The 144179-nt window shown below is 33.3% G+C and overlaps 1 pseudogene; it reads right to left on the reverse strand.

Moving 5' to 3' along the window:
• Positions 1-63827: 63827 nt before the first annotated feature.
• On the reverse strand, positions 63828-119713 carry LOC120193204 (annotated as a pseudogene).
• Between the last annotated feature and the right edge of the window lie 24466 nt (positions 119714-144179).

The raw sequence follows: 144179 nt of genomic DNA on the forward strand, positions 1-144179 counted from the left end.
TAAAATATTTTACATAGTTGAAATAATATAGTCGATCCGGTCGAATATTATTTCAACTATTTTAAAATATTAATTTATTCGAATTAAGTTGAGACAACCAAGATATTATAAGTAATAAGGACTAAATGTAAATTATGTCAATTTTATTAACTGTCATGTCAATAATTTCTTTAACTTTTAACGACTACTGACAATATAGTATAAATTGTTATTTATTTATTAATATTATCTATATTATTTTATGTATATATATGTGTGTGTGTGCGTGTGTTTTTTTATTTTAATTAATTTTTATATATTTAGTATAACATATTGTTGTATTTATAAATACTATGTATTATAGTTCTAATGTAATATATTGTTTTATTTATTAATATATATACATTATCTTATTTTTTTTAAAAAAGCTATGCATGTAAATATGTTGTTGTTACACATAGGTATAGTGTTTTATCCTTCAAATTAACATGCATGATACTCTCATAAGCACTACTTGACTCGACCGAAATAATTGGATTAAGGGTAATACCCTTTCATTTTAGAATCGTTGTGAAGTGATTGCCTTAAGGTATAATAATGTCATTTCCAATGGCTTTAAAATGAAAAAGTATCCTACTAAGTGAATGTAACATCCATCTCTCGTATACCTTTTCGTACACGAAATATAGATGTCACATCACTTTAAAAGCATTTCCTTATTTAAATATCTGTAAAATTTTGTTTCTTTTTATAAAACATTTTAATTTAGTGATAAATAAACATTCATTAAACTTACGTAGGTAAACAAATCACATCACTTTAAAAGCATTTCCTTATTTAAATATCTGTAAAATTTTGTTTCTTTTTATAAAACATTTTAATTTAGTGATAAATAAACATTCATTAAACTTACGTAGGTAAACAAAAAATAATGTTCTAACATTTCATCATTTTACATCATGGTAAATCAAATACTTTTCAGAGCGTTTTTACTAAGTCTATTACATGCCAACTAATTACATCAAAAGTAGACATGGATGTCGTACAGTTACTGATGAGGTGACCCTTTCTTTGTAATAGATGATCTCCTTACTCCGCTTGTATTAAAACCTTCGCGTGAAATTAACACAGGCTAAGAATTTTCTTAGTGAGGCATAAATAATCATAAGTAAAAATTCTAAACATAAGTATATCATGAAAAAATTCTAATATCCATTAACTCTTTCAAATCATTATAACTCTATAGTTTACACCTGTAGTGCCAATACAATAATTCCCCAACTTACTATAATTTACTTGAGTTGCACACCCACTACCAATATGGAAATTCATAAACTTATTATGAATTTCTTAGTGCCCATACAAAAATTCATAAACCTACTATGAATTTCTTAGTTTTGCACACAAAGTGCCCATACGGAAATTCATAAACTTATTATGAATTTCTTAATTTTGCACACATAGTGCCCATACAGAAATTCATAAACTTATTATGAATTTCTTAGTTTGCACACATAGTGCAATTCGGTAATCAGCATACATATATTAAACAACATGCCTCTATGACTATCATAACATATAAGTACATAAAAAATGCACTCACCTAGCTTGCCTCGCTATTATATCCAAAATGAAAATCTGATTACTCAGCTACTTTGCCTTTGCCTTTCGTTTTGCTTGACTCGAGAGCTTGATTTCGATCTACTAAAGCATCCATCAAAGACATGTACAATATCAAATGTTAGTACATTCCCTAACATTTATACTTAAACAATACTTAAAAGTACTATTATTAAATTTCCTATAACAATCTCAGCCTATCTTAAAATTTTTGGCTATATAGTATCGATGCCCCTACCATGGTTCGATACTTCTATAATGTGGTACCGATACTCTATTTCAGTATCAATACCATTTCTACATTATGGATCTATGGTATCGATATCTGTCTCTTAGTACCGATACTTCTATACTATGATATCAATACTCTAATACGCTATCGATACTATTTCTGCATTCTGTAATCATGGTATCAATACCTTCCTCATAGTATCGATACCCACCTTAGTACGATACTAATTGCATCAATATCGATACTGTTCGGCTGATTTCTTCCAATTTAAGCTTATAGTATCAGTATTGTTCTTCTAGTACCGATACCCTTACCCAAATTTTCCATTTTCAGCCCGATATTTACCCACATTTGGCCAATTTCCCTTATTTTTACCTCCAACAATACTATCAAACTCTTCATTACTTATCCCAACTAATTTTCCTTCATTTAGCTACTTATAATATCTATAATATCCAAAGAACATTTCAATCCAAGAATCATACCACTTTTTCTAACATGTTTTTATACCCATCCAATGCTTCTAATCTCTTATTTACTTCATTGACAAGTCAAATATACTAGTAAACATCAATAAAAACTCATATCTTAACACATCATTCAAAAACCCATTTTCCTAAATCTCAAATATTTCATCCATCTCTTAGTTTCAATCCTCTTTGACCCTTCCGTAAGCCTCTATAATACTCAATAATTCAAAAACCAACCAAAAACGAAAGGAAAAGCTAGCCAAATGAAACCTTACCTTTGGCTATGGAGGAGAGCTCTTCCACGGGAAAGAAGAAGAAAAGAGATGGTTTTTTTTTGGTTGACTTACTTTCCCCCTTTTTCTTTACTTTAATACCTTACTAAAAAAATAAATTTTAAATTCATTTCTCTTTAAAGGACCAAAATGCCCTCTTTATTAATCTATTATTACAAATTAGTCTAAAACACTATTCCAAATCATTTTCTCATCTTTTATCATTTATTCAAATAAATCCTCACATTTTTAAATCTTTTCGATAAAGTCTCTGATCTAATTTTTGTGGCATTACAATTCTCCCCTTAAGAAACTTCATCCTCGAATTTAAAGAAGTACCTGAAATGAAGAGGTGTGGAAACTGCTTCTTCATATCCTCATCTCTTTCCCAAGTAGCTTCTTCTACTTTATGATTCTTCCATAGCACTTTAACTAACTGAATCCTTTTGTTACGTAATTCCTTGTTTTTCTTTTCCAAGATCTGAACTGGTTCTCCCTTATATGTTAAATCTGGTCAGATTTCTATCTCTCCAGGAGTGATAACATGGGATGGATTTGATCTGTACCTTCTAAGCATTGATATTTGATAAACATTGTGAATCTTGTCCATATCTGGAGGTAAACCTAATTGATAAGCTACGAGTCCAACCCTTTTTAAGATCTCATAAGGTCCAATGAATCTCGGACTTAGCTTTCCTTTACGTCCAAATCTCATAACTTTCTTCCAAGGTGACACTTTCAGAAATTCCTTGTCTCCCACTTGAAATTCAATTTCTTTTCTTTTCAAATCTGCATAAGACTTTTTCTGATCGAAAGCTATCTTTAAATTGCTCTGGATATTTTTCACTTTTTCCTCCATTTCTTTCATCAAATATGGACCAACTAGGTCTCGATCTTTTAGTTCAAACCAATTTAATGGTGTTCTGCACTTCCTCCCATACAAAGCTTCATATGGGGCCATCTTAATACTCGATTGGTAACTATTGTTATATGTAAATTCCACTAAAGGTAAATACATTTCTCATAATCCTTTAAACTCAATCACACAAGCCCTTAACATATCCTCTAGAATCTATATAGCTCATTCTGACAGCCCATCTGTCTGCGGATGAAAAGATGTACTGAAGTTTAATCGAGTACCTAATACCTCATGTAAAGACTTCCAGAATCTTGAAGTAAACCTTGGGTCTTGATCGGATACTATTGATATAGGCACTCCATGCAATCTAACTATCTCTTTTATATATAGCTCCATATACTTACCCATCGAGTAATCTACTCGAACTGGAATGAAATAGGCTGTTTTAGTCAATCTGTCCACAATTACCCATATCGAGTCTTTTTTACATGATATCAAAGGTAGTCCCAAAACAAAATCCATTGTAACTCGCTCCCACTTCCACTCAGGAATGGATATCGGTTGTAGCAATCTGAAGGCACTTGATGTTCAGCTTTCACTTGCTAACATGTTAAACATTTAGCAACAAACTCTGATATAGCTCTTTTAATACCAGGCCACCAATAACAACTCTTTAAATCGTGATACATTTTATTCCCGCCTGGATGCATCGTTAAAGTGCTATAATATGCCTCGTAAAGAATATATTTCTTCAATTCATAATTATCGGGAATGTAAAGTCTTTCACGGTAACATAAACATCCATCGACTCTCATTTCGAAGTCTTTGGACTCTTCTTTTTCGACCTGCGCCATTCTCGCCAATCATTTCTCATCTCGACCTTGTAACTCTCTTACCCGATCTAAAAACATATGCTTTAACTTAAGTTCAACAATCAAGCACCATCCTCCTTTAAAGATATATGCGCATCCAAAGCCCGTAAAGCTACAAAAGTCTTTCGACTGAGCGCATCAGCTACAACATTAGCCTTTCTGGGATGATAATCAATAACCAAATCATAATCTTTAAAGAGCTCAATCCATCTTATTTGTCTCAAATTTAGCTCTTTCTGAGTCAGCAAGTACTTTAGACTCTTTTGATCCGTTTAAAAATGGTAATACTCACCGTACAGATAATGGCACAAAAATTTCAAATCAAACACTACTACTGCCAATTCCAAATCATGTTTTGGGTAATTTCTCTCATGATTCTTCATCTGTCTTGAGGCATAAGCCACAACTTTCCCTTCTTACATAAGCACACATCTAAGTCCATTATGGGATGCATCGCTGAAAACAACGTACTCTTTACCTAACTCAGGTTTCACAAGCACTGGGGTCTCTGTTACTATTCTCTTTAGCATTTCAAAGTTTTCTTGGCATTTTCCCATCCAAATAAAATTAACATCCTAACGTAAGAACTTAGTTAGCGGCAAAGCTAACATTGAGAAGTTCTTCACGAACCGCCTATAATAACCAGCAAGCCCCAAGAAACTCTAAACTTTTGTAATATTCTTTGGGGGTTGCCAATCCACTATGGCTTAAATATTTTTGGGATATACTCTTATGCCTTCCGCAGATACTATATGACCAAGGAAAGCAATCTCAACTAACCAAAATTCACATTTGGACAGTTTCACATACAACTTCTTTTCATGAAGTATCTGAAGAGCCACTCGAAGATGAGCATCATGCTCCTTTCTTGACTTGGAGTACACCAATATATCATCTATAAATACCACCACGAATTGATCCAAATAAGGTTGGACTCCTCTGTTCATTAAGTCTATAAATGCTTCCATAGCGTTATTCAATCCAAACGACATTACCACGAATTTGTAGTGTCCGTATCGAGTCTGAAAAGCTATCTTCGAAATATCATCCTTCTCGATCTTTAAATGATGGTACCCCGACCTTAGGTCTATTTTAGAGAACACTGCTACTCCCTTCAGTTAATCAAACAGGTCATCAATACTCGGGAGAGGATACTTATTCTTTATCGTTACTTTATTTAATTGATGATAGTCAATACATAACCGCATCGACCCGTCCTTCTTTTCACAAATAGCACATGTTCTCCCAAAGAGAAACATTTGGTTAGATAAATCCTTTATCAAATAGCTCTTGCAAATTTGTTTTTAATTCCCTTAACTCCGTTGGAGCCATTCGATACGGAGCCATAGAAACAGGTTTGGTACCTGGGTAAACCTCAATCTAGAATTATACTTCACAATCTGGAGTTAAACCCTGTAATTCTTCCAAAAAAACCTCAGGAAACTTCATAACTGTTGGAATATCATTTAATCTCACTTCCGGCACTCGAATGTCTATCACATTAGCTAGAAAAGCTACGCATCCCCTGACATCATTTTTTTATAGTTATGGTCGATATCACATTGGATGGTGATTTCGCTTTATCGCCTATCACTACAATTTCAGAGCGTTCCGAATCCTTTAAGAATAATCTCTTCCAGTGACAATCTACCCATCCATGATGTGGAGACAACCAATCCATACCTAAAATGATTTCAAACTCGTCGAAGGGCAACTCCATCAAGTTTGTCGAGAACATAACCCCTTGAATCTTAATCGGATATTTTCTAAATACACGTGTTACCCTTGCACTATGACCCATAGGGTTTATCGCTATCATTTCACTAGAAATTGGTTCTAAAGGAATTCCTCTAGTTCTAACCAACTTTGTACTAATATAAGAGTGCGTAGAACTAGGGTCAACTAGAACAAAGACATGCTCATCAAAAAGATGGAATATACCTGTTATGATATCCAGATCTCCCAATCCTCACTGGTCTTTATATTATAAATTCGAGCCACTCCCCGAGTCTCTTGTCGCTGGCTAGCCTCAGATTTACTACCTGATCTTCCTCTTCCTCTACTTCTACTTGGTACTGCTATTGATCTCTCAGTTTGTGCTGATATATCTCCAGATTTCTTTGGATAATCCCGGGCATAGTGACCAGATTCACCATAATGAAAACAATTGCCAGAGACCAATCTACATACTCCCCGGTGTGACTTGCCGCATGTCTGACATAGAGGTATCTCTAAAAAAGATTTACTCGAGCTAGCAGTAAAAGAATGAGATTACTTAGTTTTCTGTGAAGCTGCATCAGAATCAGCTTTGTCAGTATATTGGGAACTCGAGCCCTTGCCTCTATTAGTATGATGTGTAGATGAAGACATTCTAATCATTTTAATGTTTGCATACTCTGCTCTGCTGTTAGAGTCTCATATTGAGCTCTTTCAATAGCCTTATCTCGATTTATAACTTCTTGTTGGCTAGACAAGTTTAAGGCCAACATCATCTCTTTCAACTTAGGCCTCATACCCTCAATAAACCAATCACGTCAAGCTTTGTCATTAGGAACTACCTTAGTAGCATAACGACTAAGCTTGTTGTATTCAGCCTCATACTCATATACTGCTCGATCGCCTTGTTTCAAATTAAGAAATTTCAACAGCATTGACCTCATAAACTACTGCCCAATGTACTTATTCTTAAACTCATCTTGAAAGAATTGCCAGTTCACTTGTTTAGGTAATGCATACATCATCGTATTTGACCACCACACCCGAGCTGAACCTTGGAGTAACGATACAACTCCGCCCAGCTTTTCATGATCGGAACACTGAAGACTTTCCAACATCACTATAACATCGTTAAACAATAAATCAGCCTCCATCAGACCTTTACCTTCTTCTCCCCGGAACTCAAGAGCTTTTAAATTTCTTAACTCTTTAGGGATTAACATTCGCGCTGCTGGAGGAGCAGAGGAGGCGGAGGAGGTTGGAACCATGTCAATATAGCATCGAGAGCTTGCATAAAAGCTCCAAACTCTGGCACGGGCATACCCTGATGTTCTGGTACGCTGGCGTTCTCAGATGGAATATGATGTTCACTATTCTCTTCATAGTTTTCACTCCCTGATCTATCTATATTTTCTCGATCAGCCACTCTTCTCGAATTTATAGAATCCGACATCTAATATAACATACATAAGGATAATACTTAAGTTAGTAAGGAGAGGCATTGATCATATTCTAACTATACCCTATCAGTAACCTTGACATCTTAGTGGCATGTAAACCTTTTTTACATTAAAATACACTCAATTTTGGCCAAGAATCGACTACACTTGTAGCTCTGATACCAATAAATGTAACACTTATCTCTCGTATACCTTTTCATGCACAAAATATAGATGTCACATCACTTTAAAAACATTTCCTTATTTAAATATCTGTAAAATTTTGTTTCTTTTTATAAAACATTTTAATTTAGTGATAAATAGACATTCATTCAACTTACGTAGGTAAACAAAAAATAAATGTTCTAATATTTCATCATTTTACATCATGGTAAATCACATACTTTCAGAGCGTTTTTACTAAGTCTATTACATGCCAACTAATTACATCAAAAGTATACATGAATGTCTTATAGTTACTGATGAGGCGACCCTTGTTTGTAATACCAGATGATCTCCTTACTCCGCTTGTATTAAAACCTACATGTGAAATTAACACACACAAAGAATTTTCTTAGTGAGGCATAAATAATCATACGCAAAAATTCTAAACACAAGTATATCATGAAAAATTATAATATCCATTAACTCTTTTAATTAATTATACACTCTATAGTTTACACTTGTACTGCCAGTACAATAATTCCCCAACTTACTATAATTTACTTGAGTTACACACCCACTATCAATACGAAAATTCATAAACTTATTATGAATTGCTTAGTTTTGCACATACAGTTCCCATACGGTAATTCATAAACTTACTATGAATTTCTTAGTTTTGCAAACAAAGTGCCTATAAGGAAATTCATAAACTTATTATGAATTTCTTAGTTTTGCACACACAGTGCCCATACGGAAATTCATAAACTTATTATGAATTTCTTAGTTTTGCACACACAGTGCCCATATGGAAATTTATAAACTTATTATGAATTTCTTAGTTTGCACACATAGTCTCATTCGGTAATCACCATATATATATTAAGCAACATGCCTCTATGACTATCATAACATATAAGTACATAATAAATGCACTCACCTGGCTTGCCTCGCTATTATATCCAAAATACAAATCTGATTATTCAACTACTTTGCCTTTGCCTTTCGTTTTGCTTGACTCGGGAGCTTGATTTCGATATACTCAAGCATCCGTCAAAGACACGTACAATATCAAATGTTAGTACATTCCCTAACATTTATACTTAAACAATACTTACTATTATTAAATTTTCTATAACAATCTCAGCCTATCTTAAAATTTCTAACTCAATAGTATCGATACGCCTACCATGGTATCGATACTTCTATATTGTGGTACCGATACTCCCTTTCAGTATCGATACCATTTCTACATTCTGGATCCATGGTATCGATATTTGCTTTTTTGTACCGATACTTCTATAATATGATACGGATACTCTAATACGACATCGATACCATTCTTGCATTCTGTAATCAATGGTATCGATATCTTCCTCATAGTATCGATACCCACCTCAATATCGATATTAATTGCATCAGTATCGATATTGTTCAACTGATTTCTTCTAATTTTAACCTATAGTATCGGTACTGTTCTTCCAGTACCGATACCCTTACCCAGATTTTCCATTTTCAACCTGATATTTACCCACATTTGGCCAATTTCCCTTATATTTACCTCCAACAATACTATCAAACTCTTCATTACTTATCCCAACTAACTTTCCTTCATTTACCTACTTATAATATCTACAATCTCCAAAGAACATTTCAATCCAAGAATCATACCACTTTTTCTAACATGTTTTTACACTCATCCAATGCTTTTAATCTCTTATTTACTTCATTGACAAGTCAAATATACTAGTAAATATCAATAAAAACATATCTTAACATCTTTCAAAAATTGATTTTCCTAAATCTCAAATATTTTATCCATCTCATAGTTTTAATCCTCCTTGACCCTTCCTTAAGCCTCTATAATACTCAATGATTCAAAAACCAACAAAAAATGAAAGGAAAAGCTAGCCAAATGAAACCTTACCTTTGGCTATGGAGGAGAGCTCTTCCACAAGAAAGAAGAAGAAAAGAGATGGTTTTTTTGTTGACTTACTTTCCCCCTTTTTCTTTACTTTAATACCTTACTAAAAAAATAAATTTTAAATTTATTTCTCTTTAAAAGACCAAAATGCCCTCTTTATTCATCTATTATTACAAATTAGTATAAAACACTATTCCAAATCATTTTCTCATCTATTATCATTTATTCAAATAAATCCTCACATTTTTAAATCTTTTCAATAAAGTCCCTGATATGATTTTTGGGTCATTATAGTGAAACCTTAAAAATGATCTCACCTAAAATTTGGGGATGAAAGAAAAAGACAATGTTCATTTAAATTAATCAAGAAAGGACCGTTAAAATGTATAAAAAGTTCGATCTCTATGTCTTTCAATAATCGAACATCCTTATTCTTTCTAAAGGATTGGTAACATATAGTAATTTACTTTATTATTTTTGTTTTATTGTATGGTTTTAAAATATGGATTGATAACGGTTTTTTGAATGTAATAACGATATTTCTTTGTCTCGATTGGAAAATGAATGGATTGCTTTAAGGTATGAGAGGTCCTTTTATATAAATAGGAAATAATTAATTGTCTTATTTTTTATTTCCTAAATTTGAGGACTAATTTGTACATGTTGTAAAAAAGGGGATCTTAAATTAAATTATATTTGATTCGTAAGTTTCATTGTAAAGAAAACTAGTAAACTGACTAGGCACCGATTTAGGATGTTGTGGGGGTGCTAATCATTCCCCACGTGTGATCAACTCTCGAAATCAATTTTTCGTAAGAATGTTTTAAAAAGTTGTTTTAACAATATTAAAATAAAATTTTATTAAAATGAAAAAACCTTTTTGAATATCCAATCACACCCTAATCAAGGATTGGTGGAGTCTCCACGAATCGTTTTTTAATAATTTAAGTTAAAGTCCCAAATTAGTCGAGGAGACTATTTTTTAAAACTAACGATTTTATCAATTTTTAAGAACACTTCGACAGCTTGGCGACTCCGTTGGGGAAGTTTAGAAAGTCAGGCCATTAGTCAATTAATTAATTGTATTTGCAATTAAAATTACAAATTTGTCTTAATTTAATTTTTTATACCTTGCATGATTAAAATAAATGTGTATTTATAATTTATTAACCACTAAATAGTTGGAGTAATTTGTTTGTTAATGGTTTTAGATTAAATTATGTTAGGAATTGAGAACTCAGTTTTGTGTTGCTAGCTTGTATTGTATTTTTTTTTATTTTCCATACACACCGCACAATTGCATTTTCATGACACTGAGCTAAAACCCCACTTCGTCCCATTTAAGTGGGAGTGAGAAGCTACTATATCATGATGGCTTTCACCTTCGCATGTGATTGATCACTCCCGGGGCACGTGTCTTATAGCCCTCATGATGATATTCACCTTCATGTGAACTTAGGAAAGTGTGTCCCATAGAATTGAACTCAATTTGAATAAGCCTATAGTAGGCTAGGAATGAGGGTCTGGCAGTTCAAGGGGGCACCAACAAGGACAATTCAAGTACCTCTTACTCTAGAGATGAACCCAATATATAGTGAGCCCATGACTTAAACCTAAGTAGAGACTGACCTAACCTTATAATTCATGTGATGAGAGTACACAAGTAAAAGCTTTTACGCACCCTTAGTAGAATATTTTACATTATAAAAAATATATTAGAACTAGAAATCATGCGGTTAGACTTATTTTTCTGAATAAGCTTGTGAACTAGATATTATGCGGCTAGGATTTTTATGATGAATAAAGCATGAGAGTAGAAAGCATGTTTGGGTAGGATATACTGAATCATGATTGGGTAGCCAACATGTGAGGATATGTTTTGTTAATAAGCTTTATTATGCTTGATTGATTATTTAATGATTACTAACTGATTTTCTTTTACCTTTTTATTTTCATTTTGCATTGTATCATCCACATATGGTGTTGATCCGTGTTCGATGTCTATATAGAAGGCTAATAATATAGAACGAAGGGTCTAAAAAGAGGTAGAAAATAATACAAATGTTCTAAGGTAGTTAGATTAATCTCAACTCACCAAGAGAGACAGTTTGGCACCTGGGCACATGTCAATGTATGCCAATTACACTCATTCTAATGTTCGTCAAGATGATCTGAGCAAGTTGAAGAAGATATGGTGACAATGGGGAAATATTGACCAACATGTGTTCTATCAGTTGTATGACAATATATCATATCTCCTAGACGTCCTAGTTTATAGATATTTGTTCAGAGCTCTTGCACAATTCCGGAATCCCACCTATAATTGTTTTACTTTCAGCCGAATAGATCTGACACCCACAATAGAAAAGTACAACGATTTATTCTATTGTCCGAGGTTCTAAGTTGAAAGGGTGTATAAAAAACCACCAAACACTCATTCTTTCAAGAAGAAATTGCTTCTGGTGACTAAATCAGTGAATAATGGATCATTAGAAACATTACGGAGAAAGGGGATTGTTAATGTGTCACCTGAACTGCTCTCCAAGAAGTAATTGATCACCACCTCGATAAGAAGATCACCTGAACTGAATGAGGGGTATCATTTGAGTATGATACTATAATACTGTATTTTATTATTTAAGTGTTGAATTTCAATAATAAGTATTTATCTGGGATTAAATTGCAAGTTTGGTAAAGTTGATGTTTGAATTCGAAAAGACTAGGAAAATTGTGGATGTAATTACAAGATTTCAAATATTTAAGTATTGGATTGAGTTTATTAAATATATTCTGGAAATTTTAGCAATTAATTTTAAGTTTTCAAAATTCATGATACCCCTCATATTTAACAAACTTGCAAATTATTCCCCAACTTTCATGACCTTTCGAATTTCATAATGGAATTTTATCAAATTTTCACTTTAATCCTAAATCAACATTCTAACTCAAAATTCAGCATCTAATAATTAAATATTAACATTGAATACCCATAATTTCACAATTTCTCATCAATGTCTCATAATTTCTAAAATTTGCAAAATGGTCATTTCACTTTCTCAAGGTTCCAAATTGATCCAATTCCATTTCCAAAGAATATAAAATTCATCTAATATCCATTCTAGACCATAGGAAAATTTTCAACATTTTTCCCTAATTTATATCCCTATGGCCAAATATCCTAAAATAACCAGGGTAAACTTTTCACTCGATTTCAAGCATGAATTTAACCTCCTAACATAAAATTAATGCTATTTTAATCTTTATAGCATAAATTAAATCAAAACTCAAATCCTTGAATCTTTAATATACAATTTTTTCATATTCGACTCACCCTCACACTCTGGCCTAAAGTGTTAGTCGTACATGTCACTGAAATTTCATTCTATCCAAAAATATTTTTCTTTAATCGACTCATTACTTATGTATAAATAAAGTTTCCTTAATATTATAATGGCACTTCCTACATTGCCTATATACCACCTTGATCAGACTGAACAAGAGGATTATGATTAATTTTAATACTCTCACTACTCATTTATTCTCAAACCTCCTATTCAGTCATTTATCTTAAACCCTCTATTTAACACCTCGATACATACACATATAAACTTTCATTATTAAAGAGTGACATCAATCGCATAAATACTAAATCAGTAATAATGATATCCTATTGGCATGTATACATTTTTCGACTCAAAACAATCTCGGTTTAGGCTTAGAATCAACTAAAACAACAACTATGATACCAATAAATGTAACACCCATTTCCCGTATGCGTACCCGAATACGAGTTAGAGATGTCACACAAAACTTGTAAAACATTTCTTATTCGAAATCGGTAAAATTTGTTTCTTTAAAATTTATTCAATTTAACCATTTTCACCAAAATTTCTTAATCGCGTAAAATCAAAATATAATAATTTAATATACAAATCAAGTTTGATTTCAGACAACAACTTGACAGTTCAACATTATTTCATATTAACAATAAAATTGCTTAAAAACTACTCAAATCAAAATTCACCTTTACCCTAATAAAATATAACTTTATTAAAACATAAAAATAAAAATCCTAAATTTATAACCATATTTTACTAAATAAAATTCACATATGAAATTTTATCATGACATATATTCAAAAACAACTTATATATATATATACACTAAGTACACAAATATAATTTATAACAAATCTTTTAAGCATTATAAATATATCAGATCTTTTCTAACCCAATTCAAAATATAACATATTAAGATATTGCATACATTTATTATATGTATACATGCCAACTAGAAATCAGATCAATAGTAGGATGTCATTATTATTACCGGCAAGTAGCCTTCGATGATTGATGTCAAGCTCAACTCCTTACTCCACTCGCTTTCTTTTACTTATGCATGAAACCATCACACGCTAAGTATACACTTTGTGAGGCATTATCAAATATAAAATAAAATATATTGATATATAAAATATTGCATAAATCATAGTATAGATAATATCATGTAATAATATATGAATATGTAAAACATATTTTCAAACCTTTCTTTAAACTGAAATCTGAAAATAAATAGTTCAGAATCCACATATCAGAATAAACATACCAGATATAAGACACTTTATGCCAAATTAGAATATTCGATGAAAGCTTTACTTTCAAAAAAATCAGATAAACATGCACTTTTCATATTTATTTAATTGACATCCCAATGTATGACAAATGAGATTGCATGTTACTTGAGTCAGACGAGTGTGCGTAATATGTAGTCACAACTGCCAAAAATAAATTGCACTCTTGGTGCCAAACAGAAATATAGGTGCTATAGAACAAAACATCACTATACTAAATGAGAATCATATATGATAATTCATGACAACAAAACATCATGAATTTTATAATGCACATATAGTATCAGACAGATGTATAAGAATGTACCATATATAGAATCTATGATCACTCCACCTCATGGCATGCCAATTGTACCAATAACTCTCAATGCACATACAATGAACAATTCATACCCTAAATCATATATGAACCATTTAGTAAAAATATATTGGGAAATTCATACACCCAAAATCATCTGAATACTATTTTGTAAACCAATATGAAACAAATCAAAATACGATTTAAATACTTTTGTTTTTAAATCATTTGAGGTTGACTTAATGAAAGTATTCCTTATATCATATATATATATATATATATATATATATATATATAATAGGAAAGAATGCACTAAACTGATAATGACTTATTAGCAAACCGTACTTTTGTGCTTTCTCCATAACTTTTAGTTTGATTTGATCTCGATTCGATCATGATTGATATGAGCGCCATTACAAAGTATATACAATTCGATATAGTAATATCACTCTAACATAGGCGGATATGAACATAAAATTTGCTAAAAGTTCTTTCGATACTAATCCAATATTAATTTCATGTTATAACATCAATGTTGACCTTAAAACTTCAAATTGATCATTCAAGTCCCCATTTTATCCATACTCATCAATAATTCATACAACATTTTCAAATTCCACATTTCAACCATAAAAATGATTTCTTTTAGAATTCATCTCAACTTTTTCTAAAATATTCAAAATGATCCCTTGCCATTTAGCTTTAATTCAAACTTCTAATAGTAAAATTAAACTTTCCAACATTTAATTCAAACATAGTACATCAACAATTACCCAATTTCCATTTAAATCCTCAATTTCTCAACACTTGGAATTTGGTCCTTATACTTGTACAAACTTTCAAATTGGTCCAAACAACATTTTAAGCTTGTAGAATAATTTATATATCATTTCTAAGCTTAGGGAATATTTTCTCTTGGATCAAATGCTATAAGGGGTTTCATTCTTGGTTTCCAACTTAATTCAAGCATGAATTTAACCTCTAATAATCATTTTCATGCAATTTCAATCAATTCCATATAAAAAATCAATCCAAATTCGATCTTCTCCATAAACCCTAATTAACCAAACTTTAATTCAACCTTTTTCTAATTATTTTAAATCATCATACAAGTTTGGAAATGATTCCATAGAATGAACTATATCAAAATCCTTCCTTAAATCTTAAAAACCTAACATCTCATTCATCCATCAATTTCATGAACTTTTTATTTAAGCAAGGAAATCATGAACAAATTACACCAAATGATAGATAATTTCATGTAGGTAAATTTTCTATTTCATGCTTTCATCCAAAATTCAAGTAATTAAACTTGAAAAAGAAAAAAAAACTCCTTACCATAGCTATGGAGGTCATGACAAAGGCATGGATAAGATGAAGATTTCTCTTGATTTTTCCTTTAAAATATCTAACACACTTGGCTCTAAACCATTTAAAAGTAAATTTAAAATTTATTTTATTCTAAAAGACTCTTTTACCCTTTAAATATCTTGATAATTACCATAATACATCATTACAACATCATCCTTACATCATTAATAGTGAAATTATATTTTGGGCACTACCCAAAATTTTAGGGTATTACACTGTGGCATGTCAGTTCAAAGACATCCTTACGCTTGATATCTGGGAGCACCTACTTAGTCTTTCTTTTATTTTGTTTGTTAAAATTTTGCCATATATTTACTGTAAAAAAACCCTTCACTTTTATATAAATAAAAAGGATCTTTTCTTGTTAGCATTGTAACACCCCAAATTTTGGGCTAGTCATTTCGGGTTTACCTGAGAGGTAAATGGACCCTGGAGAATTTATAATTTAAGTTGTGGGCTTAATTGGGTTGGATATGAGCCCAATTAGCCATGAAAGGAGGTTTTTAAAATGTAGAAAGATAAAGAGGGTCCAGCAGTGTAGTTAACCCATTTTTAAAAGATGAAAGCTTTTATTTTCTCCATTTTCACATTCTTTTCATTTCTTCCTCCCTACTCATTTTCATCCCCTTATTCTTTTCCAAATTTCCATAGCTCAAAGGTAAGGTCTTTAACCTTTTTCTTATTTCATTTTCATTCTTAATCCCCCTTGCAGCATAGTTTTAAAGAATCAAAGTCTTGGATTTATCCTAGCTAAAGAAAAACGAGGTTTTTTTTATCCAAATCAATAAGGAAAGGATTGTGGCTAAGAAAATAGCTTTATTTTGGGATCCTGACATCAAGATAGTGTATTTATAATCCTTTGAAGTATTAAGTTTTCTTAAATTTAGAGATTTTACAAAGATTTGGTGATTTGAGCATTTTAAGGTTCATATTTAATTTCTCAAGCAAATCATATTTTAGGTGTTAATAACATGGTTTACGATACCTTAAGACCCTAAACAACTTACTAAAGCTTCAAAATAAGTTTAGAAACCAAACCAAGTTATTTGGGGTGATTTTTAAGTGATTCTTCAGCCTAAATAAAATATTTTAGGGTTTGAGTATCGATACTAGGATGAACAGTATCAATACTGGTTAAATTGAGGCCAAAATTAGGGATTTTAGAAGAGAGTATCGATACTATCAAGGTGAGTATCAATACTGTAGGGGTAATATCGATAGTCAGAGTGACAATATCGATACTGAGGCCCATTTTTTACAACAAAATACACTTTTGGTACTGATACTTATAGGGGCATCGATACTTGACCCTAGGGTATCGATACTACAAGTAGAGTATCGATACTACTCACTTTGGATGGTTAGATTTGACCCGTTTAAGGCTCAAAAGAGCTAAGTACATTCTATAATAGTAAGACTTAGTCCATGAGAGACATAAATGATCAAGCATACCAAGAAACACTCGTAAGAGAAGGTTACATCAGGTGTAACCATATTAAGTGTAATACACTGAAGTACCTTTGATAGAGTACATATATAAATAGTTGGGATGTAGGATCATCACATGAGAGATCTGATAAGTGGGACGATGATTATGTCAGATTCAATGGTAGCGAAAAGTAAGAGCTACAAGAATGTTAGCGAACACAGGAAGAGTAAGTCGTCCTTTTTAGTTCAAGAGATTCTGAAGGGAAATATGATAAGATTGAATAGAGTACTACTACTCAAAAATGAACCCGAGCCAGATATCAGGCTAGACAAATCCATAGTTAATAAATAAGCCTTTGCATAACATTCTAGATGATATAACGAGCGAGATAACAACTAGTGTGACATTGACTTCACTTTAATGAGTCCAGATATGCTAGGGTATACCCAGGTTACCTTAGTTTCCCTAATGAGGCATTGTCAGTGTATGAGGCACTTCAAAGGCTAACTAGTGCGAGGCTCAAACACTCACGAGGAATGGGTTAGCGATTTAGTGTTATTTGGCCTGTGGCCCTTAGATATGTATGGGTAGTTATGTCATTTTAGTTAATTTCAATATAGTCAGGTAAGATTTCGATGCACGTAAAATTATGGTTCTTAGCCCTAGGTTATTCTGTGTTCAAGGTAGGTTAGGGTATTTTTCCAAGATGCACGTAAAATTTCTTCGACCAGACCTACCACATGTCTATTTGTTTTAATCATGCATGTATAGTCTCATTAGTCTGATATATCAGTTATGTTAAAGCATGTCTTGAAGGCTATGTGAGATCGAACCAATACTTCAGTTTTTACGGGAATTGTACCGATGCTATGTGATATTGGGTTCCCTTTAATGATCTACCTAGTGGCTATATGAGGACCAGGAGATCATTTAGTATGTTTTGTGGGAATTGCACTGATGCTATGTGACACCGGGTTCCCTTCATAAATTAGTTTCTGATGGCTATGTGAGACTAGATACAAGTCAAAGTGCATTCAAATAATGCACATCATGGTCATGTTTGTATTCAGATAATGCATAGTATGTTCGTGTTTACATTTAGAAAATGCATAAGAGTATCAGTGTCGCATTTTGATAATGCGTATCTATTATAGTTATTAGAGTTAGAGACCTTTTAGTGGTGTATTCATGGTGAGGCCCTTAGTAGAGGACTAAGGGAAGTGTGAGACCCATACTTCAGGGATAGAACAAAAAAGCCTTAAGTAGGTAGCACTCAACCTAGATCATGCATGTACCTATTACTTAGTACCATGTCTTCAGCATGCTTGTGTTTATAAATTCTTATGCTATCTAGATTAGTGATTATACTACTAGGTTTTGTAAGTTCAACCTTCGGATGTTTTCTTTTAGTAGGTCAGTAGCTTGGGCAGTTCGTGGAGCACCATCGCAGCAGGATTCCCAGCATCTCCATCAGAGTATTGTACTGTAGCTTTAGCAGGCATGTGTGTCTATAGAACCTTACTTATGTATTTGAGTTGTAAACTTCAAGATATATTATTTTGTTTTAAGTTATGTGTCACTGAGCTCTAGTTTTGTAAAAAAAAATTTATAACAATTATTTATGTTTTATTTATGACATCGTTTAGTATGTTTGAAAAGAAAATGGGGTTACCTCGGTAATCCAATGTGGCACTTTTGGCCTAATCAAGTTTGGGGTGTTACATTTAGTGGTATCATAGTGTCAAGTTGAGTCAGTTTAGAACCCAGTGGTCAATTTTAGTAAGATGTCAGTGAATACATGCCCCTAAGTACTTAAAGTACTTATTTAATTATGGAATCTTGATGGTGCTTCATTTATTAATATGTAATTGTAGAGTGTTGCGATGGTCTATAGTCCCGAGCATGGTATCAAGGATAGGATAGAGAGTTAAGCCTCTCATCCTGAGAGCGTCAGTAAGAAGTTCCTGCCTAGGGCATAAGATCAGGAGGTTCCGTTAGACTTATGAATCGCAAAGGTAACCTTATTTAAAGGTTTGACTTTCACTCTCCAAGAGATAGTGGATGCCATTCCTAGAGTGCAAATTGTTCATCCGGTCACCCAGAGTGCATTAGTACCATCAGAGACCCAGTAGTGATACTGATGAGGTATAAGACAATTGATTTTTATGGTTCAAGCTATCGATTGGTGGGAGACTGTTGACATGGCTCTACATCCCAATGTGCTTACATGGGATCAATTTCTAGATGAGTTTATAGGGAAATATATCATTGAGGTGAACATAGATGGTTTGCAGATGCATTTCTCTTAGCTAGTTCAGAGAGACTGCTCAGTGTATGAGTACGAGAGAAATTTCCTCTGATCGAGTTATCATGATCCATAGTTAGTTGCAAGTGAGTCCTTAAGGTGCAAGAGGTTTATTGAGGGACTTCATATCAACATCCATTAGCAATTGGCAGCATGAGTGTTTTCAGAGTTGGCACGGTAGGCTAAGGCCATAGAGAGGGTATAGTCTATGAGGAAGAGATTGTTGGGTAAATCATGCAGCCCATGATGAGGACGTTTTTTTCCAATAAATCCATCTCAGTCAATGACAAAGAGGACCAGAGGTCTACGTGAGCATAGAAGAGCGACAACAACTTTGTCACTCAAGTCGTGTTAGAGTTCAAGCGTAGGTCTCGTAAGAGACCTCTAACTTTACCATCTGTGGTGAGCTCTAGAGGCTCTGATAGAGTTTTGAGGTATCTAGAGTGTGAGAATTGTGGCAATCGAGGAAGGTGCTTCAAGCTTTTAGAAAGCGCTATAGATGCAGATCCTTGGAACATATGGTGAGGGATTGTCCTAGTTTAGTTAGTGTTTGTTCTATTCCCGGGTAGGAGAGCAGAGGAGCGGACCGATATGTTCTCGGTTCGGTGATAATTGATCTTGATTGTCAGATAGTTTAAATGTAGGGCCAAGATATCGATGACACATATGAGATACCAAGTATGTTTTTAGATGTTTTAGTTTTCATGTTGCTTCAATATGCATGAGTGCATGTATTATTTCGTGGTGACAAGTGAGCTAGGTAAGAAAAGTGTACGTGTAGAGGATTTTAGCGTGAGGTTCCAAGTGTTGAGTCGGTAAATATAACATAACAAACAAAGTTATTTTAGATACTATTCGAGGGTTCATGTGATCGACCAACATAAAAATTTGAAATCCCAAGTTTCGCATTGGAGATGAATATCTCCACAAGTGTTAAGAATGCCCAAGTTGCTTTATCTATTACGTCGATCACTCTATTTTCCAGGAACATCGGGATGTAACTCAATTAGTGTCAAGGCACTTCAGTTGCTAAGTAGGTGTAGATGCCCCAAGTACTATCGATGAGTAAGTTAGAAGGATATATGTTCCAATACATCAATTCCAAAGTTCCACCATATGTATTAAGAGTACTAAAGGTCATGTAGTGAGCTACGAGTCTCGAAGTACAGAGATTCCTTTGATTTCGTCAGTATGTATTCGTGCGTGAACAGTAAGTGAATCATCTAAGTGAGTCAAGCCTCGTAGTTATATCTTCGTGTTAGTATATAAGCACAAGATATACACACCACATAGCATTATGCAACATTGCATAGTATCGCATATCTTGTGTGCTTTAGATTAAAGAAAATCAGGTTTGTTAAGCGTCGTGTGACTAGCATTTGTTATTATCAGATAGCTCAATGATGGTAAGCGTTGGTGAGTGTGAGACGCAGAATCTCAGAATCCCTAGTCAGATTATAGTTGCTAGAGGCCTCGGATTTGGGTTGTGTACTCTCCAGGAGAGTAAAATGTGGCATATTTCACTAGACAAGTGACCAATTTTTAGTTTTAACCCCTTAGATGCTTGATCAGGTGAGCAAAGTGTATGTAGGCTGCAAGTCATATGAGAAACAGTCAGGTAATGTGGATGATCATTGAATCAGAGTTACACAGCAGAAGTATAGAGATCGATGTTGGTCGAGAATTATCATCATCTTTTATCGAGACAGTGTTAGCAAGTGTTGTAAGATCTCAGGGTCTGGCATGATGAGTTACCTATGTTCAACATGTAAAAGAGGTTATCGAGTTATACAGTGAGTTAACTTGATCGAGTAAGGTTAGTCAGGGAAGGATTTAACGATAATAGTGAATCTTAGAGCATTGTCATCCTTGTGGAACGTATAGAGCATACAGTATCAGATAACAAGAATATGATTTCTTTATCTTTGTTCTTCTAGAAGGTTTTTTCTCAAAGTTTGATATTGGTAATGCTCATAAAATCGTAGATCGATTTGGCGAGTTATGAATTACATGTCAGATTGTGAGGATTTCTTCCTTCAGAATCAGATTTGATATGAATTTAGGTGCTTTGGGATTTCAAGTATTTGACTTAAAGATATCTTGTTGTTTGGATTGAGTAGATTTAGAGGGTGAAATTTCTTTTAAGGATGGGAGAGTTGTAACACCCAAAATTCTAGGGCTAGTCGTTTCGGGTTTACCCGAAAGGTAAGTGGACCCCGTAGAATTTATAATTTAAGTTGTGGGCTAAAGTAGGTTTTTGAAATGTAGAAAGATGAAGAATGACAAACAGTATAATTAGCCAATTTTAAAAGATGAAGGCTTTTATTTTCTTCATCTTCTCATTCTCTTCATTTCTTCCTCCATTCTCATTTTCACCCCCTAATCCTCTCCAAATTTCCATAGCTCAAAGCTAAAGTCTTAAACCCTTTTTTTGTTTCATTTTCATTCTTAATCCCCCTTGAAGCATAGTTTTAAAGAATCAAAGTCTTTGTTTTATCCTAACTAAAGAAAAATGAAGGTTTTCATCCAAATCATCAAGAAAAGGATTGTGGCTAAGCAAGGAACTTCATTTTGGGATCCTAACATCAAGGTAGTGTATTTCTAATTCTTTGGAGTATTAAGTTTTCATAAATTTAGAGATTTTGCTAAGATTTGGTGATTTGAGTATTTAGGGTTTATCTTTGATTTCTCAAGCAAATCACGTTTTAGGTGTTAATAACATATTTTTATGATACCTTAAGACCCTAAACAACTTAATAAAGTTGAAACCAAACCAAGTCATTTGGTATGATTTTTAGTGATTTTTGAGCCTAAATAAATAATTTCAAGGTTCAAGTATCGATATTGGGATGAACAGTGTTGATACTGGTTAAATTAAGGCTAAAATTAGGGATTTTAGAAGGGAGTATCAATACTGGCAAGGTGATTATCGATACTGCCTTTGCAATATCAATACTCAAAGTCACAGTATCGATATTGAAGTCTATTTTCACAACAAAATGCATTTTTGGTACTGATACTCATAGGGGTATCGATACTTGACCCTAGGGAATTGATACTACAAGTAGAGTATCAATACTACTCATTTTGGATGGTTAGATTTCAATTATTTAAGTCCCATAAGAGCTAAGTACGATATGCAATAGTAAGACTTAGTCTGTGAGGGACATAAATAAGCAAGAATACTAAGAAACACTCGTAAGAGGAGGTTACATCAGGTGTAACCATATTAAGCAGAATATGGCGAAGTACCTTCGATCGAGGAAGTATATTGATAGTTGGGATTGAGAATCATTACAGTAGACATCTAATATAATAAGCGGTACGATGATTATGTCAGATTTAGTGGTAGCGAAAAGCACGAGGTTCGAGAATATCAGCTCACGAAGTTTTAAAAGGAAGTACGATAAGATCAAATAGAGTATTTCTACTCAGAAATTAACTCAAACTAGATATCGGGCTAGCCCGATCCACGATTAATAAATAAGCCTTCGCATAACATTTTAGGTGACAGAACGAGTGAGATAGCATCTAGTGTGACATTGACTTCATTTTAGTGAGTTCAACTATGTTAGGGAATACCTAGGTTACCTTAGTTGCCCTAGTGGGGCATTGTCAATGCGCGAGGCACTCAGGGGCTAATTAGGGTACGAGGCCCAAACACTCGTGAGGAGTGGGTTAGTGATGTCAATGTTATGTGGCATGTGGACCTTAGATATGCATGGGTAGTTATCTCAGTTCAATACAATCATGTAAGCTTTCTATGCACATAAAATTTTGGTTCTTACCCCTATGCTATTCCATGTTGAATATAGGATATGGTGTTGTTCTGAGATGCATGTAAAATTCCTCCAACCACATAACCAGACCTACCTTATGTCTGTTTGTTTTAGTCATGCATGTATAGTCCAATTAATCTAGTATATCAGTTAAGTTAAAGCTTGGCTTGAAGGCTATGTGAGACTGAGCTAATGCTCCAGTTTGTGCGGGAATTGTACCGATGCTATGTGACACAGGGTTCCCCTTCAAGGATCTACATGATGGCTATGTGATTACCATGAGATCATTCAATATGTTTTATGGGAATTGCATCGATGTTATGTGACACTGGGTTCCCCTCAGTAACTAGTGTCTGATGGCTATGTGAGACTAGATACTAATCCAGGTGCATTTAGATAATGCACATCATGGCAAGGTTTGCATTCAGATAATGCATAGTATGTTCGAGTTTGCATTCAGAAAATGCACATGAGTATCATGTTGTAATTAGATAATGCGTATCCATTACATTCATTAGGGTTAAAGACCTTTATATGGTGTATTAATGGCAAGACCCTTAGTAGAGGACCAAGGGAAGCGCGAGACCCTTACTTTAGTGATAAAACAGAAAAACCTTAAGTATGTAGCACTCGATCTAGATCATGCATGTACCTACTATTTAGTATCATGTCTTCAGCATGCTTGTGTTTATGAAATTCTTATGCTACTCTAGATTAATGATTATATTATTGAGCTTTGTAAACTCAACCTTCGGATGTTTTTCGTTGGCAGGTCAGTAGCTTGGGCAGTTCGTGGAGCACTGTTGTAGCAGGATTCCCAACATCTCTGTCAGAGTACTGTAATGTAACATTAGTGGGCATATGTATTCATAGAACCTTATTTATGTATTTGAGTTGTAAACTTCAAGATGTATTATTTTGTTTTAAATTATGTGTCATGGAGTTATAGTTTTGTAAAATGTTTTTATAACATTTATTTATGTTTTATTTAGGATAACATTCAGTATGTTTGAAAAAATGAACAGTTTTTGAAATCAGGGGTTGCATCGGTAGCCTATTATGGCACTTTAGGCCCAATCGAGTTTAGGGTATTACAAGCATTTCTTCATAAACATATTAAGTTAAAATTAAATACATCTAGTTTAACTGACTTGAAAACACGAGATCAAATCCGATCTACCTTGAAGTAGTAGTGAATCAAAATTTCAAAGTTTGATCTCCCTTAAAAATAGTGGAGTATACCCCTTTTCTAGATTTGATTACCCTGAAGAGTAGTGTAACAGATCAAATCTGATCTACCCTGAAGTAGCAATGGAGCGATTAACATTCTAAAAGTTCATTCAAGGTCCGAGATCACTCAAATTAAACAAAAATGATGATCTTTCGATCTTTGTTTCATTCTTGTTACACAATAATGAACAAAGAGGGGCCACTGTAGATACTTATTTTTTTCTGGGTTTTCGTTCGTTTTTTTTGAATTAATCACTGATATCTGATTTATTGACTGACTAATCCAGATCGAGATTTTTTTATACATTATTAGTTCATTTAATTTAATTATTACTTTTATTTTATTAGTAGTAAGCTTTAGTAGTATTTATTAAACTTATATATATACATAAATTAGGTGATGTTATTATTAAATAAATATGATGTGTATGTGAAATATATATTATGAGTATGAAAATAGTTATGTTATACATGCATATATATATATATATATATGTATATATATATATACATATATGTTATATGTGCATATAAAATATATTATTATTATTATTATTATTATTATATGTATATATTATTAATGATAAAATATTTATTAAATTAAAATAAATAAAAGAAATTAATCTTTATTAATTTGTTTAAAGGCTTATCCTACAAGGCCTAAGTACACCCAAGCTACTAATCCAACTTAAAAAGATAACCCAAATGGCCCAAGGAGAAAGCTAACAGTAGAAACCCTAAAAGTATAAGCAGTCAACACCGCCAAATGAGATTGTGGGAAGCCTCATCTCGACCATTAGGTCTAAGGTGAGAGATCTAACGGTGTAAAGCCAACCTTATCAGATTTAGGCTTTGCTTGAAGCCCTAATGAGAACACCGCCAACACGCTACAGCTGTTGGATCCGATCAACGTTCCAACAGTCTATCTCTAAACATGTATCATCAATTGTCTGATCCCGAGCGTGTGACACACATATGTCCCTTCAGATGGTACTCAGGCATCAACGCGCCAAGGACTGGTTCACCTTGTGTAACGCCAACCTCGGCCATACGACCATTTTTTATATCTGTCAATGAAGATTTCTGAGTTTGATTTTGAAACCACATGGTGGAGTCAAGGAACTATTTCCCATTCAAATTCTTAAACCAAGGTCTTTAAATCGAGAAGAAGACCGAAGTGGACTGTAATTTGGTAATAAGAAGTCACATTCTGATTCAAATTCCGAACTGCGACTTTAATTCCATATAATTTCAGGATGGACTCGACTTCGCAGCGGAGGAGTCATCCACAACTCAATTCGACAGGGAGTTATTCTATCAGAGTCAATTTTTAAACTCCACCGAATGAAAATTTGTGTCATTTTATCTTTGTTCTATTTTTTGTTCCACGGAAAATGACAAAGAGGGGCAGCTGTAGACACTCATTTTTGTCCTTTTTTACATATATATATATATATATATATATATATATTATAGTTTGCAAATGGTTTTTGAAAATACGTATATGATTATAGTTTTTAAAATATTTTGAAAATATATATTTTTTAAAACATTTTTGAAAACTATATAATATATAGTTTTTAAAACATTTAAGAAAATATATATAATATATAGTTTTGAAATTTTTTTTTGAAAACTTATATAATATATGGTTTTGAAAACATTTATATATTATATAGTTTTTGAAAACATTTTGAATATATATATATATATAATATAGTTTTTTAAAATAATTTTTAAAATATATATATATAGTTTTTAAATCATTTTTGAAAACATATATATTATATAGTTTTCAAAACATTTTAGAAATTTATATATTATATGTTTTGGAAAATATTTTTATATATATAGTAATATTATTATTATTGTTATCTTTTTATATTTTTTTATTAACTTTATTTTTATTTTCATTTTATTGTCCAGATCTATTTTGAGTCCAACAAGTCATGGTTCGGGTTCAGAACAGGGCTTGACCCAGCCCAAAAAAAGAAAATTAGGGTTTCCTATTAGGAGAGCCAGTTAACAGCGTCGCACAAGGGGGCAACCAAGCGTCAAAAGGTGAAACAGTCTCCGGCTGAAATCCCCGGAACTAAACCATCCCAGGGTACTCGGCAACAACCCACGGCGTGCCCGAAGATCTCGGAATAGCCCCCTGGCCAACAACAACCACACCGGGGCTATAAAAGCTCCCGATGAGAACACTGCCAGGGAGGACAGAACCGAGGGAACACACGACCAACGAGACCAACACAGATCGAAATCATCGAGCCACAGTAAACCAAACAATGAATATCGAACACTACCAATAGTGAAACCACGAAAACATAACCACAATGAAGCATCACCGAGATCTATCGACAACACCGAAACACAAAACCAAAACCCATCACAGTACCAAATACATAACACAGCCAACGTCGGGAAACAACAATCAAACACAAACCAAAAATAACAAGCCTCAAAATACCCAACAGAAGGGACATATCATATACAAAAGAAGGAAGAGGCACCGATATAGGCTCGGACCAGCGAGGAAGGTAAAAATGTTGAGCCTTTTGGGCTAGATCTACTTCGTTCGGGGTAGTTTTAGGTGATTTGGGCTTTGATTTTGTATTCAGGGTGATGAGAAGAGTATTTGGTGAGGTTTTGGGGTTGTTCGACCACCGACGGTGGCGACCGGAGCGATTTTTGGTGAAGGCTGACACGGCTGGGTTCATCGGAGAAGATAATCGGAGGGGGTTTGGTTGAGAGGATTTAAGAGAGACTGGGTATGTTTTTTGAGAGAGAGAAAGAAAATGAAGGCTTTTTAAATGTTTTGGGGTTATATATCAACCCACTGTACCGACCCGACCCTAGGGGATATGCGTGTTTTTGAATAAAAAAGGGGTAATTCCCCTTCTGGTCCCTCTACCTTTTTGAAGACTCATTTCGCCCCCTAAATCGAATATATCTTTCGATTCTACATCGAAATTTGACACCCAACTTATTTTTCTTTCAATTTTGTCCATTCATGTTTCAATTTCTTGGTTTTATTCTTATTTTTATTTATTTATTTATTATATATATATGTTGTCTTTCCTGTTATTTTCTTTTGGTTTATTTATTTATTTATTGTTTTTCTTTAAATTCATTATTATTATTATTATTTTATTTTTATTCTTTTCATACTTATGTTTTATTTATTTTTATCTAAAATTTTGACCCATTTTTAGAATAAAGTCCAACCAATCAGAGGTAAGTAATTCAAATTGGTTTTTTAAATTTTAAATTTAAATTTCAAATTTTCGCAATTAAGACAATCGGCAAATTAATTGGTACCAAAAGGGCGGTTCAAGGGTGTTAATCCTTCCTTGACCGTAACCGACTCTCGAACCCGACACATCTTTGGTAAAACGCAGATTAGGCAAGATGGTGTATGATCCACCTAACTGTTTTTAAAATGATTGGTGGTGACTCTAACCCAATTATTCACGTCGAAGCCCATTTCCAGGCCTAACCGAAAGACGACTGTGACACATGGGTTGCACACCCACTACCAAGACGGAAATTCATAAACTTATTATGAATTTTTTAGTTTCGTACACATATTTCCCATACGGAAATTCATAAACTTATTATGAATTTCTTAGTTTTACACACATAGTGCTCATACGGAAATTCATAAACTTATTATGAATTTCTTAGTCTTGCACACATAGTGCCCATACAAAAATTCATAAACTTATTATGAATTTCTTAGTCTTGCACACACAGTGCCCATATAGAAATTCATAGACTTATTATGAATTTATTAGTCTTACACACAAAGTGCCCATAAGGAAATTAATAAACTTATTATGAATTTCTTAGTCTTGCACACACAATGCCCATACGGAAATTCATAAACTTGTTATGAATTTCTTAGTTTTGCACACACAGTGCCCATACGGAAATTTATAAACTTATTATGAATTACTTAGTTTTGAACACAAAGTGCCCATACATAAATTTATAAACTTATTATGAATTACTTAGTTTTGCACACACAGTACCCATACGAAAATTCATAAACTTATTATGAATTTCTTAGTTTGCACGTATAGTGCCATTCGGTAATCACCATACATATATTAAGTAACATGTATTTATGACTACCATAACATGTAAGTACATAATAAATGCACTCACCTGGCTTGCCTCGCTATTATATCCAAAATGCAAATATGATTACTCAACTACTTTGCCTTTGCCTATCGTTTTGCTTGACTCGGGAGCTTGATTTCGATCTACTCAAGAATCCATCAAAGACACATACAATATCAAATGTTAGTATATTCCCTAACATTTATACTTAAACAATACTCAAAAGTACTATTATTTAATTTTCTATAACAATCTCAGCCTATCTTAAAATTTCTGGCTCAATAGTATCGATACCCTTACCATGGTATCGATACTTATATATTGTTATACCGATACTCCCTTTCAGTATCGATACCATTTCTACATTCTGGATCCATGGTATTGGTATATGCCGCTTAGTACCGATACTTCTACACTATGGTATCGATACTCTCATATGGTATCGATACCATTTATGCATTCTGTAATTAATGGTATTGATACCTTCCCCATAGAATCGATACCCACCTCAGTATCGATATTAATTGCATCAATATCGATATTGTTCAGCTGATTTCTTCTAATTTAAGCCTATAGTATCGATACTTTCCCCATAGTATCAATACCCACCTCGTGCCATTCGTGATCACTTAAATCCTATCTTGAATGACTTAAATCCTAGAATTGTGGTACACGAGATTCAAGCAGCCCATTTTGAACTCAAACCTGTCACGTTCAATATGCTAAATTCCATAGGGCAATTTAGGGGCATGTCAAATGAAGATGCCAGAAAACATATTCGTAACTTCTTGAAGGTGTGCGATTCGTTTCGTCAACAAGGAGTGCACGAAGATGTATTGAAGTTAAAGTTATTTCCATACTCTCAGCATGACCGAGCAAGGGCATGGTTGAGTGGCATTCTAGCGGGTTCAATAGAGTCCTGGACTGATCTATGCAAAACTAATTTCTAGGGTATAATCCTTCGAACATGAACACCCAACTAAGGAATAACAACGCTTCTTTTTGTCAAACTGATAATGAATCAATGTATGAATGATGGGATCGATATAAAGGATTGCTTTGTAAATGTTCAAATCATGGTTTTCAAGATTAGACTCAAGTGGTGATGTTCTATAACAGAGTTAATGCACCCACGAGGATGATGCTAGATGCCTTGGCAAATAGAACATTACTCGATAAATCACCTGCAGAGGAATTCGATATTCTAGACAGGATTGCCAACAACGATTATCAATTTCCATCTACAAGGCTTGGACTTGGGTGAAAATCACATGGAGCATTTGAGTTAGACACTAAGGATTCTGTGTCCGCCTAATTTTGCTGCTTTCACCAATATGCTAAAGAATTTGCAAAGACCAAGTGATATGAAAGAAGTGAAGGCAACCAATTTAGCATGTTTCTGATGCCATGTCAATCACCATGAGAGCGAGTGTCGGACCAATCAAGAATCCATCAACTATGTAGGAAACAATAATCGGCGCAACAACAACCCATATTCTAACACATATATTCCTAGATGGCGAAAACATCCAAACTTCTTGTGGGGAAATCAAGGAACCAACAATGTTAACCAACCCATTCAACAACAGATTTTTAATGACTCCCAAGGTTTTCAAACGAATATGCCATGGCATAATTCTAACAAGGGAGGGCTATATTCATCTAACACATGTTCTTTGGAGGCCACAATGCAAGAGTTCATAAAAACCACGAAGATCATACTGGAAGACCATGCGACCTCCATAAAAAACCAAGGAGCCTTGTTTCAGAGCCACAGTTCATCTCTAAGGGTGTTAGAGGGTAAGGTTGGTCAAATTGCCATGTCATTATAAGAACGACAACCAAGTAGTTTATCGAGTGACACTAAAGTCACCAAACCTCATGGGTAAAGATCAATGTAGTGTATTAACTCTATGGAGTGGTATCCAAATCAATGTAGAAGGCAAGTTTAGGTGAAGACTGTAAAATGATTTACCCCCTGTAACCATGAAAGTTGATTAAGACTTACTAGAAGAAACACCAATGGAAGAGGATAAGGATGAGGGTTCCCTCCCCTTTATTATAGTAAGTCAGACCCCCACCTCCTTTCTTGCAAAGATGAAGAAGCATAACGATGACATTCAATTCAAGAAGTTTGTTGACATTCTGAGTCAACTTCACACCAATGTTCCTTTTCTGGAAGTTATATAACAAATGTCGAATTATGCTAAATTCTTCAAAGTGATTGTTACCAAGAAAAGAAAAACTGAGAAGTATGAGACAATTGTCATGACAAAAGAATATTGCTCTGCCTTAAGCAAGCTACCACCAAAAAGATAAGATCCAGGCAGTTTAATCATTTCATGTTCAATAGGAGAAAATTATTTTGGGAAGGCACTATGTGAATTTGGCTCAAGCGTGAACTTAATGCCTAAGTCAATTTTCGTGAAGCTTGGAATAGGAAATGCGAGAACCACCTCTGTTATCTTGCAATTAGCTGACTGTTCCCATGTTCATCTCGAAAGACGAATCAAGGATGTCATTGTAAGGGTTGACAAATTCGTATTTCCAGTAGATTTTCTTATTCTGGACTGTGAGTTTGATGCCACAACATCCATAATCTTGGGGAGACCCTTCCTAGCTACCGGACGTATTCTTATCGATTACGAGAAAGGTGAGCTGACCATGAGAGTGGTCGACCAATGTGTCACTGTGAATGTCTTTCGTACTCTCAAATACATGGATGAGTCTGAAGAAGACCAATGCATTTTCGAAGTGGATACATTGATAGCAAGAGAAGCTCTTTTATCCAATCTAACATCGTCAGCTTTAAATTAAGCTCAGCAATCAAGACGTCATCTTCCTTTAATGATATACATACATTCGAAGCTCGTAAAGCTGCAAAAGTCTTTCGGCTAAGTGCATCAGCTCCCACATTAGCCTTCCCTAGATGATAATCGATGATCACATCATAATCTTTTAAAAGCTTGATCCGTATTCTCTTCCTCAAGTTTAGTTTTTTTTTGTCCATAAATACTTTAGACTTTTGTGATCTGTATAAATACGGCACCGCTCACCGTACAGATAATGATACCAAATCTTTAAAGCAAACACGACCGCTCCCAACTCTAAGTCATGTGTCAGGTAATTTCTCTCATGAGTCTTTAGTTATCTTGAGGCATAGGCCACAACTTTTCCTTCTTGCATAAGCACACATCCCAACCCATTATGATATGCATCACTAAAAAATACATAGTCTTTGCCTGACTCAGTTTGTACAAGTGTTGGTGCCTCTGTTACAATCCTCTTTAGTATTTTTAAACTTTCTTGGCATTTATCTGACCAAACAAAAGGCAAAGCTTTCCGTAACAATTTAGTTAGCGGTAAAGCTAACAACAAAAAGTTCTTTACGAACCTTCGATAATAACCAACAATCCTTAAGAAACTCTAAACTTTAAAAACATTCTTTGAGGGTTTCCAATCTAATATAACTTGAATCTTTTTGGTATCTACTCTTATGTCTTCTACGGAGACTATATTGCCAAGGAAAGCAATATACGCTAGCTGGAATTCATATTTGGATAGTTTGACATACAACTTCTTCTTTCGAATAGTCTGAAAACAATAAGAAGATGAGCATCATGCTCCTCTATTGACTTTGAATATACCAAAATATCATCGATAAATACCACCACAAATTGATCTAGGTAGGTTGGAATACTCAGTTCATCAAATCCATAAATGATGTAGGAGCATTAGTCAAACTGAATGGAATCACCATAAATTCGTAATTTCCGTACCGAGTTCAAAAAGTTATCTTTGAAATATCCTCCTCTTTAATCTTTAATTGGTGGTATCCTGACCGAAGGTCTATCTTAGATAACACTGTTGTACCTTTCAGTTATTCAAATAGATCACCAATCCTCGGAAGAGGATACTTATTCTTTATTGTCACCTTATTTAATTATCGATAATCTATGCATAATCACATATACCCATCCTTCTTTTTCATAAAAGCACAGGTGCCCCCCAAGGTGATACATTGAGTCTGATAAATTCCTTATAGAGCAGCTCCTACAATTGGGCCTTTAATTCTCTTAATTCAGTTGGAGCCATTCGATATGGAGCCATAGAAACAGGTTCAGTACCCCCGTAAACTTCAATCTTGAATTCCACCTCACAGTCTGGAGGTAAACCCGGTAATTCTTCTGGAAAAACATCTGGAAATTCCCTAACTATTGAAATATCATCTAATCTCACTTCCAATATTTGAGTGTCTATTACATTATCAAGAAAAGTTGTACACCCTTCCGACATCATTTTCTTTGTCATCATTGTTGATATCACATTGGATGGTGATTTCGCTTTTTCACCGATTACTATGATTTCTGAGCCTTCCGTATCTTTCAAAAATAATCGTTTCTTGTGACAATCAACCCATCCATGATGTGGAAACAACCAATCCATGCCCAAAATAATTTCAAATTCGTCAAACTGTAATTCCATCAAGTTTGTCGGGAACACAACCCCTTGAATCTTTATCGGATATTTTCTACATACCCGAGTTACCCTTGCACTATGACCCATAAGGTTTTATCATTATCATCTCACTAAAGATTGGTTCTAAAGGAATTCCTCTAGCTCTAATTAGCTTTGTACTAATATAAGAGTGTGTAGAACCAGGGTCAACCAAAACAAATACAGGTTCATTAAAAAGATGGAATGTACCTCTTCCTATGTGTCCACAGGATGTACCTCTTCCTATGCGTCTATTAGATGATGCTATTGATATCTCAGTCTACACTGATATATCCCTGGATCTCTTAAGATAATTTCGAGCATAGTGTCCAGTTTCAGCACATTGGAAACAAGCGCCACTGAGCAATCTACATACTCCACGGTGAAATTTGCCACACATCTGACATGGAGTAGTTCATTCTCCAAATGATCTTCCCGAGGTAGCAGTAAAAGACTGTGATTGTTTATTCTTGTGCAAAGCTGCAGATGAACCATCTATATTATTGTATCGAGAACTTGAACCCTTACCTCTGTTAGCATGATAGGAAGTTGAAAACGTTCTAACTCTTTTTTCCATCTGCATACCCTGCTCCATGGCTAAAGTCTCATTTTGAGCACTTTCGATGGCCTTAGCTCAGTTTATGACTTCTTGCAGGCTAGGCAAGTTTAAAGCCAACATCATCACTTTTAACTTAGGTCTCAATCTTTCGATGAACCAATCACGTTGAGCTTTATCATTGGGAACTACTTCAGTAGAAAAATGACTCAACTTGTTATACTCAGCCTCGTACTCATGTATTACTCGATCACCTTGTTCTTAAGTTCATCCTGAAAGAACTACCATGTCACTTGTTCAGGTGGCGTATACATCATAGTGTTTGTCCCCCACACTCGAGTTGATCCTCTAAGTAAAGATACAGCTCTGCCCAACTTTTCATCATCTAAGCGGTGAAGACTTTTAAGCATCACTTTAACATCGTTTAACCATAAATCGGCATCTATAGGACCTTCATCCTCTTCTCCCAGGAACACAGGAGCTCCTGAACTTTTCAGCTATTTTGGGATTAACATCTGTGGTGCTGGAGGAATAGGGAGAGCTGGAGCAGGTTGAAATCAAGTCAAGATTGAATCGAGAGACAGCATAAAAGATCCATACTCTGGCACTGGCATACCCTGATGTATCGATGCACTAACATTTTCATACTGGATCGGATGCTCAATATTAACATCATTGTTCTCGCTACCCGAACCTTTTCTAACTCTTGTTCATTTGTTCTCCGCGAATTCACAGATTCCAACATCTAATAGGATATACATAATAATAACAACTCAAGTTAGTAAGGCGTTACATTAATCATATCCTAATGACACTATATCAGTAGCTTTGATATCTTAGTGGCACGTAAACCCTTTTTAAAGTAAAATACAACCAGTTTCGGCCAAGAATTGGCTAAACCTATAGCTTTGATACTAATAAATGTAACACCCATTTCCCATATACGTCCTAGTAAACGAGTCACAGATGTCACATGACTTTTAAAATATTTTCGTTTTTGAAAACCAATAAAATTTTGTTTCTATACATAAAACATTTTAATATAATAATAATAAAACGTTCATTAACTTTTAGTATGTAAAATAGTCTTAGAGTTCTAACATATTAAATATTACAATCATCATAAGCCAAAACTTTTCCAGAGCATTATCATAAGTCTATTATATGCCATCTAATAATATCAAAAGTAGACATATTTGTCATACAGTTACTGATGAGGCAACCTTTGATCTATGATGTCAGTTGTACTCCTTACTCCGCATGTACTAATACCTACGCATGAAACCAACACACGCTAAGTTTTCACTTAGTGAGGCATAATAATATAAATGAAGTGTAACCAATACATAAGTATATCCTAAATTGTTAAAATATGAATTAAATCGTGCAAATCATAATAATACTTCAAATTGGCTTAGTAAACCAAGTTTCTTTCACATAACCGGTGAAACTATATTTCGTATGCCCAACATACCTATAAATCGGTAATTTTCCAAATTATCCTTTCATTTGCCCAATGTATGTTGAATAAGAATGCAAGGTAAATGAGTTGCACCCAAGTGCCGAAATGGTAATTCACAAACTCATTATGAATTCCATAGATGCACACATAGTGCCGAAATGGTCATTCATAAACTCATTATGAATACCATGGGTGCACACATAGTGCCGAAAGTACATATAGTACTGATACGAAAATGAAACATATGCATTAAACAAAATCGATCGATAACCATTATACGAAAATCCAACTTATGCATTAAACAAAATTGATCGATAAATATCATACACAAAGTATGTCGAAATGCACCTATAAATCTCAATGAACATACAATGGGCCTTTAAGTCAATTTCATAGATTAAACATTTATTTGAACATCGATAGCCGTTAAAATAATATAGAAGTACATACATCTATTTTAGAGCAGTTCATACTCTAAAATTTATTCGTAAAATCATTTCCATAAACTTTATGAAAATATGTTAAGATATGATAACACATTTTTTTATCAAAACATTCGAGGTTGACTCATCGCGAGTCATCCTTATATCATATAAGTACATAATAAATGCACTCACTTGGTATGCCTCAATATTATTCCCTAATGTAGTCCGACTATTCTACGACTTTATCATTGCCTTTCTGTTTGCTTGACTCAGGAGTTTGATTACAATCTACACAAGTATCCATAATCACACATACAATACAAATGTTCGTATACTTTCTAACATTTATAAAAAATAATAATACTCAAAAGTACTATTATTTTTTAATTCTAATAAAATTCATCCTAACTTAAAATTTCAGACTGAATAGTATCGGTACTCATCCTACAGTATCGATACTTCTTTTCTATGGTACAAATACCCACTTCGGTATCGATACCATTCTAGCATTCTGGAATTCCATTTTTGATTACGTTATTAATACCTTCCTCTTGGTATCGATACCTACACCTCATTATTGATACTTTTTTAAATTGGTATCGATATGTTTATCTGAATCCATCATTTTAACCTTATAGAATCGATATTGTTCCTCCAGTACCGATACCCTTACCCATATTTTTCTTAGTTCACTTCGATTTTATCCCAAATTTCATCTAAATCTCTTACTCTTATCTCCAACCACACCATTAAACTCATTATCAATTATCCAAACTAACTTACTACCCTAAATCTTCTTATAACATCCAAAATCTCCAAAGAACACTCAAAACAAAGAATCGCCCCAAATTTTCAAACATGTTTTCAATCACTTATAAGGCTCTAAATCTCTTATTTACATCTTTGACAAGTCAAAATGCTTTTAAACTCCAACAACTGACCATATTTCATCAAATTACTTAAAAATCATTTTATTAAATCACTAATAAATCACTAATCTCTTATTTTTACTCACTCTTAAGTTTTCCTTAAGTTTCCATATCACTTAAGGCTTCAAAACCAACCCAAAAATGAAAGTAAAAACCAACTTGAGGAAATCTTACCTTTGCTATGGAGATACGAGGACGAGAAGAAGAAGAGTAGAAAACCAAAGTGTTTAGCTTATCCCTTTTCTCCTATTCTCCTATTCATCCCTTAAATATCCCTAAAAGAATGAATATTAAGTTCTTTTTCTCTTAAAAGACCATAATGCCCCTCCATTCTTCCATTCTTAATAATAAGTCTTAAACACAATTTCCTAAATCAATCCTTGTATTTTTCAATTTATTCAACTTAACCCACCAAATTTTAAATCATTTCACTATAGTCACTGACCTGATGCTTTGGGTATTACAAAAGTGATCATAATGCATTGAATATTATTATTGATTACATTTATGTGTTGCATTGCCTTGAATATTTCTATTATTGCTTCACTAAGTGTATACTTAGCTTGTGATGATTTTCACGCGTAGGTAAAGTAAAGCGGAATGAGTATGGAGTTAAGCTTGGCATTAATCACTAAGAAATATTTGCACGTAATAGTAATGACATCTGACTATGTTTCAAAATTTTCTAGCTTGCATGTATACGAGTAAGAAGTGTTTGCAAGCTAGAAGTATGGTTAGTATTAAATATAATTTTGTATAAACATATATTATGATATCAAACCATGCTTTAAAAGGTATTTAAATGGGATTTTAAATAAAACAGTTTCATTTATTATATTAAGAAAGTAAAACTACTACTTAAGATCGGATTTGAATTAGAAGTTGAAATATTATATTTTGAATTCATGTAATTATTTATTTTATAATGAATGTAAAAATATAGAATTTATGAAAGAAACCATATTTTACCTATTTTTTGTTAAGAAATGTTTTGATTATTTGATGTGACATTTATGACTGTGTATAGGGACGTTTATAGGAAATGGGTGTTACATGAAGCAATTGAATGGTGGGAGACCGTTGAGTTGGCAATGAAGCTAAAGATACTCGCTTAGGAGCTCTTTCTAATAAAGTTCAGGGAGAACTACATTGGGGAGTCCCATATAGATTATCTAAGGGACCAGTTTTTGTATTTAATGTAGGGTGACAGGACTGTACTTGAGTACGAGAAAGAATTTCTTTGGTTAAGTAAGTATGCACCAGAGCTCATTTCGACAAAGGCTCACCATTGTTAGAGCTTTAGGGAGGGCCTCCACTTGGATATTCAGACTTAGTTGATAGTCATATTTTTGTGGAGTTAACTCCTCAGGCAAAGGCGGTCGAGATAATTTTGTTCAAAAAAGCTCAGATGGTGAACGACTCATCCATCATAGCCAGAGGGCTCCAAAGACTGCTAGGTAGTTTCAGTCATCAATGAAACGGGTCAGGGGCCCATAAAGCTCAGAGAAACTACTAGTTGGGCTGTCTAGAGGGGTAGCTTAGAGATCAGACTATGGAGGTAGATTTGACTCCAGTAGGAGGCCTTTGTCATCAACTTGTGGTTCGAGTGCTAGTAGGTCTAAGTGGATACCAGGTCACCATGTGTACATGACTTATGGGCATAGGCACCCCGAAGAGTGTTACTAAGTGATTGAATGTTGCTTCAGCTATGGGTCTTTAGACCATTTTGTCCGAGACTACCCCCGACTCAGATTTCAGCCCCCGTGTCATCTCAAATATTTGTGTCATCTATTCAGCGTGGTTGAGAGCCTTCCAGGGGTGGCATATTCACTTTAGGGTAGTACGGTAGGGGTAACGCCATATTCGAGATTGTCAAGTAGCCCAGAGTAACCTCACGCCAGTACGTCGTGCGAGCCAAGGAGGAGTGTGATATTGTTGATGTGATGTCAGGTATATTTACAGTTTTCTCCATTTATGTTACTGTATTAGTATATTTGGGTTCCACCTACCCGTATGTTTTTTGTGATTTCGTCCGAAAGAGAAATATTCTAGCTGAGGATTTAGAACATGGGGTCAGAGTGTCTAGTCCCCTAGGATTAGATATTTTGGTTAACAAGGTTCACCGTCATTGCCCCGTTAGAGCTTCAGGTGAGGTATTCTTAACTGATTGATGGAGCTATCATTTCGAGAGTTCGATGTGATCTTAGGCAGGGATTGGTTTACCAAGCACGACACAAGTTTGAGGTGCAAGGTGAGACAACTTAAACTTCACAAGGATAATGGGACCAAGGTAGTGATGACCAGTGGGAGTTCGAGTTGTGTTACCAAAGTTATCTCAGTAATCATGGCTCATAGGTTGTTGGGTCAGGGGTGCGAAGCCTTTTTGTCGCATGTTGTGGATATGCAATTTTATATTCCGATACTTGAGGATATTCGCACTGTCCAAGAGTTATCTGGTGTGTTCCCGGATGATATACCAAGGTTACTGTCTGACCGTGAAGTCAAAATCAGCATAGAGGTTTTTCCATGATCAACTCCAGTGTCCATTGTACCTATCGTGTGGCACCAAAAGAGTTGAAAAAGTTAAACAATCAGATTCAAGAGTTTCTTGAAAAGGGTTTTCACTCGACTGAGAATATCACCCTTGGGGACCTTTGGTCCTCTTTGTCAAGAAAAAGATGGTTAATGAGGTTATGCATCAACAATTGCAACTGAACAAGTTGACTATCATAATTGCTACCCTCTCCCTAAAATTGAGCTCATGTGTGTTCTCCAAAATAAACTTGAGGTCAGGGTACTATCAATTGAAGGTTAAGGATGTCGATATAACCTAAATAGCCTTCAGGACATGGCACAACAATTATGAGTTCCTCGTGATGCCGTTCGGACTTACCAATTCCTCGATGGCATTCATGGATTTAATGAACTGGGTTTTTCATCCCTAATTGGATCAATTTTTGGTGGTCTTCATCGATGACATTCTGGTGTACTCACAGTCCGAGGAAGAGCATGATCAGCATCTCTGTATCGTTGTAGACACTAAGAGAATATCAGTTATATGCCAAGTTTGGGAGTGCGAATTTTGGTTGATCGAAGTGGCATTTTTTGGTCATGTATTAGCAGCTGATAGCATCCGAGTGAATCCCCAAAAGATTAAGGCAATGTTAGAGTGGGAACCGCCTAACAATGTTGCCGAGGTGCACATTTTCTAACTCAATCAGAATTTGATAAAGACTTTACGGTGTTTAGTGATGTTTCACTAAACGGCTTGGGATGCGTCTTGATGCAAGAGGAAAAAGATGTCGCCTATGCGTCCCGTCAGTTAAAGCCTCACGAGTGAAACTATCCTACCCATGATTTGAAACTTGTTGTGGTGGTTTTTGCATTAAAGATTTGGATACACTACTTATTCGGAGAGAATTAGCATATCTTTACGGATCACAAGAGCCTTAAGTATCTACTTACTCAAAAGGAGTTGATGTTGAGGCATCGAAGATGGGTAGAACTTTAGAAAGACTATGACTATGTGATCGATTACAATATGTGGGTAAAGCTAACATCCTTGCAGATGCCTTGAGCAGGAAGACCATAGTAGACTTACGAGCCTTTCTAGCACATCTGAGTTTGAATGATTTGAGTTATCTATTAATTGAGTTTGGACGACCAATTGAAGGCCTGAGTAGAGCAAGTCCTCTAAAGTGAGGCCAGGTTTTAAGTTGCCTGATGGATGCTTACTGTATTTTCGAGGACCTTTATATGTACAATCAGACAGGCAACTACATGACAAGATCCTTCATGAGGTGCATTGTAGTCTCATCTATGCTCATTTGGGTAGCAACAAGATGTACCAAGAGCTCTGACCATTCTATTGGTGGTCGGGCATAAAGAGAGAATTATCTTAGTTTGTGGCTAAGTGTTTTGTATGCCAACAAGTCAAGGCCATATGAGAGAGTTGGGCCAATAGTTTATCGTTTGGCATTGCCTCCAGAATTGGAGATCATTCACAATGTGTTCCATGTTTCAATGCTTCGAAGATACCGATCATACTCATCCCATGTTATTCCCCTTGAGCAATTTGAAGTGGGGCAAGACTTGACTTACGAGAAAGAACCGATTCGAATCCTTTCCAGATACATCAAGGAGCTAAGAAACAAGAGGATATTGTTAGTGAAAATTATGTGGAATAATCATAGTGTAAAGAAGGTGACAGGGAACCCAAGAATATATGCAACTTCAGTATTCACACCTCTTCTATTCAGGTAAATTTCAAGGATAAAATTTCTTCTTAAGAAGGGAGAGTTGTAACGCTCCAAAATATGGGTTAGGAGTTTCAGGTTTATTCATTTAGGCCTTAGAATAATTTACCCTTAGTTTATGAAGCTTTGAACTCAAATAGATTTGATTTAGGCCATGGAGAAGGCCAGCAAGCCTTAAAAAGGTGTTTTTACCCTGGACTAAAATGTGAAAGGACTAGGAGAGTAATTAATCCATTATTTCAAATCAAAGTTGATTTCTATTTATGAAGCATGAAATCACGTCTGTTACACCCTCCTCTTTTCCATACAATACTTTGTCTTCTTCTTCATCCTTTTCCCTTTCAAGCCAAGCTAAAGCTAGAAACTTTAAGAAACTCAAGCCTCATTTAAGAATTCTAAGGTAAGAACTATAACCTTCACCTCTCAAGCTTCAATTCAAGCCCTTATTTGTAAGTTTTGGTTGAGTTAGCAAAAATATGGGTTTAAGTGGGGTTTATGGAACCATTTAATTTAGTTCATTTTTGAGAGAGTTTTGAGTTGTAGGATCATTTTAACACCTTCCTAAGTTCTAAAATGAGTTTAACTCATTTTCCATGGTTTTGATTAGTGCAAGAGAAGGGTGAGAGCTCTAAGGTAAGGGGAAGGAAAAAATCACTCTTGGGTGATTTGGGGACGTTTTTAGCAAGCTAGCATAAGGTTAACACGATTCTAACTTCACTATATTGTATGTAGGTCATTGTATTTGTATTTTGGTATGGTTTGTTCATGTAAGCATGCTAGATTAATTTCATGGCAAGATCTATTTTTGTTGTTTGTAAGCATGAAAGATGATAACTTTTAACCTCTAAGACCTCAAATAAGACTTTAATAAGCTTTTCTAGTCTTAAAGAGTGTATGGGTGAGATTTAGAGGCATTTTCGTGCCCAGTAGTCCACTCTGGTTTGTTGGTATCAATACTGAAGAATAGTACCGATATTGTTCTTCATGAAAGGCAAAAACCAAGCATATTATAAGGGCAATATCGATACCCCTTCAAGGAGTATCGATACTCGGGTCCATATCGATACTTAGAGGGTTGGTATCGATACTAAGGCATTTTTAAAAACATCGAAGCCAAATTTGGTATAGATACTCATGGGAGTATCGATACCCAAGGTAAAGTATCGATACTCCTCATAGGAGTTTTAATACCAAGGTATTTTTAAAAACATTAAAGCAAATTTGATATCAATAATCATGAGAGTATTGATACCCAACGGTTCAGTATCGATATTGTTGGCACAGTATTGATACCAACGGTGATTATTGGGCAAATTTGGTTAATTGTTTGGGTGTTCGGGCGAGGTGTTTTGCGTTTGTATAAACTAAATACCCAATGCAAGTGAAAACAAAAAATTAACTCAATTTTCACCTAGAAATCAAGCAAGATAGGGTGACATAAGATTGGCCTTTGTATGATGCTCAGGAAATGGCTAGGACACCCGAGTTACCCTACCATTTTCAGTAACTATTATGAAATTATTCCATAATTTGTTTTGAACCTTTTTCTCTCAAAATTCATCTGAGGTTGACTCATCGCAAGTCTTTTTCAATCATAAATAAATAAAATAAATAAAAATTCACTCACCTGGTAATGCCTCACTATCAAACCTTAATGTTGATATTCCTTACTAGTGTTCGATCTTTTGTGTTTGTTTCACTTTGTTCATGATCTACACGATAATCGTACACAATGCATACATTTCAAAGCATATGTTAGGATCGTACTAACATATTAAAAATCTAATAATGAAATACAAAAATATTCATATTCATATCCAATACACTTATCATCCATAAACTTTACATTTCAGTCATCATTTATGAATCCTTTTAATTCATATCAATTTTTCCAATTTATTCAAAATGGTTTTTTTCCATTTCACCTTAATTTCAACCCCAAAACTTAAGATTCAAGAATTCAAATTCCACATAAAAACAAGTACATTCATTCTTACATAACGTCATTTTAATCCTCAACTTCCCAATAATTCTGATTTGGTCCCAAACTTTACCAAATTCCCAATTCAATCCAAAATGACATTATAACTTCAAACTCAGCATTATAATGTCAATTTCCAGTAAGGTACATCATTTATGACACATTCACGTATCAATTCCTTAATTTTTAAAAACTACAAAATGGTCTCTATACTTTCACAAAGTTCCAAGTTGGTCCAAATCACATTCCAAAGCTTGTAGAATCATTCTAACATCAATTCTAAGCCATAGGAAATTTTTGCATATTTTCCCCCTAATTTTCCTTCTTTGGTCGAATCTAACAAAGTAGTGTAGGCATTATTTCTACTTTGATTCAAGCATGAATTCAAGCTCCTAAGTTCAATTTCAAGCTATTCCAATCATTCCCATCAGATATCAAAAATCAATAATTCCTTGATTGTTCTATCATAATATCATATAACACTTGGTTTTTGATTAATTAAATGAATTAAAAATTCATTTAATGAGAAATTACCATGTTACCATTACTAAAACATGATAATTTCAACTTTACCATTAACATGACAACATCCATGATATCATCTTGCTTACATCATCTTCCTCATATCATCCATGAACTCATATAATTCACTTTTCAAATTTAACCTTATAATTTTTGAAATTTACAAAATAGTCACCAAATTTCACAATTTGACTTAATAAGGAAATCGCCCTTAATTCCACTAATCATGTCAAATTCACTTTATGACTTATGGAAATAATATTTACAATCTTTTTCTATCATCCTTCAAATTTTCGTGAATCCGGTTATTCGATTTCTAATCGGACTATACAACTTTATAACATTTAATACAAATTTTGTATCAAATTTTTGATTCCTAAAAAAAATTAGTTTCAAATTAAACTATTCATTTACAGGACAAAGTACATAACTTTTAAAAATTACATTTTTTGGTCCCTAAACTTTTAAAAAGTTTCTACTTTGACTATTAGCTTTCAAAACATACATTTTAATCACTAGTCAAAATTTGGGATATTACAATTCTCCCCTCCTTAAAGAAAATTTGTCATCAAATTTTCTATATACATTTACATACCTGATTAAAAAGGTGCGGAAACTGATTTTCATGTCTTTTTCTCTTTCCCAAGTAGCTTCCTAAACTTTATGATTTCGCCAAAGAACTTTAACAAATGGAATGTCTTGTTCCTCAGTTCCTTGAATCCTCGTGCAAGAATTTGTACTGATTCTTCTCCATAAGTCAAATCTTGTTAAATTTCTATTTCCTTCGATGTGATGACATGCGAAGAATCTTATCGAAGCATCGATATATGAAAAGCATTATGAATCTTATCCATTTTTAGAGGTAATGCTAATTGGTAAGAAACTGGACCCACTCTTTTTTATGATATCGTAAGGTCCAATACATCTCAGATTTAACTTTCCTTTCCGTCTAAACTGTAATATTTACTTTCAACGTGACACTTTAAGAAATAATTTATCATCCACTTGTTATTCGATCTCTTTTGTTTTTAAATCTGAATAGGACTTTTGTCGATCAACTGCTATCTTAAGATTATCATGTATGATCTTTATTTTGTTTTCCACCTTTTTAATCAAATAAAGACTAACCAGACTCGGTCTTTTAGCTCAAACCAATTTAAGTGTTTGACATTACTTTCATATAAGCTTCATAGAGAGACATCTTAATACTTGTCTGGTAGATGTTGTTGTAAGCAAATTTAGCTAGAGGTAATACTTTTTTCCATCATCCTTTGAATTCAATCACACAAGCTCTTAGCATATCTTCTAAGATTTGTATGGTCCTTCAGAATGTATATCTGTTTGCGGGTGGAAAGTTGTGCCGAAATTAAGTTGAGTACCCAAGGTTTTATGCAAAAACTTTCAGAATCTTGAGGTAAACCTTGGATCTCTATCAAATACTATTGAAATAGGCACTCCATGAAGTCAAACTATCTCTTTGATGTATAATTCAACATATTTATCCATGCAGTAATAAGTTCAGAAAGGATGAAGTACAGACTTTGTTAATCTATCAACTATTACCCATATCAAATATTTCTTATTAGGTCTCAAAGGTAGCCCTATCACGAAATCCATAGTCACTCATTCCCATTTCAACTTAGGAATGAAAATCGATTGCAATAAATTCATAAGGTACTTGATGTTTATCTTTAACATGTTGACATGCTAAACTTTTGCAACAAACTTCATGATAGTTATTTTCATGACAGGCCACCAATAACTACTCTTTAAAACATGGTACATCTTAGTTCCACCTGGATGCATAGTCAACGGGTTGTAGTGTGCTTCTGAGAGAAGTTCTTTCTTTAATTTTATGTAGATCCATCCTCGATAGTATAAACATCCATCAGACTTAATCTCAAAGTCTTTGGTTTCTCTTTTTTCTACTTATTCAATCCTTGTTAAGCATTTCTCATCTTGTTTTTAGAGCTCTTTTACTCTATCAACCAGTTGGTTTTAATTTTAATTCTGCAATCAACGCACCATCTTTCTTTAATGCCAGTCTTGCAACTAAAGTTCATAAGGCTGTGAATGTCTTTCGCCTAAGTGCATCTGCTACCACATTAGTCTTTCTAGGATGGTAATCGATAACTACATCATAATCCTTAAGGAATTCAATCCACCTCCTCTGTCTCAAGTTCAATTCCTTTTAAATTAATAGGTACTTTAAACTTTTATGATTTGTACATATATAACATCGCTCACCGTACAAGTAGTGGAACTATATTTCAAAGCAAAGCAACTACTATTAGCTCAAGATCATATGTCGGATAATTTCTTTCACCTGTCTTTAATCGTCTTGAAGCTTAGGCCACCACTTTGCCTTCCTGCATGAGTACACATCTCAAACCATTATGGGATGCATCACTATAAATCACATAATCTTTATCTGATTCTGGTTGTACCAACATTGGGGCTTCGGTTAGGATCATCTTCAACGTATCAAAACTTTCTTGACATTTTTCTGTCCAAACAAATGATACATCCTTTCTCAATAAATTTATTAATGGCAAAGTAATCATCGAAAAGTTCTTTATGAACCTTCAATAGTAACCATCCAATCCCAAGAAACTTCCTACCTCACCAACACTCTTTGGAGTTTTCAATTCGAAAATGGCCTGAACTTTCTCGGGATCTACTCGGGTGCCCTAAGCTGAAATCACATGTCCAAGAAATGCAAACTCAGATAATCAGAATTTGAACTTTGATAACTTGTCATGAAGTTTATCTCACAAGTTTGAAGTATAATCCGAAGGTGAGCATCATGTTCCTCTCTGGTCTTTTACCAAAATATATCTATAAATTCCACCATAAACTAATCAAGGTACGTTGAAATACATTATTCATCAAAACCATTAATGTTATGGGGGCATTTGTTAATCAAATGGCATAACCATAAATCCAATATCCATATCTAATCCGAAAAGCCGTCTTTAGGATACCATCTTCTTTAATTTTTAACTGGTGGTATCCAGATTAGAGATCAATTTTTAAAAACAAATCATCGATCCTTAGAAAATAGTATTTATTCTTTACCGTTACTTTGTTCAACTGACAATAATTTATATATATATAAAAATCTATCATTTTTTAAACAAAATTTACTCGTGCATCCCAAGAAGACATACTAAATCTGATAAAACCCTGATCAAGTAGCTCCTATATCTATGCCTTTAACTCTCTGAGTTTCGTCGTAGTTAATTAGTATGGAACCATTAATATAAATGCAATACCTGAAAAATATCAATCTTGAATTCCATCTTGCAGTCAGGAGGTAATCTGGGTAACTCATCAAAAAACACATTCGAAAATTCCCAAACTATCAAAATATCCTTCAATCTAACCTTAGAAGCTTGAGTGCCTATAACATTTTCCAAAAAAAAAAAAGCTAAACAGCCTTTTAACATTAATTTCTTTACAGTTACTGCTAATATCACATTGGGCAATGATTGTTCTTTTTGTCTTATTACTATTACTTTAGAACCCTTTACATCCTTAAAAAATAATTGCTTTATACAACAATCTACTCAACCATAATGTAAAGATAACCAGTATATTCCCAAAATGATCTCAAACTTATCAAATGACAATTCTGCAAGATTCGCCTAGAATACAACCCCTTGAACTACTTATCCGCTTTACTCTGGAACTATAACCCAGCGGATTTGTAGCTATCATATCACTATTAATGGGTTCTAATGGAATATTTTTTCTGACTAATTTCGTACTAACATAAGAATATTATAAGACAATTAATCAGAATAAATACAAACTCATTTTCTACTACTATCTCACTTAATTGATGATAATCCATATGATCACAAGAAATCATTTTTCTTTAAACTTTTAGCTGACAATTTACTTACCACTTACCCTTTCTTTCTGGCCTTGAAGATTAGTCTTTAATCTATCACTCAAGATTAACTCAAATCAGACATTTCTTTAAGCAAATTATTATTTAACTTATATACTTTCATAATTTTAAACATACCTGGAGAAACACCAAAATCTTTAGTAAATTCAATAATCTTCGGATCCTCTTCAGTCTCAATTTTCTAACATACCTTCTAAACAATTGATAGATTCCTCTAATTCACTAACCTCATTAAAGGGAGCATTTTTCTCCCAAAATGAGGATAATCTCTTACAGCTCCAACCCTTCTAGGGTGAATTACTAAAGTTTTCTCTATTCTGTTTGGATCGATCACAATCTCGATCTTTTTTTTATCCTTATCAAGTTTCTTACCCTCACCTTTAGCTTCATCCTGAATCTCAAAATTGATCGTTTGAGATGATCCTTCTTATATAACATCTAACACAACCACATTTCAAAAATCACATTAGTAAGGAGCAACATCATTAATAAATCACCAAACCATATTAGATCAGTAATTTTGACATCCTAGTGGTATGTACACATTTTAGACATATAAGCTCGGTTTAGGTTGAGAATCGGCTAAACTTGACTCTGATACCAAAATATAACTCTTATAACCCGTATACTCTCAAATATAGGTTAAAAATATCACATTAAACATCCAGACATTCTTTGAATAAAAGCCTTAAAATTTTGGACCATTTTTAAAATCTCAATTTAACGATTTAAAACCAATTAAATTAATTGGGTAAATCACAAACCATAATTTAACATTCAAAACAAACTCAACTTTAGACAACAATCAGGCAATTCAGAGATGTTTCATAAACTATATAAAATTGCCTAACTTATAAGCCCTTTAAAAACTTTTTAATATATATATGCGATTCATTCAAACTTTCAAATATAGCTAACGATAACCAAAATAGAATAGTCCTAATTTACTATTACAACCATTCTAAATAATTCAATTAAGAAGACATGCAAATATAATATACATGCCACTAAAAGTCAAAAGTATCATTAAGATGTCTTACTGATAATGATATTAGGTACGATTTTCTGAAAGGATGCTTGAGAGGCTCTTCACGTTCTTTTCTTTACCGAACCTACGCATGAAAATCTAAGTAAACTTATTGAGGCAGTAACACAGCTAAGGTGAGATAAAACATAAATATTATAAGTACTTCAAAACATAAAATGAAATTTAAATAAAATCATTGAAACTTTCAAACTGAGCTATTAAGCCATTTTTCCTCTTTAGAAACCTGAAAATCATCATCTTATGATTTTATCAAAATCATGTAAATCAATATTAGATATACAATCATTCCATATTTTTTTTCATTCATACACATTTCAAACTTTCATTTTTCAACATAAGCCTAATGTATAGCAAAAAAATATATGGTACGCGAGTCTACTTTACGAGTGTAATGGAAGTCTAACCTTAGTAACTACACATTTAGTGTATTTTTAATCAATTGCACCCTTTGTTCTACATAACTAGTTTGGCACCTATAATGCATGTAATGCCTGTACAGGGTACTGTAGACAACAACACTTGTACCCATTAACCCATGATGCACCACTTAACATTTTTATGTGCCGGTAACATATCTCCTGTGCAAAAATGTATCATGTTATTTGAAATGTACAATAATTTACTCATTAAATCGGTGGATAACCACTCGACTCATGGCATGTCATTGTAGCAAAATAATCAACACATACAAGGGGCCCTTTAAAATTTTCATAATCTATTCTCAAACCATTTAACATTTATCAGTACTTTTGGGCAGTTCATACCAGAAATCATCCATATAATTTATCAAAATATCGTAATAAATGCTTTGGGCAATTCATATCCTAAATAAATTATAAACCATTTTCAGTAACTATTATGAAATTATTCCATAATTTGATTCAAACCTTTTTCTCTCAAAATTCATCTAAGGTTGACTCATCGCAAGTCTTTCTCAATCATAAATAAATAAAATAAATAAAAAAGCACTCACATGGTAATGCCTCACTATCAAACCTTAACGTTATATTCCTTAATCGTGTTCGATCTTTGTGTGTTGTTTAACTTTGTTCACGATATACACAATAATCGTACACAATGCATACTTTTCAAAGCATATGTTAGTATCGTACTAACATATTCAAAATCTAATAATGACATCCACAAATATTCATATTCATCACCATTACACTTATCTTCTATAAACCATACATTTCAGTCACCATTTATGAATTCTTTTAGGATTCATCTCAACTTTTCCAATTTACTCAAAATGGCCCTTTGCCATTTCACCTTAATTTCAACCTAATACTTAAAATTCTAGCATTTAAATTCCATATACACAATAGTACATTCATTCTTACAAAATTGTCATTTTAATCATCAACTTTCCAATAATTATGATTTGGTCCCAAACTTTACCAAATTCATAATTTAATCCAAAACATCATTATAACTTCAAAATCAGCATTCTAATGTCAATTTCCAGTAAGGTACACCATTTATTACACATTCATGTATCAACCCTCCTCCTTTAGCCGAAACTAACATTGTAGTGCAGGCATGATTTCCACTTTGATTCAAGCATGAATTCAAGCTCCTAAGTTCAATTTCAAGCTATTCCAATCATTCTAACATCAAATTCAATAAAAAAATAATTCCTCTAAAACCCTAAATTACTCGAAACTTATATAAGGCTTTATACATGTCTTTAATCATTACACATGCTTAGAAATGATTTAAGCATGAATTCAAGCTCCTAAGTTCAATTTCAAGCTATTCCAATCATTCTCACATCAAATTCAATAAAAATAATAATTCCTCTAAAACCCTAAAGTGCTTGAAACTTATATAAGGCTTTATACATGTCTTTAATCATTACAAATGCTTAGAAATTAATCTACAACACTAATAACATAAAAATCAACCTTTAATTCATCTTATTTCAACTTCCCCTTCATAAACCCTAATCATGAAATCACTCATCCTAGCATGTTTACCATGAACTATTATACCAAATGATAGAGAATTTGATGTAGATTAATTCTCTATTTCATAACTTAGTTCAAAAATCAATCATTTAAGATTAAAAATGAAAAATAAAATTTCTTCCTTACATACTGTGGAGGTCAAGGTAATATGTCTTGAATATGATGGTTCTTTATTGTTCTCTCATAATATCATAACACTTGGCTTTTGATTAATTAAATGAATTAAAAATTCATTTAAAGATAAATTATCATGTTACCATTACTAAAACATGACAATTTCAACTTACCATTAACATGACATCATCCATGATCTCATATTGCTAATCATCTTCCTCGCATCATCCATGAGATCATATAATTCACTTTTAACTTTAACCTTGCTATTTTCAAAAATTACAAATAGTCACCAAATTTCACAATTTTGTCTTAACAAGTAAAATCGACCTTAATTCCACTAATCCATGTCAAATTTCACTGTTCTAACTTATGGAAATAATATTTCCAATATTTTTCTATCATCCTTCAAATTTTTGTGAAATCCCAGTTCGATCCGATTATTCGATTTCTTATCGAACTTTATACTTTATAACTTTTAATACAAATCATGTATCAAATTAGATTCCAATGAAAACATTAGTGTCGAATTAAACTATTCATTTACAGTCAAAAATACATAACTTTTAAAAAATTACATTTTTGATCCTTAAATTTTACAAAGTTTTACTTTGACCATTAAACTTTCAAACATATATTTTGGTCACTATTCAAAATTTGGGGATTACCGGCCTATAAGGGGAAAATAGGGAAAATTGTGGAAAATTATACTAAGGTTATATGATGTATGGATGATTCTACAAGATTTAAAATCTTGTGTGGTCCAATTTGGAAGTATGTAAAGGTTAAAGGAATAAATTACAAAGTGTAGGAAATAAAGGGTTTGATATGGAAATTGATTGGAATTGATTTATAACGCTTGAATATGTTGTTAGAAACTTGAATTTGAAGTTAAATGGCAATGACCATTTTGGATATTATAGAAATATTGAGATGAATTCTAAAGAATTCATTTTAATGGTTAAATGTGAAAATTGCATTTGTTATGAGATATTCTTTAAATTTAACATTGAGATATTTGAAGTTATATTGTGAAGGATTAATTATATTCTAAAGTACTAAGACTGGTATTGATCAAATGAAATGGAATTAGTATCGAATAAGTGTTGAAAGAATTTTTAGAAATTTTTATGCTAATATGTACCTATGTTAGTAAGATTACTAACATGTACTTTGAAATGTATATGTTTTATAAATGTACATGAACATGATCGAAATCGAGATACAAGCAAGATTAAAAACTAAGGAAAAAGTACAAGAGTAAAGCTTATGTCGTTAAGAAAAGTTTCCTAGTGAGGCATACCAAGTGAGTGCATTACTCTACTTATCTTATTATATGTATGATATGAGGAAGACTTACGATGAGTCATCCTAAAATGTTTTAGAAATGAAAAGGATTTGAACCGTATTATGATAAATTTTCATAATTTTGCTAAATGGTTTTGGATAATTTTGGGTATGAACTGCCCAATGCACTATTATATGATATGTTGATATAACTATCGATATGATATCTTTATACATGTTGATATGATTTTTATAAAAGGCTCATTGTATGTGCAATGAAAGTCATTGGTACAATTGGCATGGCATGAGGTGGAGTGATTATTGTATTGGTACATACTTGTACATTCTACGTGGCACTATATGTGCATTTTGGAATTCATAATGTTTGACATTATGATATTCCTTATTATTGGTACAGTGTTGTGTTCTATTGTACCTATACGTTCTATGTAGCAGTAAAACTATATATTATGTATACTCGTCTAACTCACGTACCTTGCATTCTCATTTGTATACATTGGGCTATGATTTATATATAATTGAAAGGTGCAGGTTAGATCGATTCAATTGAAAGTAAATATTTTAATAAATGTCATGATTTCTTTATATGTGATTTATATGTGAACTATTGTTTACAGGATATATGATAAGGGAATGACTTTAATAAGTTCATTTTATATGTTAAAATACTATATGATATTTATCGTATAATGGTTATATGGTATTTATATATTAATATGTTTTACTTTATGTATGAAAAATGTCTCACTAAGTGTATAAACGCTTAGGTAAAGGAAATTGAGTGAAGTAAATAGCTTAGTGTGGCATCACTTAGTGAGGATTGCCTACCAGCATCAGTATGACATCTCTTAATGTTTTTGATATTTCTAGTTAGCATGTATATTATGTGGTCATGACATTCTGATATAAACTTTTTGAAAACTGGTTTGTAGTATTATATAATGCTAGCTTAATGGATAATATGTATTTTACTAGTTATAATAATGGTTTATTGGTTAGTATTTTAGAAAACTATATTTTAATTGCTATCGAGATAAATTTTTATTTAAGCAGTTTTTAGGCAGTTTCATTGATTATATAAATTAGTATTGAAATGCCATTTGCTGCCTAAAATTGAATTGATGATTTGAATATTAAAATATGATATTCGATTTTATGTGATTGAATTAATTGTGGCTTCTTTTATTTTAAATGATCAAGTTTTAGAAACAAAATTTTACTAATTTTCGAATAAGGATTGCCTTGATAAGTTTATGTGACATCTCTGACTCGTGTTCGAGGACGAATACAGGTAGGGGTGTTTTAGTGATTAAGTCTTTTGGGTCATATATAAGACTCACATGCAAGATGTTAATAATTATAATTGGCATTTTTAAAGGAAAAGTTGAACACAAATTATAGATGTAGTACTGGTGGAACAAAAATGAAGCCTCATCAAAGAAAGGAAGCAATAATTTCCCAGGCAGTAGACATCGTCTGAGAAGATTTAGGAAGTTGGGAATGATTTCAATTCACAATTCCATGTTGAAGAAGAATATTTTAGCAAAGAATTAATTCATATTTTCATTTTTGAAAGAAATGGATCTCAACAAAGAATCCAAGATCTGCAGGTCATTACCTTCAGGTATTTTAAATACAATTTTCATTGACATTTGATAACTTTCTACAAACTCAATTCTACCACATGAGGAGTCGGATCAGCATCACTCTTTTACTTGATTCCATCACATAAAAAGTTAGATCAGCATCACCCTTTTGCTAGATTCTATATCATAAAGAGTTAAATCAACATCACCCTTTTGCTCGATTTCATCACATAAAAAGTTGGATTAGCATCACCCTTTTGCTAAATTCTATCTCATAAGGAGTTGGATCAGGATTTCCCTTTTGCTCGATTTAATCCCATAAGGAGATGGATCAACATCGACCTTTTGCTAGATTCAATCATAGAAGGAGGTGAATCAGCACAATCAAATGAAGAAGAAGTTTATATAGGAGAGATTGTTCAACCTCAACATGACCTTTATGAGAGAATAGGGAGCTTATATAGGAGAACTCGTCTACTCTTTCCAAAATGGAGTCAATCATCTGAGATTAAATTTTAGTTGAAAAAAAAAAAGAAAAATGGAAAAGAATTAAAAAAGGAAAATAGATGAAAAAGGAAAAAAATAAGAAAAAACGAAACTAGATAAATAAAATAACAGAAATAAATCTTAATACGTGCTGATCAATGAAAATTGTGTCATTGGCAGGTCCATCATTTTGAAATTTGGGTAAACCAATCGAAAAGATTTTCAGACGCAGATGGGACAAATCATTCGATCGAAAGATGGAAGGACAACTCAATAGAAGATCGAAGAAAGATTTTCGGCACAAATAATGGAGTCACAGTCAACCAAATAAAATTAGGTTATTTTTGACTTTGCTATTTTTCATTTCACAACAACAAGCAAAGAGGGGCATCTATAATACCATAATTTTATTTGGGTAAATCAAACCGAATTGAAGACAATGGAGAATCAATCTGAAGTTGTTGTATGTGGGTTTTGAATTAGTTCGAATCACGGGCAAACGTTCCATATTGAGTTTCGTATCAAAATAATTTGAATTATATGTGAGGAGAATGGATCAAAGAGCTCTTAATGGACCAAAGGGTTACTAAAATTTCAATTTCAATTTCGTATGTGTGGAGTCGCTTTGCTTGGATTGAAGGGTTTATAAGATTTGAGTTGGTACCCAGACAGTCGTAGGACATTTGGTTAGCACAACACAGAGGGGGAAAAAACCAAACTGAAGCTGATCATAAAATAAATATCTAAACAATCCAATGCAAGTCCAGTTATAAATCCATACAATACCCATTTACCCATTACACAATAAATAAACCCAATTGAATCCTAACAAAACCCACTACCCGTTTGACCTATATACACTAAAAACTCCTATCCAATTCTTAACAAGTCTGCCTACCCAGTTTACAAAATCAAAACCAATGACCCTACAATACCCAGGCCCCTTTGTTATCAAGCCCAATTTTCTTAAGATAGTAAAACCCCTAGTAAGGGTTCTCTAAGCAACCATCGTTGCCTTCCATGGCTACGTAAGGGAGTCCCAGACAGTGGCACCAACAACTGGTCCTTCCACTCGTGCAACCACGACAGTTTCTAGCGACCACAGTGCCATCCGAATGCATTGTCAGCATCCAACCGAAGCCCCTCGTGTATCAGTGACCTCAAACGTTCCTTGCCCGACAACACCGAGCTTCTCCATCAGCACGTCACGTTTGAAGAAAAAAAAATGAAAAAAAATGTAATTTCAGTCTTCTTCTTTTTTTGTAAAACAGGGTTCATATAAAACCCCCAAAAAATCATGTAAGGGGATCTTTCCCTTTTTAAAAGAAAAACATTCACGCAATCAAAAAAATTAAATAGAGGTACCTTATCTTTTCTCGCCATTTTTCAGTCTCGTTTTTGTGTTCATGCGTTGCTATTCGAAGAAAACAAAATAAAAGGAGGGGGTTTATTATTTACCAGAGTCATCTTAGCTTCTCATCGGAGCCATCGTCGTCGGGGAAGGGCGAAGCAATTGAGGGGATTGATAGATCGTTTATGGGCGTTGGTGCTGCTGGAGTTTCATCGGGTGCTTCAAGCAGTCCCCGTCGGTGAGTTTTTGCAAATATCATTCTTCAGCGCGTGATTCGAGTTGTTCATGTGGTGAAGTCTCTGCTGCTATGGCTCGCAAGGTTGATAAGGGTGCCTCGTCATGGTGTGTCGATTCTGGGGCCACACATCATATTACGGCGGATGCTATGTTGGGTGGATGATAGTGCTGAATTTCATGGTGCGGGTAAGCTCGTAGTCGGTGATAGTAATGCATTATCTATTAATCGTGTTGGTGTTTCCACTTTTGCTACTTCTTCCCGTGCTTTACGATTAAATTCTTTATTACATGTTCTGAATATTATTAAGAATCTCCTTTCGGTGTCTAAGATTACTAGAGATAATGATGTTTTTTAGGAGTTTCATGCTCGGACGTGTGTTGTACGTGGGGAGGATTCTGGGGCTATTTTACTTGAAGGACTTGAAGATGATGGTTTATATATGTTTGACACCAGTTTGTTTGTGGCAAGATTGAGACTAATGTTGCTAGTGCTTCTAACATCGACTAGAATGTGTTGCATTGACGTTTATGACATCCTTCTAGAGATGTGTTGATGAAAGTAAGAAAGATGTGTAATGTTGTTATTTGGAATGAGAATAAAAATGTTTGTGTTGCTTGTAAAATGGGAAAGAACCATCATTTGCCTTTTGGTGACTCACACTCTCAATATACTTTTCCGTTTCAATTAATTTTTACGGATCTTTGGAGACTTCTTCATGTGTCCTCCAATGGATTTAAGTATTATGTTTCATTTGTGGATGCTTACTCACGACACACTTTGATTTATTTGCTTCATGATAAGTCTCAAGGCATTGAATGCTTTTCTTTGCTTTCAAAGGATGGTGTATGTTTAATTCGATGCGTCTATTAAAATCGTGCAAAGTGATTGGGGTGGTGAATTTCGTTCGTTGTCAAAAATTCTTCAAGATAGTAATGTGCTTCATCATGTTGCTTATCCGCATACGTCACAACAAAATGGTGTTGTCGAAAGGAAACATCGGCATGTTATTGATATGACTCACTTTGTTAGCTCAAGCTTCAATGCCGTTGAAATTTTGGTACTATGCCGTAGTTACGGCACTTCATTTGATAAATCGCTTTCCTACGCAAGTTCTTCATGGTCTCACACCTTTTGAAAAGTTGTTTGTTGAGTTACCAAAGTATGATCATTTACGTGTTTTTGAGTGTCATTGTGTCCCTTGCGACCTTTTCATACCCAAGAAGTTTCAATTTCGTTCAGAGCCGTGTACATTTCTTGGGTATAGTTCGCAACATAAAGGCTATTTTTGTTTGGCAAAGGATGGTCGGGTGTATTTATCTCGTCATGTGGTGTTTGATGAGTTAGTTTTTTCCTTTTGTTTGTGGTGGTGTGTCCAGTTCTAATTCTGGTTCGATGTCCCTCTCGGACTCGGATATGGTTGTAGTTCCTGGGGCTATTGAGCTGCTTCGGTATTTGTCTGGGGAAGAGCAGGGGCAGCCGGGTGATTAACACTTGTGTAGAATCTACGTGTCCTGTGCATATAACTGAAGGTGGTCACGACTTGGTTGCCCTGGCTGGTGATGTGGCACTTCCATCTTTGGTTTGTGATTCCAATTTTGGTGAAAATCGTTAGCAGTAGGGACTGTCTGCCACTTGTTTCAACACCTGCTCAACAATCTTGTGATGATGACGTGGGTGTGGAGCATATTCCACAAAATGATAATGCTGGCCCGAGTTGTCTGCCAGTTGTTTCAACACCTGCTCCCGTCCTTGACGGTGATTCTGTTCGGCAACAAGTGATAATTTAGATTATATGTTATACCCAATTAAGTGTCAGATATTAATCTGGAAAATGTTCAAGGTTTTGTTGATAATTTGAATCGGTCTTCAGTAGTGGCAAATAGTCATCCCATGATCACTTGTAGCAAGATTGGAACTTTTAAGCCTTGTGTGTTTCATGCGATGGAAGTAGAGGATGTCGAGCCTGTAACAATTAAACAGGCGCTGGCTTCTCCAAAATGGAAGGCCGCGGTTATCGAGGAATATGAGGCTCTCATAAACAGTGTTTTGAAAACCGGAACGGACCGGCCGGTTCAACCGGGAACCGCTGTCTGGTCTGATTCATTCTACATCGGTTAAACCGCTATTAGTGAACCGGAAGGAACCGCTGAATCGACTGTGAATCTTTTGAACCGGACCGGACCGTGAACCGGTTGAAAACCGGTATTCTATTTTTTCTTCTAAAAAAAATTAAATTAAACGACGTCGTTTGTTAAACGAGCTGAGTAGAACTCGTATTGCTGAGCTCGACTCAAACTTGAAAACTTTAAAGTAAACTCAGCTCGACTCAAAACTCACGAGCTAAAAATTATCAAGTTCAACTCAAACTCGAAATATAATATTGAAACTTGAACTCAAAAAGGCTCGAACTCAAAAAAAAATTAGAAACTCGATTGAATCCTGAAATTCGTTTCTATTGAAGCGAAAGAATAGTTCGCTCTGTGCTCACCAAAAGGCTCCATGATTTTGAATGTCAAATTACCTTTATTATTTATAGAAGTCAGTTGGGATGCTGTTTTATGTTTCTTAACCATGTGGGATTGTTTTGTTTTCATATTTTTACTCTTTAGACTTTTGTGATGCTCTTCTTGTTTTTTAGCCATGTGGGATTTTTTTTAAAAAAAATTAAACCAAACGACATCGTTTGTTATGATTTTTAGCCCCTTAAATATTATGTTGTAGTTGATTTGAATCATTTTGTTTCACTTGATTTATGATTTTTAACTTATATGTTATGACTTGCTTTGATATGACTCGTGATATAAACTGTTTTTTATTAATGTTTTTGGTATTTTTATTTAATTTTTTAAATAATTAATTAATTATGACTTCGTCCAGTTCTTCCGACCGGTCTGACCGGTTCGACCGATTGAACCAGTGAACCGATAGCACGGCTGGTTCGCTGACCGATCCGGTTCTAAAAACCATGCTCATAAACATTAACATTGGGCAGCTTGTTTCGTTACCTGAGAATTGAACTGCAATTGGTTGTAAGCGGCTTTTTCATATCAAACGTAATCCAGATGGTTCAGTAGCACGCTATAAGACGATACTTGTTGCGAAAGGATTTTCTCAAATTTCAAGTCATGACTATCGGGATACATTTAGTCTAGTTGTTAAATTTTTCACAATGAATGTGGTTCTTTTGTTGGCAGTGCATAGTGGATGGAAGCTGCGACAAGTGGATGTGAATAATGCGTTCCTTAATGGAGAATTGGTGAAAGATGTTTTCATGGTACAATTGCCTAGTTTTGAGTAAGATTCTAGAGGTGGCGAACATCTTGTTTGCAAGTTGCAAAAGACTCTATGGCTTGAAACAAACTCCTCAGAATTGGTATGCCACACTTCGTAATTTTTTATTTAACATTGGCTTTGTCGGTACTCAAGATGATGTATCTTTGTTTATTAAGCGTGATGTCTCTCGGTGTGTTTATGTTCTTGTTTATGTTGATGATATTGTTATTACGGGAAGTTGTGATACGTTGATTGAAGAAGTTGTCAGTATGCTTGGCAAAGAATTCTATTTAAAAGATCTTAGTGAATTGAGCTTCTTTCTTGATCTTGAGGTTGATCGAACGAAAGTATATTCGTGAGTTATTAGAACGTACAAGAATGAGTGATGCTTGTTCGACTCCAACAACAATGTTGTCTTTTCCCAAAAGTTGACTCGAGATGGTGGTCGTCCACTTGATGATCCTCAAGTGTATCGCAGTGTAGTTGGTGTATTGTATCTTAGTCACACTCAACTAGACATCTCTTTTAGTGTTGGGTGTGTTGTTTAGTAGATGCATCAACCATGTGATTTACATTAGTTGGCAGTCAAACGTATTTTACGCTACTTGAATAGTACAATAGATTATGGGTTGTTTTTTCGTGCGTCTGGGAGTTAGCATGCTTTACGTGTTTTTTTGAAAGTTGATTGGGCGAGTAATTCTGATGATCGTCGTTCATTGTCTGTATATTATGTGTATTTATGTGACAATTTGTGTTCAAAGAAACAACGTCTCACGTTCCACGATAGAGGCTGAATATCGTAATATTGTTGATGTTGTGCCTGAGCTTGTATGGTTATAAGCATTTCTTGGTGATATGGGTGTGCAGGTGTCGACAACTCCATTTGTTTGGAGTGATAGTACAAATATAGTTGCTATGAACGTTAATCCAGTTTTTCACGCTCAATTTAAATATGTTGAGTTGGATGTACATTTTGTTCGCGAACATTTTACCAATAGCACGATTTGTATAAACTATGTGCCTGGTCGTTTTCAACTTGAGGATGGGTTTACTAAACCCCTTTCTAAGTCTTATTTTCCTATGTTTCATGACCGAGTGAATGTTGTTACATGTGTTTCATTTTTTTACAACAGGTGTTTTATTTTGAATTTGATCAAAGTAGGGTGAATGTTAAAATAAAATTTATTCACGTGAGTAGGGTAGTTCTGTTGTACAGTAGCTTAATATACGGTTAAAAGAATGCGACACCAAAAATATTAATATTTTTTTAATATTTTGATAAAGTACTATTTAATTTATGATAAAAAACCGATATAAAAAATAATATTTTAAAAAACGTCTAAAATTAACATTTTTAATTAAAAAAATAAAATTTTAAGTAAAATTTTATAAAAAAAAATTTAAAAAATATTAATATTTTTAATAACGTATTTCTTTAACGGTGTATTAATTATGACGTACGGTAGACACCCTGTGAGCGGATGCGTGTAATGGTAAGGTTTGTGAGATTGTTGAATGGTGGGTCCCAGGTGATGACAGCTGTGGGGTGATATTTAAATGTAGGGTTGCGTGTGGTGTGATATTGAGCATGGCAGAGGTGTGACCTCATGCCTATTTATTGGAGGCTTTGTACTACATTTTTTACCTTTTGAAAGTAATAAACAGTGCAATTTTCTTTAACACGTGTGATAGTGGGGGGTTTTGTTTAGGCCTTGGTTCATATCTTAGGTGGTCCAATCATCGTATGTGGTGGTCGGGGTTTCGAACGCAACCGATGTATAGTGATTCTTAAGCTTCTAAGGGTTCCGTCAAATAGGAGGAGGAGGCTAGAGGAGTAGAGAAACTGTTTTAGGCCGTATGAGGGCGTCGTTTGGTCTTCCTTGGTCAATTTCGTTAGCGGTCGGAGTTTTTTTCTACCGATGTACGGTGGCCGGTGGGCAAGACGCATTGGTAGCTCCTTGGAGCTCTCGGTCGAGAGAGGAGATTAGAGCCTTGGGAGTTTTCTAAAAAGATAGGATAAGTGTAATATATAGCATAGTTTTAACTTTAATCGCTCGTCCTTATAACTTTGGCGTGTTTTGTACAGAATGGTCATGATTGTCTCCTTTTTTATTCTCGAATTTGATGTTATAATTCTGTTAATTTTCATTTTAATCACTGGATGATTGATTTATTTATTGCAATTTAATGTTTGATTCGATCTTGTGGTGATTCGATCCGAGATACTATTCAAATTATTGTGATCTGGATTTTATTTTATTATTCTATCTACTTAGTTTTCTAACTTTAAATATTAACCACTAACTTTATTTTTTTACATTAGAACTACTTGTATGACCTAGTGGTCACCTGCTCCTAAGTACGATCAACATTACGGTCCGAGTTAAAAGTTATAATATTAATCCTAACTTCATTTTTTCTGACATTTTATATTTCAACCCTTTAATTTTCTGAACTTTAAATTACTAACTTTAATTTCCAAAATTTACATTCCATCCTTTAATTTCCAGTTTTATGTAATTTTCTGCTTGTTCTTAATTTATGCTTTACATCCTTTCTTTCTTTCCTTTTTGCATGTCGGTCCTTTTTCATGCATTTTAAGTTCAAATCTATTTTTTAATTTATTTCAATTTAGTCACTCTATGTTTAATTTGTTCATAATTTAGTTTTCACTTTCTTTCAATCTAGTCCTAGAACTTTGGCCTTAGATTAAATCCTTAGAATTAGATTTCTTATAATTTAATCACTAATTTGGTTTGATATTTAGTTTTGATCCATAAATTTAGTTTCTCCTTAATTTGATCCTAAACTTTTTAATTTATGTGAATATTCGATTTGGTCCTCTCTTTTATGCCCGAGTTCCATTTCAACTATTATTTTCATAATTTGTTAAAATTGATTAGGATTAATATTAGAACCTCCATTTTTAATTTAATTTCACTTCATTCCCTTAATTTAGGTTATTCAATTCGGTCCTCATCTTTATGCCTGAGGTTCCATTTCAACTATTTGATGCAATAATTTATTACAATTGGTTAGGATTAATATTAGAGCCCACGTTTTAGTTTAATTATTCAGGTTCTTTAAATTTCATAATTTGACATTTTAATTAAAGAGAATCCTTAATTAATCTAGTTGGTATAATTAGGTGCAATAATGAAATTTTTGATTGCATTTTGATTTTAAAATAAGGCAATGTTTATTTATTAGAGAATTAACCGAGTGTCTTTCGCCTTTGCTTGGGGATGACCACTATTGATTCTCGAAATAAATCGACACCCTTCAAAACCCTTCATCATGTTTTTTTTAATTATTAAGGCAATATTAATTTTTAAGATTGATAACAAAGCTTCCATTTGTGCGTAGGGTGGTCGTTATGGTCTTGGTAAATCATATCCTTTTAAAATTTGCATACATAGTGGTAATCGACTAAGTACCATTTTGTTTTTTGGTGTTGTGAATGTGTTAATCTTTCCCCTTCCGTAACTGACTGCTGAACCCAATTTTGATCTCACAGAACAAAATTTGATATTTGATAAAATAAATTTTATTAAAATTACATGATTTTAGGTGTTTCAATCTCACCTTAAAAATGATAGGTGGTGACTCCCATCTTTTTTAAAATCTTTTCAAAAAAGTCTAATCAGACCCACCAAGAGTCGATTATGACAATACTACTACAAATTTTAAACCTTCAGCATCGATGCTCATTGATACCACATGAATACTATAGATATTGTTCTTGCAGTATCGATACTACTATGCTTAAAAATAATTTTTACTCAATTAAAGTTTGAAACCTTTAGAAAAATTTGTTTCAAAATTATTTTCAGTATATGACTCAATTTTCAAGAAAATAATGAGTAAAAAGAAGTTTTTAACTATAGAAAAAAGTGTTTTATATTCGAATAACTGAATCAAATATAATCTTAAAAATTTTTAAAATTATTAATCATTTTTATATATCAAAAATATCAAAGTATGTTCAAGATATTCAAAAAATTGAATATCTGTCTATTATCCAAATTTACATAACTATTTTAATTATCTAAAATTTTGATTATCCAAATTCAGATCCGATGAAATTGATAACTAAATTTACACACCTTAATATATATGACTCCGTCACATGATAAATAAACGTAACGTATTTCCCAAGATATAGAATGTGTAGAGATACGATTACCTAATGCTTATCTAATCCAATTTACCTTTCAAAGACTACCCCTTCGTTCAAGTTTGTCTCACTTAATGATCCTAAAACCTTAATTTCAAACTAAAAGAACTGTTCAAATTTTGACCCTCCCAATTTCCAGTCTAACAAACGATTCAAACTTTCTCCAAATGAATTTTTTTCTGCTTCCTTAACTCCACCACATTCCTCCTACCTACTTGTTTGAACTTAAACATTTCCCACTGTTTCTAGTCCAAACCAAGCTTTTCTCACCTTTTCCTATATGAACCACTCTCATGCAAACCTAACTTATATATTTGTCTTTACACCCTTTGAGTATACATCTCCTTCATTAATGGCCATGAAACTCAAATCAACCCTCTCTTTCGTTCCCCTTCTTGTTTTCTTGATCTTCACGGCACTGGTTTTCACCCTAGAAGCCCGTACTTTAGCTCCGAATCATCTTCACCCTGTCGCTGTGAAGCCTGGTCAAGGAGGGCAGGGACTTCGACTCGATGAAGTTTTTGAAGTCATCGATCTTCTGGGAATCAAGGATTCTTCAGGGCCAAGTAACGGCGGAAGGGCATTGACATACAGTCGTCCATGGTGCTTTGGAAGTTATAAAGTTTAGGATTTTTAATGTGTGAAATAAACACCTCGACTTTGGGGGCATATGTAGTTTGTATTAGGGTCATAAGGAATATCGAACACATACGATGCCATAAGAAAGGAATAAACATATTTCGAAACTGGATAAAAAAACCATTATTTTTCAAGTAATACAATGATATCTGAATGTCGGTATGCGAAACTCGTATAATCAAGAATAAATACCAGATATGAATATAGAATTAACAAAGGACTTGAATATAGATTTAACAAAATCCATTTTCATAATTTTACTTTTCATATGTAGAGGATTATTCTAACGCACTGAATACAAGGGTTAGAGGAGTAACGAAGAAAAAACTAAAAATTTCGAGTAAAAACAGGTTCAGAAGATCAAACAATCGAACTATTACAGTACTCACATTATGAACTACGATCTCTTATAATCTGCAACCAAATTACCTTCTCTAGAGTAGAAAGCTATGTTCTATCATATACAACAAGAGTGGAAGAAAAAAATGATGGAATACAAAGACTGACGTGTAAATATCCATACCCAATCTGCAAGGTATCCTCCCACATGTGAGGCACCATCAACCAATGCACTTTCAGGTCGAAATGAACAATACGAGTCGAGTACAGATCTCGATATAAGTACACAATAAAATTATTCTTATACCAGGTAGACCATCCCAACCTCTAGTGTAGATGCTTGAGGAATGTTCAAGGCATAAGTAGGTCCTCTAGAGTTTCTTCTTAGGAAATCATATCCCAAATTTCTTCATCAAACTTGATCCTTTCTTTGCTCTTACATATGAATGGCCCAGTATGAATGCCATTCCTGCCTCCCTTGCTTCCATCAGTTCCCGCAGTTCTTCCTTCGCCTCGTTTTCAATGCGCGGACTTTCTAGGACAACAAACCTCACTCTCTTCCTCAGCCTTTCCGGGGACTTTGTCACCTTTGCCTCCGAAGTGCAAACGATTTCAGACGAATCCTCATCACCATCTTCATGCATTCTTACACCTAAATTCGATGATGCCGTCCCGATAACTGTCAATTTTTCGTCATTTTCCGAGTCTATTGTCGGAATACCACATTCACGTCTCTTTGATCTGATAAATTCTGCAATACTACAAATAAGATCTTTCTCAAACTCGAGATCATCTTTGTGAATGTCTCGATATCTATAACGTGCTATACATCGATATAGCCAGTATTCCTTCGGCCAACTCTTCCTACTAGGAACCTTTCCTCAGGACTCACATGTGGTACTGGAACTGATTTAATGCAAAGAAACACCACAACTTGGTGGAATGCAGAGGTTGGTGACAAAGTGAGAGAAATAGCTGGAATTCCGGAAACAAGCTCGGTATGTATAAGCCCAATGCCTTGAACCCGAACGATACCGAGAGTCGGACCTAGAGCAAGGAGCCAGTTGATAGAAACCTTATTCTGAACATCAAACTCGTATTCTTGAGTGTGCCGTAGTGCCAAATATACATCATGCCTGAAAATTAAAGCAAGTGCAATGGGAACCCAAGCCCCTTCAAGGAACTTGATAAGAGAAGCTGAGAATACAGTGCTTCAATGGAGCCGAAGAAGAATATAAACAATAGCTAGAAAAACACTTTTATGCCAGCATAAGACAATCGCCAGAGACATTAAACATGTCGTAACCAACTAACTGTTATAACTGCCAAACCTGAATGTAATAAGTAAATTCCATAAGAACGATGACAATAACGATTATGAACTCTCAAGAGCAAATAAAATCTGTAGTTAATGATACTGATGCATTTCCCATCGTTTCGTGTCTCGAAAACCGACAGTCACCGCCAAGCACAACAGCATTAAAGTCCAGTTGATCTCTGGACGTAATCTGGCCATGGATTTTGGATGAAGTGTGGATGATTTTGACCCTTGGGAAACAGCCCAAAGCGGAACATTGTTTGATGATTGAGAATGTTCCAGTTATAATGGCTTGACTTCCCACAACTGCAGCAAAAATGGCTATAACCAGACAGGCCATCTTATTTTCTCCGGTACAGAAACATAGAATCCAATGCGGTAGTCGGTTTCGAGAACGTGATGCCTCGAAGGTAAGCAGCTTGTCCCATATATGCAAGGATTAGAGATGGATAAACAATGAAGGTGAAAGCAATCTGCAGGAAAGTTGCACTTAGGGAAACAACAATCAATAATAGCGTTTATGAAATTAAAACATGGAAATGTTATGCAAGTTACCTTGATAGACAACTGTGAAAAGTGTCCAAGATCAGCAAACATGGCTTCAGAGCCTGAAACAATAACAAGAGCAACATTAGAACCCATATACGACAACCATACATCAGACACGTTTGGATATGGGGATACCCCATATCCGAACACGACACTTACTTTCAGAGATGTAGTTTCATACAATTTTCTACCTGTTATGCAAAGGAGGATCCCACCAAGTGACATCCAGCCACCCTTTTGGGTCTTCTTCAAGAACTTATACATGTAATAGGGGGAGAGCTTTGTAAACATTGGGATTCCAATGGAAAATATTGTAAACCCAATGGCACTAATGCATAGAAGCCATGTTATAACCACCGGTGCGAATAAAACCCTACTCGATGTCCCATAATGTTGGAGGGCAAATAAAAATATCAGAATGGCACAAGCTGCTGGGACTTCACATCTGCAGAATCATATAAACTGATGGAACAATCTAATGAAGCCATAAGCAATGTTTTGAGTTTTAAACCACATTAAAACATATATGCCTTTATATAGATGGAAAAATAGATGTAACCTCATTTATCTTTTCTTATGTTATTTGAACTCGAGGTGTGTATTGAATATTCGGGTATGATCCAATATGGGTATGTTTGAACTCGAGACGTTAAATCATAACCAATAGACAATACAGCACACTATGTAGACACATATTTGAATAAATATAAAATATATATAAATCTAACTGAGTCCATAACCTGTATAGTTTTGTTTATTGACTCTTTTCCTTTACCAAGCATGTCTTTTCATTACCTTATAACGACAGAGTAACATATGAAAATTGACACTTTTCCATAATCTTTTAAGATTTATAAATTTGAAACTTCTTTCTTAACCACATGTTTCACCTTTACTTTATTACATACAGAAAAGCTAATCAACTTGACTTTCCACATTATTTTGTATTTAAGCATATTTTATTAAAGCTGATGGTGAATGGTGTTTTATTAAAGCAAGGAAGCTTATAAGGGACCCCACTTTAATGCAGAAACTTATCACAAATTTGATAACCTCTTAATCATCCTTGTGCGCATCAACAAAATACAGATAACGGATGCTTCATCATCACTGCAAACAAAATATGTAAATCAAGGATTTAATAGTAGTCTGCTACGGAATAGCGTCAGTATATAGCAGTAGTGGTGCCGTGCGGTATCACTATTGCATGATCGCGATATCTGCAATCTCACCGTGATAGTGTCCACAATCACAATAATCGTAACCAAAAACGTGACCGTAACCACAGTTTAAATCCTTGATTGCAAATGCTGCAGTGGAAATATGAGAATTAGGCTTCTGATTTAAGGACTTACATCTATGTTGTTCTTTGGACATGGAAAGCTCCAGACCTGAAACTGCTGAAAAACTGCAGAAACCCAGAATTCCCAGTTACTTCAAGCATGTATAAAACCCAAGAAAAATGAATGAAACCCAGATTTTATGTTGAAACTATACCAGAATTGCAGGTGTGAGAACCCCATCTCCAATGACCATGCAAGTTCCAATCAAGCCAGAACAAGCAACAGCCCTGCAATATTTTGTGTTTTTCTAAAGTTGATTTCAAACTTGAACCCAATAATTTCTCATCCTTTTGTACTCTGATAATTCTCATCTGCAAGCTGACAATTAGGCAAAGAAGAGCCCTGGCATGCCTGCAGAGCAATGAATATAAAGCAAAGGTTCCACCTCACCATTATCATCGGCTTTGAGCACAATAAACACATATTTCAGTAATGGCATCAATGTCAATGTCCAGAACACAAATGATAAAACCCAAAAATCTCTTCATTCGTATTGGAGTGATGAATATCCTCAGCGAAGGCACTTTTGTATACGTATAAAGGGGAAGTGCTTAAATCTCCATAAACACACCCAAACTCTGATAAGCTAAACTTAACACTGTCTTCCATGATTCCTTCTTCTGCAACAAGAAAAATAAAACAATATAATCATGAACAAGAAGCTGAGATTTAAGTACCCAAAACCCATTTTTGCGACTTTCTTACCTTGATTGAACCATTGGGGATAACACCTTCACCTTCAATATCCATCGTAAACTGCTGTAGAATCACTCAAAACCCATTTTTTTTCACAAATACACCAAATTAGAGACTACCCAGTTGTACAAGATCACAAAAAAACACCTTGATTAGAATATATACATCATCAGCAGATGAAGAAGCAGGCAATCTTACATAAATAAGATGAATAGGGGAAGATAAAGAAGTGGTGATTTTTGAAGATTACAAAATGAGGTTGTCTTTTTAAGCTTTCCCGGTAGCTGTGTTTTGAGATCTAGATTACACAATTTTGTTTATGTTGAAGGAAAAACATTCTCAAAGTTTTTTTTTTGTTTACAGGGATCAAATTCTTCTTTCTTTCTTTTTGGGTTTGTTTAAGGAAAGGCTAATTAATATACAATTAATAAATGTCGTGACAAAAAAATTAATAAGATAATTAATAAATTTGATAAAACATTACAAAAAAATATTGATAAGAAGGTTGAAAGTACAAATAATTATTAAAAAATTTGATAACCGATAAATTTTGGTTATCGTTGTGAAAAATATTAATTTAGAGTTATTTTTGAGTACGTTTTAAGATATTAATTAGTAATATAAGCATTAATTATTTTTATGTACAGTATATATTATTAAATTAAAAATAATAAATATATATACATATTTATTATTATCTTTAGTTAAAATTGTTAAATTTAATTTTGTAGAAAATATTTTGATGTTTCGATATAACAAATTAAGTGTTATTGGATTTTAAGATTTTATAATCATTTTCAAATATTCGATTTAATTCGAATATCACAAATATTACTCCAAGAATTTCAAATGTCAATCTCAATCCTTACTAAAGTGTAAAATTGTGCTTTATACTTAAAATGTTTTTGAAACAATTTTCACAAAGTATTTCGAACCAAAATCAAGCCAAAAATCAAATTTACAAAGTGATGTACCGATGCACTACATTGATACATCGATGCACACCATTTTGAATACATTTTACCGATGCACAAGCCATGCATCGATGCACTCTTGAATATTTTGAAACATCGAATGCATTTTGTGTACCGATGCACAGACCATGCATCGATACACTCCAGGCTCATTTGAAACATCGAATATAATTAGTGTACCGATGCACCTAGTGTACCGATGCACTAAGTTTATAACGGTCGAAATATTTGAATTTTATACATAGTGTACTGATGCACCTTAGCTATGCATCGATGCACCTCACGCTCCTACCAGATTTTTAAATGATAATTATACAATAACGGCTTTATTGACTTCACCAATGATCCCCAACGTTCAGAAGTGATCCAAGGTGTATTTAAACAAACTTAGGAGCCATTTATCAACAACAATTAAGAAGAATTGAGAGAGAATCAAAGAGCAAGTATCAAACCCCAAGTTTGAGCATCTTTAAGCCTATTTCATTCAATATTCATTTTTACTTTCAAGAACACTTATTGCGCTCAATTGTATTATTCTTGAGTGTTCTTTCTTTGTTCTAGAATTGTGCAAACATCTTGCCTTGTGAGGTTTTTCTGTAAGTTTGTGAAATTTGTATGTTTCTTTGGGAGAGAGTGTTCTCAAGAATTTGAGGTATAATTCTTGAGGGATTTGTAAGGTTACTCTTTGTCCTCAAAAGAAAGACAAATTAGTGAATTTGTAGAAAATCCTTAGTGTGGATAGGTAAGGTAGTGGATGTAGACTTTGGTTGAGAAAGTCAAACCACTCTAAATCGCTGTGCATTTTTTCTATTTTCTGCAAAAGCTTCTACTAAATTTTTATTGCCAATTCACCCCCTCTTGGCCGATTCGTCAATCGATTAACTCAACAATTGGTATCAGAGCCTCACTCATTTGAAGGTTTAATCGTCTCTTGAGTCAATTCAGGAAGAGTTATATCGATATTCAAGTCATCAATGGCCTCCACTTCAAACTCCGACTTTGGTCTTGATTCTATGCCCGTCAACAAGCCTCCTTTCTTCAATGGAGCTAATTATGCCTATTGGAAGAAGAATGAGGGTTCATTAAGCAAGTGACATGTGAGCATGGAATATCATAGAAGACGGTTATTTCATTCCTTCCACTCATTCATGATTGTGGAGTGAAGTAGAGTCAAGAATGTTCTAGCTCAACTCAAAGGCTATAAATATTATATTTTGTGCTCTTGGACTAGATGAATACGGGAGAGTTTCATCTTGTACAACCGCCAAGGAGATATGGGATAAACTACAAGTCACTCATGAAGGCACAGATGAGGTAAAAGAATAAAAAATTAGTCTTCTAACTCATAGCTATGAAAATTTTAAGATGAAACCGGAAGAATATATAAAAGCTATGACGGATAGATTTTTCACGATTGTCAATTGTATCAAATCATATGGAGAGATCATTCCAAACGAGAATCTTGTGAGGAAGTTAGTCTACTCCCTTCCAAAATCTTGGCAATCAAAGAAGACGACAATCATCGAGGCTAAAAACTTAAAGTCTTTAACTCTCGAAGAGTTAATTGGTTCTCTCCTCACTCATGAAATGATACTTCAAGATGAGGTAGACCTCGAGAAGATTGACGAGACAAAGAAGGAGAAGGAGAAAAAGAAGAACATGGGAATTGCTCTCAAATCCACAAAAAATGAAAGTGATTCGGATGAAGATGACGATGACGATGACGAGGAAATGACATTATTTGCCAAACGATTCAGAAAATTGATGAAGCCCAACCGAAGGAGAAAATTCAAACGAAATGAAGGCTTCAAAACTGAATCGAAGGAGAAAGACCCGATCATTTGCTACGAATGCAAAAAGCCGGGTCATGTCAAATACGATTGCCCACATTGAAGAAGAATGGTCAATTGAAGAAAAAGCAGAAGGCTCATGTGGCTACATGGAGCGATGATAAAGGTTCCGATGAAGAGGAACAAGAAGTAGAAAACTTGTGCTTGATGGACATCGGGGAAAGCTCTAAGGTAACCTCTAGCTCATTTAATTTCAAAGATTATTCTTTTGATGAATTATTAGAGGAATATACTGGGTTGGCTTTGGATTATGAGAAATTACTTTTAAAATACAAAAATGATATTTCAAAATTGAAAAATGAAAATAATCTCATATCCAAGACCAACAATGATCTTGAAAGTAAAATCAAAGATTTACAAATCAAACTAGATGAGATTGAAAAGAAAAATATTGATTTACATAATTTACTTTCAAGAGTAAATGATGATCATCAAAAGAAAATTGATGAACTTAAAGCTTCTTTTGATAAAGTTGAAACAAAACATTTTGAAAATGGAGAAAGTTCAAAATCCAACTTTGTTAGAAAAAGTTTTAAAAACTACAATCACAGAGGTCCCTGAAGAACCTCTAATGGAAAAATCGTTAGAAGTATATGGGTTCCTAAAGAACTCATTACAACTAAATATAAGGATAGCCTACACAAATTGATACCCAAGGGGACTAGAATTTTTTAAACTAATGAATATGGACCCAAAAAAAATTGGGTACCAAAAATTAATCTATGTTTGTAGGGAAATGAGCATTGCTACAAGGAACGGGAAACAAATTCAAACTCATGGTACCTTGATAGTGGATGCTCAAGACATATGACTGGAGACAAGAGCCGGTTTATAGAGCTTAATGACAAAAATGGAGGAGAGGTGACTTTTGGTGATAATTCAAAAGGTCACATTGAAGGTATAGGTACAATAGGTAATAACTCTTCTATACAAATTCAAAATGTTTTATATGTGAATGGGTTAAAGCATAATCTATTGAATATTAGTCAATTTTATGATAAAGGATACAATGTCTTATTTGAAACAAATGGTTGTAAAGTCATTGACATTGCATCTAATCAGATTATGCTTGTTGGTCATAGAATAGGAAACATTTACATGGTGCATTTAGATTCTATAAATATAACTAATTTATGCCTAGTTGCTAAGGATGAGCATGATATTTGGTTATGGCATAGCAGACTAGGACATACTAGCATGAGTGTTCTACAAAGATTAATTCAAGGAGATTTAGTAAGAGGGTTGCCAAAGCTAAAATTTGATAATGATAAAATCTGTGATGCTTGTGCTAAAGGAAAATATAGAAAAGCTTCCTGTAAGTCAATTAATGATGTATCAACTAGTAGAGTATTACAATTGATCCATATAGACCTTTTTGGGCCAATTAGAACTATTAGCTTGGGTGGAAAACAATATTTCTTTGTATTGGTAGATGACTATTCTAGATATACTTGGGTTCTATTTTTAAGTACTAAAGATGAAGCATTAGAAAAATTCATCATATTTTCAAAAGTAATCCAAAATGAAAAAGGTTACTTTATAACTAGCGTTAGGAGTGATCATGATACTGAATTTGAAAATCTTGGATTTACCGATTTTTGTAATTCTAATTGTATTAGCCATAATTTTTCAGCACCGAGAACCCCTCAACAAAATGGAGTTGTTGAGAGGAAAAATCGAACTTTAGAAGAAATAGTTAGAACCATGCTTTGTGAAAACAATTTGCCAAAATATTTTTGGGCGGAAGCCACAAATACCGCTTGTTATGTTATTAATCGAGTAATGATTAGTCCTATTTTAAAGAAAACTCCATATGAACTTTTCAAAAATAAAAAGCCTAACATTAGCTATTTTCATCCTTTTGGATGTAAATGTTTTGTTTTAAACAACGGTAAAAAAATTATTGGCAAATTTTATGCTAAAAGTGATGAAAGAATTTTTATGGGTTATTCCTTAAATTATAAAGCTTATCGGGTATTTAATAAAAGAACTTTAGTTGTAGAAGAGTCTATACATGTTGTTTTCGATGATAATCCACTTCCGAGGAAGGATTCTTGAGTGAATGATGATGTAGTTATTGTAAACACAAATGACGTTAGACATGACGTTAAAGAACCATCATCAAAGGAAGAAACAAAGGATGAGGAAACTCATGATGTTCTTGAGAATCCAACCATTGAATAAAGGGAAGTATCTTACCCAAGAGAATACAACTACATCAAGGATGATGAGATAATAGGTGATCCATCCAAAGGGGTAACAACTCGATCTTCTCTTAGAAATATATGTAATTATGTTTCATTTATCTCATGCATAGAGCCTAAGAATATTAAATAAGCATTAAATGATGAACATTGGCTATGCAAGAAGAGTTAAATCAATTTGAGAGAAGTAAAGTATGTACATTAGTTGATAGACCTAGTAATAAATCTATTGTAGGTACTAGATGGGTATTTAGGAATAAGCTTGATGAAAGTGGTAATATAGTGAGAAACAAAGCTAGACTTGTTGCTCAAGGCTATACTCAAGAAGAGGGCATAGACTATGATGTAATATACGCTCTCGTAGTTAGGATGGAAGCAATTAGAATGTTATTAGCATTTGCATGTTTCAATGAATTTAAAGTATATCAAATGGATGTTAAAAATGCATTTTTAAATGGTTTTATAAAAGAAGAAGTGTATGTGGAACAACCTCCTGGTTTTGAAGATTCAAAATTTCCAGATCATGTTTTTAAATTGATAAAAGTGCTTTATGGTTTAAAACAAGCTCCTAGAGCTTGGTATGAAAGATTGTCAAACTTTTTAATTAAAAAAGGTTTTTCAAAAAGGTTGACACTACATTATTTTTAAAGAGAAAAGGTAAAGATTTATTAGTAGTTCAAATTTATGTTGATGATATAATATTTGGTTCTACTAATGATGCTCTTTGCCAAGAATTTTCAAAGCTAATGTAGAGTGAATTCAAGATAAGCATGATGGGGGAGCTCTCATATTTCTTGGGACTCCAAATCAAGCAAAGAAAAGATGGCATCTTCATCAATCAAGCTAAGTACGTCAAGGATATACTCAAGAAGCTTGGACTGGAAAATGGGAAACCCATGCCACTCCAATGAGTTCTTCTATAAGGCTTGACAAAGATGAAAGAGGTAAATGTATGGATGTTAAATTGTATAGATCTATGATTGGCTCATTGCTTTATCTAACCTCAAGTAGACCAGACATTATGTTTAGTGTTTGCTTATGTTCTAGATTTCAATCATGCCCTAAGGAATCACATTTACTAGTTGTTAAGAGAATCTTTAGATATCTTAAAGACACTCCTAGTTTATGACTTTAGTATCCTAGAGACTCTAGCTTTAGCTTGCATGCCTTCTCTGATGCGGATTATAGAGGATGCAAAATAAATAGGAAAACACTTCTGGTACTTGCCAATTCCTAGGAAATATGCTGATTTCACGGTTTTCAAAGAAACAAAATTGTGTTGCATTATCTACCACTGAAGCAGAATACATTTCAGCCGGTAGTTGTTGTGCACAAGTTTTATGGATGAAACAACAACTTTTAGATTATGGAATTGAAGTAGGTACTATACCTATCAAGTGTGACAATACTAGCGCTATTTGTCTCACTAAAAATCTCATCCAACACTCTAGAACTAAGCACATTGAAATTAGACATCATTTCATTAGAGATCATATCGGTAAAGAAGATGAGGTTCTAGAATTTGTTGATACTTTGCATCAATTAGTAGATATTTTTACAAAACCTTTAAATAAAGAAAGATTTTGGACACTTAAGAGAGAATTAGGTTTAACTAACCTATTTTCACTTAGTGTTTAAAATAAGTTTAGCACTTTTAATTAGAAATGAAAAATGCTTATAAAAATAATATTTTTGATTGCATTCTTTGTTATTAGTTAGGGGGAGTTTATGATTCTTAGTGAAAATTAATTATGTTCAAATAATTTTAAGGATAGATTGATTTATTGAACATAGTTAATTTTCGATCTATGAGTTGCCAATACCACTAGATCTAATTAATTTAGCATTTTAAGTGTTTAATACTGATTTTTGACATTTTTATGCTTTGTGCATCGATACACAAGACAGTGTACCGATGCATCTCTTGAATGTGCATCGATATATCATGAAGATGCACCGATGCACTCATTGAATGTGCATCGATGCACTCTGCTGTGCATCGATACACCATCGGGATTTTGGGTTTAAATGTCTTATTTCTTCATTTTTCTCCAAAACCCAAACCTAGACACTCACGTCGTCTCCCTCCTCTCTCACCCTCTCTTTAAAATCGCTCAAATTAAACGTTTTAAGTCGAAATTCAACAAGCTTTCATCTCACAAACCTGTTAGCAATCATTAAATTGTGCAAAACATCACTACATTCCACTCAATTCAAAATTTCAAGGTAATTTTCTAAAACCCTTGTTTTATTGATTTTTGAACTTAGAACTTGTTTTGATTAGTTCTAGGTTGAAATATACATCGGACATTGATTATATGGTGATTCTAAACTAAATTTTACAACCAATTTCGTCAAAAACACACAAATTTTCAACATTTTCTTTGAATTTTGAAATAAAAAAATTATTTTCAAAAATTATTATTCTAATTGATGTTTTTGATTCAATTATGTTGTTTTCATAAAAAATATACGTATTATGATTTTTAAAACATTGCTTTCCAAATAGTTTTCAAAACTTTGCCCATTAGGATTCGGTTTAGAGAACCTTGACTATTGCGAACTCATTTGAGTTTTGGGATTGATTTTATTGCATACATGTGTTTCAAAATTTGCAGGTTACCTTACCTATTCCAATTTCTTAAACCATGTCTAATCCTAAATGCCCTAGGTCGTCATCGAGTCGTTCGAGTCAAAACCAACCTCCCATTCCTCCTCCACCACAAAATCCAAATCCAAACGAACCCGAATTAACCATTCTTAACTCTTATTTCAACCAACCCGGTCGTCATCGAGATGAATAATATCTAGGTTCGTTAATTCTTTCCAATCATACAAAATTTGGGAAGAACGTATCCCTTCCATTCAAGCAATGGTGGATATAAACTTCAAATATCTTCATATCCTTCGTTCCTGGAAGTTTGATAAATTGTGTCAAATTAAGCCCATTTTCTATCACCAAGTAGTCTGCATTTTCTACTCCAATGCGGTTTGTGTCCAAAACGAGCGTAGAATCGAAACCGTAAGTATTCGATCCTATATATTAGGTAAAGTTATTTATATCAATTCGGACACAATGCCTTTGGTTTAGACAATGACGATATAGATAATGAAAGAGACGTTGTGGCTACACCTTATCAATCTAATGGTAGTGTAAGTACCCTACGAACTCATCACGAGCGATTCCTTCATTTAATGATATCATGGTGGTTTAGACCATCCGGAGGAAGGTACTCTTTCTAATCTGTTATAGATTTATGGTGGATACATTGTATCCAACATAACAAGAAAATAAATCTGCCACAGATTATTTTTGGTGAGCTAGTAGATACCGTAAATGTTATCCCATCCAAAAATGTAGAAACTTTAGTTTATGGTTGTCTTCTTTCTAATATGTTTATAAAACTAAGGGTTAAGGTTTCGATTAATATTCTTATCCCTCTTCTGAACCAAATCAATCTCACTTCCTTAAAGAAATCGGGATTGAAAAAGGATAAGGAAACTGATCAATGGGTTCAAACTTCTGAGAAAACATCGGAGCAAGTTTTTCACGAGCTCCACCTCCACCTCCTCCGGTAGCGAACGATGATCCAGAGCTTCAGAAACTTATGCAAGATATCGACGATTTGATGATGAAGCACCCGAGGACGAGCTGACACATCAAGAGGATCAAGTGTCTCCATACTTTCGATCATTTTTTGAGACATTTGATCTGAGGTTTGCATCCATTGAGTCTCATTTGACTGCTATGGGGGCTCAATAACGGGAGATGAACGAACATTTAGATGCGCTCATACTCGAGATGCGAGCACATTATCCTCACCCTCCTCCCTATCTTCCTTTGGATAACTAGACCTATCTTGCTTTAGTTTTCTTGGATTTAGAATCTATTGTTAAAACATTTTGATGTTTTTGGATTGTTATATTTGAATTGGATGATTTATATGTTTAAATTGAATGATTTGGATGTTTGAATGTTTAAATTTGTTATCGATGTTTCGATATTTGAACTTAAATGCTTATATATATTTGGTTTGGTTTAAATTTTCAATTTGAGCTTAATGTTTATTAGTTTTTGCATCATTCACATCATTTAGAATATTACCAATTTACCATTACACATTGTTTATGAATATTGATTTATGGAATTAATTGTTAACCTTTCTCTTACTTGTGATCTTAGCAACTTAATCTTTACATTTCTAAATATCAATTGGCTAAGTTTTCGAAAACCTTGTTTTTAAAAAAACGTTTATAAAGTCTTTTTGATTTAACAAAAGGGGGAGAAGATGTGTTATAGCAAGGTGGAGTAATTTTACAAAATTGTTTTTTCAAAAATATTTTTCAAAGAAAATCTTAAAATTACTCAAATGTTTTGTTATATCAAAATGAGGGAGATTGTTGAAAATATTTTGATGTTTCAATATAACAAATTAAGTGTTATTGGATTTTAAGATTTTATAATCATTTTCAAAGTATATTCGATTTAATCATTTGAATATCACAAATATTACTCCAAGAATTTCAAAGGTCAATCTCGATCCTTACTAAAGTGTAAAATTGTGTTTTATACTTAAAATATTTTTGAAACAATTTTCACAAGGTATTTCGAACCAAAATCGAGCCAAAAATAAAATTTACAAAGTGATGTACCGATGCACTACATTGATGCACACCCAATTCGAATGCATTTTGTGTACCGATGCACAAGCCATGCATCGATGCACTCTTGAATATTTTGAAACATCGATTGCATTTTGTGTACCGATGCACAGACCATGCATCGATGCACTCCAAGCTCATTTGAAACATCGAATATAATTAGTGTATCGATGCATCCCAAGTGTATCGATGCACTAAGTCTTATAACAGTCGAAATATTTGAATTTTATACATAGTGTACCGATGCACCCACGCTCCCACCAGATTTTTAAATGATAATTATACAACAACGGCTCTATTGACTTCACCAATGATCCCCAATGTTCAGAAGTGATCCAATGTGTATTTAAATAAACTTAGGAACCATTGATCAACAATAATTAAGAAGAATTGAGAGAGAATCAATGAGAAAGCATCAAACCCAAAGTTTGAGCATTTTCAAGCCTATTTCATTCAATATTCATTTTCACTTTCAAGAACACTTATTGTGCTCAATTGTATTATTCTTGAGTATTCTTTCTTTGGTCTAGAATTGTGCAAACATCTTGCCTTTTGAGGTTTTTCTGTAAGTTTGCAAAATTTGTGTTTTTCTCTTTGGGAGAGAGTGTTCTCAATAATTTGGGGTATAATTCTTGAGGGATTTGTAAGGTTACTCTTTGTCCTAAAAAAGACAAATTAGTGAATTTGTGGAAAATCCTTAGTGTGGATAGCTAAGGTAGTGAACGTAGACTTTGGTTGAGAAAGTCGAACCACTCTAAATCGCTGTGCAATTATTTTCTATTTTCTGCAAATGCTTCCACCAAAATTTTTATTGCCAATTCACCCCTTGGCCGATTCGTCAATCGATTAACTCAACAAATTTTTAAATAATATTTTATAAAAAATCTAAATAATCAATTTTTTTTGTAAATGAAATTATTAAATTAATGTTGTAGCTAGAAAACATAAATAACTATTAAAAAAATTGAAACATAAATTGCATAGCTTATATATTCATACTTACTCTAAAAGTATGAATATTATTTCGACAATAAGATTTGTCCAACTATTGTCCTGAAAAAATATTTATGCCTATATTGTATGTATCATTACCTATATTTAAAACTTAACCGGTTAAAATAAAATAGGCGTTACCTATTATGTTAAATTACTTATTGTTTTGTTTGAAGGTTACTAATAACGTAAATGGTAAAATAAAATAGGCGCTACCTATTACGTTAAAATACCTACCGGTTTGTTTAAATGTTACTAATAATGTAAACAGTAAAATAAAATAGGCACTATATTACGTCAAACTACCTATGTGTTTGTTTAAAGGTTACTAATAATGTAAACAGTAAAATAAAATAGACGCTATCTATTACGTTAAACTAACTACCGGTTTGTTTAAAGGTTAATAATAATGTAAATGGTAAAATAAAATAGGCGTTACCTATTATGTTAAACTATCTACATGTTTGTTTAAAGATTAATAATAATGTAAACGGTAAAATATATACAACTTAAGCGTTTGAATTTTTTTTTTTAAATTCGAAAGTATGAATACTTACTCTAAAGGTTAATAATAATGTATCCATACTTACTCTAAAAGTATAGATATTGTTTCGATAGTAATGTAAACGATAAAATATATACAACTTAATCGTTTGAAATAATTTTTTAAAATTCGAAAGTATGGATACTTATTCTAAAAGTATAGAACTCTAAAGGCTAATAATAATATATCTATAATAATAATGTATTCATACTTACTCTAAAAGTATTGATATTTACTAAAGTATCAGCCATCAGATCATAGTAGTATCGACATTTATTTTAAAAATAATTGCCATCCAAAGATACATAATATATTAAATCCTACCAATATCATTCAACACAACTTTAATACTTCATATTGCAACCTACTTCTTTATTCAAAATAATATTATTGGGCACAACTCAGTATGTTAATATTTATTTATAACAAAATAAGATATTAACCTATTTTGTTGTTGTGGGATTTCGAATGCACCATCAGCTTAAATTTTGGTAACATTTTACGCGCTACCTAATATTTTGATAATATTAATAATAAAATAAGTAATTAACATTTTTTGTTATCGTCGGATTTTTAAAGCCTCATCAGCTTAAACTTTGATAATATTTTAGGCTCTACCTAATAAGTTGATAATATTGATAACAAATTAAGTAATTAACCTATTTTGTTATCGTCAGATTTCTAAGGCTCCATCAACTTTAAAAAGTCGTTACTTATTACATTAAATAAGCGCTACTTATTATGTTATTATGGTTGGTAATATTTCTTGTAATTAACCTATCTTGTTATAGCCGGATTTCTAAGGCTCCATCGACTTAAAATTTGGTAACATTTTAGGTATTACCTAATATGTTGATAATATTGATAACAAATTAAGTAATTAACCTATTTTGTTATCGTTGGATTTCTAAAACCCTATCAGTTTTTAAAAGGTGATACCTATTACGTTACTTAAGCGCTAATTATTATGTTATTATGGTTGATAATATTTCTAGTAATTCACCGATTATGTTAAAATCAATATTTTTAACTCATTTTATATACGACGATAATATTCTCAATTATTATCAATATTATTACTAACACAAATAATATTTTTGATGAAAACATATAACATTTATAATAATACTTTTAATCCATCATCTATTTAACCAATTATATTATTATTTTTAACCATAAACACAGTCCACTCACTGAAACGTTGCTTTTTGAATTTTTTTTTTTAATTGTCTACTCGCCGAAAATGGGACCATCGGATTCTGTCTGTAATTCTCTCATTTCTGGTCAACTAGTTAGAGGAAGGAGAGGCGGTTAAAGAAAGATGTTATTGAAAATATTATTATTTTTAATATTTTTTGAAAAATATTATTTAAAATATTATTATTTCTACCAGAAATGTTATTATTGGATATTTTACTGTAAATATTTAACATATCCGGTAAAATGTTATCTAAAATATTATTTTTTCTACCGAAAATATTAATATTAAGTACTTTACTGAAAATGTTAAAAATATTAATATTTTAAATAAAAAATGATATTTTAAATAATTTTTACCGAAAATATTAAAAAATATTAACATTTTCTATAATATTTTTTTTAAGTATATATTAAGGTTATCGGTATAACTACAGTTAGAAGATCATTGAAAAAATTTACGTGAAAGTAAATTTAATCGACACAAAAGAAAGTTCATAAATAGTTTTATAATACACACACGTACATGTTGCATACAATTTTGAGATTCAACAGTGCTTTTGTATATATAAATAATTAATTCCGTCGATTTCTCCTTTGTTTTATCTCTATCAAACATTTTGATTGTTTGACAATCATTTTATATATTTGCCAGGCACATGATAACCCGCTTTAATTTTTTTTTTCATAATCATTTTTTTTATGACTCGCAAGAGAAACTTGGCCTAGATTGCGGCCTTTGGTAAATAACTGCAGAAGCTATAATTACTGAGGAATTAGGATATTTTATAATTTTATATTTAACGATCCACAAATATGTTTAATACATGTTTAGAATAACAATGGCTTGTTATCTTCCCAATTCATTAAGGTTGCATTTGGTTTTGGATTTTGATTTGGATTTGGATTTAGATTTAGATTTGGATTTAGATTTGGATTTGGATTTGGATTTGGATTTGGATTTGAATTTGGATTTGAATTTATATTTTAAATGATGTGATTTTAGGGAAAATACTTAGAAATATAAAGGTACGATGGTGATTATTAATTTATTTCTCAAATTCTTAGATTTGTAGGATGATTTATACGGTATATGGTAGTGATTTCTTTTGAAATTCTCGGTTTATTTTTTAATTCTAAATTTATGTATTTTTATTAATTTATGGTGATTACAAGTAGTAATATTTGTTTTAGAAACTCTCAATCATTTAATAACTAATACTCAAAATTTTACAGTTACTATTGCTCTAACTCGGGATCTCTAGAAATAACAATTATCCCTGTAATCACTTCAGTAGTTTAATTCGTGCATGTATTTTTATTTATATTATACATTGTATTGAATCTTAATTATATGTATCTAATATATACAATTTTTTCTTATTATTTGTATAACAAATTAAATTTAAATTCTAAAATCAAATTACCCGACACAAAGCATAAATTCTTTTCAGAAAATTAAGAAGTTCATATTAATATCCAATATTCATCAAAGTTCGAGTAGTATAAAAATAGTTATAATTTTATATTAAGTTAATTTAGGTATCAAATTAATTATATAGCTTACTGTTTTTAATGATTAACATTTATTGTATTTGTGTATGATTATGAGTTTATTAAAATATATATTACCACCTATAATCATCTTGGCCTAACTTACTTTTATTTTTAAGCTTCTAATAATAAACCAGATAAAAATTGTTAAATTTATTTTTAAATACACGAACTAACTTACCTTAATGATTAAAAGAATCGTTCTTGTTTCTAGAGGTCACGAATTCACATTTATTATAAAATAGTTAAGAAATAGAACATATATATTTTATAATTACCTTAGCTTAATAAAAAAAACTTTATTTTCAAGTTGTTTGACAAGTAATTTTAGTTATTTTATTTGTTTTAAAATATCTACGTTGGGAATTTACGATAGTTAAAATAATTAGAAAAGACTTTTACACTCTCCGAATAGCATAATTTAGAACAACTGATTTTGAATAAGGTTACGTGAAAGAAAATTCTATCAGATAAAAAGGTATAATAGGATTGACTTAAAAACCTTTTAATTTTTTGGAAAGAATTTTTTTTTTGGATTCAGCCAGGTTTCTGTATTCTCTACCTATATTATATTTCTACTAAACATTTAGATATTTATTTATTATTTGTTATATCTTCAGGCAAAATACTTCTTCAAAAATTATTAAATCTCCAATAAAGATTTTCGAAGAATTACACCTTCTAAGCGGAACCTCCAAAAAAATCTTCTTGGGACAGTACGTCATTTCTGAAATCACTATTCGTTGGATTACTGTCTAGAGTCCATACTCTCCAATCTTTGATGTGATCGTTAATTACTAGATATGATAGTCAACAACCATACCTGTACAGCCTAACAACATATTAGCATGCATAATGACCTTAGGCATGCGACCCTACAATTGAGGTATTTATATCCGAGGTAAGATTAATGGGAGGACTTTCTCTTCCTGCCCTCATCGACACCAATCATCTTTTTCTCTTGTCGCCACTCTTTTTCTTACAGAGAATCATTAACTAACAGTTGATCTTGCGCTAGTTACGACTTTCCAGTCAAACTAAAAGAGTTAAACCGCCAATGACTAATGCAATCCACTAATTATCATCAATAATTTATGCTTATCAATATGAGTAATATTATGACTATTACATAATAACCTAAGAAACATACTCATACCGAATCATTCTAATATAATATTATTTAACACATATTAATGTATTGATTTTTTACATCCATATGTTAGTACAACACATTGCTATCAATCAACAACATATTAATCTTAATGCATTGTTGTTGTTCATGCCCATAATAACACTCAACAAAGTAATTTAAGAATAATCATTATCTTTAGACTTTATTATAATCAGTTCATTTATAAATACAGTAAAAGAAACTGGAAAATAGTAATATTTGTTTATTTAATAAATGAGGTAAAACAAGTATGTAATTAAAATAATGTCATAATTGGTCTTTGGGTATAATCTAATAGTATCAATACATTAAGAATGAGTACTAATACTCCTTTTATATTTTTTTCATTTTTCAATATAATTTCATATGGTATCGATATTGTAAGAACAATATGAATATCAAAGTAAAACAATATTCATTTTAAGATCGAAAAGCAATCTCAAAACACCGCCAAACACTTGTTTTAAGGCCCTACTTAATTTTTAAAGCTTATAGGATTAGTGTAAGTCATTTAACACCATTATTACACATTTGATAACATAATCATAAAAATTGTAATATGACATTAGGATGGCAAACGGGCGGGTCGGGTGCGGATACTCCCTCCCCCATCCCCATACCCACCTAATATTTTTCAATCCACCACCCGCCCACCACCCATGATGGGTAAAAATTTTCAAATCTACACCCGCCCACGCGGGTACATTCTCAAATCCATCCCACCCACTACCCCCACTGGAGACGTACCCTAGACCCGCCTGACAACAAACTTAAGTTATACATAAGTAACAAACATAAAACAAACCCATCTATTAAGAAACATAATAAAATAAACCAATGATTATCTGAGTTAAGTGTTAATATAAATCTTAAAGTACATAAAACATCATAATAAAAGACATAATTAAAGTCTAGAAACATAAATGACAAACTCATAATGTTTTTGTTCTTTGGCACAACATTCTAAAATTTCAAGCAATACTTGTGACATCTGATACTCTAGTATTACAATCATCATTCTCATAAAACACCATAATAAAACACCAATATTGTAAATACTCGGTTGAAATTTGAATTTGAAAAAGTCAGTTTCAATGGCGTTAAAAATGGAGGTTTGAGAAGCACAAGTGAAAACTTAATTCTATTCAGTGGTGTTAAAAATAGATATTTGAGAAGCAACGATCTGACTCTGTTAGCAAAAAACGTGGTGCTCAGTCACAAGATAATGACTTGTAGAACATTAAGAAATTAAGCTTAAAACAAACATTAAGATGAATCTAAAATATAATTAAAAATCAATACGAGCAAATAAAAATTAAACTCTTAAAACGAAATACAGAGGAGTTTAAAACGAAATGACTACGGAATTGACTCTTACAAAAATTAAATTTCAAGTAAAAAGGGAAGAAACATACCTGAATAAGCTGGAGAGTGAAGCCAAGAGGTTTGAAAGAAAAAAATCATTCATAAACTTATCCCTAATATTTGGTTAAATTACAAGTTATATCTTATATAATATTAGGATTTATAAATTAGTCTCTTAAAATTACACCTAAATTCATAATGGTCCAAAATTTAATGGATATTTAGTTGGGCGGGCGGATGCGGTGTGGGTGGATGCGGTGCGGGTGGATGCGGTGCGGATGCGGGGCGGGTAAGGTCTCAAACCCATTACCCGCCCACTACCCGCGACGGGTACCACTTTCTAAATCCACACCCGCCCACTACCCACTAAAATTATACCCATCCCGGCTCCAATTAGAACGGGTGCGGTGCGTTGCGGAATCCACGAAATTGTACCCGCTTGCCATCCCTATATGACATGCTTAGAACTCGACAGACCAACATACGTCATACCAACAAGTAAAGGATTAGGTTATGAAAAGCAAGAAACATTAATGCTTCATTTTTTACAACACACAAACCAAGTAGATATTGCTACATAGCTCAACTTTTACCATCTCCTTGATTCTTTTTTTCATGGTTCGTTGTAATTAAAATCGATAACTTTTCACATTCTTTTGAATGAAAAAGCATTTTCACCAAGTGTTTCAAAATTTCCCCATAACTCAACTATCCTACTACACGTTGTCTGATTCCAGCAGTGCAAAGGTAATCTAGATAACTCAATCCACATAGCTCTAGCTACTTGAATCGACGTTTCAGACCACATCCTAACCTTTATAAATATTTCCTTTATATAAGACTAGTTAAGATCTTTTAATATCATAAAAAGTTCATCATCATCAATGGAAATCATAAAAGTTTTCCCTCTCATTCTATATATTTATCTCCCGAGTCCCCGATTGTAACATGTCCATTATACTACTGGTACTACATATTATTGCCATTTCTCCAACCAAACACCTCATCGTTTTCAATAACTGATAAGGAATAGCAGCGATGTGATGAATGTTGCTCATCATCGAGGAAACAAACATAGAAAGATTTAGACTCGATCAAAGAACTATTGGAGTTTTAGGATTTGTTACAAATTAGGATCTTGGATAAGGTTGTTGGAAAGTTAATAAAAACCAAGAGATTAAGACAAAGAGAATTAACAAAGAAGATGAATAAGATAAATAAAAGAATAAAATAAGAACACTAAACCAAATTAGGGTTTTATGGTTATGGTGATGGTGGACGATTCTATTATGTTTGATAATAGAGATGAATGATAAATGTCTTACGAACTCTTCTAATTGCAATTAACTAGGCAAACTCGATAACCGACTCTAACTAGCCCTTCTAATTACAACGAAAAGGAAAATTGGAGTGTGAAGATCTCCCTCACAAAGAACTTGAAAGAACTTAATGATGAAAAATACTTTGAAGCAATAAAACAATCAACACTTACAAAAACGAACTCACATTGTATTATTAATCAAAGAAATATGATTTACAATGGCGATTGAAACATCATTTATATCGGGTGAGGAGTTCTATGAATATAAGTAACTACTAAATTAAAAAGAATAATAAACTAAAGATAATGTTGTGATTTATTCCTAATTCCTATTAAAATAATAAAAACTAAAGATAATGTTTTTAACTTTATTTTAATTCCTAATAAATAATAAATCTAATCCTAAAAGATAATGCATCATACTATATTAAATTATATTATAAATAATCAATAAAAATATTGAAAATTCATAATATTTACAAAATCTAATTTCTACATGCGTTGTCTTCGCTAAAATGGATGTATATTGAGTTTCCAATGTCGAATTGATGCGTTTCAAGTACTGTTGGAAAGCTAAGAGATAGCCAGTAGTATGTCTAGAAGACATGTCGACCAAATAACACTTAGGCCCCATTCAAAAAGTCGTTACAAGGCTACTACTATTCTGTTTTTTTTTCTCCAAGGCTTGGTCGTGTGGATCAATTGGAAGCATTAATCCATCTTTCTTTGATGTGAGCCTTGTGGTGCATGTATCATCCTCCCTCTTTTCAAAAGGATTCTACCTCGAATATGAAACATCAAAGGAAGAAACATTAGAACCTTTTAAGAATTCACCCACATTATACTTACCGAGTAGATATGTTTTAAATCATCGAGACTTTATTCTTCTATTAGGTTCGAGTAGAAACATTAGTCCAAAGAAGCGTGTATTCTCATGATCATAGATTCTAAAGCATGTGCCATTTCCCTCTCATCAAAAAGATTCGCTAGCGAATTTGAAAGCCTAAAGGAAAGAGAAATATGTGTGTTTAAAGGAAAGCTTGTGAAATACTTACTTGAATCAATGTGATGTGTCTTTATGTTCTTTAGTAGAGGTTTGTTCTTTGTTGGAATTGATTTCTTGTCATCTTGAAATTATATTTTGCCTAAAAGTATTATACTCCGGTGAGAAGGTTGTAATTTAGCATAGCACCGACCACTGTTGGTTTTGTTTGTAATTTCTTCAAATGTTCTCACCATGGTCTTACTCGTGTATGGCCAAAATAAGTTTTAAAAAACCATTTAAAGTAATTTGTTAAACTAATATATGAAGTCTCCTAAGTGTGGTTCTAGAATTCGGTCTTTTAACCAATTAAAGGATTTATAGTTAGCATGGATGACAACTTCAAGTGCCTTAACCTGTATAAAAGAGAAGAAGTATGTTAGAATATCATTAAAATGAGTAATATAACATACTTACCTTTGGATTCTTGTAAATTGTGATTCAACACTAAGATGACATGATGATTAAGGCTTTCTGGTGGTAATCCGTTAGATAGGTAAGCTAACATATTCAACAACTCAATAAAAAAGGAACAAACATACTAGGCAAGCTAATGTTATTGTCAGAAATCAAAACTAGTGTTTGTTTAAAGTGGACAAGAATGTAGGGCTCTTTCTGAATGAGGTTTTCTCTCAATTCTTTTGTGCTCACATATGTACTTTGAATCACTCTTTTCTTCTCAGAATTAGGTTCGCTCACCACCTATGGGTCATGATTTTGACTTTTATAACTAGTGACTTCTTTTGCTCTTGCCTCTTTTTTATTTTTTTCCATTTTTATTTCCCCACCTCCTTACAAAGTGTCATCACTTGATTTTTAAGTGCATCTTTTGTTTCCAAAAACTGAAGATTGATATCTTTTATTACAATTCCACTAACATCATATTTATCGATGTCAGTGTCCAGTTCATTATTTATGGCAAAAGATGAAGTAGAAGAAGAAAAAGTTGATTGGTCTGAAGTACCATGATATTGTTCTCTGAACTGAGGCTTTTTTAAAGGTGACATTCAATTGAAAATACTTTATTTAGTGTATCTTCAAGGCTTTCATTACCATGTAAGTCGAGTAAATCAATGATATTTTGATTTAGACCTACTATAAATATGTTCATTATGTATTCATTTGATTCATTTATGTTTGTACAATTCGTTAAGGATGATATCTCCTTATAGTAATCTTCCATTAAGATTTAACCTTGTCTTAGTCTTCATAACATCTGTTTTAGCTTCACGAATGTAGTGTATTGGAAAAACACAATTTCTATAAGCTACTCAAAGTGCTTCTTATGATGTGATTGCAGGAATTTGTTTTTTTTTATCATGAATAGATTTTATCATTTGTATCCACCATGTGAGTTCATAATTTGAAAATTCCATGATTATAAGAGGTACATGTTCAATTGGAGAACAATCATGGTATGAAAACATAAAGTTGACTTTGCTTTCCTAGTCAATGTAACTGTCTATATCATAATCTCCTTTGAATAATGGGATTGTGAAATTCGGTTTAGAAAAGAGTTCTGGCATTATAAGCCTAGGTTTTCCACGTCTTAGTTGCTTTAGGTTTTGTGGAGCTTTTGCTGGTTAAATGTCGGCATGGTGATTTTCTTGTTGTCATATTCTGAAGTTCAGATAAGCCATTTGAGTTGTTTTTAAACCTTTGTTGTTCTTGAATGGCATTAAGTACGTCCATTTTTCGATTAATAGCAACCATGAGGCCTCACATTACCTCAGAAATTTCATCGATTTTACTATCATGAAAAGTTATAACACTAAAAAAACAATGTAAAGTGAAAAAAAAATAAACCTCACAATTCACTCCAAGAAAGTAATAAACTGAGAGGCAAGTTAGTCGATCTTTTACTCTTTAAAACTTTCTTAACAATAAGTCTCACAATGGTCGTGTCGGAGTTCAATCTCTAAGAAAGATGGAAAAACAACTTAGAAGGCTCTAAGAAGTCAAAAAAAGGTTACGACTCAAATTGAATGAGAATACAAGGAAGAAGTATGAAAACTCTTTTAATCCTACTAATACAAGAACAAGAATATGTTAGATGATGTAAAGGAACAAAAAAAAAATCAAAAAACAAAATAACCCAATGCAATAAGAGTAAAAAAAAGTAGGAAAACCAAACCTGGAAAACCTAAAAACATAGGATCAATTTGAGTAACTTTCTAGGGGGATTTCGATGTTCAAAAAATCTGAAAATTTTTATGGATGTCTTTCTATGGATGTAGTTTTATCCTGCAAATTTCAGCTCAAAATACATTCAGTAGTATTTGATAGAACCTGTTGAACGATGAACCCAAACACTGTCTATTCTTCTTGGTCACTTCGTTTCAGAGGGTTGTTAGTGTTCAAACAACCTAATTTTTTTTATTGGAAGTCACTCTTGGTATGAAGAAAAAGCTTGTAAATTTTTAGATTAAGATACTTTCAGTAGAATTTTTGGAAAATTTTCAACGACGAACCCTAAATTTTTCTAGTAAACTTGAAAGATAATTTTAAAAGGTCTGTTAATGTCTGATTGACTTGAATTTTGGACTTGAGATTTTTCTTAGGATGAAGAATTTACATGTAAAAAATCAGCTCCAAATACCTTTGTTTGTATTTTTGGATTTTTTTTCCTTTTCCTTTTTCTTATTTTCTTTTCTTTTTGATAAAAAAGTAGCAAACTAACAATAAGGAATTAAAACAAAATTAAAACAATGTAAAAATAACCTGAAAAGGATTAATCATTGCGAACTAACTCCGTTTGGGTAACTCGACAATTTATGCGTGTAAGATCAAGTAAAAACACTTAATTCTCTCCAAGAATAAATCCAAATATGATACCAATTGATAATGGATAGCAGCAAGGTGATGAATTTTGCTCGTCATTAAGTAAATATGTAACACCCATAACCCGTATAATTATACCTATACAGATTATAGATGTCACCCGAATTTCTTAAAACCATTTCCACTTTTACAAGTGATTTAAAATATATTTTCTTAAAATGGTAATTGATATTATAAAAATTATGTTTCATTATAACAAATTTAATTAAATTTTTTATGAATAGTGATGAACAGTACCGTTAACAGTGATAAACAGTACCCATGAACATTGCATCGATGCGCTGCAGTAACGTGAACAGTGCATCGAAACATCGAATTAATATTATGCATCGATGCACTGCTACAGTGCATCGATACGCTACAATAACTGCTACAGTATTTTCAACATTATACAAAACTCATAAAATTCCCATTTTGTTTCTAAATTTGTTCAACAAAGCAAATAAAACATTAATAATTACATGCCAATAATTAAGTCTACATTACATCTTAGGATGTCTTACTGATATTGAAATATACTCCTCGATGCTTGATGTCATTCCGAACTCTTTATTCTACTATTGGCTTTTTACCTACGCGTGAAAATCATCACACGCTAAGTATATATTTAGTGAGGCAATTTAAAACAATAAACAATGCAATACAATTCATGCATGATTTACAATGTCAAATTCAAAATGCCATAAAATCATTTTATTTGCATATCCAATATTTTACCATTATTTCTATAAGCTCGTAAGCTTATTTTACCAAAATAATTACCATTTGTCCCATAAGCTTGTAAGCTTATTTTTACCCATATACTTACCATTTAATCATATAAGCTCATAAGCTTATTTTACCATATACTTACCATTTAATCACATAAGCTCGTAAGCTTATTTTACCATATACTTGCCATTATTCCATAAGCTCGCAAGCTTATTTGCATGCTTACCATTTATTAAGCAATAAACCATTATTCATAGCCCATAGTATAACTGTATGAGGAACCCGATATATGAGTCAAATATTGCACCGAAGTGCTGAGGTCGAGCTTTGCTCACCTAATAATGCACCGTAGTGCTGAGGTCGGGATTTACCCACCTAGTACACCGTAGTGTTTGTACCATGTCTTCACTAGACACTAAGGCCTACACTATGTGCCTTCTCTAGACACTCTAGTGCTACCTAATATGCAGTTGCTAGACTTTATGGCATGCCATTAATACCACTGAACCTCAATAACATACTTGGGCATATAGTCAATTTTATTCGATCCATCCATGGCAAAGTATATCAATACCATTTAACATTGGGTAGTTCATACCCGAAATATCATTCATGAAAAAAATCATATATGTCCATGATAACATCATATGCAAAAATCAGTGATCAATGCATTTTATATTTAACCTTTGACATATTTAGAATATGTCAAATATATGATAAATGACATAATATCATGTTGGTATAACCAAGGTCGACTTATCACAAGTCTTCCTGATGATGTATAAAACATCCATGTATAATTTCATGTATGTATTGCACTCACCTTGACACTTATAATTTTCCAAATTTGTGCCTCACTATTGTTCACAATAAACCCACTTTACTTACTTCAATCGCAAATCAATCATAATATGTATAATTCACAATTTCATAATGATACATATGTTAGTATTGTACTAACATAAACATATCCCGAAATAACTCTATAATATAATTGAAACTCATTTTCTTTCAAAATACTTAACACTTAATCATTCCTTTTAATATTAGAACCAACCTTTCCAATTTACACAAAATGGTCCTTCACCATTTTATCACTTAGATTCTTAATACCAAAATTCCAGCATTGTAATTACTATCATACAAATGCTTTACGAAAGCATAATTACATTTAAGTACCCCAACTATGCAAATGTTGTACTTAATTCACAAATCTTTTCAAACTTCCAAAATAGTCATATTTCACATTCTAACACTCATTTTAATTCCCAAACAACAATTTCTAGCATAGTATATCAATTATACAACACTTTCACAAAAACCCATCAATTTTCCAGAATTTACAAATTGATCCCCAACTTTTCAAAACTTACAAAATGGTCCCCAATTTTTATAAGGCTTGTAGAATACTTCCTTCATCATTTCCAACCCATATATAATTTTTCCATAATTTTTCTCACTCAAACCATTCATGACCGAAATTTAAAGAACAAGTTGTAGAAAGATTAAACATGTTCTAATCATCTTTCATGATTGAATATGAATCTACAACATGTAAATCATCACGATTTATCATCAATTTCATGAATCATATCATGAACATAAACCCTTAGATTTGGGATCTTTGAAATTCAACAAGATTAGAAAGCAATATTGGTACCAAATGAAAGCGTTTTTCGCTTAGATCACTTTCCTATCTCACAACATAACTCCAATTCCAAAGGAATTAGCTCAAAAATTAAAAATGAAATATTTTCTTACCTTCAAGCTTTCTCAGGTTCTTGTGCTGGAGAAGATGAACATTTAGCATGATATTATAGATTCATATCATGCTTATCATCTTTTAAAATAATATTTAATCATTAACTTGAGAAAATACCAATATACCCTTAATATAACTTCATAATTACCATAAAACCAGATACTATCCTTATCATCTTTAAAATCAATTAAATATCAGCCTTGTCATCTTTTAATAGTCAAAGATGAACAAATTAGTCTTCTACTTTACCCTTTTGCCCTTGTAATTTCCAAAAATTACAATTCAGTCACTTTAATCAAAATTCAAATTAAACATGAAATTAAACCATTAAATATTATTTTCCAACATTTTAAAAATGTGAAAAATAATATTTTTATTTCTTATTTTCGTGACCCATTTGTAATTTTTCCAAAATTATATTTTGGTCCCTGAACTTTCCAAAGTTTATACTTTGATCACCAAACTTTACCAAATTTTATAATTTGATCATTAAATAAATCCATTTATGGAATAACATTCTTTTTGAGAAAATTACCACTTAATTCCTTAAATTTTTCCCAATTTTCTACTTTGACTATCAAACTTTCAAAATTTTCATTTGGTAATTATCTTAATTTTTGGAGTATTACAAAATAAACCTTGAAAGATATATACTCAATCAAAGAACGTGAGAGAATGGAGTTTTAGGATTTGTTGCAAATTAGGGTTTTAGATAGGGTTGCTGGAAAGTTAAACAAGAACAAGAGATGACACAAAGAACTAACAAAGAAGAAAATAAGATAACTAAAGATAAAATAATAACATTTAGCCAAAATCAGGTTTTATGGTGATGGTGGGTGATTTGAAGATTTTGATAATAAAGATGAAGCATAAATGTCCTACGAACCCTCCTAATCGCAATTGATTAGGTAAACTCGATAATCAGCTCTAACCAACCCTCATAATCGTAATGAAAAGGCAAATCGGAGTGTAAAAATATCACTCTCGAAATACTTGAAAGAACTTGATGATGAAGAATGCCTCGAATGAACAATGTAGTCAGCACTTACAAAAACGAACTATAGTTTACTATTAATCAAAGAAATATGATTTACAATGGTGAATGGAGCATCGTTTATATAGGGTAAGGAGTTCCATGAATCTAACTATCTTAGTAACTACTAAATAAAAAAGAATAATAAACTAAATATAATGTTGTGATTCTTTCCTAATTCTCAATAAAATAATAATAAACTAAAGATAATGTTACGATTGTATCCTAATTCTCAATAAAATAATAAACTAAAGATGATGTTTTTAACTCTATCTTATTTTATAATAAAAATAAATCAATCATAAAAGATAATACATCCTATATTAAATTATTACAAATAATCAATAAAAATATTAAAAATTTGTAATATAACAAATCGTATTAATCACATAAGAATTTCTATATGTGTTGTCTTCACTAAAATGGATGTATTTTTAGGTGTGTTTAAAAATACCCGACCTGGTTGACCTGCCCATCGACCCAAACCTAAAAAAACTGGGTAATTCTCTAAACAAAATTGTCCGGCCGTGATTTTTCTTGGTTAGTTGGGCCAAGTCTAGGTCAATTTTTTTTATAATATGGTACCCAACCCGACCCGATAATATATATATATATAGATATAGTTTAGATTATACTTTTATTTTAGTTTCTTTAATATTTTTACCTCAAAATTAAATTTAAATCTCTAATTTTTCTTAGATTTGTATTATGTACTTTTAAATTTTAAATTTTGCAAAAACATTTTATTAATTTGTCAATATGAGATTTGAAAAAAATCACGATCGATATTGATAACTTTAATTTTTTCTTTTGAAAATAAATTAATATATATATATCCAAATATTTATCCTTAAAACTAACCTCAAATCACTATTTTTTGTGTATGGATTGTGTATAATGAAAATTTTCTATGTGATTTAAAAAAATGAATTGGGTACTCGTGAATCGAAACTACGAGTACTCGGACTTAACAAGATGGGTCACGGGCCGAAAAATATACTACCTGGATAACCAGGTACCCAATACTTCTGGTACCCAAAAATATGGGTATCCGGTTTTGAACACCCCTGCATATCTTGAGTTCCCGATGTTGGATTGACGCGTTTCAAGTACCATTAGAAAGCTAAGAGACAACCTGTCGTATCTCTAAAAGACATGTCGACCAAATAGCACTTGAATCTTATTTAAAAAGTCGTCGCATGTCTGCTGCTATTATGGTCTTCTTTTCCAAGGCTTGGTCATGTGAATTAATTGGAAGTGTTGGTCCATCTTCCTTTGATGTGAGTCATGTGGTGCATGTATCAACCTCCCTCTCTTCAAAAGGATTCGACCTCGAATTTGAAACATAAAAGTTAGAAAATTAGAACTGTAACATCCTCAATACCGGGTTAGTGACTAAATTGTAAAGTCTCAGAATTTGGTGGTTAAAATAAAATGAATGAATAGTATAAAGATTTACATGTAAATTATTGTGTAGGATGGAATTGAAAGGAATAAGGAATGGAAGGACAAAAGAGCAATTGCAATGAAAAATAATTAAAGAAAGGATAAGTATATATAATATAGGATACGTGGGTGGAAGGGGAGAAAACACCCAAGGCTTCTAGAGTTCTCTTCTTCTTCTTTCTTCCTTGTGCGTATGAACCAAAGCAATGGTAAGATTTCTGATTATTGAGTTTCTTGTTAAATTTAAGATTGGTTTTTGATTATTAGATGATAACTAAGCTTAAGGAAAGCTTAAGTTATCTTAACATCAAAGGATGATGGAGTTAGGAGAGATTTAAGATTTGAAGTTCTTAAATGAAATCTTAGAATAGAGTTCATAACTAGAATTGAAAGTTAAATTTGACTTGTCATCCATCTAGTTAAGATATGAAGTGTTAAAAGTGGAATTCAAACATGTTGAATTATTGATGTAATTCTGAATAATATGAAGGATAGGATTTGGAGGTTTTTAAGATGAAATAAATGAGTATAAATTGGTTTTAAGGATGTGTACTAGAGTTAAAAATGAAAAAGGGGATTAAACATGAAGGGTTTAATCCAAAATGAATGAATTTTTGGGTTCAAAAAGAGGATTTTGGGCAGAGTGCATCGATGCATCAAGGTTTAAAACCCAGAAATTATTTGAAGGTGTATCGATGCCAGGTAGTTCATCGATGCACTCTTTTAAATAAAAACATTGAATGCAAGTGCATCGATGCATAAGGCATGCATCGATGCATTCCATTAATAATAAACATCGAATGCATTTTGCACCGATGCACAAGTAGTGCATCGATGCATACCTTCATTAAAAGATGAAATTGACATTTATCTTAATCTAAAGAGTGAACCATTAGAGTATATTAGCTATAATACTGATAGATCCATGTGTGATTATGTAGATACTAAAGTAAGCTTATTCCGGAACGATCAAAGGATTAGAATCGAATCAAAGCAAAGCTAAGGTGAGTGCATACTATATGTATAGTATAATGGAATAAGACTTGATAAGCCTAATCCCTATATTGATTTTATAGTACAATAGTTGTGAACATGCATACATGATAATTATTGTAATACATGCATAAGGCATATATATGTTCAAGTGATTGGATAAATGATGTATATATGAATAGATTCAAATACACATGTGATATGATGTGATATAAGAAATGACATGAAGTAAGTGACATGAGCTACATGATCACAAGAGAAATGAATGAGTACATGAAACATATGAAATATAAGAATATGCCCATAGTATACGATATGAGAGCTATAGGTGTAATTGGCATGCCAAGAGTCGAGGGTATAATAGTCCTTCAGGACGTAGTCCTTCGGGATGTAGTGGTCCTACGGGACATATATAACAGTCCTTCGGGACGAATACTGAACTAAGGTTCGGTGCCCCATGAGGGAATTGATACGAGCTGTGGTGACAACATTAGTGCACAACCTCAATGTACTCACATACCTCTATTCTCAAATTACATGGGCAATTGAAATACAAAGTAAGTGAAAGTGGTACAAGAAGTTTCATACATGCATGATTGTATATGTTATTGTAATAGATACATGCATATTGAAATGTCATGAAGGAAATGGTAAGAATGCACATGCATATTGAAATGTCATGAAGGAAATGGTAAGAATGCATACTCATGAAGATTGTTGTATATTCATTTATTGCCTCACTAAGTCTATGACTTAGCGTGTAAGTGATTTACACGTAGGTACCAAGAAATAAGAAGATTCAGAATAGAAGTGGCACGAACAACAACATTACTAAGAAATAAAATTAGAAGTAATTGACGAAGTAGGTATTTTGTTGTGTATAGAGTGTTGGTATGTAATAAGTGGTTAATTACGAATGATCTAATCGATTTTGTATTAAGTGGTTTTTTTTATGTTAATTAAAGTATTTTGTTTTAATGAAAGTTTTAAATTTCTCTATTTTTCTTTAAGAATCAAAGTTTGAAAAGTCAATGTGACATCTCGGACTTGTATTCGAGTCGAATATGAGTTAGGGGTGTTACAATAACCTTTTAAAAATTCACTTACATTATACTTACCGAGTAGGTATGCTTTGAATCTTCGAGACTTTATTATTCTAATATGTTTGAGTAGAAACGTTAGTTCAAAGAAGCTTGCTTCTTATCATCATGGATTATGGAGCACGTGTCAATAACTCCTCGGATTCTACATGCCCAAATCTCTTATTCTTGACTTCCTACTGAAAGTTTGATTCTCCAAATATCCTGCTCAGTTTTAGTTTGTTTTCCTTCATCTATAACATTCCTCAAATCCTCTAGGGTTTTTTTGTTAGTCTTACCCCAATATGCCGATCTTAAATCTATACTTGTCAGTGACAATGATAAACGGAATCCATATAGGCTGAACCCATTCAGTTTATCTACCTATATATTGCATCCATTCTGTTTGAAAAATGTACAAACTGAATCTCTTTCATGTCTTATCCATCTCCCTGGAATGAATGAATCACAACACCACCATGCCTTCCAAAGTTTGCCTCAAACCACTCCAATGTGTTGGGATATTTTGGACGAATAAGGTTGCTGGTTGTCTCCAATCGCCTGCTTGCATGCATGGCTTCTTCCAATCTTTTCATTTTCTTTTTCACTAGAAGACTTTCCCACTTCTTTTACTAATCAACAAGGGCCAAAATAAAATGTATATCAAGCATAAAATTAAGGGAAGTATTAACACGAATCTAGAATAAATGTAAAACTGAATCCTGAAGGACTATTTGAGACTCGTGAGGTTTTAGAAAATGAATCCTACACTTTCAATCTCCAATGGTTAATCATATGATAAAAATGAGCCATTTGAGTTAAAAGATACGGCTTTTGCTGGCAAAACTTTGGGAGAAAATTAGAGAGAAAAGATGAATGCCTAGCTTTTTGGGAGAAAATTAGAGAGAAAAGATGAATGCCTAGCTTTTTACCCTTCCTCATGCGTCCAAATGGTAGGAAAATCAGTGAATTTTAATCTTTTATCAATGGTTGATTACGCTTTTGATCCAAATTAAAAAAAATCTTTATGATTAGTTGGGTTCCATACCTTACCTAATGAATCCAAACATATTCCTCAAGTAGCTCATAAACTTGGGTTAACTCTTACACATTAATTCAAAATTTCGAGTTGTTACAACATCAACATCAAAACTGCTACATCATCGCATCATTTTGGATTTAACAATATGGTGCTTTAATCGAACCTAAACTAAAATTTAGTGCTAAAATTAATACAAAACTAAGATCAGTTTTCTAAAATACAATTTACCCAAATGGTTTCAAAGATCTATGTAAATTGGTATTTGACACGTCAATTGTTCAGTGGTGTGAGCACTTTTCACTAACGTCTACAATTTGGCTTTTCTCCTGTGCCATTTTGAGATAATATTACAAATTAATAAATAAAATAAATTGAAGGAAAACACCAATATTTGTTTTGTTTTTATTTTTCGGTTGCTTTGGAGTGCTTTTGCAGAAAAAGGAAATGAAAGAATTGGCAACGTTACTTTGACTAGATATGGAAAACTTCGTCTGAACTCGATTATTCGAACTGAATTATTCGACTAAATACATAAAATTAATTCAAATATGATAATCAAATTTGATTAGATATCCGATCCATACATGACTCGAATCATACACGATCCAAAATTTAGCGAAACTGAAATAAATTAGAACCAAAATTAACCCAAACCTAAACCGAATTAACCTGAACCAAAAGCAATCCGAACCGAAATTAACCCAACCTAAAGCAACCCAAACCAATTTTAACCCGATTTGAAAGCAACCCGAACCGAATTTAACCATATCCGAAAGCAACCCGAACAAATTGAAATTGATAAAAGTTATTAAACAATAAAATTTATTTTCAATAATAAATTAATTTAAATAAAATTGATAATTTATTAAAATATTAGATTTATAATAAAATGATAGAAAGTTTAAGAGGAATATAAAAGTAAGAATCTAATTGTAAGATTAAAAAAATAATAAATAAAGTTTACTTATCTTACTTTTTTAAAAAATATTTATAATAAAAAAATAGAAAACAACTAAATAAAGGAAATAATATTAGATTTATAATAAAATATATAAAATTTACTTATTTACGACTAAAACTTAACAAATAAAATTATGTATTATTTTTTAAATTTAAAATTTATAAATTTATAATTGGAAATAAAAATTTTAATAAAAAAATATTTCTTTATCAAATAGTTCTCACTATAAACTTTTTGTAACCCCCTAGACCCGGCCTATGCGTTTCGACTAAGTCTAGTGGATCACATTATGATATTAAAGACTTTTTTCGAAACCGTTATTCATCAAATAAAATCACATTATAAATAACATGAAATTATAAACAAATTATACTATCAAAATCCAACTCGTAAATAGTACCAATAAATAATTAATTTAAACACGTCTTCAAATTCATTATCACAATAAAACGAGCAGTATTAGCAAAAGAGTTATCATTATAAAATCGATATTTAAAATAAGGTCATGTCACCAAAATAAAGTCAACTTGCCAGATAAAAAATTACAATTTGATTTACTTCAAGAGATATGTTGATCCTCAGTGCTCGTACCAAGGTATCTAACCAACAGTATCTGAAAGGGGAAACATTTTCAAAAGGTGAGCTATGCTCAGTGTGTCCCAACATTTCCATAAAATCACAATAGGTACAAATCATAGTCAATCTCACAAATTCGTAAAAGAGTTAACTTTTTGAAAATCATAGTTTAAACCCTTTTCTGGTACACCATCAGTAGTTGCCAAAATTATTTCCTATAGCTTACTTTGCACATAGCAAAAAGAAAGCCGACTTAAGGATAGGCTCTGAAGCTTGTATCCTTAAGCTCAAGTCAATAAGTCCATATAGCTTACCCTAAGCACACAGCAAAGGAAAGCCGACCTAATGAAACATCTTGGGGCCCTCAAGAGTCACATTAGGCCCAGTTAGCTTGATCAGAGCTATTCCATCGTATTTCAATTCCAAAATTCAATTGCACGTGACATAAATTCCATCAATCCAAAAACATGGTAATCATATACCATTCAAAACAAAAATTAGATAGCAGCCATATTCCATAAATTGTCACATTAAATGGTGCATCCATAAAACAATAGCCAATGAATTCGGTGTACCACATATTAAAACCAATAAAACAGTTCAATAATAAGCAGGGAACACACCTCGACAATAGGTTCAAATAGCAAATTTACTGATTGCTGGTTTCACCACGCTCTGCTACAATTTTCGAACGGGTGAATACTGGCACACGTGGTTTAACTGATCTAGAAGAGCTGGGTCGAGCTGTCGAACGATCCAGAGAGTCTCTTGTACCTTCAAACAATAATAATCTATCAGTCCAAATCCTATTTAATTGTTCAAAGCTAGTCTTCTTAAGTATATAGCATTTTTCGAGTTTGACTATAAATTTGGGGTATTTCGAGTCTGAATTTGGCCAAACGGATTGCGGAAACGGAATCAGGACGTCGAAAAATATAAAGTATGACTTTTCGGAAATTCAGATTCTTGGTCAAAGTCAAAGTCAAACACTTTGACCGTCGATTTGGAGACCTTCGGGTTTGAATTTGGCAAAACGGACTGTGGAAATGGATTTGGCACATCGAAAACTATTAGTATAGGTATACTCGGAAAAGATTTACGGTCGTTTAAGGGTCGGTCAAAGCCATTTTAAGTTTTAGTCAAAGAAAGTCAACGGTCACGGTCAACGGTCAACGGTCAACGGTCGGGTCGGGTCAACAGTCGGGTCGGGTCAACAGTCGGGTTGGGTCAAACCGGTTCAGACCGGTCAAACCGGTTCGAACCGGTCAAACCGGTTCAAAACTGGTCAAACCGGTTTTCCAGCAGCTCACTCTCCCTGCGGCGGCGCGTGCGGCGCGTGAACAGTGCCACGGTGTCGGAAAATTCCCGGAAAAATTTCTAAAAATATTTTGAGCGATTCGAGATACTTACAACGTCGGTTCAAATTTTTGAACGGCGGAGAGCTCGTATTTCAACTCGGCGAATCTTTGACTGCTCACCTCCTCACGCGCCGCCGTCGACGGTGAACAAGGTAACACCGGCGGACTCGCAACAAGGAACACGATGGTGCTGGAGGTGTCGTAAACGGAACAACGATCGGCGGTGAATTTAAGTTTTTCCCGACGATAGAGCTAAAAAAAACGACGATGCTTGACTGAAAATTCCCGACGTTTGGCAGCGTTTCACTTCAATTAATTTGAAGGGTTTGTTCCCGCTTGATGATGAACACAACGGTGGTTTCAATTTTACGATTGGACGTCGAACGGCGTCGGAATCGGCTTGAAGTAGAGTGCGCGAGGAGGAATTTCACAATTGTTTTCTGTTTTGAAAACAGAAAACCATTCATACGTTTATATTAAATTTTCTGCCGACACTAAAAGGAGTAATGCAGGGCTTGGTCCTGAATTTCCTTTAACTTCTAAAATGGCCTAAAATTTTGAAACTTTCGATTTAATCCTCAAATTTTGCCAAATTACTTAATAAATTTTTTTTCTCTAAATTTATTCCGGGTTGTTACAATTCTCCCCCTCTACAAGAAATTTCGTCCTCGAAATTTACCTTATGAGAATAGTTGAGGAAACGGCCTCCATGACTCCAATGTCTCCCAAGTAGCTTCTGAGGGGCCTCGATTACTCCACGAACTTTGACCATTGGATTCGCCTATTCCGAAGAACAACTCAAGCTGATAAGCAACAGGTCCAACTTTCTTCAGAATACGATACGGCCCAATAAATCGTGGACTCAATTTACCCTTACGCCCGAATCTCAATACTTTTTCCACGGTAAAACTTTTAAGAAGACCTGATCACCAACCTCAAATTGTATATCTTTCCTTCTCTGATCTGCATAAGACTTCTGCCTATCAAATGCCCCTTTCAAACGGTCACGTATAGATCTGACTGTGTCCTCCGTCTCTCGCACTAACTCAGGTCCCAACGTTTTCCTATCACGCAACTCAGTCCAACAGATCGGAGTGCGACATTTACGCCCATAGAGTGCTTCATAGGGTGCCATACGAATGCTGGTCTGATAACTGTTATTGTAAGTAAATTCAGCCAAAGGCAAAAATTTCTCCCAGCTACCATGAAAATCGATTACGCAACCCCGCAACATATCCTCAAGTATCTGAATCACTCTCTCAGATTGACCATCAGTTTGTGGGTGAAAGGATGTGCTATAATCCAATCTTGTTCCCAAAGCCGTATGTAGCCTTCCAAAATCTCGAAGTAAATCTCGGATCTCGATCAGAAATAATAGACAATGGAACACCATGCAATCTAACAATCTCTGAAATATACAATCTTGCCAGCTTGTCCAAAGTATAATTACTCACAGGAATGAAGTGAGCTGACTTTGTAAGTCTGTCAACAATCACCCAAACTGAATCTTTTTTCGAAGGAATAGGCAAGCTAGTAACAAAATCCATAGTAATACGCTCCCATTTCCATTCAGGAATCTTAATAGGCTGTAACAAACCTGATGGATGTTGATGTTCTGCCTTAACTTGTTGACAAGTCAAACACCTCGCTACAAAATTTGAGATGTCCTTCTTCATGCCGATCCAATGATACCTCTCTCAAATTCCGATCTTATCTCCACCGGGGTGCATAGCATATGGACTACTAGCCTCAGTCGGATAGTCTGTCTCAACTCAGCATCATCAGGCACACAATACCGACCTTTGAAGCATAGAACTTCATCCGGTCAAGGGCGTAATCTGAGCTTGTCCCCTGCTCTACTTGCTCAAAGATGGGAAGCAAGGAGCTATCAAGGGCTGCTTAGCCTTGACCTCATCAACCAAGGCTTAACTTGCAATTCTGCTAACAAAGTGCCATCATATAAATTCATCCTGGCCATTAAAGATCTCAACTCCGATACCGTCTTTCGACTCAAAGCATCCGCTACAATGTTAGCTTTACCAGGGTGATAATCAATCACACAATCATAATCCTTCAGAAGCTCTAGCCAGCGCCGTTGTCTCAAATTAAGCTCCTTCTGGGTCAGGAGATACTTTAAGCTCTTATGATCCGTGAAAATATAACACTTCTCTCCATAAAGATAGTGTCCAAATCTTCAAGGCAAAAATCACTGCTGCTAACCCAAATCATGAGTAGGATAATTACACTCATGAGGCGCAGCTGACGGGATGCATAAGCCACCACTTTACCTTCCTGCATTAAAACACAGCCAAGTCCTGAGTGAAGCATCACTATACACTGTAAAATCCTTCCCGGACTCTGGTTGAATCAACACCGGTGCTTGAGTCAAAACCGCCTTTAATTCTCAAAGCTCCTGTTGTGCCTCGCCCCAGTCAAACGACACATTCTTCCTTAACAACTTTGTCAAAGGAGAAGCAATGATCGAGAAGCCCTCAACAAAACGTCGATAATAACCAGCCAAGCCCAAGAAACTGCGGATCTCAGATACGTTCTTAGGTCGTTTCCAATTCATAATAGCCTCTATCTTGCTGGGATCGACCTGAACACCTCGCGCAGAAATAATATGCCCCAGAAACGACACTTCTTGAAGCCAAAATTCACACTTGCTTAGTTTGGCATATAGACAATGCTCTCTCAAAGTCCGTAGAACGATCTTCAAATGCTCGTCATGCTCTGCCTCAGTACGAGAATAGATCAGAATATCGTCAATGAAGACCACCACAATTGATCCAATATGGTCGGAACACCCGATTCATCAAATCCATGAAAGCTGCAGGAGCGTTCGTCAAACCAAAAGGCATCACTAAGAATTCATAATGACCATATCTAGTGCGAATAGCCATATGGTCGGAACACCCGATTCATCAAATCCATGAAAGCTACAGGAGCGTTCGTCAAACCAAAAGGCATCACTAAGAATTCATAATGACCATATCTAGTGCGAATAGCCGTTTTGCAATATCTGATCCTTAACTTTCAATTGATAATACCCGAACGAGATCAATCTTAGAGAATACAATAGCTCCTCGCAATTGATCAAATAAATCTCAATCCTGGGTACTGGGTATTTATTCTTGACCGTCATCTTGTTCAATTTCCGATAGTCATACATAATCTTAGCGACCCATCCTCTTTCACGAACAGAACTGGAGCTCCCCATGGGAAGTACTATGTCGGATAATCCTCGATCGAATAATTCTTGCAATTGGCTTTCACTTTAAGTTCCCTTGGAGCCATACGATAAGGTGCCATAGAAATAGTGACGATCCCGGATAAGTCTCAATCTCGAACTCTACCTCCCTATTAGGAGGTAACCCAGGCAACTCCTCCGGAAAAACATCAGGAAACTCGCTAACTGTACGAATCTCCTCGATCGGACAATGCACCTTGGTGTTCAACTCAAGCAATGAAGGTCTCATATCCCTTCCGGATCATACGATCAATTTCCTCGCTGAACTATATTGGAGAGATAACCACGCCGTTCACCAATTAACACAACAGTCCGACCATCTGAAGTCTTCAGAGTAGCCCGCTTGTATTCGCAATCCAGCTTTACCTTGTGTTATTCAACCAATCCATTCCAAGAATAAATCGAACTCCTCTAAAGGAAGCTCCATAATATCAGCGAGAAAAATTTCTCCCTGAACCTCGAGAGGACAACGAATACTTTATTCACTAATACGCTTGTCCTACTGGACTGTAACTGTAACAGTATTTCAGTGTTCTCGAGAAATCTGAAGGTTTCGAGATACTGAGCTCGATACATAGGAGTGAGTGGAACCATTGTCCAATAATGCAAAGTATGGGGTAGAATAAATAGTAAATGTACCTGCAATAACCTCAGCTCATCTCTGTCATCACGACGTCTAGTTACATAAACCAAAGCTGGCTCTAGCCTCAGAAGCTGTTGGCCCTCTATTTTGCTGAGGTCGGGCTCTACTGTCGTCCTGGACGCTGATCCTCGAGTCTTTCCTTGACTACGATCTCTAATGGGTCTGTACTGTAGCTGCGAACGCACAGGATTTGGGTAGTGGTCTGCTCAAACGAAACTAACTGAGGACAATCCCCGAATGACCACTAGATCCACACTGATAGCAAAGACCCATCTTCTTACGACATTCTCCTAAGTGCTGTTTACCACAATACTCACAAAGGGGCCCATTATAATATACGAGGAACCGCCTCGACTGACAGCTAAAGGTGAGGATGCTGCAGGCCTGAAACGTGTATTGCTTCTCTGGGGCTGAAGTACGAGTCCTCTTTCCGGACTGTGCTGATGACTCCATGGGCCTGAAAATTTCTTAGATCGATCTTGATCAACACGCTCTCTACCAGAAGCTAAACCTCCACCTCTTCCGTATCTTGGCTCTGCCCACCAGCACATCAAATATCATCCTGAGGGTTACAACTTGCCTACGCAGCTCGTATTGAGTCCAAGGGCAAATTTACGACATCGATCTCTCTCCATACTGAATCCATACTTCAGCAATTTCAGGAACTCGATCTCATATTCAGAAACAGTCATGTCTCCCTGAACCAGGTCTTGAAACTGTTGTCGTCTCTGAGCTAAGTAGCGCTCTCCCAGAAAATGACTCCGAAAGCGATCCTTAAAGAAATTCCAGGTCAAACGATCGTAGGAACACTACTGGTCACTGATCCCACCAAGTGTAGGCATTACCATCTAACATTGCTACAACACCCAGATATCTCTTAGTTGAGTCCAAACCCAACTGATCCATGCGTCTCTCGTATCCTGGAGCCAATCCTCAGCTTCAGTAGAGCTCCACCAATCTGTCCCCCAAAAGTTCTAACTCCATTGGAAATCAACGTCTGTGAAATAGGAACCTTAGACAACACCAGTAGCTCTAACTGCTCCCTGTATTAACTGCAGAAACTGTCTACTAAAATTCTCATCCAATGCAACTCCAGTAGACTCTGACTCAATATCGGTCGCTCCTATGATCGGTGTAGTCATGCCAATACCATCGGTAGGTGGCATATTCGTTGGTGTCGTAGGAGCAAGATCACCTATTGGAGGTGGGGGATCTACTCGTATCTCATCAATCGGATCTGAAAATCTAGTTACTCGACCTCGTCCACGACTAGTTCGACGACCACGTCTAGCACTCATTTTGGTAGATCTCGAGATTACTACAGAAGATAAACTTAAGGTTAGATAAGCACTTGGAGTCTCGAACATAGTTAAAATCTTAATAACTTTGTGACATGGCCTTAGTAACTCGTTTTGTAAAATATTTTAAAACTGTATTTTCAATGTGGACTCATACACAGTCCGAGGGTTAAAAACCAAAAGCTCTGATACCAATAAATGTAACCCCCTAGACCCGGCCTATGCGTTTCGACTAAGTCTAGTGGATCACATTATGATTATTAAAGACATTTTTTCGAAACCGTTATTCCATCAATATAAAATCACATTATAAATAACATGAAATTATAAACAAATTATACTATCAAAATCCAACTCGTAAATATAGTACCAATAAATAATAATTTAATTTAAAACACGTCTTCAAATTCATTATCACAATAAACCGAGCAGTATTAGCAAAAGAGTTATCATTATAAAATCCGATATTTTAAAATAAGGTCCATGTCACCAAAATAAAGTCAACTTGCCAGATAAAACATTACAATTTGATTTACTTCAAGAGATATGTTGATCCTCCAAGTGCTCGTACCAAGGTATCTAACCAACAGTATCTGAAAGGGGAAAACATTTTCAAAAGGTGAGCTATGCTCAGTGTGTCCCAACATTTCCATAAAATCACAATAGGTACAAATCATAGTCCAGTAATCTCACAAATTCGTAAAAGAGTTTAACTTTTTGAAAATCATAGTTTAAACCCTTTTCTGGTACACCATCAGTAGTTGCCAAAATTATTTTCCATATAGCTTACTTTAAGCACATAGCAAAAAGAAAGCCGACTTAAGGATAGGCTCTGAAGCTTGTATCCTTAAGCCCAAGTCAATAAGTCCATATAGCTTACCCTAAGCACACAGCAAAGGAAAGCCGACCTAATGAAACATCTTGGGGCCCTCAAGAGTCACATTAGGCCCAGTTAGCTTGATCAGAGCTATTCCATCGTATTTCAATTCCAAAATTCAATTGCACCGTGACATAAATTCCATCAATCCAAAAATGGTAATCATATACCATTTCAAAACAAAAATTAGATAGCAGCCATATTCCATAAATTGTCACATTAAATTGGTGCATCCATAAAACAATAGCCAATGAATTCGGTGTACCACATATTAAAACCAATAAAACAGTTCAATAATAAGCAGGGAACACACCTCGACAATAGGTTCAAATAGCAAATTTACTGATTGCTGGTTTCACCACGCTCTGCTACAATTTTCGAACGGGTGAATACTGGCACACGTGGTTTAACTGATCTAGAAGAGCTGGGTCGAGCTGTCGAACGATCCAGAGAGTCTCTTGTACCTTCAAACAATAATAATCTATCAGTCCCAAATCCTATTTAATTGTTCAAAGCTAGTCTTCTTAAGTATATAAGCATTTTTCGAGTTTGACTATCAATTTGGGGTATTTTGAGTCTGAATTTGGCCAAACGGATTGCGGAAACGGAATCGGGACGTCGAAAAATATAAAGTATGACTTTTCGGAAATTCAGATTCTTGGTCAAAGTCAAAGTCAACCACTTTGACCGTCGATTTGGAGACCTTCGGATTTGAATTTGGCAAAACGGACTGCGGAAATGGATTTGGCACGTCGAAAACTATCAGGATAGGTATACTCGGAAAAGATTTACGGTCGTTTAAGGGTCGGTCAAAGCCATTTTAAGTTTTAGTCAAAGAAAGTCAACGGTCAACGGTCACGGTCAACGGTCAACGGTCAACGGTCGGGTCGGGTCAACAGTCGGGTCGGGTCAACAGTCGTGTCGGGTCAACCCGGTTTAGACCGGTCAAACCGGTTCAGACCGGTCAAACCGGTTCAAACCGGTTCAAAACTGGTCAAACCGGTTTTCCAGCAGCTCACTCTCCCTGCGGAGGCGCGTGCGGCGCGTGAACAGTGCCAAGGTGTCGGAAAATTCCCAGAAAAATTTCTAAAAATTATTTTGAGCGATTTCGAGATACTTACAACGATCGGTTCAAATTTTTGAACGGCGGAGAGCTCGTATTTCAACTCGGCCGAATCTTTGACTGCTCCACCTCCTCACGCGCCGCCGTCGACGGTGAACAAGGTTGACACCGGCGGACTCGCAACGACACAAGGAACACGATGGTGCTGGAGGTGTCGTAAACGGAACAACGATCGGCGGTGAATTTAAGTTTTTCCCGACGACAGAGCTAAAAAAAACGACGATGCTTTGACTGAAAATTCCCGACGTTTGGCAGCGTTTCACTTCAATTAATTTGAAGGGTTTGTTCCTCGCTTGATGATGAACACAACGGTGGTTTCAATTTTACGATTGGACGTCGAACGGCGTCGTAATCGGCTTTGAAATAGAGTGCGGGAGGAGGAATTTCACAATTGTTTTCTGTTTTGAAAACAGAAAACCATTCATACGTTTATATTAAATTTTCTGCCGACACTAAAAGGAGTAATGCATGGCTTGGTCCCTGAATTTCCTTTAACTTCTAAAATGGCCTAAAATTTTGAAAACTTCCGATTTAATCCTCAAATTTTACCAAATTACTTAATTAATTTTTTTTTTCTCTAAATTTTATTCCGGGTTGTTACACTTTTCATACGAGATTAATATAAACTTTTGATAACAAATCCTAACACGTATTATAGGATCATATTTATGTCAAATTATCGATTTATCATCTCTAGATGATGGTTTAATTCAAAATATTAAATGATTGAGAATTGAAATTAAACCTAAATGATAAAATTAACAAATAAGAAGACATATTTTACAAGAATATATCAATTATTCTATGTATACTTGATTTTGATTAGACTCATAACGAATTCAACCCTAATTGACCTGATCTAAAGGTTAACCTAAAACGAAAATCAATCGATCCGATATTGACCCGACCCGAAATCTAACATATCTGGTATTAACCTGACCCAAAAATCAATCGATATGGTATTGTCTCGATCAAAAAATCAATCGATATGGTATTGTCTCGATCAAAAAATCATCCGATCCGATATTGATCCGAACCAAAAAAAGGATCCAATAATCATTCGACCGAAAATAGACCTGACCCGATTCACTGTACACCCTAACTATATCTTAACCAGATCAGATCCGAACAAAATTAAACCGAATTTAATCTAGACCTAAAATTACCCGAGCAGAAATGATCTGGCCCAAACCTGATCCAAATGACCCCTTCCCCGCCTCTAACTTTGAGTATTTTAATTTTATTTTATCCAATATCACATGGATTTGTGGTTTGATTTTTATCTCAGCTGCATTATAAAATATTTTTTAACAATTTCTTATTTTAAAAATAATATATAACATCACATAGTTTTGTTTTCAAATTAATTAATTTAAACTAACCTGCAGTATTTTCCCATTGGAAACACGATAGCTTTTTTTTATTTGATTAATCTTTTTTTTGAATCAAGCTGTTAAGGATAGTGAAGTGGTTGAACTTTTTTAATAATATTTTTCCTCACTTGTTTCCAAATTTTTTCTTATTCTCGATTTTTTTTTTATGTTTGCAGCTTTTCTTTTCAAAAAGAATACTAAATTTTAATCTTAATTTTTCTACTCAAATGTATAAATATAAAATTATTCTGCTAATCATAAAAGAGTGCTATATTTTTTATATTAGACTAATCCACATGTATAAATATAATAATCATGTTATTTTTATTTTTCTTATTTGTAATTATCAATGGTGTTGTTTCAATTTTACAATAATAATTTTATCCATAAATTGACCCTAAGTTATATTTAATCTTTTTATATAAAAATGGAAGGGGTTGTTCAATTATATTTAATTTTAATTTAATTATTTAAATTATTTTCAAGAGTAATATTTAAAATATTATTATTTTAGTTTACCTTCAAAAGTTAAGTATATTTATTTTTAAAATATAACAATGTTAGCCAAAAGCATTGTCATGTGATGACCACTGTTATGCGATGCATTCTTTTTTCTTACCTATTATTTTTTTATAAAATAATTTTTTTATTATTTAAAAAATTAAAATATAATTTAGATATTATTTGTGTGAAAATAAAATTATATACTCAAATAGTAATTTGAGCATAATTTTAAACTGATTGTTTATAAAATTTATAATATATCGACAATTTTTATTAAATTAAAATTTTAATATATATTAAGTTTTAAACTCAATTTTAGATAATTTTTTATTTTAGAAAAGTTGTTATTAAATTCGAATGGATTTTATAACTGACAAATGGTCCTACTTTTAGAGGGGCAAAAACAGGTGGGTTCACATTAAGTATTGGTAAAGCAAAGAGTTAATTGCATTATATGTCCCCAAACTATGATCTTCATTTTAAATTGGTCCCTCTACTTTTGAATATTCTAATTTCATTATCAAACTATGATACTATTTAGAAATTAGTCCTTAAACTTTTGAACATTATAATTTCATCATCAAACTATGATACTCATTATAAATTAGTCCCTAAACTTCTAAACCTTCTAATTTCATCCTTAAATTCATCTAAATATGTGATTAATTTTAATCATAATTTAACCTATACTTTATTTTTTCTCAAACCTATAATAATATAACTTGACCTAACGATTACATTAACATGGAATGTGATTAGTATATGCATATAATTTCGGATGAAATTGAAATGTTGAAAATGTTTGGGGCCAATTTAGGGTGAAGGATATAGTTTGGGGATGAAAATAAAATGTTCAAAAGTTTGAGGACTAATTTAGAATGATAATCATAATTTAAGGATAAAATTGGAATATTTAGAAGTTTAGGGACCAATTTATAACAAAAACCATAGTTTGAGGATGTATGTTGGAATTAACTCTAAAGCAAAACTAATAGCACTGTGTGCATGCTTGCATATCAGAAAAATAAAATAGAAGTTATTATAAAATGGGATCTCCCCTTCCAAGATAATCTTACTAAAATCATAAATTATTATAACTAATTAATAATTAAAATCGCATAATAGTGGGAAAAAAAGTTTTTTTTTTTTGCCAACCACATGAAGAAGTCCTCAGAATCCGGGTTTTAACGGAGCAGCCATATGTTTAATTATTACTTGCATCACACAACTACCAATTATTCATTTATTTTATTCTAATCTTGATCTCTGCATTTCTATTTTTTATATTTCTATTAAACACTGATATATTTTTTTATTATAAATTTCAGTTAGTTCTTTTATTTTATATTTTTGGAATTTAATATCATATTTTTATCAAAATTGAAAATTAGTGAAATTATTGATAAACACATAAATTCCACTTATTACACATAAATGGTGAACATTATAGCTTTTATGGGTTTTTTGCAAATAAATTATTAAATTATAAATTTTCAAATCAACGATTTAATAATAAGATATAATATTATTATTTAATTAAGATAATTTTTATTTTTATGAAATATTATAAGATTAAATTTTAAATTTTTTGTATTTTTAATTTTAGTAAAATAAAGGGGCAAAATTGCCCAAATAATATTTTAGAAAATAACGTTGTCCCATATCACGTATAGGAAAATTATTTTATCATATAGCACCATTATTATAATATTTTATTAAAGATATGAGGATCATTCGATAATTTTAAAAAGATGTATGAACCACCCGTTAATTTTGAGAAGATATATGAAAAACACGACGAATTCTTTTAAGATACATGCATGCCCCGAAGCTAACAACATTATGATCTGTACAATGTCTTCTTAAAGACATCGACAATACGAAGAAAAAAAACCTTCAACCTCTTATATAAACAATTTTTCCACTATATTATGTAAGAAATTTTTTTAAAATAAAAGGAAGTTAAAATGAATTTAAAAATTTTCATCGTAAAAGCTGAAGGCTGCTGATGTCGTCAGCTGGTTCCATTAGTAAGGAAACTTATTTTATGGAGAAATGCGAGAAATAAGAATAAGTGGTCCCAAGTGGTAGGGTGAGCTGAATTGATTGTACGATTACACCTTAACCAAGCCCTACATGTTACATAGTACAAGCAAAGAGATCCAATGCTTCAAAATATCCTCTTGCTCTTAGCCTGGCACGACCTTTAAATGCAGCTCACATCACGCATATGAACTGTATGCATCTTGTATAAAATTATATTATTTTTGTCTCATTAAATTTATTTTATTAATTTTTTAATATTTTTTTTTATCTTTTGATTTTTAAAATTACTTCACTCAAAATATATTATTAAAAATATCAACAAATAACAGCATTTACATTTTTTTTTATTCTTATATGTTTTACTCTTTTACACTTATCAAAACAAATCTGTCAAATCTATCAATCACCTTTTAGAATGATTTTATTATTTTCATTGGTCAAATATATCTCTTAAAACTACATACATAATCAGTATCATACATAAATTATGGGACGAAGGGAGTAATAAGTACTTTAAAAAGTTTAATTATATATTTTTTAAATATTCTAAAAATTTAAATTTTATAAAATACTCTATTTTCTTTAACATAATTTTTTCTCAATATTTATGTGTCGTCTTATTTTCTTCTATTATTTTTTGTTTAGCCGTCGGCGACATCAATCTTAATATTGATTGTCGATCGTCGGTGATTATTATTTTTCTTGTTCTTTATCATATTACGTATTTGTTTTTTTTTCTTGAGTTTTTTTACTTTTAAATAAAAATATTTGTCCTTTTAACACACTTTTTTAAGCTCTTGTGGCATGTTTTTTCGTTGCTCTTGTGACACATTTTTTATGATTTTCGGTAAGTTTTTTTTTGCATATTTCTACGGTCGTGGTGGTGCTTCCACAAAGATCCTTACAACATTTGTTTCTGATTGGCTTGTCGGTGGTCACATATTATCATATCATCTCTTTTGTAAATGGTTGTTTTCCGATATAATCAGAATTGTGTGACAAAACAGTCTGTCAAATTGTTTGGTTCGCTTACTACTCCTTTATAACATCGTAAAGCGTCTTGTTCGACAGAGAGAATTAGTTTTATGAATTTTATTGGATTGTTTGAAATTTGGAAGGTTTCATTTTCTTCGTATCTTTGGGTTTATTATTTTAATTTTATGTAAGTTTTCGGTGAATACTATCTCCTATTTTCTCTTTAGATGCGTTGTAATTTTGATTCATCCATTTTTATTAATGAAATTCAGTTGCTATTGTTCATTTAATTTTTTTTAAAAATATTTGTTGAAAGTTTTTAAAAATATATTTTTCATATTTTTATTAAAATTAAAAAAATTGATAAAAAAATCAGTAAGAATCAATTTAGATAAGACGAAGCGAATATTATTCATACTGATTTTTGGATGAAAATGGAAAGCAAATTCATACTTAAATACTTATTTATTACTTAAAATCTAAACCATATATCATATATGGTCTGCTTCATCCGGCCAATATGACTTATAGGATTACAAAAAGAACATATTTTGTTTCTTCTAAGATTTCAAATGTCTTAAAAATCAATGTTTGTTGGCTTGTCTTACCTAGGGTCTCAGCCAATTAGTAGTAACAAGTTTTAGTTTAAATTTGACTTGAAATCTATTATTTAAATTTTCACTTGAATTTAAAAAAATGAATTATTTGAACTTAATTAGACTATTTTACTATTCGAATTCAAATTAAACATTAAGATATTTAAATTTTAGTTTTTTGTTACCCAAGATGTTAAGCTTAAAATTTATCCTTCAATGAATATATCGTTTAAGGAATGGTTATAATTATATTTATTTATTAAGTTAACTAAATAAATTTAAATAAAATTTTTAAATTCATTTATTAAACAAATTAGATATAAGTAAGACATGTTGAATTCATTTATGCCCAACAATCTCAAGCTTAAAGTTTGTCTCTAAATAATCATAAATTATCTGAAGTGTTAATTATTTAGACAGCCTATTATTTCTTCAATAACTGCAACTATATAAATCATTATTAAAATTAAAAAAAACTCATTGTTTTCCCTTATAAATTCTAAATATAATCTTAATCCTATTTAGAGAAGGGAAAAGGGGATTCTAGGGGAAGGAAATGGAGTATTCTTAATGAGTATACAATTCATGGTCTAAAAATATATAAAGGGACAAAGATAAACAACTTAGCCAACCGACCAAATATGTTAGCTAAAAAACATTGTTAAATAATAATTACAACATAATAAATCCATAAGAAAATATGTCAATGATCAAATCCATGAGAATATTAACTACGATTTACTTTAATGACGAGGAGGTCACTAGCCAGTAAGTGCAAGACCAAATCTTGGAAAAGGAAGACTTGAACAAGGATGTTGAAACTCGATGACTACTCAACTTAAATGATGATAAGGCTGCTCGTGCTACTGCTGATGCAGAAGAAGTAGACCTTGTGGTTGCTAAATTATCAAATATATTGATGATATTGAGAAGGGAGTTATAGAGAGCTTTCCTAAGGAAGCTATTGCTACTTCAGTTGGTGACACTAAAGGAATATTAGACGAGACTAAGGTGTAAACACCTGCATCTGCACCAAAGGTGATGGCTGTAGTTACAACATTAGTAACCCCAGTTTCTTCTGCTATTGTGGCTATTGTCTCGTCAACACCAACATACAAAAAGTAAAAGCCAACGATGAAGGCCAAAACTACAACCAAGAAGACCCGCCCAACTCTGACCAGCCTAAGGAAAAAACCAAGGAAACCACAATAGGGGTATTGTTTTCTCCCTCCCATTTAGTTTATTTTATATTTTTATTGTTGTTTTTGCATGCATTGAGGTCAATACAACCCTTAGGTTGAGGGGAGTTGTTCCAGGGACGGAGCCAGGATTAGATATAGACATGGGCCAAATATTAAACGTTTTAAGAAAATTACAATGACTTATTAGGTATTTAAACTAACTACTGAGTCACCGAGCGACTATGAATTCAAAATCTATCGAACATAAAATAATTTTATAGGGGCGCTGGCTCCTTTGGGCCCTAAGGGAGCTCCGCCCTTATGTTGTTCGGTTGTGTTGTTTATATTGTGTCATGTAGTAGATTAAGTTAATCTAGTTGCTTCATGTTGTTTTGCATTCTGTTTTGTATATTGTTTGTATTAATATGCATTTTGTTTAGTGCATTCTGTTTAAAGCATTTGGGACTTGTATATATACTGTTGTATTCTTATATATTATTATATTAATGATGTTTTTAGTGGAATTTTACTGATACCCTATGATGAGCATTTAAACTGTGAAATGCCATGAGAATGTTGTAGATAGTTGTTAGAATTAGGATCCATAGAAACCCTTTTACTCTATAGGTGTATGTTATCAATACTTAGAGACATTAGAAATTATTGAACTTTAAATCTCACATCTTTACTAGATGCTATAGTAATTATAGAATATTTTTTTAGGATAAAACTATAGGTGCCCGAAACTGGATATAGTAAAAAAAACTTGTAAATTGTTCCAATTTGCTAAAGGCACCTCAAACTGGCTTTAACAATGTATATGGAAAAGAAAAATCGAATAAACTGGAGTGGCCTGCAACTACCTCCAACATTAGTTATAGGATAGGAAGGTAACTACAACATTGAACATCAATAAGTGAGTTTGGACAATTTTGTCTAATATAACTAAGTTGTAACACCCATCTCCCGTATACCCATACGTATACGAGGCACAAATGTCATATTACTAATATTAATGTTCCTAATACGAAAACACGTAAAATTTTGTTTAATTTTTATAAAAACATTTAACTTACATACAACAAAACATATCTTAACTTAAATAAACAACAAAAGAGATATTTAAACACTTCATCATTATACAACCGTTTAATCAAAATACTTATCAGAGTGTTTTTACTAAACCCTATTACATGCCAACTAAAATATAACAAAAAGTAGACAGGTGTGTCATACGGTTACCGATGAGGCGACTCTGACTGGATGTCCAAAAGATCTCCTTACTTAGCTATATTTAACCTACACGTGAAATGATCACACGTTACTAAACCCTATTACATGCCAACTAAATTATAACAAAAAGTAGACAGGTGTGTCATACGGTTACCGATGAGGCAACTCTGACTGGATGTCCAAAAGATCTCCTTACTTAGCTGTATTTAACCTACACGTGAAATGAGCACACGTTACGTATTACATAGTTAGGCATGACTAATCAAAAGTAAAGTTCTAATCACAAGATATTTGATTATACTTCTCACTCCAAAGAATCTTTAAATACAATAAGTAAGTCTATAATTTGTATCACTGATGCTTTTAACCTCATTTTTTCAAACATTACTAGCATCTATAAATTCAATTGGAATTTCATACAAACAATATGAATTCCTTATCAATTTAGCACACAGAGTGCCCTATCTGGAAATTCATACACTTAGTATGATTTCCTTACTCTTTTAGCACACAAAATGCCCTATCTGGAAATTCTTACACATAGTATGATTTCCTTGCCATTTTAGCACACAAAGTGTCCTATCTGGAAATTCATACCCTTTGTATGATTTCCTTACCATTTTAGCACACAAAGTGCCCTATATGGAAATTCATACACATTATGATTTCCTTACCATTTTAGCACACGAAGTGCCCTACTGGAAATTCATACACATAGTATGATTTCCTTACCATTTTAGCACACAAAGTGCCCTATCTGGAAATTCATACATATATTATGATTTCCTTACCATTTTAGCACACAAAGTGCCCTTTGGTAATTTAATATACATACATCAATAAATCATAATATCATGACTACTATAGTATATACATACATAATTAAATGAACTCACTTGATTCGACTTGCTAAAATATTCAAACTGGGAAGATGATTACTCTGGAACTTGACCCTTGCCTTTGGCCTTACTCGACTCGGGAGCTTGATTTTGATCTGTCCCACATTCATTAAATACATGCGTAATGTCAATTGTTAGTATGTTTCCTAACAATTATAACTTAACATTAATCAAAATATTTATTTTCAATTTCCTATGACATTATCAGCCCTAACTTAACATTTCTGGCCTTTACGTATCGATACCCCTACTTATGGTATTGATACTACCCTATTAGGGTATCGATACCCCGTTCATGTATCAATACCAAAATTAGCTTCGAAGTAAACTTGGTATCGATACCCTCATCATGGTATCGATACCCCTAAGCTATGGTACCGATACCCCCTCTAGGTATCGATACCCAAATTAGATTCAAAATTAACTGGTATCGATACCCTTACCATGGTATCGATACCTCATTGCTTGGGTACCGATATGGGTTGAATCAGTATCAATACCTCTTATATAATTTTGCCTAATTCTTGCCTAGGGTATTTGTACTGTTCCATAGGGGTACCGATACCCCTATCCAGATTTTCCAGTTTCCACTCTAAAATTACTCATCTTTGGGCAATTTTCATCTCCTTTACCCCTAACAATACCATATAACACTCATCTACTTAACCTTACTAACTTTCCTTCATTAAGTCTCTTAGAACATCTAAAACCATTCAAGAACATTCTATTCTAAGAATCAAACCACCTTTTCTAATATGTTTTTAATCAAAACCAAGTCTTCTAATCTCTTATATATCTTTTTGACAAGTCAAATTTACCAATAAACATCCATAAACATTCATATTTTAACTATCCCTGAAAAACCAATTTTGTTCAATCTCTAATATTTCATTCATAACTTAGTTTTGATCCCCTTTTATCCTTCCATAAACTTCTAGTATACTCAATGCATCAAAACCCCAACAAAAACAAAAGAGTAAACCAATAAATTAGAAACTCACCTTTGAGTTATGGAGGAAAGTTAAGAACGGGAAGAAGAAGAAGAAATGGAGTTGATCAAGTTTTTCTCCCCTTTTTCCTTACTATATACTTTAATACCTTAAAAAATTGAATTTAAAATTCGTCTAATTCCCATTTGACTAAAATGTCCCTTTATTCCTCCATTACTACAATTTAGATTTAATTATTATTCCCAAATCATTCTTAACTTTTATAAATTACTCAAATAAATTCTAAATTCTTAAATCCTTTCAATAAAGTCCCTAATTCAACCTTATGGTTCTACCAAAGTACTTTGACTAACAGAATCCTTTTACTACGCAATTCCTTAGTTTCTTTCGCCAAAATTCGTACCTGTTCTTCTTCATACATCAAATCTGGTCAGATTTCTATCTCTCCAAGAGTGATAATATGTGAAGGATCTGATCTGTATCTCCTAAGCATCGATATATGGAAAACATTGTGGATCTTGTCCATATCTGGAGGCAGAGCTAATTGATAAGCCACGGGTCCAATCCTTTTTAATATCTCATACGGTCCAATAAACCTTGGACTTAGCTTTACTTTTTGCCTAAATCGTAATACCTTTTTCTAAGGCGATACTTTTAAAAATACTTTATCTTCCTCCTGGTATTCTATTTCTTTTCTTTTTAAATTTGCATAAGACTTCTGTCGATCTGAGGCTATCTTTAGATTACTCTGAATAATCTTTAATTTATCTTCCATATCTTTCATCAAATCTGGACTAACCAATTCCCGATCTTTTAATTCAAACCAATTTAAGGGTTTTTTGTATTTTCTCTCTTATAGAGCTTCATACGGGACCATCTTAATACTAGATTGATAACTATTATTATACACAAATTCTGCTAAAGGCATATATTTTTCCCAAGATCCCTTAAATTCAATCACACATGCCCTAAGCATATCCTCCAGTATCTGAATAGATCTCTCTGACTGCCCATCTGTTTGGGGATGAAAAGCTGTACTAAAATTTAATCAAGTATCCAATGCTTCATGCGAAGACTTCCAAAATCTTGAAGTAAACTTGGGGTCTCGATCGGACACTATCAAAATTAGAACTCCGTGAAGTCTAACTACCTCCTTTATATACAGCTCTGCATACTTATTCATTGAGTAGCCTACTCGAACTGGAATGAAATGAGACATTGTGGTCAACCTGTCTACAATTACCCAGATCGAGTTCTTTTTACCTGGTGACAATGATAGCCCTGAAACAAAATCCATCGTGACTCGCTCCCATTTCCACTCAGGAATAGATATAGGCTGCAGTAACCCGGATAACACTTGATGTTCATCTTTTACTTGCTGACATGTCAAACATTTGGCAACAAACTCTGTGACAACTCTTTTCATATCAGGCCACCAGTAACGACTTTTTAAATCTTGATACATCTTATTCCCGCCTGGGTGCATAGTCAAAGGGCTATACTGGGCTTCGTAAAGAATATCTCTCCTCATATCCTCATCATCGGGAATATAAAGCCTTCCCCGATAATATAGACATCTATCATCTTTTCTTTCAAAATCTTTGTTATCTTTTTTTCAATCAACGCCAATTTCATCAAACACTTTTTATCTCTCCCTTGCAGTTCTATTACTCGGTCCAACAACATCAATTTTAAATTTAATTCTGCAATCACAACACCATCTCCATCCACGAACATACGTGCGTCCAAAGTTCTCAAAGTTGCAAAAGTTTTGCGACTGAGTGCATCCGCTACCACATTAGCTTTTCCAGGATGGTAGTCGATAATCAAATCATAATATTTCAAAAGCTCTATCCATCTTATCTGCCTTAAATTCATTCTTTTTGAGTCAGCAAATATTTTAGACTTTTATGATCTGTGTACACACGACAACGCTCACCGTACAAATAATGGCGCCAGGTTTTAAAGCAAACACCACTGCAGCCAATTCTAAATCATGCATCGGGTAATTTCGCTTGTGAGTCTTCAATTGTTTGGAGGCATAAACCACAACCTTCCATTCTTTCATCAGCACACAACCCAACCCATTATAGGAGGCAATACTATACACGACATATTCTTTACCCGACTCAGGTTGCACAAGCACTGGAGCCTCAGTTACAATTCTCTTTAACTTCTCAAAGCTTTCTTGGCACTTCTCAGTCCAAACAAATGGCACATCCTTTCGCAAAAGCGTAGTTAGCGGCAGAGATAACATTGAAAAATTCTTCACAAATCGTCTGTAATAACCCGTAAGCTCTAAGAAACTCTGAACTTCCGTAATATTCTTGGGAGAATGCCAATCTACTATGGCTTGAATCTTCTTAGGGTCCACTCTAATACCTTCTACCGACATTATATGACCAAGAAAGGAAATCTCAGACAACCAAAATTTGTATTTGGACAGTTTAGCATATAACTTCTTATCACGAAGTATCTAAAGGACCACTCTAAGATGAGCATCATGATCCTCCTTTGACTTGGAATAAACCAGGATATCATCTATAAACACTACCACAAAATGATCCAAGTATGGTTGGAAAATTATGTTCATTAAATCTATAAATGCAACATGAGCATTTATTAATCCAAACGGCATTACTACAAATTCATAATGTCCATACCTAGTTCGAAAAGTCGTCTTGGAAATATCCTCCTTTTTGATCCTTAATTGATGGTACCCTGACCTTAGATCTATCTTAGAGAACACTATTGCGCCTTTCAATTGGTCAAATATATCATTAATCATCGGAAGAGGATAATTGTTCTTTATTGTTACTTTATTTAGTTGACGATAGTCAATACACAACCATATGAACCCGCCTTTCTTTTTCACAAATAGCACAGGAGCTCCCCACGGAGAGACACTAGGTCGGATAAATCTTTTCTCGAGTAATTCCTGTAACTGAGCCTTTAGTACCCTTAACTCAGTTGAAGACATCCGATACAGATCCATAGAAATAGGTTCAGTACTCGGATAAACCTCTATTCTAAAATCTTCTTCACGATCTGGAGGTAAGCCCGGTAACTCATCAGGAAAAACTTATGGAAACTCCCTGACTGTGGAAATATCATGCAGTCACACACCTGATAATCGAGTGTGTATTACGCTAGCAAGAAAAGCAACGCATCCTTTTGAAATCATTTTCTTTGCGGTCATAGCTGATATCACATTTGACATGGATTGTGACTTATCCCCTATCACCACAATTTCAGAGCCTTCCGCATCCTTTAAGAATAATCGTTTCTGATGACAATCTACCCATCCATGATGTGGAGATAACCAATCCATGCCCAAGATGATTTCGAATTCATCAAAGGGTAACTCCATCAAATTTGCCAAGAATACTACCCCTTGAATCTTAATTGGACATTTCCTACACACCTTAGTTACCCTTGCACTTTGACCCATAGGATTTATCGCTATCATTTTACTAGCAATTGGTTCTAAAGGAATACCTCTAGCTCTAATCAGTTTGGTACTAATATATGAATGTGAAGAACCAGGATTTACTAGAACAAAAATAGGCTCATCAAAAAGGTGAAATGTACCTGTTCTAATCTCCAGATCATTCCGATCATCATTAGTCTTAATATTATATACTTAAGCCACTCCCTGAGTTTCTTGTTTTTGACCAACCTCAGTTTGATCACCAGATCTTCTCCCTCTGCTTCTATTAGGTACTACTACTGATCTCTTAGATTGTACTGACCTGCCACCATATTTCTTAGGGTAATTTTGAGCAAAGTGACCCTCTTCACCAAATTGAAACAAGCACAAAAAATCAACCTACATACTCCTCTATATAACTTGTCGCATGTCTGACATTGAGGTTTCTCTCCTTGAGCTCTACCCGAGCTAGTAGCATAGGATTGGGACTGTTTAGTTTTTCGTGAAGCAGCAGAATGATCAGTCCTAATGGTGAATTGAGTCCCTGAGCCCTTGGCCCTTTTTTGCATACTGTACAGATGAAGGCATTCCGATTCTTTTTCCTGTCTGCATACTCTGTTCTACCACTAGAGTCTCCTTTTAAGCCCTTTTAATCGCCTTTGCTCTATTTATTACTTCTTATAGGCTAGACAGATTTAATCCCAACATCATTTTCTTTTACTTCAGCCTCAAACCCTCAATGAACCAATCTTAGCGAGCTTTATCATTTGGAACAACTTCTGTAGCATACCATATGAGTTTATTATATTCAGCCTCGTATTCATGCATCGCTCGATCCTCTTGTTTTAAGCTAAAAACTTCAGTAACATCGATCTCATGAACTATTCCCCAATATACTTATTTTTGAACTCCTGTTGGAAGAACTGCCAGTTCACCTGCTCGGGCGACGCATACATTGTCGTGTTTATCCACCATACCCGAGCCGATCCTCTGAGTAATGAAACAACTCCACCTAATTTCTCATGATCAGAGCACTGTAAACTTTCCAACATTGCCTTAATGACATTCAACCATAAGTCTGCGTTAATCGGGCCTTCACTTTCTTCTTCCCTAAACTCAAGAGCTCTCAAACTTCTTAACTCCTTTTGGATTAACATTCACGGTACTGGAGGAGCATGGTGAGGCAGAGAATGTTGAAATCATGTTAAAATAGCATCAAGAAGAAATGGAGTTGAACAAGTTAAGCACGAGAAGAAGAAGAAGAAATGGAGTTGAACAAGTTTTTCTCACATTTTTCCCTACTCTATACTTTAATACTTTAAAAAATTGAATTTAAAATTCATCTAATTCCCATTTGATTAAAATGTCCTTTTATTCCTCCATTACTGTAATTTAGCTTTAATTATTATTCCCAAACTATTCTTATCTTTTATAAATTACTCAAATAAATTCTAAAATCTTAAATCCTTTCAATAAAGTCCATAATTAAATATTTTGGGGCATTGCATAAGTATTGATTTGATACATCTAGCCTACACACTACTATACTCTTTGGATTTTAATTTTAATAAGTTGTCATTACATTCCCTAATTTGAGATCATATTGATGTTGTAATTACTGTTGCAACAATGCCCTTATAAGGATTGAAATAGAAAATTAAATTATGATTTTGTTTGATGATATTATCTTGCAGAATTATTGTTTAGATTAGTTGCACTATGCATGTTGTTGCTTGAGGCTGAGAAAACATTTAGGTTTGAGGGCGTGATAACACTCTAAAAGAGTTATCATTTAGGAACTTTTTGCCTAGGTTAAGCTTGAACTTTAGCATAATTAGGATTATATAAGGATCATTTTAGGTTTATTTTATCATATTTTGTGTCATTTGTATTATGAGAGTTAGTTGGTGGATGAAATATGGTACGCTAATATTGTGACATTGTTCCATGTTATAGGTGATGCTACACCGAATCACTGAGCAGAACTGGCAGCAACTACTGAGTCAACGAGCGACTATGGAATTTTTTGGAAGAAAGACAGTTGGAATGACAACTATCAAGGAGGCCAAAATATCTGTAAACATGTAGATTTTTCCCATTGGGGGAATGATTGACTTCGCTAGCATATAAAAGGGAGTAAAGATCAACACTTTCATACCTTCATCATATTCTCCAATTATTTTTAATCCAAAAATACCTTCCATCCATAGCCCTAAATCCGTCGTAAGGAGTATAACAATAGATGGGGAGTATTTTCATGTAGCAGTGGCGATCAAGTGGGATTCAACTTATCTTTTCATTTCTTGTTTTGAAAAAAGAGAAATGACGATTAGAACGTTTGAATGTTTATTATTTTGGACGTTATTTGGATTTGAATGTAATATGTTTGATGAAATATTCATGTTTATGATTTATGTTTAAATGATGTTTTTATGAGTTGTAGCTTTATTGGAATAATTTTAAAAATGAAGTATTCTTTAATGCATGATATTTTGATTTTGATGATTTTTAGAATTGAAAGTTATTAAAATTTCATGATACTTTTTTGCAGCATTGGTATTTGTGAAAGTATGCTAGCATATAGAAATGTATACTGTCAATAGTTGATGCTTTGTTAATTATTTGATTAATAGAATTAGTGAAAATTGATTCTCATTAATTAAGTATTGTTAATCATTGAATTTTTCATAATAACATTGCTACAACATAATCGTAATGCGAACTACAAGATAACATATGCATATGTTAAACCATTGGTCTATTGCTCTCTTGAATGCTACTACACTGACTAACTTCACCATTTTGATTTTATCCGTTCTTTCCTTGTTATTAATTTATCATTTATGTAACACCCCCAATCCGTATCCAACCCGAATATAAATCTAAGGTGTCACATTGACTTTTCAAATCGTTTACTTTTAAAAGATAGTTCAAAAATTAAACTTTTATTTGTATAAAAATGGTGGAACCCATAATCAAAAGTAAATAAAGAAGTTTAAACCCGATTTGAAAATATAAACTTAATAATTTACATAAATACAATAAATTTTATTTATAAAACGGATCAGAGTATATACAATTCAAACATTTAATTAAATGCCAACAAAATTGAGTATAACAAAATACATACGGTTCAATTCGTTTCTGATATAATTTTCGGGAAAGATAGGTTGTCATGACTTGCCTAGCTTTGATATTCTTTCTTCTTTGTACCTACGTGTGAAACACTCACACGCTAAATCTTTGACTTAGTGAGGCATATAATGTATAAATAAAACATTTAATTTTACTCTTAACTTTTATAAACATCATAGGGTACAGAAACCATCATACATTTCACCAAACAATAACATATAACATCATGCACTATTATTTATGTTATTATTTTAATAGCCCAATGTACATCATTGAGAACTTAAGTCATGTGAGTGCATTGAGGTTGTACACTAATGTAGTCACCACTGCTCATATAAATTGCACCGAAGTACCACGTAGAATATGCATCGAAGTGCCACGTAGAAATGTCCTGAAGGACCACATAGAAATGTCCCGAAGGACCACATAAAAATGTCCCGAAGGACCGCATAGAAATGTCCCGAAGGACCGCGTAGAACCCTCGACTCTCGGCATGCCAATTATACATTTAGCACTCATATCACATACTTTTGGACTTTATCATTTATACCATTTCACATAGCTTATATCACATAGACAAATAATCACATATATCATGTCACATAGCTTATATCACATTTTCAAATAATCACATTGATCATATCACATAGCATGAAATATAAACAATGCATGTTCTATAAACAATGCATGTTCAATTAGTAATAGAATCAAAACTATGCTCATATTCATGTAAACATATCATCATATCATTTCATGAACTTTCAAATATTGTTTTAATCAATTATCAGAAATAGACTCATCGCAAGTCTTCTTTCCATAAGACAATATATATAGTAGTATGCACTCACCTTAACCTCACTTAGTCAAAGCAAAACTCTTATCTCTCTCTTGGTCAATCTTATATCGCCGATTCGTCTGGAACTTGCTTTCGTTCGATATCTACACAAATATACGATCGATATGAATATCAGAATTCGAATCACTATTAATCAATCATAAATAACTTATGCTAAAAGAAACACTTAATTCATAATTTCATTTTGAATAGTATCTGTACCCCAGGCCTAGTACCGATACTTCCTCACTATGGTATCGATACTATACTTTAGTATCGATACCCATTCTATATTCTAGAATTTCATCTCTAAAAAAATGGTATTGATACTTATCCATTAGTATCAATACCTTTAGTATCGATACTACTCCTTCGGTATCGATATTGTTATTCTGATTCGTAATATTTCATCTTATGGTATCGATAATGTTCTTCTAGTATCGATACCAAAACCTAGTTTTCACCTATTTTTACTTTGAAGTATCGGTACTGTTTATCGAATATCGATACCCCTTGCCCAGAACTTACCCATTTCAACCCGAAATTTACCAAAACTCAGTTAAATTTCCCACTTTACTCTTCTTTTAGGCCTTTAAACTCAACTACACTTATTAAAACCAACTTACATCACTTTAATACACCTAAACATCCAAAACACCATTAAAACATTTGACATTAAAAATCATACCATTTAATCAACACATCCCAAATTCTTTTCCAACACTTTAATCTTCTTATTCTTGCTTATGACAAGTCAAATATATCTTCAAATTTTATTATCTAACCAATTCTTATCAATTCACTCAAAAACCCTCTTTACAAATTCATCTTTAATTCAATCATCTATTAACTTTAATCCACCTTAAGCTTTCCTTAAGCTTATATAACACCCAAAGACCAAAAACTAACTTAAAAACTCAATAAATAGCTAAGTCAAAGATCCCTCGCCTTAGGTATGAAGACACGGTAGAGAGGAGGAAGAAAGTATGAAGAAGAAAAGAGAGAATTTTAGATTTCCCTTTTTCTTCTTCTCCACATGTTTTATATACATCTATAATGAATTTTTAATTCTTTTCCTTGTCTAATGACCATTATGACCTTTCATCTTTCCATCTTTGCTAAACAATCCTACACAAAGAAATTCCAATTAAATCCATGAACTTTTCAATTTATCTATTTTAATCATGAAATTTTAAAATCTTACACTTTGGTCACTGCTCAATATTTGGGATGTTACAAATCTCCCCCTTAAAAAATTCATCCCCGAATTTTCACAGCACAAAGAGATGGGGAAATTGTGTATGCATATCATCATCACATTCTCATGTTGCTTCCTCTACTTTATGATTCCTCCACAAAACTTTGACCAATGGAATTGTCTTATTCCTGAGTTGTTTAACTTTATATGCCAAGATCTGCACCGGTTCTTCCTCGTAGATTAGGTCAGGTTGAACTTCAATATCTTTCGGCACAATGATATGATAAGAATCAAATCTATATCTTATAAGCATGTAAACATAGAAAACATTATGAAATTTCTCCATTTCCAGTGGCAAAGCTAACTAATATGCCACTGGTCCTACTATCTTAACGATCTCGTATGGGCCAATAAATCTAGGGCTAAGTTTTCCTTTCAGACCAAAACGTAATACCTTATTCCAATACTTTAAATCCGCATAGGATTTTTACCTATCAGATATCACTTTAAGATTATGCTGAATTACCTGAACTTTCTCTTCTACCTCCTTGATCAAGTCAGGACCAAGAACGTCCCGATCCTTAAGCTCATACCAATTCAATGGTGTATGACATTTCCTCTCGTATAAAGTTTAATAGGGAGTCATCTTGACTCTATATTGATAGTTGTTGTTATAAGCAAATTCTACAAGTGACAAATACTTTTCCCAAGATCCTTTGAACTCGATTACACATGCTTTTAACATATCTTCCAGGATTTGGATTGTCCGCTCAGACTGTCCATCTATCTGAAGGTGAAAGACTGTACTAAAGTTCAATCGAGTCTCTAAAGCTCAATGCAAAGCTTTCCAAAATCTTGAAGTGAATCGTGGATCTCGGTCAGACACTATCAAAACAGGCACACCATGAAGTCGAATAATCTCTTTGATGTAAAATTCAACATACTTATCCATAGAAAAGTCAGCTCGAACGGAAATGAAATGTACTGACTTGGTCAATCGATCAACTATCACCCAAACTGAGTCTCTTTTGTTCGGAGTCAAAGGTATCCCCGTTACGAAATCCATCGTAACATTTTGTCATTTCCACTGAGGAATAGAGATTGGTTGTAGATATCCTGAAGAAACCTGATGCTCAGCTTTGACTTGCTGATATGTTAAACACTTGGACACAAATTCAATGATACTTCTTTTCATTCCTGGCCACCAATAACGACTTTTGATATCCATGTACATCTTGTTTCCGCCTAGGTGCATAGTCAATGGACTATAATGAGCTTCTAATAACAAGGCATTCTTTAACTCTTTATTATATGTATCACAAGCCTTCTACGATAATACAGATTACCATCATACTTAACTTCAAAATCTTTAATCCCCTTATTTTTTCACTTGCTCCATTCCTTTCAAACACTTATCATCTTTACCTTGTAAATCTTGAATTGGATTTAGCAACATCGGCTTAAGCTTTAAGTTCGCACATAATGCACTATCTCCATTTATTGATAATCTTGCATCTAAGGCTCGTAAAGCTGAGAATGTTTTCCGACTCAGAGCATCAACTACCACATTTGAAGATCAATCCATCTTCGCTATCTCAAATTTAACTATTTCTGAGTCATCAGATACTTTAAATTCTTATGATCTATGTAGAGGTAGCAACACTCAATATATAAGTAGTGACACCATATCTTCAGAGCGAACACTACCGCAACCAACTCAAAATCATATGTCAGATAGTTCTTCTAGTGTAGTTTCAATTATCTCGATGCATATGCCGCCACTTTATCTTCTTGTATCAAAACACATCCCAAGCCATTATGGGATGCATCACTGTAAACCATAAAATCATTTCCAAATTATGATTGGACAAATACCGGAGCTTTTGTTAAAATTTGTTTCAACATTGAAAAACTCTTTTGACATTCAGTGGTCCAAGCAAAAGAAACATTTTTCCTTAATAGCTTGGTTAAAGGCAAATATATCATTGAAAAGTTGTTGACAAACCTTCAATAATACCCTACGAGACCTAGGAAACTCTAAACTTCTAACACATTCTTTGGAATTTCCCAATCTAATACTACTTTTATCTTCTGAGGATCTACCCGAATCCCCTCTACCGATACCACATGTCCAAGGAATGCCACTTCAGTTAGCCAAAATTCACACTTAGACAATTTGACATAAAGCTTATTGTATCATAGAATTTGAAGAACTACTATAAGGTGCACATCATGCTCTTCATTGGACTTTGAATACACTATAATATCGTCAATGAAGATGACCATGAATTGATCGATATAGTGTTAAAACGCTCTATTCATAAGGGGTCCATAAACGCAACAGGTGCATTAATAAACCCAAATGGCATAACGATGAACTCATAATGATCACATCTCGTCCTAAATGCTAGCTTTGGAATATCTCTTTCTTGAATCTTCAATTGATGATATCGAGAACGCAAATCGATCTTGGAAAATACCGAAGCTCCTTTTAACTGGCTAAACAAATCATCAATTCTAGGGAGATGATACTTGTTCTTTATGGTCACCTTATTGAGTTATCTATAATCGATACAAAGACATATTGAACCATCTTTGTTCTTTACAAATAACACTGGAGCTCCCTAAGGTGACACACTAGGTCTGATCAATCCTTTATCCAACAACTCTTGGAAGTGAGCTGAGTCTTTAAATCACTCAGTTCCTTCAAGGCCATTTGGTAAGGAGCCATTGCAATTGGTGTTTTTCCAGGCATTACTTCAATTTGAAACTCGACCTCCCTGTCTGGAGGTAATCCTGGCAACTCAGCAGGAAAAATATCTGGAAACTCTCTTACTGTCGGAATATCCTCTAGTCTTTTCTCATTGACTCGAGTGTCAATTACATTGGCAATAAAAGCTGGACATCTTTGTGACAATAACTTCTTAGCCGATATCACCGATATAACATTAGCTAACGGATTAAATCTTTCACTGCTTACAATCACTTCTAATCCATCAGGACTTATCAAAGTTACTCTCTTCAATCTACAGTTGACGTTGGCATGATAATGATACAACCAATACATTCCTAAGATTAATTCAAACTCGTCAAAGGGTAATTCTATCATATTAGCAGGGAATTAAATTCCCTGAATCCTTATGGGACACCCTCGAAAAAACTGATTTACCCGAGCACTATGCCCTAATAGATTAGTCACTATCACATCATTACATATTGCTTCTAATTGGATTTTCAATTCTCTCACCAATTTGCTACTAATATAAGAATAAGTTGATCCCGGGTTAATCAAAACCAAGATAAATTTATCAAATAATTAAAAAGTACCTACAATGATCTCTGAATCATTGCGATCTTCATTAGTCTTAATGTTGTATATCCGGGTAGTTAAACGCATCTCAGGCTGAATGGATGACTCAGACTGATTCCTTCATCGACCTCTTCATTTACTTCTTTGAGATACCGTAGTAGATCACTTGGTTTGTGCAGCTTCACCAATCATCAATGGACAATCATGGATAAAATGTCCAGTGTCTCCACATCTAAAACAAGCTCCGGAGACCACTCGACATACTTCGATATGATTCTTTCCACAATGCTAACATTAGCTTGATTGAACTTTATTTGACCTTCCAGCTCCAACCCTACTGATTGAGTTTGTTTAGCTCTCATCGGATTGGATCCTATGGTAGAGGATGCAGCTGATTCGGATCTAGTATGAGATCAAAAACTAAAATCTCTACATTTCTTTAATGGTGCTGAGCTAGAAGAAGCACCAGTTATCTTGGACATCTGAGCTTTCTCATCTCCATACCTCTCATTCTAAGCTCTCTCTAGAGCTTTAGCACGATTGTCCACTTCTTGAAATGAAGAAAAATTCAAAACTATTAACAACTCTTTCAGTCTGGGGCACAAGCCCTCAACAAACCAATCACATGCATCCTTTTTAGTTGGAACCAGTTCAGCAGCAGATCTACTCAGCTTATTGAACTCGTACTCATACTCATACATGGTGCGATTACCTTTTTTCAAGCTCATACATTCCTGCTTCATTTACCTAATAAATTGATCACCGATGTACTTATTCTTGAACTCTTCTAAAAAAATGACAACGTCACTTAGTCACTTGACATTCTCATAGTGAGATTAGTCCACCATAACCGAGCTTATCCTCATAACAACGAGACCACTCCATCTAACTTCTCCAATTCAGAACCGTGGAGACACTCTAACATGATCTTAACATCATTAAGCCAAATGTCCGTAGCAACAAGACCTTCCTCAGCTTCACCTTTAAATTTAGGAGCTCCTAACCCTTTCAACTCTTTCGCTACATTCATCTTAGGATTTGAGGGTGAAGGCAGTTGGAAACGTGTCAGAATAGCATCCAATGTCCTAAAAAACACTCCCTGATCTTGCACAGGCACTCCCAAGGTACTTGTTTTTCACCTTTCCTAGCCAGGGCAGGTGAATTGCTACTACCTTCACGGCCTTCATCTCCCGCTTCACTTCGGGAGCCTTCATGTTCAGACATCTAATAAGATATAACAATTCAACTCTATTAGCAAGATAACACACTCCGTACACTATCACATCAAAAAATTTTCACTTTTTGTTAGCATGTATACTCTTTAAAACACATTTGGCTTCGACTTAAGCCTAGAATCGGCTAAACCATAGTTCTGATACCATTAAATATAACACCCTCAATTCGTATCTAATCCGGGTACAAATCCGAGGTGTCACATTGACTTTTCAAATCATTTACTTTTAAAAGATAGTTGAAAATTTAAACTTTTATTTGTATAAAATAGTAGAACCCTTAATCAAAAGTAAATAAAGAAGTTCAAACCCGATTTGAAAATATAAACTTAATAATTTACATAAATACAATAAAGTTTATTTAAAAAATTGATCAAAGCATATACGATTCAAACATTTAATTACATGCCAACAAAATTGAGTATAACAAAATACATATGGTTTAATTCATTTCTGATATGATTTTCGAGAAAAATAGGTTGTCCTGACTTGCCTAGCTTTGATCTTCATTTTTTTTGTACCTACGTGTGAAACACTCGCAAGCTAAGTCTTTGACTTAGTGAGGCATATAAAGCATAAATAAAACATTAAAACATTTAATCTTACTCTTAACTTTTATAAACATCATAAGGTACAAAAACCGTCATACATTTCACCAAACAAGAACATATATCATCATGCACTGTCATTTATGTTATTCTTTTAATAGTCCAATGTACATCATTGAGAACTTAAGGTATGTGAGTACATTGAGGTTGTACACTAATGCATTCACCAATGCTCATATAAATTGCGCCGAAGTGCCACGTAGAATATGCACCGAAGTGCCACGTAGAAATGTCCTGAAGGACCACATAGAAATGTCCCGAAGGACTGCGTAGAAATATCCTGAAGGACTACGTAGAATTGTCCTGAAGGACCGCGTTGAACTCTCGACTCTTGGCATGCCAATTATACCTTTAGCTCTCATATCACATACATTTTGGGCTTTATCATTTATACCATTTCACAAAGCTTATATCATATAGACAAATAATCACATAGATCATTTTCGATAACTTATATCACATTTTCATATAATGACATAGATCATGTCACATAGCATGAAATATAAATAATGCATGTTCACGTAGTAAAAAAATCAAAACTATGCTTATATTCATGTAAACATATCATCATATCATTTCATGAACTTTCAAACATTGTTTTAATCAATTATCAGAAATAGACTCATCGCAAGTCTTCTTTCCATAAGACAATATATATATAGTAGTATGCACTCACCTTAGCCTCATTTGGTCAAAGAAAAAATTGTATCTCTCTCTTGGTCAATCTTATATCATCGATTTGTCCGAAACTTACTTTCGTTCGATATCTACACAAATATACGATCGATATGAATATAGGAATTCAAATCACTATTAATCAATCATCAATAACTTAAGCTAAAAGAAACACTTAATTCACAATTTCATTTTGAATAGTATCGGTACCTCAGGCCTAGTACTGATACTTCCTCACTATGGTATCGATACTATACTTTAGTATCGATACCCATTCTACATTCTGGAATTTTATCTCTAAAAAAATGGTACCGATATTTATCCATTAGTATTGACACCTTTAGTGTCGATACTACTCCTTCAGTATTGATACTATTTCATCTTATGGTATTAATATTGTTCTTCCAGTATCGATACCCAAACTCAGTTTTCACCTATTTTTACTGTGAAGTACCGGTATTGTTTATCGAGTACCGATACCCCTTTCCCAGAACATACTCATTTCAACCCGAAATTTACCAAAAATCAGCTAAGTTTCCCACTTTACTCTCCTTTTAGGCCTTTAAACTCAACTACACTTATTAAAACCAACTTACATCACTTTAATACACATAAACATCCAAAACACCATTAAAACATTTGAAACTAAAAATCATACCATTTAATCAACACATCCTAAATTCTTTTCCAACACTTTAATATTCTTATTCTTGCTTATGAAAAGTCAAATATAGCTTCACATTTTTTTTATCTAATCAATTCTTATCAATTCACTCAAAAACCCTTTTTACAAATTCATCTTTAATTCACTCATCTATTAACTTTAATCCACCTTAAGCTTTCCTTAAGCTTATATAACACCCAAAGACCAAAAACTAACTTAAAAACTCAAGAAATAGCTAAGTCAAAGATCCCTTACCTTAGGTATGAAGACACGATAGAGAGGAGGAAGAAAAGATGAAGAAAAAGAAAGAGAAAATTCTAGATTTCCCCTTTTCTTCTTCTCCACGTGTTTTATATACATGTATAATGAATTTTTAATTCATTTCCTTGTCTAATGACCATTATGTCCTTCTATCTTTCCATCTTTTTCTAAACAATCCTACATAAAGAAATTCCAATTAAGTCCCTGAACTTTTCATTTTATCTACTTTAATCACAAAATTTTAAAATCTTACACTTTGGTCTCTAGCTCGATATTTAGGATGTTACAATTTAAACACCTACAACTTTTTTATGTCTACCTCAACAATTCTAGCGTAACATTTTCTCTTTGTGGGTTTGACATCTAATGCACTTTGTGTATTAACTTTATTACTTGACATATAACATGTGCACTTGTATTAAATATTGTAGCAATATCATAACATCAATACTGTAACTTGATAGTGTATACTAGCACTAAATTACGACACCTAAAACACAAAACAAGTTTTTGGCGTCATTTTCAGGGATTAGCAGCCACAATTTTTGTTTTAATTTTTTTTTCACTTATCTTCGTTATACTTCGCCTAAAGTGGTTCTCTTGTTTTCCTTTTTAGGACTTGCTATAGTGCATGATCATAATGAATCCTATAGGAAAACTATTTCCATATGTATAAGAAATCGAACAAACTTTCCATTGACAAAGAAAAAAAGCAAAAAACTATAGAAGGAAAATACCGATGACAATCTAGTTATCGTAGACAATCAAAATATCAACGACAATGTGAGAACATCTAATTCATATTTTAGATGAACCGAAGGTGACACAATTTTTGAAACCATTTATATTCAATATGCCCAACTCGATAATACAATTTGGAGGCACTTTTCACGAAGACACCAAATAACACTTACTGACATTCCTTGAAGTTTGTTTTCCTTTCAAACAATAAGGAGTTCATGAAGATGTAGAAAAAATGAAACTCTTCCCTTATTCACTGAGGGATAGGGAAAAATCTTGGTTGAATGACATTCCATCTATGTCTCTAGAACCAAACTGAGTGAGTTTGAGATTGTATATGCCCAACCCATATTGAATGTTTTCTAAGGGGCGGGATATTCGCCAAGGTGGAGATTTTTAAGGTATGGCTCATAAATATACCGGTAAAGAGGACAAGGTTAATTTTGTAATTATGTACCAGGGTTTTCTATTATAAATAGAGATGTAACCTAAGCCTATTCTTGTGTTATTTGGTGTCTTCGTGAAAAGTGTCTCCAAATTCTTGTGTTAACCCAACCCACATTGAATGGTTGCTTCCTAATGTTGCTTACCAGGTTTAGACATATACTTACAAACTTGACTAACAACATGAGCTAAATCAGGATGAGTACATACCATTGCATACATCAAGCAGCCAACATCATTAGAATACGAAACCTTCACCATATCTTCAGCTTCCTTATCTGTCTTAGGGCACTTTTCTGATGAGAGCTTAAAGTGGTTCACCAATGGAGTGCTAACTGGTTTTGCGCTACTCATCGCAAACCTTTCTAGCATTTTCTCAACATAACCCTGTTGAGATAGCCACAGTTTCCTTGAGTCTTTGTCCCTGCAAATTTCCATTCCAAGAATTTTCTTTGCAGCACCTAAATCTTTCATATCAAATTCCTGACTCAATAAGGTATATTTATGAGCCATACCTTACATTAGTTGCCACCAAAACTAAAGATATAAATAGTTTAAGCATACTATGCGAAATAGAAAATCACTATGAGGGTAAGTGTTGACTTAATCGATTGACGGAATCGGCCAAGAGGGGGGTGAATTGGCAATTAAAAATTTGGTGGAAGCTTTTGCAGAAAATTAAAAGTAATTGCACAGCGATTTAGAGTGGTTCGACTTTCTCAACCAAAGTCTACGTCCACTACCTTAGCTATCCACACTAAGGATTTTCCATAAATTCACTAATTTTTCTTTCTTTTGAGGAAAAAGAGTAACCATACAAACCCTCAAGAATTATACCCCAAATTCTTGAGAACACTATCTCCCAAAGAGAACAATGCAAATTTGCAAACTTACAAGGAAATCCTCACAAGGTAGGTTGTTTGCACAATTCTAGAACAAAGAAAAGAACACTCAAGAATGAATACAATTGAGTACAATAAGTGTTCTTGAAAGAAAAATGAATATTGAATGAAAAAATAGGCTTGAAATGCTCAAACTTGAGGTTTGATGCTTTCTCTTTGATTCTCTCTTGATTCTAGTTGCTTGTTGTTTCTTGTTTTTGATCAATGGCTTCTAAGCTTGTTTAAATACACCTTCAAATGATTCTGAACGTTGGGGATGATTAGTGGAGTCAATAGAGCCGTTTAAGTGTGAAAACAATTAATAAATTCAGTTGGGAGCATCAGTCCATCGATGCATACCCTAGGTGCATCTGTGTAAAATTCAAATATTTTGACCGTTGGACTCTCAGTGCATCGGTGCACTAAGAGTGCATCGATGCATGAAAAGAATTTGATGTTTTGAAATAGCCTGAGTGCATCGATGCATGGTCTTGTGCATCGATGCATCAAATGCACTGAGTGCATCGATGCATGGTATGTGCATCGATGCATAAAATGCATTTGATGTTCAATAAATTCCATGGTGCATCGATGCATGGATTGGTGCATCGGTGTATCACTTTGAAAATTTGATTTTAGGCTTGATTTTGGTTCAAAATACTTTGTGAAAATTGTTTCAAAAATATTTTAAGTATAAAACACAATTTTACACATTTAGTAAGGTTTGAAATTGATCTTAAAAGACTTGGAGTAATAATTTGATATTCGATTAATTGAATCGAATATACTTAGAAAATCATTTGTAAAATCTTAAAATTCATTTAAATTTAATTTGTTATATCGAAACACAAAAATGTTTTCAATAATCTCCCCCTTTTTGATATAACAAAACATTTGTGTTATTTTAAGATTTTCTAAAAATTTGAAATCAATTTCAATTTTGAAAAATTACTCCCCCTTACTATAACACTTCTCCCTTTTAAAACATTTTAACACTTAACATTTCTCCCCCTTTTTGTTAAATCAAAAAGACTTAAAAATCGATTTAAACAAGGTTTTGAAAAACATAGCCAATTAATTATATATATATATATATATATAGCTTAAGCTGCTAAGATCACAATCAAAAGAGAGATTAGCCATTAGTTCCATAAACAATATTCATAGGTAAATGTGAAATGGCATAATTGGTCATATATATCTAATGATGGAAAAAATAAGAAAATTCAACCAAACCAAATATATATAAATTAAGTTCAAAATCCAATCATCCAAACCATAACAAATTCAAACATTTAACAATTCCAAACAAACAATCCAGAAACATCAAAACAATCCAAGATTGAAATACTAAGAAAACATGGAGAAAAGGTCTAATCCATCGGAAGATCGGGAGGAGGAGGATAATGAGCTCGAACTTCAAGAGTGAGCGCGTCCATACGTTCACGCATCTCCCGCTGAAACTCAGTAATATGAGACTCCATGGAGGCAAACCTCAGATCAAACAACTCCAAGAAGGATCGAAAATATGGTGGCATTTTATCTTCTTGTCGTGCCGGTTTCGGTGCAGGCTCATCGTCTGGAACGTGATCGTCGATATCTTTCATAAGTTGATGAAACTTAGGATCATCATCTGCAGCCGGTGTCGTAGGAGGAGGAGGAGGAGCACGAGAGGAGCTTGGAGCAGCTCGTGAGGAACTAGCTCCCGAAGTTTGCTTACCGGGTCTAAAAACCCATTGACCGGTTACCTCGTCTTGTTTCCAATATGCTTTCTTCAAGGAAGTAAGATTGATTCGATTTTGGAGTGGGATAGGATTATTGAGAGAGACATCTAGACCAAGTTTGATAAAGAGGTTAGTAAGAAGACATCCATAAACTAATGTTTCGACATGTTTTGAAGGAACAATGTTTATGACATCAACTAGTTGACTGAAGATAATATGGGGTAGATTGATTTTGATTTTATTCTTGAGATAGTGCATCCACCACAAATCCCTAATACGAAGAGTGGAGTACCTACCTCCGGATAGTCTAAACCACCAAGATATCATCAGATAAAGAAAATGATTGTGATGAGATCGTAGAGTACTAACACTAACGTTTTGGAACATAGGGATAATCTACAGTTTCATTCTCATTATATATCCCATCATCATCTAACCCAAAATGGAAAGCTATAGTCTCGGGGTCAATATTAATATATTGGCCTAAAAGATAAGATCTAATGGCTATAGTTCCACATTGAGTTTCGTTTTGAATACATACCGCATTGGAATAGAAAATGTGGACTAATTGTTGATAGACAATAGGTTTAAGCTGAAACAATTTATCAAACTTCCAAGCTTTAAGAATCGGAAGGTATTCGAAGTCAATATCAACCATGGCTTGAAGCGAAGAAATACGCTCTTCACGGATTCTATAAGTTTGGAAAGAATTTCTGTACCTAGAGTACAATTCGTCTCTACGACGCTCATGCATGTTAAAGCAAGATCCTAATAGGCTATTAGGAGATTGAGGAACGTGATTAGGAGGTTGGTTTGAACGAGAACGACTCCATGAAGTTCTAGGGCGTTTGGGATTATACATGGTTTAGGAATCGGAATAAGAAATATAACCTGCAAATTGAAACATATGTATGCAATTTAATCAATCCCAAAACTCAGAGTTCGCAATAATTCAAGGTTCTCTAAACCAAATTCTAATGGGCATAGTTTTTTTTTGAAAAAACTATTTAGAAAACGTTTGAAAATTATAATATGTATAGTTTTTCATTAAGACAACATAATTAAATCAAAAACATCAAATTTAAAAACTAAATTCAGATTTTCATTTTTTTTTAATTTCGAAAATTCACAAATTCATTAAAATTTGTGAGTTTTTGATAAAATTGGTTGTAAAATCTAGTTTATAATCATCAAATAATCAATGGCCGATATAATGTTCATCCTAGAACTAATTAAAACTAGTCCTAAGATCAAAAATTAATAAAATAGGGTTTTTGAAATATTACCTTGAAACTTTTTAGATTTGAGAGGAATGTGGTTTTATACGATTTGATGATAAATGCAAGATTAGGAGTTGAAAAACTCGAAGATTCCAACAATATTTCGTTGATTTTAAGAAAAAATAGATTTTTGAGTGAAAGAGGGATGAATGGCGGGGTGTTTTGAGGTTTAGACATTTGAAAGAATGATAAAATAGGGTTTTAATACCTAAAACCCGACGGATGCATCGATGCATGACCCTGTGCATCGGTGCATCATCAAGATGAATCGATGCACATTCAAAGGGATGCATCGATGCACTGTTAAGTGTATCGATGCATGAAGCACAAAAATGTCAAAAATCTGTTTCAAACACTTAAAATGCTAAATTAATTAGCTCTAGTGGTATTGGAAACTCATAAATTGAAAATTAATCATGTTCAATTAATCAAATTATTCTTTAAACTATATTTGAACATAAAATTAATTTTCACCAAATAACATAAACTCCCCCTAACTAATAGCATAGAATGCAATCAAAAATTATTATTATAAGCATTTTTCATTTATTCTTAAAAGTGCTAAAATTATTTTAAACACTAAGTGAAGATAGGTTGGTTAAACCTAATTCTCTCCTAAGTGTCCAAAATCTTTCCTTGTCTAAAGGCTTTGTAAAAATATCCGCTAATTGGTGTAAAGTATCAATAAATTCTAGAACTACATATTCCTTAGCGACATGGTCTCTAATGAAGTGATGCCTAATTTCAATATGCTTAGTTCTAGAGTGCTGGATGGGAATTTTAGTGAGACAAATATCACTAGTATTGTCACACTTGATAGGAATAGTACCTACTTCAATTCCATAATCAAAAAGTTGTTGTTTCATCCATAAAACTTTTGCACAACAACTACCAGCTGAAATGTATTCGGCTTCAGTGGTAGATAATGCAACACAATTTTGTTTCTTTGAAAACCAAGAAATCAACATATTTTCAAGGAATTGGCAAGTACCAAGGTGCTTTTACTATCTAATTTGATCCTCCATAATCCGCATCAGAAAAGGCTGCAAGCTAAAGCTAGAGTCTCTAGGATACCAAAGTCCTAAACTAGGAGTATCTTTAATGTATCTAAAGATCCTCTTAACAGCTAGTAAATGTGTTTCCTTAGGACATGATTGAAATCTAGCACATAAGCAAACACTAAACATAATGTCTTTCTACTTGCAGTTAGATAGAGTAAAGAACCAATCATTGACCTATATAATTTAACAACCATACATTTACCTTCTTCATCTAAGTCAAGCTTTGTTGATGAGCTCATTGGAGTGTCATAAGGTTTCCCATTTTCCAGCCCAAACTTCTTGAGCATATCTTTGACGTATTTAGCTTGATGAGATGCCATATTTCTTTGCTTGATTTGGAGTCCCAAGAAAAATGAGAGCTCCCTCATCATGCTCATCTCGAATTCACTTTGCATTAGCTTAGAAATTCTTGGCAAAGACATCATTACTAGAACCAAATATTATATCATCAGCATAAATTTGAACTACTAATAAATCTTTACCTTTATGTTTTAAAAACAATGTAGTGTCAACCTTTCCTTTTGACCCTTTTTCAATTAAAAAATTTGACAATCTTTCATACCAAGCTTTAGGAGCTTGTTTTAAACCATAAAGCGCTTTTGTCAATTTAAGAACATGATCCGGAAATTTTGAATCTTCAAAACCTGGAGGTTGTTCCACATACACTTCTTATTTTATAAAACCATTTAAAAATGCACTTTTAACATCCATTGATATAATTTAAATTCATGAAACATGCAAATGCTAATAACATTCTAATTGTTTCCATCCTAGCTACGGGAGTGTGTTTCATCATAGTCTATGCCCCTCTTCTGAGTATACCCTTGAGCAACAAGTCTAGCCTTGTTTCTCACAATATTACCACTTCATCAAGCTTATTCCTAAATACCCATCTAGTACCTATAGTAGATTTATTACTACGCTTTTCAACTAATGTCCATACTTTACTTCTCTCAAATTGATTTAATTCTTCTTGCATAGCCATAATCCTATGTTCATCTTTTAATGCTTCTTTGATGTTCTTAGGCTCTATGCATGAAATAAATGCAACATAATTACAAATATTTCTAAGAGGATCTAGTTGTTACCCCTTTTGGATCACCTATAATCTCACCATCCTTGACATAGTTGTACTCTCTTGGATAAGATACTTCCATTTCTTCAATGGTTGGATTCTCGAGAGGATCATGAGTTTCCTCATCTTTCGTCTCTTCATTTGATGATGATTCTCCAACGTCATGTCTAACGTCATTTGCTTTTATAATACCTACATCATCATTAACACAAGAATCTTTCCTCGGAAGGAGATTATCATCGAAAACAACATGTATAGACTCTTCTACAACTAAAATTATTTTATTAAATACTCGATAAGCTTTAGAATTTAAGAAATAACCCAGAAAAATTCCTTCATCACTTTTAGCATCAAATTTGCCAAGGTTTTCTTTACCGTTGTTTAAAATAAAAATTACATCCAAAGGATGAAAATAGCTAATGTTAGGCTTTTTATTTTTGAAAATTTCATATGGAGTTTTCTTTAAAATTGGCCTAATCATTACTCGATTTACAACATAACAAGCGGTATTTGTGGCTTTCGCCCAAAAATATTTTGGCAAATTATTTTCACAAAGCATGGTTCTAGCAATTTCTTCTAAAGTTCAATTTTTCCTCTCAACAACTCCATTTTGTTGAGGGGTTCTAGGTGCTGAAAAATTATGGCTAATACCATTAGAATTACAAAATTCATTAAATTCAATATTTTTAAATTCAGTGCCATTATCACTTCTAACACTAGTGATAGAGTAACCTTTTTCGTTTTGGATTACTTTTGAAAATGTGATAAAATTTTCTAATGCTTCATCTTTAGTACTTAAGAATAGAACCCAAGTATATCTAGAATAATAATCTACCAAGACAAATGCATATTGTTTTCCACCCAAGCTAGTAGTCCTAGTTGGCCCAAAAAGATCTATATGGATCAATTGTAATACTCTACTAGTTGATACGTCATTAATGGATTTAAAAGAAATTCGCTTTTGTTTTCCTTTAGCACAAGCATCATAGATTTTATCATTATCAAATTTAAGTTTAGGCAACCCTTTTACTAAGTCTCCTTGAATTAACCGTTGCAAAACACTCATACTAGCATGTCCTAGTCTCCTATGCCATAACCAACTATCAAGTTCATCCTTAGTAACTAGGCACAAATTAGTCATATCAATAGAGTCTAAATGCACCATGTATATGTTTCCTATTCTATGACCAACAAGCATAATCTGATTAGATGCAATGTCAATGACTTTACAACCATTAATTTCAATCATGACATTGAATCCCTTATCGCATAATTGACTAATACTCAATAGATTATGCTTTAATCCATTCACATATAACACATTTTTAATTTGTATGGATGAGGTATTACCTATAGTACCAATACCTTCAATGTGACCTTTTGAATTATCACCAAAAGTCACTTCTCCTCCATTTTTGGCGTTAAGCTCTATGAACTGGCTTTTGTCTCCAGTCATGTGTCTCGAGCATCCACTATCAAGGTACCATGAATTTGGATTTATTTCCCGTGCCTTGTAGCAATGCTCCTTTTCCTACAAACATAGATTAATTTCTAATTTTTGGTACCCAAATTCTTTTGGGTCCATATTCATTAGTTTCTAAAATCCTTGTCCCCTTTGGTATCCATTTATGAAGGACACCTTTATCTTTAGTACTAATGAATTCTTTAGGAACCCATATACTCCTAAAAATTTTACCATTCAAGGTTCGTTGAGGACTTCTATGATTGTAGCTTCTAAAACTTTTCTTAACAAAGTTGGATTTTGAATTCTCACCTTTTTAAAAACTTTTTGTTCCAACCTTATTAAAAGAATTTTTAAGATCATCAATCTTCGTTTGATGATCATCATGAACTTTTGAAAGTAAGTTATGCAAATCAGTATTTTTCTTTTCAAAATCATTAATTTTGATTTGCAATTCTTTGATCTTACTTTCAAGCTCATTGTTGGTCTTGAATATAAGACTATTTTCGTTTTTCAATTTTGAAATATCATTTTTTTAATTTTGAAAATAGAGTCTTATAATCCGAAGCCAACCCATTATAATCCTCTAATAACTCATCATAAGATAATTCATCCAAATCGAATGAGTTAGAGGTTACCTTAGAATCTTCCCTGATAGCCATTAAGCACAAGTTTGCAACTTCTTGTTCCTCTTCATCGGAACCTTCTTCATCGCTCCATGTAGCTACATGAGCCTTGTGCTTATTTTTGGATTGACATTTTTTCTTCAATTGTGGGCAATCGTATTTGACATGCCCCGGCTTTTTGCATTCATAGCAAATGATCGGGTCTTTTTCCTTCGATTTAGTTTTGAAGCCTTCATGATGTTTGAATTTTCTTCCTCGGTTGGGCATCATCAACTTTCTGAATCGTTTGGAAAATAATGCCATTTCCTCATCATCATCATCGTCATTCGAATCACTCTCATCTTTTGTGGATTTGAGAGCAACTCCAATGTTTTTCTTCTTCTCCTTCTCCTTTGGTGTCTCGTCAATCTTATCGAGGTTCACCTCATCTTCAAGCATCATTTCATGAGTGAGGAGGGAACTGATTAGTTCTTCAAGAGTTAAGGACGTTAGGTCCTTAGACTTGATGATTGCCGTCTTCTTTGATTGCCACGATTTAGGAAGAGAGTAGATTAACTTCCTCACAAGCTTTTCATTTGAAATGATCTCTCCATATGATTTGAGACCATTGACAATCATTGAAAATCTATCCGTCATAGCTTTGATATCTTCATTTAGTTTCATCTTGAAATTTTCATAGCTATGCGTTAGAATACTAATTTTGGATTTCTTTACCTCATCGGTACCTTCATGAGTGACTTGAAGTTTGTCCCATATTTCTTTGGCGGTTGTACAAGATGAAACTCTTTCGTATTCATCTGGTCCAAGAGCACAAAATATGATATGGATGGCTTTGGAGTTGAGCTGGAACATTCTTGTCTCTCATTCACTCCACAATCTTGGATGAGTGAGAAGCTTGATGTATCATTCTTCTATGGCATTCCATGCTCCCATGTCACTTGCTTGAATGAAGTACATCATCCTATTCTTCCAATAGGCATAGTTAGCTTCATTGAAGAAAGGAGGCTTGTTGACGGGCATTGAATCGAGACCGGAGTCAAAATTTGAAGCGGAGGCCATTGATGACTTGATAATCGATGTAACTCTTCCTGAATCGACTCAAGAGGCGATTAAACCTTCAAATGAGTTAGGTTCTGATACCAATTGTTGAGTTAATTGATTGACGGAATCAGCCAAGAGGGGGTGAATTGGCAATTAAAAATTTGGTGAAAGCTTTTGCAGAAAATTGAAAGTAATTGCACAACGATTTAGAGTGGTTCGACTTTCTCAACCAAAGTCTACGTCCACTACCTTAGTTATCCACACTAAGGATTTTCCACAAATTCACTAATTTGTCTTTCTTTTGAGGACAAAGAGTAACCTCACAAACCCTCAAGAATTATACCCCAAATTCTTGAGAACACTCTCTCCCAAAGAGAACAATACAAATTTGCAAACTTACAAGGAAATCCTCACAAATATTTTGACCGTTGGACTCTCATCGATGCATGAAAAGCATTCGATGTTTTGAAATAGCCTGAGTGCATCGATGCATCAAATGCACTGAGTGTATCGATGCATGGTATGTGCATCGATGCATAAAATGCATTCGATGTTCAATTAATTCCATGGTGCATCGATGCATGGATTGGTGCATCGGTGCATCACTTTGAAAATTTGATTTTAGACTTGATTTTGGTTCAAAATAATTTGTGAAAATTGTTTCAAAAATAGTTTAAGTATAAAACACAATTTTACACATTTAGTAAGGTTTGAAATTGATATTAAAAGACTTGGAGTAATAATTTGATATTCTATTAATTGAATCGAATATACTTAGAAAATCATTTGTAAAATCTTAAAATTCATTTAAATTTAATTTGTTATATCGAAACACAAAAATGTTTTCAACAGTAAGGCACTTTATGATTTAGGGGCAAGCATCAATCTTATGTCGAAGTCTATTTTTATGCAACTCGACATTAGAAAACCTAAACCAAACACAATCATGCTATAACTTACCAACGAATCTTAAATTTCCCCCGAGGGAACAATTGAAAATATTTTGGTTAAGGTTGATAAGTTTATTTTCCCTATTGATTTTATTATTTTTAATGGTCATGTAGATGAATCCACTCCAATCATTCTAGGAAGGCCATTCCTAGCCACTAGTCGAACCTTGATCGTGTGGAGAGGGGCGAACTTACTACAAGAGTAAATGAACAATATGTTACTCTTCA

The sequence above is a fragment of the Hibiscus syriacus genome, unplaced genomic scaffold (genome assembly GCF_006381635.1).
Source record: "Hibiscus syriacus cultivar Baekdansim isolate YM2019G1 unplaced genomic scaffold, ASM638163v2 tig00116989_pilon, whole genome shotgun sequence".
NCBI lineage: Eukaryota > Viridiplantae > Streptophyta > Magnoliopsida > Malvales > Malvaceae > Hibiscus > Hibiscus syriacus.